The sequence below is a fragment of the Oryx dammah genome, unplaced genomic scaffold (genome assembly GCF_014754425.2).
Source record: "Oryx dammah isolate SB20612 unplaced genomic scaffold, SCBI_Odam_1.1 HiC_scaffold_23, whole genome shotgun sequence".
In the NCBI taxonomy this organism is placed as follows: domain Eukaryota; kingdom Metazoa; phylum Chordata; class Mammalia; order Artiodactyla; family Bovidae; genus Oryx; species Oryx dammah.
The window spans coordinates 93,923,792-94,060,648 of record NW_024070207.1 but is presented as its reverse complement, the minus strand read 5'-3'; the positions used below and the strand labels follow the sequence as shown (position 1 = coordinate 94,060,648).

Genomic DNA, 136,857 nt, shown 5'->3' with positions numbered 1-136,857 from the left:
GCTCTTCTCCTCAAACTACTTGTGGTCTAAAACAATTTAGCAATTTACACCTATGGGTAAAATTAAAACTTTGCTCTCTCTGCCTTGTCCCTCTAGAAATTTGAGACACTTGAGCTCTGAATAACCTTATGAGGTAAATGAAAAGGCATATACAGAGATTTCAAAGTGTAGTAGGGACCTCTAGAAGAAAATATCCACCTTACAAGAACTCATGTACGGTGTCTATAGTCAATGGACCAAACTTATTTTAAAAAGAAATTAGTCTTGACTGTGTTTAATAAAAATGGGGGCAGAAAAATTTCTGTGTCACTGAATAGTAAATTCTAGTTTTGTTAATTTAAGGTCTGTGTCTACCAAGACTCGCTTCCCAGTTAGTCCCTTGCTGTTATGTTTTACTATTATAAGATCTAATTGAGTTGATAAAAGGACACTCTAAGGTTGTTTCTGAAGCCTAACTTCATAATCAATCTTTGGATAAAGATCAGGTGCCCCATGACCTACAACCAGGAGATGAACACCAGCCTACAGTCGTTCAACAAAGTCAGACAACATGGTATATAGTGGGCTGTATCTCATAAAAGTTCTTAAATTCTTACTTGTGAACTTACTATTACTACTAGCATATTGTTTTCTTTTTAAAATTAATTAAATTGGAGGATAATTTCTTTACAATATTGTGGTGGTTTTTGCCATACATCGACATGAATCACCCACAGGTATACACATGTCCCCCACATCCTGAATCCCACCAGCACCTCCCTCCCCACCCCATCCCTCTGTGCTGTCCCAGAGCACTGGCTTTGGGTGCCCTGCTTCATGCATTGAGCTTGCACTGGCCATCTATTTTACATATGATAATATACATGTTTCAATGCTGTTCTCTCAAATCATCCTACCCTCCCCTTCTCCCACAGAGTCCAAAAGTCTGATCTTTACATCTGGGTCTCTTTTGCTGCCTCACATATAGGATCATTGTTACCATCTTTCTAAATTCCATATATATGCGTTAGTATACTGTATTGGTGTTTTTCTTTCTGGCTTACTTCACTCTGTATAATAGGCTCCAGTTTCATCCACCTCATTAGAACTGACTCAAATGCATTCTTTTTTATAGCTGAGTAATACTCCATTGTGTATATGTACCACAGCTTCCTTATCCATTCGTCTGCCAGTGCATATCTAGGCTGCTTCCACGTCCTGGCTATTGTAAGCAGTGCTAGCATCTTGTTTGCTATATTGCACAGTTTACAAAACTGTTGTCTCTTACATTACCAAATGTGTGGCTGAGCCTCTAATAAACTGATGATATACAGTTCCATATGAGATCAATGATTGTAATAATGTTGACTCTAGATATGGGAAGAAGCAACACGAGGGAATATTTTCCTGGACTATAAGAGACTAGTAAGGCAGATATGGTCCAGGACTTTTGTTACTTTCATGGCCTAGCCCAGTAATGGCATACTGAGTGACCTATCAAAAATAAATCTTCACCAGACCTGAGCACTGCTACCACCGTGGGACAAAATGGACCATGAGTTGCCCCCAAAACCAAGGTCACATCCATAGCCATGAAGGAGCCCTGCTGACTGGAAACTGGCACTTGCTGTTTGCCTCTACAGAGATGAAATCAGGAGCCACTGCAGCTACTGACCTTCAACAGCCCCTGAAAGCAGTTCAGGGTAGCAATCACAACTGAGGCACTTTGTGCTCTGGGAAAAACTGGCAGAACAGGCCTTCAGATAATTAGATATTTTCATGAGTCCCAATTCTTGCATCTTCGCATACCTAGAGAAACACCAACATCATGGGCCAATATCTGATCCTAGTTCTCCTGACTAGCCCCTCTTCTAGGCCCCGTGGCAGCTTCTCTACTTCTATTAATCTTTGGGCCGCATTATCTCTAACCATCCTGTTAAGTTTGTTTTTTCTAGAAGACAACAAGTAAAATCTCCAGATGCTGTTACAAGAAGGATACCAGCTGGTTAACACATTGGAACAAACAGTTCTGTCATTCTGTGGACTCTCAACTCCCTGAGCAGATGCACCCTGACAGGGAGTGGACACTGGGACCCAGGACCCCACAATGCCCCCGTCCAGCAGGAAGAAGCCAGAGTGGTCTGTGCCCCTTGCCCCAATGACCTGGGTCCCCACGTCCCAAGACCAGGATAGGCAGGTAGTTAGACATGAGCAGGGTGTTAATGGGCCAAAGATTTGGCCCATTCATAAGAAGAGGGACAAATGTTGAGTTCCTGCCCCCAAGGCCACAGGTGCGAGGCCTTGCACCAAGGCCACAGAAGCGGAGCCCAGAACCAAGGACACCTCTGAAACTGACTGAACCCCTTTGAGATCACTGAACCCCTTTGAAATCCCTGATCACTAACAAGCTTCCTGATTCCCAATTAGGTCTTAGGAGTCTTGGGAAGACTTGGGAAGGTGTCTTGGGAGGACTCCTACTCCAGTAAACACCCTAAGGCACCCCAACTAATCACCTAATGTCAACCATCCAGCAGGAATTTTGTCTTGAGGCTATAAAAATTGGCTATTAACTCACAAAAACTATCAACTCTCCCTGGCCTGTCAGGAGGATGGCTCACTGCACTCGTCCATGTTATCTCTGCTCTTTGTTCTTAATAAACTAACTCCCTTCTCAAATGCTCTGTGTCTGGAAGTTCTTTTCCAACCCTGACTCAACAAATACTATCTACAATGATGATAAGACTTTGGCTGGTTAGGCTCATCTGTTAAAATACAGGGAAACATACAGCAGGCCTAATTTCCCTGTGGGGAAAGGTAATCGCAGACCAGCATTACTGATGTTCTCTACTCCTAAAACTGTTTCGTAACTATCTCTGCCAGGCAGGATTCTCTACATGTTTGTTCAGTTTTCACCTGGTATCCTTCTCGAGTCTCACCAAGCTGCATTGAAATGTCTTATTCTCCACTTGGGCCATTGATTCCAACAGTAAGAACCAACAAATATCTCCTGGGCACAAACCTTATACAAAGACTACATTTAGCTAGGCATCTACCAGCTGGGGTTCTACTAGGAAAGTCACTGAAAACTTTGTCTGTACCTCCATTTCTCTGCTTTAAAATAGCCCCCATGAACAGGAAGATCTTGTCTTCAATTTGGGTCACGTCCAGACAACACATCAGAGAAGGCAATGGTAACCCACTCCAGTACTCTTGCCAGGAAAATCCCATGGACGGAGGAGCCTGGTAGGCTGCAGTCCATGGGGTCGCTAAGAGTTGGACATGACTGAGCGACTTCACTTTCACTTTTCACTTTCATGCATTGGAGAAGGAAATGGCAACCCACTCCAGTGTTCTTGCCTGGAGCATGCCAGGGACGGTGGAGCCTGGTGGGAGGCCGTCTATGGGGTCGCACAGAGTCGGACACAACTGAAGCGACTTAGCAGCAGCACACAACACATTAGAAACGCTTGTGCGGAGAAGGAGTATTTCATTTGGTGATACTTCCCTAGCCTAAGGGAACTTACAACACAGCTGGAAAGACAGAAACACATCAGACATTAAAGTGATTTGTGCAGAGGATTGATGTGAGAAAAGGAAATTTTAATCCTGGTCTACCATGAATTCCCTGTGTCACCACGGTACATGATACAATCTCTTAAAGCTTCCTGTCTCATTTGTAAACTGAGAAGGCTGGACTGGATGATGATAATAATAACAGCTAAAATTCACTGAGCATTTCTTATATACCAGGTCCTATATTAAGTACTGACCATGGATTAACACACTGAAACCTCACAATACTGCTGAGGTCGGTACCATTATCGCCCCTATTCTGCAGATAATCCATGAGATCCAATGTTCTATAATTATGTGGTTTCAAGTTAAAGATTATGGTAGACTGTATTTTCCAAAGGTGGCCCAAACAATAGTTCCCATTCCATGTGCTCTTCTTAGAAAGTATGACTTTGCCACTCCTGCTTTAGAGAGGTCAGTCTATGTCCCCTCTCATTGAATCTGGGTGGGCTTTTGTCTGGAGAAAGTTATGTTATGGGACTTCTGAGAATAGATCATCAAAGCCAATTAGTACAGCTTATATTAGTTTTTTACTGCTGCACAACAGATTATCAGAAACAGTGGCTTAAAATAAGACATTTGATCATCAAAAAATCTACAAACAAATGTTGGAGAGGATGTGAAAAGAAGGAAACCCTTCTACATTAGTGGTGGGAATGTAAATTGGTACAGTCACTATGGAGAACAGTATAGAGTTCCTTAAAAAACTAAAATATAGAGCTACCATATGACCCTGCAATTCAACTCCTAGCCATATAGTTGGAGAAAAATACGATCCAAAAGGATACATCCACCTCAGCTTGCAGCACTGTTTACCACTGCCAAGACACAGAAGCAACCAAGACCCAGAGGAATGGATACAGAAAATGTGGTACATATATACAATGGAATATTATTCATCTAATAAAAGAATGAAATAATACCATTTGCAACAACATGGATGGACCTAGACACTGTCATACTGAATGAAATCAGTCAGAAAAAGAAATACATGCAGACTCTAAAGACAAATGATAGAAATGAACTTATTACAAAATAGAAACTGTAATACTGAGTGAAGTTAGTCAGACAAAGAGAAATATATGTGGAATCTAAAGACAAATGATAGAAATGAACTTATTTACAAAATAGAAACAAACTCATAGAATGAATTTATGGTTACTAGGGAAGGGTTGGGGGGAAGATATAGCTGTGGAGTTTGGGATTGACATGTACACACTGCTATATTTAAAATGGGTAACCAACAAGGACCTACTGTATAGCACAGGAAGCTCTATTCAATGTCATGTGCCAGACTGGATGGGAGGGACGTTTGGGGGAGAATGGATCCATGTATATGCATGGGTGGGCAACTCTGCAGTCCACCTGGAACTTAGGTGGCGTAGCAGTAAAGAATCCAGCTACCAAGGCAGGAGACATGAGAGACGTGGGTTCCATCCGTGGGTCGCTAAGATCCCCTGGAGTAGGAAATAGTAACTCCCTTTAGTAATCTTGCCTGAAAAATTCCATGGACAGAGGAGCCTGGCGGGCTACAGTCCATGGGGTCTCAAAGAGTCAGACAGGACTGAGCATCCACACACGCACTTGCCTGGAATACTCTTCCCCACCTCCAGTGAAACTATCACAACATTGTTAACTGGCTAAACTCCAATATAAAATTAAACATTTAATAAAGAAACTACACAGAGAACATCAATTAGGATGTCTGCAACAAAAATGACAGAGAATATCAAGTGTCAGTGAGGTTGTGGAGACACTGGAACCCAAATACATCACTGGTGGCAATGTAAGAAAGACACTGAAGCCCACTTTGGAAAAACAGTCTGGCAGCTTTCAAAAGACTAAACATAGAGTTACTTATGACCCAGTCATTTCACTCCTAGGGGTCTACCCAAGAGATGTGAAAACATACAACTACATAAAACAACCCAATCAAAAAGTGGGCAGAAAGCCTTAACAGACATTTCTTCAAAGAAGATATACAGATGTCAGTAGGCACATGAAAAGGTGCTCAACGTCACTAATTATTAGAGAAATGTAAATCAAAAGTACAATGAGGTACTACCTCACACCTGTCAGAATGGCCATCATTAAAAAGCCTACAAATAACAAATGTTGGAGACGGTGTGAAGAAAAGGGAACCCTCCTACACTGCTGATGGGAATGTAAACTGGCACAACCATTATGGAAAACAGTGTGGCATTTCCTCAGAAAACTAAAAACAGAATTACCATATGATCTAGCAATCTCATTCCTGGGCATATACCCACACAAAACTATAATTCAAAAAAGATACCTGCAAGAAAACACTTGAAGACATTATAGTCAAAAACTTCCAAACATGAGAAAGGAAATAGCCAGCCAAGTCCAGGAAGCACAGAGTCCCATAGAGGATAAACCCAAGGAGAAACACGTGGACACACATATTAAACTAAAAAATATAAATTCAAAGAAAAAGCATTAAAAGCAGCAAGGGAAAAGTAACAAATAATATACAAGGGAAACCTCATTAGTTTATCAGCTGATGTCTCAGCAGAAACTCTGCAGTCCAGAAGAGAGTAGCAGCATACATTTAAAGTGGTGAAAAGGAAAAAACTACAACCAGGATTACTCTACCCAGCAAGGTTATCGTCCGGATTCAATAGAGAAATCAAAAGTTTTACAGACAAGCCAAAACTAAGAGAATTCAGTACCACAAAATCAGCTTTACAACAAATGCTAAAGGAACTTCTGCAGGCGGGAAATATAAGAAAAAAACTTACAAAAACAAACTCAAGAGAATTAAGAAAATGGTAACAGGAACATACATACTGATAATTACTTTAAATGGAAATGGATTAAATGCTCCAACCAAATGGCACAGGCTGGCTGCATGGATACAAAAATAAAACCACTATATCTGCTGTCTACAAGAGACCCACTTCAGATCTAGGAACACATACAGACTGAAAGTGAGGACATGGAAAAAGATATTCCATGCAAATGGAAATCAAAAGAAAACTGGAGTAGCAATACTTATATCAGACATAATAGACCTTAAATTAAAGACTGTTGCAAGAGACAAGGAAGCACACTATATAATGATCAAGGAGAATCCAAGAAGATACAACAATTGTAAATACGTATGCACCAAACATCAGAGCACCTCAATGCATAAGGCAAATTCTAACGGCCATAAAAGGGGAAATTGACAGTAACACAATAATAGTGGGGGACTTTAGCACTCCACTTACACCAATGGATAGATCATCAAGAAAAAAAGTTAATAAGGAAACACAAGTCTTAAATGACACACTAGACCAGATAGACTTAATTGATACATATAAGACATTCCATCCAAAAGCAGTAGAATACACTTTCTTTTTAAGTGCACATAGGACATTCTGCAGCACAGATCACATCTTGGGTGAAAAATGAAGACATGGTAAATTTAAGAAAACTGAAAGCAGATCAAGTATCTTTTCAAACCATAATGCCATGAGATTAGAAATCTATTACAGGGGAAAAAAAACTGTAAAAAAAAAAAACCCACAAAAACATGAAGGCTACATGATATGCTACTAAATAACCAAGAGATCACTGAAGAAATCAAAGAGGAAATAAAAAATACATAGAAACAAATGACAATGAAAACACACACAAAACCTATGGGATGCAGTAAGAGCAATTCTAAGAGGGAAATTTATAGCAATATAATCCTACCTCAAGAAACATGAAAAATCTCAAATAAATGACCTAACCTTACACCTAAAGCAACTAGAGAAGGAAGTACAAACAAAACCCAAAGTTACTAGAAGGGAAGAAATCATAAAAATCAGAACAGAAATAAATGAAATAGAAACAAATAAAATATGGGTAAAGTTGAATGAAACTAAAAGCTGATTCTTTGAGAAGATAAACAAAACTGATAAACCTTTAGCCAGACTCACCAAGAAAAAATGGAAGAGGACACAATATATAAAACTATAAATGGAAAAGAAGAAATTACAACTGATATTGCAGAAATAGCATCATAAGAGAATACTTACAAGCAAGTATGAGGCTTCCCAGGTGGCTCAGTGTAAAGAATCCACCTGCCAATGCAGGAGATGCGGGTTCAATCCCTGGGTTGGGAAGATCCCCTGGAGAAGGGAATGGCAACTCACTCCAGTATTCTTGCCCGGAAACTCCCATGGAAAGAGGAGTCTGATAGTCTACTGAATGACTAAGCATGCGTGGACAAGTAAGTATATGTCAATAAAATGGATAACCTGAAGGAAATGGACAAACTCTTAGAAACGTACAATCTTCCAACTGAACCAGTAAGAAACAGAAAATATGAACTGGCCAATCACAAGTATGAAATTGAAACTATGTTTAAAAATCTTCCAATAAACAAAAGTCCAAGACCAGATGGCATCACAGGTGAATTCTATCAGACATTTAGAGTAGAGATGGGGAAAGGCAATTTTTAAAAAGTACTCGTAAGGAAAACATAGAGGAACATTTAAGAAATCATCTCACCATCTAGACATAGCAATGGCTTGGTGTTTTGCTCTTCATCTTGCTAGTGTTCTCTCTGTACGTATTATGTCTGAGAAAGACATGGTCTCCAGACAGGCATAGAAGGGATATATTGTCCATGGTGTTTTGCTGTCTACTCTTTCACTTTATGTTCTGAACACTTCTCATTTCTTTTAAGTCTGCTTCTCCAGCAGGGTTTATAATGGATAGTACACCTTCTCAGCTACTGCTCGTCATTTTTAACAGGTGCAACAGTAATCCTCAGTTAATGGAACAATGTCTATCTTTCTGCTGGACATTTAATTTTTTTTAGGGTTTTTTTTTCCTTGTTCCTAATAATGCTTTGCTTTATTCCCCAAGTGTTCATTTATAATGTTCTAGGTACCAAGCATTCCTATTTTAGGTACCCAAGAGAGAACAAGTGAACAAAAACAACCTCTGCCCTGAAGGTTCCTACAGTCCAGCTAGTATCTGTAGCTCGTCATTGTATGTATCTTCCTTTGTTTGTTGGGGTTCACTGTGCCCTGTGCTTTCTCCTATACCTATCTGTTGTCTCCCACTCCGATTTCCTTTGCTCTTCTGGACAGCAGCTTTGTAGTGTAAAGGCTCAGCCTCAGTGAAAGGGAAGCCGTAGAATCTGCTTGCTTGTGAGATTAGAATTTGCCTTGGCTCAGACTGCTCCCAGTTTTCTAGTGAAATCCGCACGAGTCAGAATCTACGGGAAACAGCATGTGTGTGCTTCGTTGACTGGGGGAGCTGTCAGGAAACATGTAATGCTAATTAAGGAATTTAGTCTGTTATTATTACAAAGAGAGTGACTGAATGGTGTCTTTCTTGACCTGCTTTTCTTGGCTGGCCTCATGGGAAGCCCCGTGCAGCACAGGAGAGGCATGAAGAGGGTGTGAGGTTGCATGCCTTTCCTGAGTCTTTGACCTTGGCAAATAACTTAGTCTCTTTGGGCCTCAGTTTACTCTTGTGCCTCTTAGAGTTGTTGCTAGATGTGGATCGGATGTGGGAGTTGCATTTGGAATGGGGTCTGGGAAGTGGTGATCACTTGAGGAAATGGAGACTGGTCTTGTTCCCATTGGACAGCATTTTGCATCACCCTGTGAGTACCTGCTGTGGACACGCTGTAGAGCAGATATTTGCCATTCTTTCTTCCTTTTTTTTTTTTAATGGACCATTTTTTAAGTCTTTATTGAATTTTTTACAATATTGTTTTGGGGTTTTTTTTTTTTTTTTGGCCTTGGGGCATGTGAGATCTTACCTCACCAAACAGAGATTGAAGCCACACTACTGGACCACCAGGAAAGTCCCTTGACATGCATTCTCATAGCAGATCAACATAGGCAGAATTCTGTCCATTTTTGCTTCATATATTTTGAGGCTCAGTTGTTTGTGAATATACATTTGTAACATCTTTCTGGTGAAGGAAATGGCACCCCACTCCAGTACTCTTGCCTGGGAAATCCCATGGATGGAGGAGTCTGGAAGGCTGCAGTCCATGGGGTCGCTGAGGGTCAGACATGACTGAGCAACTTCACTTTCACCTTTCACTTTCATGCATTGGAGAAGGAAATGGCAACCCACTCCAGTGTCCTTGCCTGGAGAATCCCAGGGACAGCAGAGCCCGGTGGGCTGCTGTCTCTGGGGTCTCACAGAGTCAGACATGACTGATGCGACTTAGAAGTAGCAGTAGCAGTAACATCTATCCTTCTAAACCTCTTCCAAAAAAATTGCAGAGGAAGGAACATTCCCAATTTCATTCTACAAGGCCACCATCACACTGATACCAAAACCAGATTAAAATATCACAAAAAATTAAAGACCAACATCACTGATGAACATGGATGCAAAAATCCTCAACAAAATACTAGCAAAAAGAATGCAACAACACATTAAAAGGACCATAGAACCATGATCAAGTGGGATTTATCCCAGGGATGCAATGATTCTTCAATAAACACAAATCAGTGTGATACACTGTATTAATAAATTGAAGTATAAAAACCATATGATCATGTCAACAGATGTAGAAAAAACTTTTGAAAAAATTCAGTACCCATTTAGACACTGAGGCAAACTACCTCGACATAATAAAGGCCATATATAACAAAAACAAAGGAAACATCATTCTCAATGGTGAAAAACTGAAAGCATATTCTTCAAGATCAGGAACAAGAGAAGGATGTCCACTCTCATAACTATTATTCAAAAATAGTTGTGGAAGCACTAGCCAGGTCGGCAGATAAGAAAAGTAATAAAAGAAAGCCAAATTGGGAAAGAAGTTGTAAAACTGTCACTGTTCGCAGATGACATACTATACATAGAAAATCCTGAAGATACCACCAGAACATTACTGGTACTAATCAATAAATTTAGTAAAGTTGTAGGATACAAAAGTAATCCACAAAAATCTGTTGCATTCCTATACATTAGGAATGAATGATCGGAAAGAGAAATTAAGGAAACAATCCCATTTATCACTGCAACAAAAAGAATAAAATACCAAGGAACAGACTTATATAAGGAGACAAAAGACCTGTACTGAGAAGACAATAAGATACTAATGAAAGAAATCAAAGATGACACAAACAGATGGAGAGACATACTATGTTCTTCCAATGGAAAAATCAATATCATCATGAAAATGATGATAACTACCCAAAGCAATAAACAGATTCAATGTAATCTCAAATTACCAATGGCATTCTGCACAAAATTAAGACAAAAAAATCTCACAATTCATATGGATACACAAAAGACACCAAATAGCCAAAGCAATCTTGAGAAAGGAAAATGCAACTAGAGGAATCAGGCTTCCTGACTTCAGATTATACTATAGACCTACAGTCATCAAAACAGTAGAGTACTGGAACAAAAAACAGAAATACATATCAATGGAACAGAATTGAAAGCCCAGCGATCAACCCATGCACCTATGGTCACCTCATCTTTGACAACAGACACAAAAATATACCATGGAGAAAAGACAGCCTCTTCAATTAGAGGTGCATGGAAAACTGGAGAGCTACATGTAAAAGAACAAAATTAGAACACTTCCTAAAACCACACACAAAAAATAAACTCAAAATGGATTAAAGACCTAAATATAAGGCCCAACAGATAAGACTTCTACAGGAATACAAAGACAGAATACTCTTTAGTATAAATTCCAGCAAGATCTTTTTTGACCCACCCTACAGAATAATGAAAATAAAAACAATATAAACAAATGGAACCTAGGTAAACTTTAAAGTTTTGCACAGCAGAGGAAACCATCAACAAGACAAAATGATGACCCTCAGAAAGGTGCAAAGTACTTGCAAAGTAAGCAAATGAGAAGGGAGTAATCTTCAAAATATACAAATAGCTCATGTAGATCAATAATAAAAAAAAAGCCAATGAAAAAAATGGGTGGTATCCCTAAACATGCAGTTCTCCAAAGAAGACATACACATGAAAATATGCTTAACATCACTATTTATTAGAGAAATGCAAATCAGAACTACAGTGAGGTACCACCTCACACTGGTCTGAATGGCCATCATAAAAAAATCTACAAGAAATGAATGCTGCTGAGGGTGTGGAAAAAAGAGAACCCTCCTGCACTGTTGGTGGGAATATTTATTTGTACAATCACTAAAGAGAACAGTATGGAGGTTCCTTAAAAAACTAAAAGTAGAACTACCACATGACCCAGCCATCCCATTCTTGGGCACATGCCTGAGGAAAACCACAATTCCAAAAGAGGCATGGACCCCAGTGTTCACAGCAGCACTATTTACAAGAGCTAGGATATGGCGGAAAGTAGAGAAGAACCAAGGAGCCTCTTGATGAAAGTGAAAGACAAGAGTAAAAAAGTTGGCTTAAAATTCAACATTCAGAAAACTAAGATCATGGCATCTGGTCCCATCACTTCATGGCAAATAGATGGGGAAACAGTGGAAACAGTGGCTGACTTTATTTTTTGGAGTTCCAAAATCACTGCAGATGGTGATTGCAGCCATGAAATTAAAAGACGCTTACTCCTTGGAAGAAAAGCTATGAGCAACCTAGACAGCATATTAAAAAGCAGAGACATTACTTTGCCAACAAAGGTCCATCTAGTCAAAGCTATGGTTTTTCCAGTAGTCATGTATTGGGAGGGTTGGACTATATAGAAAGCTGAGCACCGAAGAATTAATGCTTTTGAACTGTGGTGTTGGAGAAGACTCTTTAGAGTCCCTTGGACTGCAAGGAGATCCAACAAGTCTATCCTAAAGGAAATCTGTCCGGAACATTCATTGGAAGGACTAATGTTGAAGCTGAAACTCCAATACTCTGGCCACATGATGCAAAGAACTGACTCATTTGAAAAGACCCTGATGCTGTGAAAGATTGAAGGCAGGAGGAGAAGGGGACGACAGAGGATGAAACAGTTGGACAGCATCACCAACTCGATGGACATGTGTTTGAATAAGCTCCGGGAGTTGGTGATGGACAGGGAAGCCTGTGTGCTGCAGTCCATGGGGTTGCAAAGAGTTGGACATGACTGAGTGACTGAACTGAACTGAGGATGTGGAACCAACCAGAATGTCCATGAAAAGATGAATGGATAAAGATGTGGTAACAGATACAGTGGAATATTACTCGGCCATAAAAAGGAGCAAAACTGTGCCATCTGTAGAGACATGGATGGACCAAGAGCTTGTCATACAGAGTGAAATAAGTCAGAAAAAACAACTATCTATCATATATTAATGCATATGTGTGGAGTCTAAAAAAAATGGTACAAATGAACCTAACTGCAAAGCCAAAATAGAGACACAGATGTGGAGAACAAACGTATGGACAACCAGAGGGGAAAATGGGGGCTGGGATAAATTGGGAGACTGGGATTGACATATATACGCTACTACATATAAAATAAATAACTAATGAGAACCTAGTACACAGTACAGAGGGGAAAAAGTACAATCTGTTTCAACACATAGGTTATTGTTGTTCTTTAGTTGCTAAGTCATGTCCCCATGGACTGTAGCCCGCCAGGCTCCTCTGTCCATGAGATTTCCCAGGCGAAAATACTAGAGTAGATTTCCATTTCCTTCTCCAAGGGATCTTCCCAACCAAGGGATCAAACCCACATGTTCTGCTTTGGCAGGCGGGTTCTTTACCACTGAGCGACCTGGGAAGCCCAAGACATATATTAACTTTAAAAATGCAGTGTTTACTAGGTGCAGATAAATAGTGTGATTCCACTTATATAAGGTACTTAGAATAGTCAAATCATAGAGTCAGAAAGTACACTTGTAGATGTCAGGGGCCCTAGGGTGGGAAGTGAGAGTGGGGAGTGTTTAATGGGGACAGACTTTCAGTTTAGTGAGGTGAAAATTTTTGGAGATGAGTGATGGTGAGAGTTGCACAACAACATGAATGTACTTCTTGCCACCGAGCTGGACAGTTAAATATGGTTAAAATACTATGATTTATATTATGTGATTATCTTTACTACAATAGAAAACATTCAAAAAGATACACACCTATGTTCATAGGAACACTAAGCATGGAAACAAGCTAGATGCCCACTGACAGATGAATGGATAAAGAAGACGTGGTGCATATATACAATGGAATATTATTCAGCCATAAAAAGAATGAAATAATGCCATTTGAAGCAACATGCATGGACATAGAGGTTGTCATACTGAGTAAAGTAAGTCAAAAAGAGAAAAATATCCCATGATGTCACTTAAATGTGGAATCTAAAAGCTGGTACAAATGAACTTGTTGACAAAACATAAACAGACTCACAGACATAGAGAACAGACTTGTGTTTGCCAAAGGGGAGGGGATAAAGAGAGGGAAGGGTTAGGAGTTCAGGACTCCAGATGTAAGCAATTGCATATAGAATGAATAAGCAACAAGGTCCTAGTGTATAGCAAAAGGAAATGTATTCAACATTCAGCGATAAACCGTAACAGAAAAGAATTTGAAAAAGAATGCCTATATGTGTAAAACTGAGTCACTTTGCTGTACAGTGGAGATTGGCACTGCACTGAAAATCAAGTATACTCCATTTAAATTTTTTCAAAAATAAAAACTTGAAACAGCCTTGTATACAAATGTTCACAGCAGCACTATTCACAGTAACTGAAAAGTGGAAACAACCCCCATGTCCGTCAACTGCTGAACAGATGAACGCAATGTGGTCTATCCCCATACCAGAAAGAGTGTTTCACCATAAAAAGGAAGGCAGCCATGACAACAGAATGCTAAGCGAAAGAAGCCAGACCAAAATGAGGTGTCCAGAATAGGCAACTCCTCAGAGTCAGGACGGAGAAGGCGATGGCACCCCACTCCAGTGCTCTTGCCTGGAAAATCCCATGGACAGAGAAGCCTGGTGGGCTGCAGTCCATGGGGTCGCTCAGAGTCAGACACGACTGAGCAACTTCACTTTCACTTTTCACTTTCATGCACTGGGGAAGGAAATGGCAACCCACTCCAGTATTCTTGGTGGAGAATCCCAGGGATGGGGGAGCCTGGTGGGCTGCCGTCTATGGGGTCGCACACGACTGAAGCGGCTTAGCAGCAGCAGAAGAATCAGAAAGGTGTCAGAAGGTTGTCAGAGGCGCTGGGGAGAGTACAGGGAGGAGGAAGTACTAATGGGCATCAAGTTTCCTTTTGGGTGGCGAAAACGTTCTAGGATTGATGACCATGCCGATAGCACAGCTCTGAGCATATACTAAAAACCAGTGTATGTTTTAAAGGGGTGAATTGTATTATATGTGAACTATACCTCAATACAGCTGTTTATACACTGCTGACAGGGCTGTGGGGTAACATACACTCTTGAACATTGTGAGAATGCACAATGGAAGGTGAATTGTCAGTTATCTAACAAAACTAGATCTGTATTAACATTTAGCCTTTGACCCAGAAATACCATTTCTAGTGCCTTCCTCTTAAAATACACCAGTAACAACAAGAAAATACATGACAAAAGGTTATTCAGCATTACACATACAATATGGCAGAAACTATGCAAGTGTGCAAATCAAAGCTATTGGCTAAATAAATGATGATACACCCACAATACGGAGTACTATGTAGCTGTAGGAAGAGAACTGGACGATCTCTATGAGGTGGTGTGGGGTGGTTTCCAGGATACATTGTAACACCAAAAGTATATAAATCATCCGTTCCCATCTGTTTAACAAAGGGGAAATAAGTAAGTATGCATATATCTCCTTATGTTTGCAAAAGGAAACACAGAAAGGATGAACCGGAAAATGATGAAGTTTTCTACTTATAAGTTTGGGGGTGGGGGTGGACAACATGAACTAAATCAGAAGGAAGATGGCCCCTGTAAGGTATATCTTTGTGTGTATTTTAAAGTTGAAAGGTCAGAGGAGACAGCTTCAAGGGGCTCTCACTGCCCAAATGTGGGCCAACTGGGGCATCAAATTAAGGGCCCAGTAAAAAATTATTTCAAGGGATTAGATCTGGCAGACAGAGTGCCAGAAGAACTATGAACAGAGGTTGCTAACATTGCATAGGAACCAGTCACCAAAACCATTCCCAAGAAAAAGAAATGCAAGAAGGCAAAGTGGTTGTCTGAGAAGGCCTTACAAATACCTGAGAAGAGAAGCAAATGGCAAAGGAGAAAGGAAAAAATATACCCAACTAAATGTGGAGTTCCAGAAAATACCAAGGAGAGGTAAGAAAGCCTTCCTAAGTAAACAGTGCACAGAAATAGAGGAAAAGAACAGAATGAGAAAAATTAGAGATCTCTTCAAGAAAATCAGAGATACCAAGGGAACATTTCCTGCAAAGATGGGCACAATAAAGGACAGAAATGGCATGGACCTAACAGAAGAAGATATTAAGAAGAGGTGGCAAGAACACAAAGAACTGTACAAAAAAGGTCTTAATGACCCAGATAACCACCATGGCGTGATCACTGACCTAGAGCCAGATATCCTGGAGTGTGAAGTAGAGTGGGCTTTAGGAAGCATTACTATGAACAAAACTAGTGGAGGTAATGGAATTCTAGGGGACTGTTTCGGATCCTAAAAGATGATGCCGTGAAAGTGCTGCACTCAATATGCCAGCAAATTTGGAAAACTCAGCAGTGACCACTCGACTGGAAAAGGTCAGTTTTCATTCCAATCCCAAAGAAGGGCAATGCCAAAGAACATTCAATCTACCACACAACTGCACTCATTTCATATGCTAACAAGGTAATGCTCAAAATTCTTCAAGCTAGGCTTCAATAGTACATGAACCAAGAACTTCCAGACATACAAGCTGGATCTAGAAAAGGCAGAGGAAGCAGAGATCAAACTGCCAACATCTGTTGGATCATGGGAAAAGCCAGAGAATTCCAGAAAAACATCTACTTTTGCTTCATTGACTATGCTAAAGCCTTTGACTGTGTGGATCACAACAAACCGGAGAATTCTTAAAGAGATGGGAATACCAGACCATCACACCTGCCTCCTGAGAAACCTGTATGCAGGTCAAGAAGCAACAGGTAGAACCTTACATGAAACAACTGACTGGTTCAAAGTTGGGAAAGGAGTACATCAAGAATATATATCGTCACTATGCTTATTTAACTTATATGCAGAGTACATCATGCAAAATGCCAGGATAGATGAAGCACAAGCTGGAATCAGGATTGCCAGGAGAAATATCAATAACCTCAGATATGAAGATGACACCACCCTAATAGCAGAAAGTGAAGAGGAACTAAAGAGCCTCTTGACAAAGGTGAAAGAGGAGGGTGAAAAGGCTGGCTTAAAACTCAACATTCAAAACACCAAGATCATGGCATTGGGTCTGATTAATTCATGGCAAATAGATGGGGAAACAATGGAAACAGCAACAGACTTTATTTTCTTGGGCTCCAAAACCACTGTTGATAGTGACTGCAGCCATGAAACTAAAAGATGCTTGCTCCTTGGAAGGAAAGCTATGACAAACCTAGACAGCATATTAAAAAGCAGAGACATAACTTTGCTGACAAAGGCCTGTATAGTCAAAGCTATGGTTTTTCCAGTAGTCTTTGTATGGATGTGAGTGTTGGACAATAAAGAAGGCTGAGTGCCGAAGAATTGATGCTTTCGAACTGTGGTGTTGGAGAAGACTATTGAGAGTCCCCTGGACAGCAAAGAGATCAAACCAATTAATCCCAAAGGAAATCAATCCTGAATATTCACTGGAAGGACTGATGCTGAAGCTGAAACTCCAATACTTTGGCTACCTGATGTGAATAGTCAACTCATCGGAAAAGATCCTGATCCTGGGAAAGAATGAGGGCAAGAGGAGAAGGGGGCAACAGAGGATGAGATGTTTGGACGGCATCACCGACTCAATGGACATGAGTTTGAGCAAACTCCGGGACATAGTGAAAGACAGGGAAGCCTGGTGTGCTGCAGTTCATGGGGTCGCCAAGAGTTGGACACAACTTAGTGACTGAACAACAAAGGATTATAACTCAGTAAATAAAATATGAATCCGTGAGATCACTTTAATAATAAATAGGTAAGTATATAAATGGGCTTCCCATGTGGCATAAAGAACCCTCCTGCCAATGTAGGAGACATCAAGAGACCTGGGTTCCATCCCTGGGTCAAGAAGATTCACTAGAGGAGGGCATAGTAACCCACTCCAGTATTCTTGCCTAGAGAATCCTGTGGACAGGGGAGCCTGGTGGGCTATATAGTCCATGGGGCTGCAAAGAGTTGAACACGACTGAAGGGATTTAGCACATGGGCAAGTATATACCCCCCTGTGCCCCTCCCCAGGCTCACACTAGACTCCTGGCCAGTCTCTCTTCAGGGCCCAGGGCCTGCTTTGGCTCCTTACACTGACTGGCTGGCAACTTCTCCTCACTCCAGGTCCCCCATCACATCACCTCCCCAGCTTTGTCTGCTGCAACAAACCGCTTCTTAAGCTCAGTGGCCCTACTTCCCAGATAGAACCCTAAGGCTGGTTGATCTCAGGAAAGGGTATGTGAGAATTTTTTGCGTTCTTGCAACGTTTTTTGTTAAGTGTGAAATATTTTCAAAATAATGTCTTAAAAAACTGAATTCTTCTAAGATTTACTTGAGGATGCTTTCAGTAAAAGGTTAATAACAGAAAGTTTTCATTTCTGGTGCCAAGACTAAGTATAAGTAACAGGCACTGCATATTTCCTAGGACAGGACCCTGGGAATGAGGCCCTGGCAGGAGAGGGATGGGGGAGTCCTGCAGCCTTTTGCTTGTTTCACCACTGACCTGATCTGAGGACATAGGAATCAGGCAGAAATGAAACATAAGATGACAAGGAAGCCATGGTCCACTGGGGGCTGGAACCAATGACCCCCTCCTGCCACTCGACCACAATGAGGGGACCAGACCAAAACACGGGGTGTTTTATAGCTAGAGAAGCTGAGCTACAACACACTTGATTGATATTTCTGAGTTACAGGAATACTCTGGATAACCACCCAGCCTTCAGCCATTGTAATTACACATGGGGGAAAAGAAAAATAGCATAAGAAGGCAAAAGATTAGAATCAGGGCCACAGATGGCTCTAATATTAATTTTTGCAATAACTGAAAATAGCACAACCAATATATCCACCTATTGTCTTATTTATCCAGCTTTTCTGGAGGCACTATTCCATTTATTCCCTTTGGTAGAAGGTGAGAGCAAATATTCCAAGGAAATTAGCATCAAATGTGGCCCCTAAATTTTATAAAATACCTAAATCATAAATGTTCAGTTTTAGGAATTCAGGAATATTCTCGTGTTTTATAAATGTTGGCCAGCATGCCAGGCAGCTCTAAAGAAATACAATTTCTGACTTTTGTTTTATTTTTTAATTTATTTTAAAAATTTTTATTTTTACTTTATTTTACTTTACAATACTGTATTGGTTTTGCCATACATTGACATGTATCTGCCACGGGTGTGTATGAGTTCCCAATCCTGAACCCCCCTCCCACCTCCCACCCCATATCATCTCTCTGGATCATCCCCGTGCACCAGCCCCAAGCATCCTGTATCCTGTATCAAACATAGACTGGCGATTCGTTTCTTACACGATAGTATACATGTTTCAATGCCATTCTCCCACATCATCCCACTCTCTCCCTCTCCCTCAGAGTCCAAAAGTCCGTTCTATACATCTGTGTCTCTTTTGCTGTCTCGCATACAGGGTTATCACTGCCATCTTTCTAAATTCCATATATATGTGTTAGTATACTGTATAGGTGTTTTTCTTTCTGGCTTACTTCACTCTGTATTATCGGCTCCAGTTTCATCCATCTCATTAGAACTGATTCAAATGTATTCTTTCTAATGGCTGAGTAATACTCCATTGTGTATATGTACCACAGCTTTCTTATCCATTCATCTGCTGATGGACATCTAGGCTGTTTTAAACCATAAGACAGAAAATCATTTAAAAAATAAAATAAAATGTTGCCATCATGACTGTCTTTTTTTTTTTTTTTTGCCTGCACTGTGTGCCTTTCAGGATCTTAGTTCCCTGAGCAGGGATTGAACCTGGGCCCCTGCAGTGAGAGCTCTGAGTCCTAACCACTGGACCACCAAGGAATTCCCACCCATGATAGTAATTCTTGATTCAGGCAGAATCATCAATGGATGCTAAAACTAGTAGTTAAATATTCGATGAGGAAATGGATATTTACATAGGCTCAAAGTATCTCCCCACAAATTATGAATTACAAAGGGGAAAATACTGTGTTTTTGAGAAATCTAGGGAACATCACTTCAGTCTCATACGTCACCAGAACACCACCTGTCTCACTAAAAACAATCACGTGCCTCCTAAGGTGCTTCGCTGGGCATAGGATGTCATTTCTGTGGGGCTCCCTCGAAATATGAACTTCCTGCAGGCAGTCATGAAGAAACATGCAGTGAACTCAAACTGAGGGACATTCTAGAAAACAGCTGGCCTGTACTCTTCTCAAATGTCAAGGTCATGAATGCTGGGGAAAGGCTGAAGAACTGTTGTAGATTACAAGAGATTACAGAGACAGCTCTCTTACTAACAGACAGATTAACAGAGACAATTAAAAACAATGTGTGACCCTGCTCTAGATCCTGGACTAGAAACAGAAAATTGTTATACAGGACATTTCTGGGACAATTGGCAAAATGAGAATAAGGATTGTAGATTACAGTACTATATCAATGGTAAATGCCTTGCTTTTGATGGGTGTATTGCGGTAATGTAAGAGAAACTCCACAAGCATCCAGATGATTAGGAAATACACACTGAAGTTCATCTGAAGTTCTTAGGGGCAAAGAAAACCATAAAGCAAATGTGTGAAAATATTAACAGCACTGGTAAATCTTGGTAAAGGATATACATGAGTTCTTTTCACACTTTCTGCTTTGTTATTCTTGTTTTAAACTATTTTCACTTTTCTGTGAATTTCAGATTTCAGAATAAAAAATTTTAAAGAAAATAAAATCAAAAGGTGTGCTCTCCATGGCCCACCTCACTGAAACCCCCTGAGGAGTACCATGGGTCCAGGTCCTTAATGTCAAGGAAGACGGCAAGAGACCTATGACCTGGAAACTTTGTTGGAAGAAAGTATGCAATGGTGCATTTTCAATAGACTGCGGAAAGGTAGAAAATCTATCTTAGTATTTGCCAGTCTTCTCCAATTGTCTTCCTTTCTTTTTTTAAAATTATTGATTAATTTGGCTGCATTGGGTGTTAGTGGTGGAGTGCAGGCTCCGTAGGTGACACACAGCCTTAGTTGCCGTGAAGCATGTAGGATCTTAGTTTGCTGACCAGGGATTGAACCAGTGTCCCCTGAATTGCAAGGTGGATTCTTAACCACTGGACCATCAGGGAAGTCCCCAGTGTTTTTCTTTGAAAGGTGATAGTGAACTTGCCCTCCACGTTCATGTGTCTCGAGGTGCAGCCACACAGGAGACCCTGAATGCTTTATGTTGGCGAGGCGGCACAGACTGTAGAAAAGCCACTTTCAATGATATTGATGATAATATTATCTACAATACTATCTACAATAATCATAAATCTTTAGCTGCTTTGTCTCATCTATTAAAATACAGTGAAATATACAGCAAGTCTAACTTCTCTGTGGGGAAAGGTAATCCCAGGACAGCATTACTGATATTCTCTCATTCTAAAACTGATCACTATCTTTGCTAGGTAGGATTCTCTACAGCTTTGTTCATTCCTTGCCCTGTATCTTTCTCAAGTCCACCCAAGTTGCATTACAATGTCTTACCCTCCATTTGGCCCATTCATTTCAACTGCAAAAACCAACAAATATCTTCCAGGCACAAACCTTATACAAAGACTATATTTAGCTAAGCATCTACCAACTGGGATTCTACTAGGGATGTCACTTAAATGTTGTCTCTACCTCCATTTCTCTGCTTTAAAATGCCCCCTGTGAATGGGCTTTCCTGATAGCTCAGTTGGTAAAGAATCCACCTGCAATGCAGAAGATCCCGGTTCTATTTCTGGGTTGGGAAGATCCACTGGAGAAGGGATAGGGTACCCACTTCCAGTATTCTTGGGCTTCCCTTGTGGTTCAGTTGGTAAAGAATCCACCCGCAATGTGGAAGACCTGGCTTCGATCCCTGGGTTGGGAAGATCTCCTGAAGAAGGGAAAGGCTACCCACTCCACTATTCTGGCCTAGAGAATTCCATGGACTGTGTAGTCCATGGGGTCACAAAGAGTCGGAGACGACTGAGTGACTTTCACAACACAAAACAACATGAACAGGCAGATCTTATCTTCTTCAATTTGGGCCACATCCAGGTAATACAGTAGAAAGGTTTGTGGGGAGAAGGAATATTTCATTTGGTGATACTTCCCTGGTGGCCTAAGGGAACTTAGAACACGGTTGGAAAGACAGAAACACATCAGACATTAAAGTGATTTGTGCAGAGCATTGATGTGAGAAAAGGAAATTTCAATCCAGCTCCACCATGAATTCCCTGTGTCACCATGGCACATAACACAACCTCTTAAAGCTTCCTGCCTTATTTGTAAAATGAGAAGGCTGGACTGGATGATGATAACAATAACAGCTAAAATTCACTGAGCATTTCTTATATACCAGGTCCTATATTAAGTACTGACCATGGATTAACACACTGAAACCTCACAGTACTGCTGAGGTCGGTACCATTATCACCCCTATTTTACAGATAATCCATGAGATCCAATGTTCTATAATTATGTCATTTCAGGTTAAAAAATATGGTAGACAGTATTTTCCAAAGGTGGCCCCAACAATAGTTCCCATTCCACGTGCTCTTCTTAGAAAGTATGACTTCAACATTTCTGCCTTAGAGAGGTGGGTCTATGTCCCCTCTCATTGAATCTGGGTGGGCTTTTGTCTGGAGAAAGTTATGGGACTTCTGAGAAGAGATCATAAAAGTCAATTAATACAGCTTAGTTTTCTACTGCTGCACACAAGATTATCACATATTTAGTGGCTTAAAATAACAGCCATTTAATCATTAAAAAGTTTACAAACAACAATTTGTAAAAACAAAACAAACAACAAAAAACCTGCTAGAGAGGCTGTGGAGAGAAGGAAACTCTCCTACATTGTTGGTGGGAATGCAAATTGGTATAGCCACTATGGAGAACAGTATGGAGGTTCCATAAGAACTAAAAACAGAGGTATCATATGACCTTGCAATCCCACTCCTGGGCATATATCTGGGGGAAAAAACATGATCCGAAAGGATACATGCACCCCAATGTTCACTGCAGCCCTGTTTACAAGAGCCAAGACATGGAAGCAACCTAAATGTCCATCAACACAGGAATGGATACAGAAGATGTGGTATATATATAAATGGAATATTCAGTTCAGTTTAGTCGCTCAGTCATGTCCGACTCTTTGCAACCCCATGAATCGCAGCACGCCAGGCCTCCCTGTCCATCACCATCTCCCGGAGTTCACTCAGACTCACGTCCATTGAGTCTGTAATGCCATCCAGCCATCTCATCCTGGGTCGTCCCCTTCTCCTCCTGCCCCCAATCCCTCCCAGCATCAGAGTCTTTTCCAATGAGTCAATATTACTCAGCCATTATAAAGAATGAAATAATGCCGTTTGCAGCAGTGTGGAAGGACCTAGAGTGTCATATTGAATGAAGTCAAACAAAGAGAAATATCATATGACATCCCTGATATGTGGAATCTAAAAAGAAATTATATAAATGAACTTACTTACAAAATAGAAAGAGACTCACAGACTTGGAAAAAGAACTTACAGTTGCCCATTTGAGGAAGGGATAATCAGGGAGTTGGTAAGGTTATGTATACACTGCTATACTCAAAATGGAAAACCAACAAGAACCAGTTGCATAGCACATGGAATGCCATGTGCCTGCCTGGATGGGAGGGGGTTGGGAAGAGAATGCGGATGTGCTTAGTCACTCAGTCATGTCCAACTCTGAAACCCCATGGACCATAGCCCACCAGGCTCCTCTGTCCACGGGGATAATCCAGGCAAGAATAGCAGAGTAGGAGAGTGGGTTGCCATTTCCTTCGCCAGAATATCTTCCCAATCCAGGGATGGAACCCACATCTTTTATGTCTCCTACACTGGCAGGCAGGTTCTTTACCACGACTGCCACCTGCCTGGATATATGTGTATGTATGACTGAGTTCCTTTGCTGTTCACCAGAAACTACTACAACATTTGTAATCGGCTACACCCCAATACAAAAAAGAAAACCTCAAGTATGAAAGGAAAACCCCAGCCATTTACCCCAGCTCATAGTCTGTAGGTTGGGATTCTGGGCAGAGCATGACTAGGTTCTCTGCTCAGGGTCTCACAAGGTGTGCATGTTGTCGGAGGAATTCAGTTCCTTGTGGCTACAGGGCTCTGGTCTGCCTCTCCTCACTGACAGTCAGCTGAGGATGCACTCAGCTCCTAGAGGCTGCCTACATTCCCTGCCAGGTGGCCATTCCACGCTCCAAGTCGGCCAGAGACTCTCCCTCATGTCAAGTCCCAGTCACAGTTTCGATCTCTGGCTTTCTCTGTCTCTAACAGACCCAGATTCAAATGGCTCATATGAGAGAGAAGACACTCAGAAGAGGAGGCGGCAATGTTACCCCAGAGGCAGAGTCTGGAGTAATATGGCCACAAGCCTAGGTATGGAAGATGAAAGAGGCTGAAGTTTGGACTTTCAGCCTTCAGAACTGTGAGAAAATAAATTTCTGTTGTCTTAAGCCAAAAACAAAACACCTCATGTGATCAGGTCAGGCCCACTTAGAGAATCTCCCCATGTTAAGGTCAACTGATTTGGGACCTTAATTTTATCTTCAAATTCCCTTTCGTCATATAATCATGGGAATGATATTTAATCATATTCATGCATTCTGCCCACACTTGAGGGGAGATTATGTAAGATTATGCCTACAACACATCTTCTCAGGCACCATGCTGTGAAGAAACAAGTGGCTTTAATAGTTCCAGCTGAGCTCCCAGTAACAACCAGTATCAACTTGCCTGCCTTGTTAGTGAACCATTTTGAAAGTGGATCTTCCAGCCCCAAGCTGAGCTGCCTCAGGTGGATCAGATAAGCTGGCTTTATTTAGTCTCACCCAAATTTAAAATACCTGAGTACAATAAAAGATTGTTGTTCTAAGCCTCTATATTTTGGGGTGATTTATTACACAGTAATAGGTAATCAAAACCAAGTAGCAATCTATGGGAGATGATCTCCAAGTACTAATAGCTTCTAATGGACAAGGTGTGGCAACTTACATTTATTTTAGGACACTGGAGCATCTGGCAGTGTAGACCTAAAATGTCATTCCATTCATGGTTTGCTAATATATTAATTCCAATTTATAATGAATTGACTCACACCAGTGTATCAGTCATCCGTATCTGGAAGCCCAGTACTTTAAAAGGGTTATATAAAAATAATGCTTTCCTTTTGAACAATGGTTATACTGTGTGTTTTAAAACTATATTTGTAAAACATCTGGGATGTAAATGAACACAGATAATCAATGTATTCATTTTTAAAAGTATAGTGGGCTCATTATAAATCACTGCATGTATGCTCACCTGCTAAGTCATGTTTGACTCTATGACTTCACGGACTGTAGCCCGCCAGGTTCCTCTGTCCAGGGGATTCTCCAGGCAAGAATACTGGAGTGGGTTGCCACTACCTCCTCCAAGGGATCTTTCTGACCCAGGATCAAACCAGTGTCTCCTGCATTGCAGGCAGATTCTTTACCACTGAGCCCCCTGGGATGCCCTATAAATCACTACATAAGTACGGACTATACAGTCCATGGAATTCTCCAGGCCAGAATACTGGAGTGGGTAGCCTTTCCCTTCTCAGGAGATCATCCCAACCCAGGGATCGAACCCAGGTCTCCCGCATTGTAGGCGGATTCTTTACCAACTGAGCTATCAGGGAAGCCCATAAAATGAAAGTCACTCAGTCATGTCTGACTTTTTCCCACTGTATAGTCCATGGAATTCTTCAGGCCAGAATACTGGAGTGGGTATCCGTTCCTTTCTCCAGCGGATCTTCTCAATCCAGGGATCGAACCCAGGTCTCCGGTATTGCAGGAGGATTCTTTACCAGCTGAGCCACCAGGGAAGCCCATTAATATTTCAATGTATACTTAATTACTTTTCAACTCATCATTTTTACTGGAAAAAGTAGAAAACACTGGGAAGACCACCATCAGTTTTGTCATTAACAATTTTCATCAATGGATATTAACTGTTAGGTTAAAGACTTGGGAGAACAGAATATTCATCCACTCTCAAAGAGGCTCCAGAGAGGAGAGGAAAAGGTACCTTTATAATGGAGAAACCTGACAGGCAATTCCTTAACCACATGATCAAACTCACAGTCACCAATGATGGAAACAAATGATATCAGGTGCCTCCCATTGTAATGCATTAATGACAACCACACCTGTGTAGTATTCTTACCAAAAAAAATTCAATTTAAATTTAATTAAGATAAAACTGACTAATCCAAATTAAGGACATTCTGAAAAACCACTGACTTGTACTTTTCAAAAATATCATATCACAAAAGAAAAAAAAAAGCTGCGGAACTCTTCTAGATTAAGGGAGGTTAATCTAAAAAATATAACTACATGTGAATCTTGAGTGGTTCCTGAATTTTCCCCCTCCAACAAGAAAGAAAAAAACAGCCATAAAACTATTTAAATATGCACTGCTTATTAGATGATAATGCTGTACTAAATGTTAAGCATCTGAGCGGATTATTGTGGTTTGGAGAATGTCCTTGTGAAGAGCCAGACACTGAAATATATAGAGGTGAAATATCCGCAGGTAACTCAGGCAAATTGCACAGAGAAAATTCTGTACTTGAAGAATTTTATATCAACATCTAGTCAATGCAATGGCACCCCACTCCAGTACTCTTGCCTGGAAAATCCCATGGATGGAAGAGCCTGGTAGGCTGCAGTCCATGGGGTCGCGAAGAGTCGGACACGACTGAGCGACTTCACTTTCACTTTTCACTTTCATGCATTGGAGAAGGAAATGGCACCCCACTCCAGTGTTCTTGCCTGGAGAATCCCAGGGACAGGAGCCTGATGGGCCGCCGTCTATGGGGTCGCGCAGAGTCGGACACGACTGATGTGACTTAGCAGCAGCAGTCAATGCAGTGCACAGACTAGAGAGAGCAAGCAGAGTTTCCCGTGTACCTGAGAAGTGGTAAGCTAGACCACCGTCTCCCCCGGTGGCACCTGGAGCACTGAAGGTTTCAAGCGGCGGCAGCACACCACGGAGGGAAAGACAAGGTTGTACGCGCATCTTTGCTTAAATCACTATTGCACGCGCAAACATGCATGCACATTCTACACACTTTACAGCAGTCACGCAAAGGCACAAAGGCGAGGCCACACTTCCCGTTCCCAAAGACCGACATGACAGTGGCACGTGCCCTCTGGTGCACTTTACGGCAGAAACACAAAGTCACGAGGGCAGGCCACGCCTCTACCCGCAACGGAACGCAGGACAGTGGCACGTGCAGTCTGGCATGCTTTACGGCTGTCGCGTGTAGGTGCGAGACTTGGGGCTAATGCAGCTTCAGGATAGGCTGAGGTTCCAGGTTCTACGCCCCACGTCAGTGTCGGTTAGCTGTTTGTTGGTGCTCCCAAGCCTTAGCGATCATGGCAGCGGTGGTGGCTCTGTGCCGGAAGGCGATGGAGACCGTGAAGACTAAGGAGTTCCGAGATTACCTGACCAGCACGCACTTCTGGGGTCCAGTGGCCAACTGGGGCCTCCCGCTGTCCGCCTTCAGGGACATGAGGGCATCACCGGACATTATCAGTGGCCGCATGACGACTGCGCTCATCTTCTACTCGATGGCCTTTATGCGCTTCGCCTACCGTGTACAGCCTCGCAATTTGCTACTGATGGCATGTCACGGCACCAACGTTGTGGCACAGAGTATGCAGGCGGTCCGCTACCTGAATTACCACTATGGCGGTGGCACCCCGGCAACCACCACTGCTGCTGTCTCTACCACCTCTACCGGCTCTGTGGATTCTTCTGCCACCTCTACCGGCTCTGTGGATTCTTCTGCCACCTCTACCGGCTCTGTGGATTCTTCTGCCACCTCTACCGGCTCTGTGGATTCTACTGCAGCTACCACCCCTGCAGCTGAAGACCCTATGGCTGACAGCAACTGCCCGGAGATCACCTGCTGTTATCTAGTGACCTGGGACCGTGATTGAGTGGCCTGATCGAATCTCTGCAGCTTCCATGCACTGAACTAATCATCCTAAAGAAAAAAAGTTTGGTTTTGACTCTGAAACAGTGCAAATTTTATTGAAACCTGCAGTTCGGTTAATAAAACATGGCAAATAGCACAGAACTGACACTGTTGAGGATCATTTATTTCGTGGAGAAATAAAATGGTTGTTAGAAGGTGAGGGTAGATTGGCTAGTCTTCCTCTCCACCGGGCCTGCAACTCAAGGGTTAATTTATGTAGGGGAGGAAGAGTGAATGAAAAACACTTCAAAGTGTTGATTTAAAAAAAAAAAAAGCTCTCTTGAGAACATGTTTTTGGTACTTGTTTTGGGTGTTCAGGTTTAAGGGTGCTTAGTAGAATATGACTTTAAAAACTTGATATAGCCACAATCTCTTTATACCAATAAATTCAAGGGCTATTTCTACTGAGGTAAATATTTCCAAGTGGGTTTAAATGAATTCAGTGATATCCAGCTTAGACTTTTAAGGTGTACTTAGCAAGAGACCATAGAATCTCTTGGTGACCGAGAACAATGATAGAACCTTCCTTGGAAACAAGATAAACAACTCTGAGGTCAGTGGATATCAAACCGGAATTCTTGGTAAATAGAAAATAAAAACAAATCATAATCCTTTCCTCTTTTCCTCATGCCTAAAAATGGGGGAAATGGCAGTTTGTAAAACTGGTGAACTTATCACCCAGTGTTGCATGCTAGCTAGGGTTGGGGGTGAGGGTCAGTGGTCAACAGTATTAGCCCAGGGTATCCCTCTCTAGGAGGACTTCCTAAGCGGCTTGGTGGTAAGGAATCCACCTGCCAATGCAGGAGATGCCGAAGACATGGGTTTGATCCCTGGGTCAGGAAGATCCCCTGGAGGAGGAGGAAATGGCAACTGACTTCAGTATTCTTGCCTGGGAAATCCCATGGACAGAGGAGCCTGGCGGGCTACAGTAGTCCATGGGGTCTCAAAGAATCAGACATGACTAAGTACACACACACACACACACACACACACACATCCATGCTAGTCCATGGGGTCACAAAGAATTGGATATGACTAAGTGCATGCACACGCACACATGCACACACACACCCAGGCTAGGAATCCTATGAGTGCTCAAGGATTTGCTTAAACCTGGGAGCGTAAGAAAGGAAAAAAGATAAGGATGGGGTTGTGGGTGTGAGGCCATTGCCTCTACAGCAGAGGCTGCCCTCTAGGATTTGATCCCAAATCCCCCAAATCCCTTGAGAGAATGCAAGAGGTTCCAAAGGGATCTACTGGGGGACCTCAATCAATGCAAGTGTTCAAAGGTGCTTACACCCTGCTTCTGTCAAAGATTTCAAATGCAAAGACACTGAAAACAACTCTGAAAGCTTCTGAAGACATCAGGTTTTGGACAACACAGGCCCAAGTTTACCTTCTGTGGCATCTAAGCAACAGTCCTCTTTGGAGGCAGTCTCTGCATTTCACATTTTGCATACAGGGTAAAAAACAAACTCTGGAAAATGACAGCATATGAGTTATCTGATGCTATGTAACAGATCACCCCCACACTTAGCTTAAAACAACAAATATCTCACACGGAGTTTTGGAGGGTCAGCAATCTGGGAGGGGCTTAAGTGCTTCTGGCTTGGTCTTTCAGCTGTCGGCTGGGGCTGCAGTCTCTGAAAACTTGCCTGGGGTTGGAGAATTCGCTTCCAAGCTCATTCACACAGTTGCTTGCAGGAGGCTTCACTTCCTTGTCATGTGGGCCGTAGGGCTGCTCACAACATGGCTTCCCCCAGAGAAGGTGTTCCAAGAGACAGAAAGTCCAAGATGGAAGTTGCAGTCTTTTATAGCTTAACCTGGGAGGTGACATACTATCACTTCAGCTGTGTTTGCTTGGTCACATGGACCAACCTTGGTGCACTATGGGAAGAGAGCAGAAGGGTAGGGATAGCAGGAGGCAGGGATCATAGGGGGCCATCTTGGAGGCTGGCTACCACACGGTTCTGAAGTAAAAATTTTCATACCTTTCTGAAACTCAGTAGAAAGTAATAAATCATGCAAGATCATTGCCCACCTTCCCTAAGAGATGTCACAAAATGCTCAGTTTATAATTGTGCAATCATTACAAACAAGCATATATCATAGAGGATGGTTTTTGAGAAGCAGGAAAGAAGTCTCTGGAAGACATGGTAGCTTCTAATATTTCAGATAGTTCAGACATACATAATAAAAAGCAGTTCTAAAAGTTCTGAAATGAATCATAACCTTGGTATCAAGATTATTGAAACTTTAAAGGATTTTCCCCCTTTGCTCTCACATGAGTAGAAATTAATATATTTCTAGATTTGTTTTACAAAATATATTTTGTAATTTGAGTATTGCATTTCAGTCAAGGGCCACTGTCTGTTGAAGACATATGAGAGCAGGTAGGTTTCTAATTAACTGGGTAAGGGGAAAGGGAGTAATCCCTGCTGATAATTTCCTGTTACTCTACATTTATAATTTAGAAGCCAAAACAGAGAAAAAAATCCCAAAGACTGCAACGCCTCCATTCCAATGCAAGGCTTCACTTACAGGATCTAATTTGTAGTACGCCCACCCAGCTCAGAGCTCCAATCCTTTGTTGTCTAGGATATTAGTGTTTACAGCCATGTAAGTGATTAATACTTTAATAAAAACGTACTCTTCAAATCATAATAATCATTTCATAATCCCCCCAACTCTCAAACATAATCCTTTCTGTCCTTGACAATTTGACTTAAAACTGTCTACAGGTCTCTACCATTGCTTTATGAAGCAATAACATTTTCCAAATTGGCAGAGCTCTTTTTCCAGAAGTTTTCGTTACTGACACACTTCGGTTATTTCCCAGCATTGTGGGTTTGTATTGAGTTTAATACATAAACGTCTTTGTCTTGAGGTCTTCTGACTTTCCCGGCAAAGCCAAAGATAAAATCCAAAGAACTGCCTTATCCTTGCAACTTGAATGCTACAACCATTTTGCTCCTCTAATTCTTTCAAAACTATGAACCTTATACCATGTACCAGGGAGAGGCCAGGTGTGCATAGCACTGCTGGACCCAAACAAGCCATCTGGAGATGAAACAGCACTGTGTGGGAAGGAAGCCACTTCCTGGGCTTCTCCTGACCCTGACAACTCACAAATGCCCCTGGAGGGGGAGCTGACCCCCACAATAATGCAGACCACAATATATTCCAGCAAATGTGACACACAGGTCTTGCAGCTTGAGTTTATGTCTATTATTTTGAAATACAAAATTTTAATGAAAAAATTTCAAAATACAGGAGTGCACGTTGTCATTCAAATTCCATATGGGAGTGTGCCAAGGACAGAAAAGCCAAATTCAACCCCAATTCTTCTCGCAGAGGCGACCTGGGAAAAAAAGCTTGGGAAAAGCACACAGCTTTCCAGATCTCCGTTATCTGAAAGTGCCAGTTTTATAGCATGCTATGCATTGTTATACATTCTGCTTTTCTATCTGTATGTCTTAGACATCATTTCCTATCAAAGCATGGCAGCCTTACCTCCTCCTTTTTTAACAGTTGTGCAATTCTCGGCAACATGGATGTGCTGTGATTATTTAACCGGTCCTCTCTCCATGGCCGCCTGCCAAGACTGCTGTGAACACCCTTCTGTACACGCTCTGTGCCCTCATACAGAGATCCAGAAGGTTGATGCTCCTGTACACACAGTTTGCTTTAAAGCCCCCTCTGAGCGTGTCTTCTTATATTAAATGCTGGCCACACCTCGTGGGTCACGGGATCTTAGTCCCTCACACCAGGGATTGAACCTGGGGCTCATGCAGTGAAAGTACTGAGTCCTAACCACTGGACCACCAGGGAATTTCCTGAATTCATTTAATTCATCAGAGCAGACAATAAATCCAGTAAGATGAGAGCTCACATACCATTGTCCATACTGTACAAATCTTCACTTTTGCATCTACTTCAGTGCCTGACATGTGGCTGACGCTTGATAAATGTTTGTTTGGTAGATAAGGAAAAACTAAATAGATACAAGAGGAATGAAATGAAAGTATTCATAACCCAAAGTTCCTAAGGTGAGAAACCAGATCTTAAATTGGTTAGTGAATCAATATTTGATTTGATCCCAAGTTTTGTTACTTTATATCTAGAAACTATGAAACATTTCATGAAGTTTCTTAGTTTGGGTGGGGCGGGGGTTCCAAGATGAAAGAAAATTGCCACTGTATTACTGAAGTCTTCTAAAGGTATTCCATGAAATGAAGGGAGAAAGAAAAAGCAAGATTAAAGACCAAATAGTAGCATGAAAGATGAAAGCAGGAAGTTACAGGCATATGTGCATTCATCCAGGTTTTACACAATTACATTCAATGCATTTTAATGTAAAAATACACCAAATATATCCCCCACCCCCATTCCCTAAAAATCACAACCCTGATGGGCAGCTGAGTAAGCAAAGGAGCAGGGCTTCACTTGGGCTCGGACTGGAAGCACTTTCTCCAGGCAGTGGGCAATGTGGCAAGTCTGTCCCTGAAGATCCAGGGGCAACATGGCCTAGCTCAGCACCGCTGTGCTTTTGTGCTTAGTCGCTCAGCCATCTCCAACTCTTTGTGACCCCATGGACTATAGCCCACCAGGCTCCTCTTTCCATGGGGATTCTCCAGGCAAGAATACTGGAGTGGGTTGCCATTTCCTCCTCCAGGGGATCTTCCCAACCCAGGGATCAAACCCAGGTCTCCTGCACTGCGGGCAGATTCTTTACCATCTGAGCTACTAGGGAAGCCCAAGAATATTATAGTGGGTAGCCTATCCCTTCTCCAGGGGATCTTCCTAACCCAGGAATCAAACCCAGGTCTCCTGCATTGCAGGAAGATTCTTTACCAGCCGAGCTGCAAGGGAAGCCCACTGGCTTTGGAGATGAGCAGACATGGGGGAAGGTGAGGGTAAAGCTGATCCCACAGACCACTGCACACAACAGGACAGGGGTTTGCAGTTCAAGAAACAAATAGGACAAAGCTGAAAGTGGATGACTTTTGGGGTAAGAGGAACAGAGTGAATCTGTGAAGTTGCTGAAAGAAAATGATGTCTTTGAACTTCCATAAGAATGTTCAAATTTCCTTCTTAAACCTCATAACAAAGGACCAGTCTTGGTTAACAATGTAATGAATATTTATATCTATGAATACCTCTACACTATTAGCTGACCCTTCAGTTAAGGAATATTCATCAAGCACACACAGACCACACCCTGCACTCAGCACTTGGAATAACTGAACAGAAAGAGCTGTGATACCAGCCTGGGCCCTCCCCCTATGCTGTCAGTCAAGTTACTGTGTTCTCAGCCCAGCTCTCTGTCTTACCATCTCAGGCTACCAGAAAGGGGAACTCACAGTTCTGTACTAACTGGAAATGCTGGCAAGAAGGAAGGATTTCTATCTCAACATCAATACATCACAGCCCACCCGTGGGCATCCTCATGATTGAGACTTTGAGGCAAGGGTGTGTGTGCCAATGGGCAGAGAACTCGGTGTGTCCCTTCACAACAGGCCTGGCCGAACACAAGCCTAGTTACTGTTGAAGCAGTTAGAGTTTTAGGAGCAGAAAAGAATGTCATCTTTTAAAGAGCAACACAAAACAAAAAACAAAACCTGAAAAACAAACCACAACAAAAAAAAAACCCTGGATGATACCAAGTTTGGTACAAGAGTATCTAATATTTTTTGGTTGGTACAGATAACACCACCAAGCTTGTGAATGTTAAAAAAAAAAAAAAAAATACTCCCAAAGAGTCAAAGGAAAGTCCAGGAAAAGACAACACAAATCCCTTTTTGTTTGAGTGGAGTACTCGGGAGAGTTTTTCCTTTTGCCCAGAAAAGGATGCCTGAGATGGAAGCCTGGGCAACTTTCACAGAACACGCCTGATCTTTGTGGAAGGTCGACCTAAAATAGAAGAGAACATTTAATTTTCTTCATGAGGGAAAAAAGTAAAACACTGAATACCATTACTTTAATGAGCTTTTCTTATGAAAAGTAACAAGTTGCCATTATTAACGTCACAGCTAGGAGCAAGGCATCACTGCTATCATTTTAGGACTGAAGCGCTTTTTGATTGTCATAAAGTTGATTCCCGTCAGGCTAGCCGAATGACTTCAGGTATACTTGACTAAACAAAGCTGGCAGGGAGTTTATTTTCAATCAGTTCAGATGTGAGACCCATCAATTAGAAAGAGTACAAAGCTCCGTGTTCTTCCTTTCAAATAATAAGGACACAGTGAAACTTCAGATGAGACCGTGTGTGCTATGGCCTTACCTAAGGGAACAGATATCAAAGAGACGAGGCCATTCAGTCCTTATTTAAATATCATATGCTTAAACTCACCTCAGGCCTTCCCTTCAGGTGTCTGTACCCCAGGTTCCTTTGAACCTGGTTTTAGATGCTGTTGACGGAGGCTGTCTAGCTTCTGCAGATCTTCTGTCAGACCATTTCTAAGATCCTCATTGTTTCTTAGAAATTCTTTCACCACTTCCAGTTGGTTTAAGATCTGTACGAAGAAACCATACAATGCACAGCTTAGCTAATTTTATAGCAGACTTGAAATTCAGATGAAAAACTTAACTAGCTCCAAGACTGAGTCCTGCTCCTGTGTCTACCAATAGCTGGTTTGGGGACCACACAAGGGAGTGTTTACTTGTCTCCTTAAAAATTTTTGCTTTTAGGGGTTAATATCCAGAATATATAAAGAACTCATATGATTCAACAGCACAAAAACTACCCAAGTTAAAAATGGACAAAGGACCTGAACAGGCTTTTTCCCAAAGAAAACATACAAATGGCCAACAGGTACATGAAAAAGTGCTCAATAGCACTAATCATCAGCGAAATGCAAGTTAAAACCACAATGAGGTATCACCTCATACCTGTTAGAATGGTCATTCTCAAAAAGAGAGAACAGATGCTGGTGAAGGTGTGGAGAAAAGGGATGCATGAGCACTGTTGGTAGAAATGTAAATTGGTGCACACACTTTGGAAAACAGTATGGAGAATCTTCAAAAAATTTAAAGAGGAACTACCATATGATTTAAAAAGGAACATACCATATGTTTAAGGTCAGGAGGGGCGGCGGTGAGGAGATAACCCTCGTCCAACGTAAGGAACAGCGGCTGCGCTTTGCTGGAGCAGCCGTGAAGAGATACCCCATGTCCAAGGTAAGAGAAACCCAAGTAAGATGGTAGGTGTTGCAAGAGGGTATCAGAGGGCAGATGCACTGAAACCATCATCACAGAAAACTAGCCAATCTGGTCACACTAGGACCACGGTCTTGTCTAACTCAATGAAACTAAGCCATGCCCGTGGGGCCACCCAGGACAGGCAGGTCATGGTGGAGAGGTCTGGCAGAATGTGGTCAACTGGAGAAGGGAATCGCAAACCACTTCAGTATTCTTGCCTTGAGAACCCCATGAACAGTATGAAAAGGCAAAATGATAGGATACTGAAAGAGGAACTCCCCAGGTCAGTAGGTGCCCAATATGCTACTGGAGATCAGTGGAAAAATATCTCCAGAAAGAATGAAGGGATGGAGCCAAAGCAAAAACAATACCCAGTTGTGGATGGGACTGGTGATAGAAGCAAGGTCCAATGCTGTAATGAGCAATATTGCATAGGAACCTGGCATGTCAGGTCCATGAATGAAGGCAAATTCGAAGTGGTCAAACAGGAGATGGCAAGAGTGAACGTCGACATTCTAGGAATCAGCGAACTAAAATGGATTGGAATGGGTGAATTTAAGTCAAATGACCATTATATCTACTACTGTGGACAGGAATCCCTTAGAAGAAATGGAGTAGCCATCATGGTCAACAAAAGAGTCCGAAATGCAGTACTTGGATGCAATCTCAAAAACGACAGAATGATCTCTGTTTCCAAGGCAAACCATTCAATATCACAGTAATCCAAGTCTATGCCCCAAACAGTAACGCTGAAGATGCTGAAGTTGAACGGTTCTATGAAGACCTACAAGACCTTTTAGAACTAACACCCAAAAAAGATGTCCTTTTCATGATAGGGGACTGAAATGTAAAAGTAGGAAGTCAAGAAACACCTGGAGTAACAGGCAAATTTGGCCTTGGAATATGCAATGAAGCAGAGCAAAGACTAATAGAGTTTTGCCAAGAAAACACACTGGTCATAGCAAACACCCTCTTCCAACAACACAAGAGAAGACTCTACACGTGGACATCACCAGATGGTCAACACCAAAATCAGATTGATTATATTCTTTGCAGCCAAAGATGGAGAAGCTCTATACAGTCAGCAAAAACAAGATCGGGAGCTGACTGTGGCTCAGATCATGAACACCTTATTGCAAAATTCAAACTTAAATTGAAGGAAGTGGGGAAAACCACTAGACCATTCAGGTATAACCTAAATCAAATCCCTTATGATTATACAGTGGAAGTGAGAAATAAGATTTAAGGGATTAGATATGATAGATAGAGTGCCTGATGAACTATGGAATGAGGTTCGTGACATTGTACAAGAGACAGGGAGCAAGACCATCCCCATGGAAAAGAAATGTAAAAAAGCAAAATGGCTGTCTGAGGAGGCCTTACAAATAGCTGTGAAAAGAAGAGAAGCAAAAAGCAAAGGAAAAAAGGAAAGATATAAGCATCTGAATACAACGTTCCAAAGAATAGCAAGAAGAGATAAGAAAGCCTTCGTCAGCGATCAATGCAAAGAAATAGAGGAAAACAACAGAATGGGAAAGACTAGAGATCTCTTCAAGAAAATTAGAGACACCAAGGGAACATTTCATGCAAAGATGGGCTCGATAAAGGACAGAAATGGTATGGACCTAACAGAAGCAGAAGATATTGAGAAGAGGTGGCAAGAATACACAGAAGAGCTGTACAAAAAAGATCTTCCCAACCAAGATAATCACGATGGTGTGATCACTCACGTAAAGCCAGACATCCTGGAATGTGAAGTCAAGTGGGCCTTAGAAAGCAGCACTACGAACAAAGCTAGTGGAGGTGATGGAATTCCAGTTGAGCTATTTCAAATCCTGAAAGATGATGCTGTGCAAGTGCTGCACTCAATATGCCAGCAAATTTGGAAAACGCAACAGTGGCCACATGACTGGAAAAGGTCAGTTTTTCATTCCAATCCCAAAGAAAGGCAATGCCAAAGAGTGTTCAAACTACCACACAATTGCACTCATCTCACATGCTAGTAAAGCAATACTCAAAATTCTCCAAGCCAGGCTTCAGCAATACATTAACCGCGAACTTCCAGATGTTCAAGCTGGTTTTAGAAAAGGCAGAGGAACCAGAGATCAAATTGCCAACATCTGCTGGATCATGGAAAAAGCAAGAGAGTTCCAAAAAAACATCTCTTTCTGCTTTATTGACTATGCCAAAGCCTTTGACTGTGTGGATCACAATAAACTGTGGAAAATTCTGAAAGAGATGGGAATACCAGACCACCTGACCTGTCTCTTGAGAAACCTATATGCAGGTCAGGAAGCAACAGTTAGAACTGGACATGGAACAACAGACTGGCTCCAAATAGGAAAAGGAGTATGTCAAGGCTATATATTGTCACCCTGCTTATTTAACTTATATGCAGAATACATCACAAGAAATGATGTACAAGCTGGAATCAAGATTGCCAGGAGAAATATCAATAACCTCAGATATGCAGATGACACCACCCTTATGGCAGAAAGTGAAGAGGAACTCAAAAGCCTCTTGATGAAAGTGAAAGAGGAGAGTGAAAAAGTTGGCTTAAAGCTCAACATTCAGAAAACGAAGATCATGGCATCCGGTCCCATCACTTCATGGGAAATAGATGGGGAAACAGTGGAAACAGTGTCAGACTTTATTTTGGGGGGCTCCAAAATCACTGCAGATGGTGACTGCAGCCATGAAATTAAAAGATGCTTACTCCTTGGAAGAAACGTTATGACCAACCTAGACAGCATATTCAAAAGCAGAGACATTACTTTGCCAACAAAGGTCCGTCTAGTCAAGGCTATGGTTTTTCCAGTGGTCATGTGTGGATGTGAGACTTGGACTGTGAAGAAAGCTGAGCACCGAAGAATTGATGCTTTTGAACTGTGGTGTTGGAGAAGACTCTTGAGAGTCCCTTGGAATGCAAGAAGATCCAACCAGTCCATTCTGAAGGAGATCACCCCTGGGATTTCTTTGGAAGGAATGATGCTAAAGCTGAAACTCCAGTACTTTGGCCACCTCATGCGAAGAGTTGACTCATTGGAAAAGACTCTGATGCTGGGAGGGATTGGGGGCAGGAGGAGAAGCGGACGACAGAGGATGAGATGGCTGGATGGCATTACTGACTCGATGGACGTGAGTCTGGGTGAACTCCGGGAGTTGGTGATGGACAGGGAGGCCTGGCGTGCTGTGATTCATGGGGTCGCAAAGAGTCGGACATGACTGAGCGACTGAACTGAACTGATGACTATTAAAAATGTCTACATATGTACATTTATTACTATTCAGTATTTATAAAATATATATACCTATTCACTAGTAGTAAATATACTGGTATAAAATTCAAAATGAACACAGGGTACAAGGTAAAAAGTTGGTTCTCTTTCACATCCTGTCCCCAGTCACTCAGCTCCTCTTAGAGGTGACCACAGTGAAGTTTCTTGTATCTCTTCCAGAGATACTCCATGCATTTACATGTGAACACATGTATATGTGCACACATTTTTAAAATTCCAGTTTTACTGAGATGTAATGGGCACATACACATCTTACAAAAACACAAATGGCAGCATATTAGATGTTATTCAACTGATTTTTTTTCTCTATCAGAATATAAAGAGTGGCCTCATTTTTTTTAATGGCTAAACAGTTTTTTAGTCATGGATGTTTCATATTTTAACATATTATTTCAAGCCTTCTGCTAAGAGAAATGCTGCTGTAGTAACTAACCTGGGACATGTGTCGTTTTGCATAAAGTGACAGGTTATTTCTAGGATCTACTTTTAGAAGCAGAATGGAGTTTTAATTAATAGAGTTTTCTGTTTTAATGTTAATAGATTTTGCCAAAACTGTCATCTCTAGAGGTTACAGCAATTTAAACTCCCATCAGTAACATACTTCCTGACATTTAAACTTAATAAAAGTATGTACTCTCAGAATAGTACCACAGACACGTTTTCACTCAGCTTATCCCAGGATACCCTCAACTGGTCACTGTGCTTATCACAAAGAGGAAAGTTATTAACCTTTTGGGGGTATGATGAATTTCTTTTTTAAATAAGGGACCCCCCAATTCCAAACTAGGTCAAGATGATCAAAAAGTGATGGAGTACCCTACTCCTAGCAGAGTGGTGGTTCTTAAATTTTAGAGATGTCCCCAATTGATTCTGGTTCCGGACGCCTAGTGGAGAACCCAAGCAGGCACCAGGTTATTGTCACGTGAGAGAATGAGAGAGTCAGATGCAGAATAATGGCTGCCAGAGATGGGAGGGAGGGGAAGACTGGCAGGGACTTGGGGCCAGGATGAACAGGGAACAAAGCTGAGGTCTTCAGGTAGGTTACTAAGTAGATGGGGATATTCCCTTCAGCTGGAGCTGGGTTGTTTTTTTCTTCAATTTATTTTTATTTTTTGGCCAGGCATATGTGATCTCAGTTCCCTGACCAGGGAACGAACTCGAGCCCCTGCAGTGGAAGCTCAGAGTCTTAACCACTGAACCACCAGGAAGTCCTAGCTGGGACTGTTTATTACATGGCTAGAAACAAGCCTACAGCCCCTGAAATACTGCTGTTGCTGTTGTTGTTTAGTCACTAAGTTGTGTCCAACTCTTCGTGACGCTATGGACTGTAGCCCACCAGGCTCCTCCGTCCATGCGATTTCTCAGGCAAGAATACTGGAGTGGGTTGCCATTTCTTCCTCCAGCAGATCTTTCTGACCCAGGGATCAAACTCGCCCCTCCTGCTTGGCAGGTGGATTCTTTACCACTGAGCCACCTGGGAAGCCCCGCCTGAAAGATGTGTGCTGTGCTTAGTTGCTCAGTCATGTCTGACTCTTTGCGACCCCATGGACTGCAGCTAGCCAGGCTCCTCTGTCCTTGGGAATTCTCCATGGAAGAATACATGCCCTCCTCCAGGGCATCTTCCTGACTCAGGAATCGAATCGGGGTCTCTCACATTGCAGGAGGATTCTTTACCAAGTGAGCCACCGGGGAAGCCCCTTAAATAATAAATTTGGAAACCATAAAGATGTGCAACGAAGCTGATATCAGTGATGTTATCCACAGTGGACGTCAGTCGCTGTGGGTACTGCACTGTTAGCGCTTTTTGCCTGTGCCAGGCATTCTAGATGCAGCCAGGGTCCTTCCCATTACTGCATTCCCGTCAGATGCCTGAGACCATGCTGGCCTGGTCTCTGCACTAAGATGGACTGGGGTCCTCCCTCCCCAGAGACCTTCTCATTTGATGTCTTGAGAGCCATGATCCTTTATGCTGTCACCTCCTGACCCTCTCTGCTCTTGAAATGTGCTTCACAGAGATGATTATTTTAGCTTGGGGGAAGGATAGAGTCAAAAGGAGTTTTTTTAATTATTAAGAATGGGGAAGTCTTGTGCACCTTTATATGTTAAGTGGGAAGAGGAAGTAAAGATGGAAAAACTAAGTACTAGAAAAGTATGGAATGCAGTTGGACAGACTTGGGTATTGAAGCCCAGCTCTGTCACTTAACTAGCTGTGTGACTTTGGGCAAGACTTGACCTCTCTGAGCTTATTTCCATATATGCAAATATAGGATGACCATACATTTGCCAACCAGGATTCTTGCAAGGGTTAGATATAATCTACTAAAAGCACATAGCACTACATCTGGTACATTCCTTTGTTCTGACAATCATTTAACAAAAGTATCGTGAGAGTTAAATGGATAACTCAGAAGCTGGAATGAAAACTGCCAAGGGGAATTATCAACAACCTCAGATGTGCAGATGATACTACTGTAATGGCAGAAAGCGAAAAAGCCTCTTGATGAGTGTGAAAGAAGAGAGTGAAAAAGCTGGCTTAAAACTCAACATTGAAAAAACTAAGATGGATCCAGTCCCATCACTTCACGGCAAATAGATGGGGAAAAAGTGGAAGCAGTGACAGATTGTATTTTCTTGGGCTCCAAAATCACTGCGGACAGTGACTGTAGCCATGAAATTAAAAGATGCTTGCTCCTTGGAAGAAAAGCTATGACAAACCCAGACAGTGTTATTAAAAAGTGGAGATACCACTTTGCCAACAAAGATCCACGCAGTCAAAGTTATGGTTTTTCCAACAGTCATGTACGAAAGTGAGAGGTGGACTATAAAGAAGGCTCAATGCCAAAGAATTGATGCTTGTGAATTGTGCTGAAGACTCTTGAGAGTCCCTTGGACTGCAAGGAGATCAAACCAGTCAATCCTAAAGGAAATCAATTCTGAATGTTCATGAGAAGGACTGATGTGGAAGCTGAAACTCCAATACTTTGGCCACCTGATGCGAAGAGCTGACTCCTCCGAGAGGACCCTGATGCTGAGAAAGAATGAGGGCAGAAGGAGAAGGGAGCGACAGAGGATGAGATGGTTGGATGGCATCACCGACTCAATGGACATGAATCTGAGCAAACTCTGGGAGATAGTGAAAGACAGGGAAGCCTGGCGTGCTGCAGTTCATGGGGTAGCAAAGAGTCAGACGTGACTGTGTGATTGAACAATTCTGAGCCTACTATGTGCCTGGTAGGCACTATTCTATGCAAAAGATGGTTAGTAAGTACTCTCAGCACGTAAGCCAAAACCCCTGCACTTGTCTTTGACGCCTTTCCTTCTCTCGCATGCCATGTGTGCCCCCCCTTCTCATCACCTCTACTCTTCACCCTTCCACCCTGGCCCGAACTACCACCTTCTGACCAGGTAACTGTGGCAGCCTCCTAACATCTCCCTAGTTCCACCTTTGGTCCCCGGACAGCATTCTCTACATGGCGGCCAGTGTGCTCCTTTTATTGTCCTGCAGCATTGCTGCCATCTCAGGAGGAAGAGCCTGGGTCCACCCAATGGCTCACAAGGCTTCCCTTCTATCTGCTCCTACCACACTCCCCCTATGCTGCTCATATCGCCGTGCCCTCGGCCTGAATGCTCCTCCTCCAGATCTGCCACCTGTCACAGCCCAACACCTGTCCCCATTTGGCCACTCCTGATCCCACACTCTCTTCCACACAGACCTCCTTTTTCTAAATGCCCCATCATTACTTATTACATGGACCGTTTACCATCTGTCTCCCCCAAGGGGACCTTTGTTTTGTTCACTGATGCACGCCAAGCTTCTAGAACTGTGCCTTGCACACGTCAGCACTCACTCATGAACTAAATCTGGACCTTAATGAAGGGAGTGTCAATTACATCCTTTCCCCGCTTGCCTCGACTGCATTCTGTTGCTGTCCTTTCTCCCCAAGCTTCCCTATGAAAGTGGCTCCCCAACCAGGGTTTAAAAAATCAGTAATGATTTTAAAGAACAAACACATGAACACAGAGAGGTAGGACTGACATATATACACTATGGTGTGTAAACCAGATGGCTGGTGGGAAGCTGCTGTATATAGCACAGGGAGCTCAGCTTGGTGCTCTGTGATGACCCAGAGGGATGGGAAGAGACAGTGGGGGTGGGAGGGAGGCTCAAGAGGGACAGCATATATATATACATAGAGCTGATTCACGTCATTGCACAGCAGAAACTAACACAACACTGCAAAGCAATTATTCTCCAATTTTAAAAAAAAGGATGTGCAAGTTCTTTACATGTTTGTTAGCCACTTATGGTGCTCGACGTTCTTTTGCTGAACTTTGAGCCCCCGAGATCCTAACAAAGCAGGTGTGTGTGCAGGGCTCTTGGGTGGCACCTGCTGCTGCCATCTGGCTCTGAGGTGAACCACCCTAGCCCTGCAGCTTTAACGAACACCAGAAACGTTCACCAAGAGAGTCCCACGCTCATAATACAACCACTGTATTTCTTGATTCCTTACTGCACGTTTTCTCATATTTTAACATCTCAAAGGAGATTGCACTTTACGATTCATAGCACGAGCTTGCTTGCTAAGTTGCTTCAGTCGTGTCCAGCTCTTTGCAACCCTATGGACTATAGCCCTCTGGGCTCCTCTGTCCATGGGATTCTCCAGGCAAGAATGCTGGAGTGGGTTGCCATGTCCTCCTCCAGGGGTCTTCCTGACCCAGCGATCGAATCCGTGTCTCTTAGTCTCCTGCATTGCCAGGTGGGTTCTTTACCACTAGCGCCACCTGGGAAGCCCACCATGTATCTTACAGTAAATGAGCAGCGTTTTTTTTCTTTGAAAGTAACTGAATCAGTGATGCGTCATGCAATTCATAGTGTTTTACAGTCACTGAAATTTGGTTTATCAAATCCTCTGACTTTGGAGACTAACCCAAAAGAACGTGAATAATCATACATAGTGCCAAAATTTCAAAAGAAGTCCTTTCCACGCATCATGGATAGACAACCTGCAGCTTCTGAGATAACGTGCCAATCAAGCCAAACTTACATTCTGATCAATTGAAATATCAAAAGAAATGCCATGGTCTACTGAACAGAAAGCATGAAAAATGAGAATTTATCACTCCTATCTAGAGACTTTGGGACCCAGAGGACAAGTCAATTAACCCCAATTTCCTCTCTGTGAAATGAAGATAATGAGGGGTCAAAATTTCCAATTGCTAGCTCCTTGATGACATGACAGGAGACAGGATAACCACTGCGTGGCATGTGGGAAGGCAGGCTCAGGGTCAGAGCGGGCAACCCCTGGGCCAGCCCTCATCCCCCAGCCCTGAGGCCTCTCACGCAGCAGCACATGCTCCTCAGGGTTGCTGTAAAGCAGCAAATTGCCGGGGTCCCTTCCTACTCTCAACTGGCAGAGACTCCTGGTTTCAGTGTGTTGCTACTGATGCATTTTGCTCTTTGTTACACAAACAGGAAAAGAACTGCAGCTCCCTCAAGGAAGAAGACAGAATTTCTGATGTCCTGGGGTCTGTGAGCCTGAGCCCCTGGTTTTCATCTGTTGGCCGGCTTTGGGGGTTAGTTCTAATGGCATTTTCAAATAAAGCCAGATGAAACAGACGGATTTAGAAAATAGATTTCACAGTCTTATTCATCATCTTAAATATCTATTGTGTGCCACGGTGGGTGTGCCCCCAAACCAGTGGTATCCAGTTCCTGTGCCAAAGGAGCCCATCAAGCTGAGTGAAACACCTGGGTCAGGGTCGGGCGACTTAACAAAGGCACATGGACCAGTACAGAGCATGGCCTCAAAAAGGAAGTACACACTTCGTACTAAAACATGCTGTGTTTTATACGACAGCCTGGATGGAGGGGAGTTTGCGGGACAATGTGTGCGTGCTGTCACTTTAGTCACATCCGACTCTTTGTGACCCCACTGACTGTAGCCCACCAGGCTCCTCTGTCCATGGGATTCTCCAGGCAAGAATACTGGAGTGGGTTGCCATGCCCTTCTCCAGGGGATCTTCCTGACCCAGGGATTGAACTTGCGTCTCTGTCTCCCACATTGGCAGGTGGGTTCTTCACCACTAGAGCCATCTGGAAAGCACTTGGGGGAGAATAGATATATGTATATGTAATGGCTGAGTCCCTTTGCTGTTTACCTGAAACTATGATAACATTGTTAACTGGCTATATTCCAACACAAAATAAACAAGTTAAAAGAAAGTAAAGTTCGAAATCAGCCTATTAAAAAAATAAATAAAACACGCTGTGTTTAATGAGGTAATCAGCAAAACTACTTTCCTTGGACAAAGTGGAATGGACAGATAAAATGACCTGTCCAAGATCTCCTGGGAATCTGGAATTCTAATCCAGCAGGATATTTCTAAACCTTACAACAATATAATTCTATTATTGTTAACTTTTTAAAATACCTTGCCTGTAACAAAGGAGATTCCTAGCTCCTGTACTTGAGACCCTCATTAGCCTGCAGTGTCCAGAGCTAGAAGCCTTGTTGATCCTTTAAACTTTGCCATCTCCTGCTGGGTCCAAGAAATCTCACCAGCAACTACAAGCCATCAGCTTTGCCTGGCAGTGCCTCCAGAACTTGGCTCACTGCCCCCTGCACACCTCTAGCTTATGTCCTTTTTCTCTCATCCTCACACAATTGCAAGAGCCTCCTGGCTTGTCTTCAACCTCTGACTGCACTAAGACTTCACTTTGCAAAAGCCATGATCTAATCTATTTCATTTACTCTCTCTTGCTTTAAAACCTCTGTTGGCTGCCAACTGCTTTGAGGGAATAAGGTCCAAACCTCTTAGTGCAGCACAGAAAACCTTTCAAAATGTGGCTTTGAGTTGCCAGACCACCCTCACACCTGACCACACCTCCCTCCTACACAGACATGTCACTGTCCGGCCCAGGCTAGTCTTTCATGCCTTGGCAAGTGCTGTTTCTTCTGCCAAGAACGCCCTTCTGCTCTTGCCAATTTTCCAAACTCTGATTTGATTCTTAGTCCCAGTGATGGACAGGGAGGCCTGGCTGCAGTCCACTGGGCTGCAAACAGTCAGACACGACTGAGTGACTGAACCACCACCACCACCACCACCACCCAGTGAAACAGCATCTCTCAGCAAAGCTGGTTTTGCAACCCCTTCTCCCCACCTTGACCTGCAGACACTCCCCAGAGCCTGAGGCTCAGGATTCCGTGGTCACCCTTCCTGTAGTTTTCCACTCAGTGGCACATACTAGGCACCCAAATGTTTGCTGATCAAGTGAAAATATTTAAGGGTAACAGTATTTTAGGCCAAAAGAATATTCATGTCTGGAAATTATTTGACTTTTCAATCAGAAACGTAACCGGTGACAAGTTAAAATGAGCTACTCTTCCTCCCTGGGGCCTTTCTTTACTTTGTTTACTCACATAGAGGATATAGCGAGTTTTTGGTTTTGTATTTTTTTACCTCTTCAGGCAACACCTCTTGTTCTTTTACTTGAAGATAGAGCTCTTGAAGTTTTTCCTTTAGTAATTCCATTTCTATCTCGTTTACTTGGCTCTCACTCAGGTAAACTCCTTTGTCACACCCATCTCGCTGATCTTCCCCAGGGATGTAAACAGCCCAGTCAGATGTCAACAGCTGTTGGGTTACCAAACAAATAGATGAACTGAATGGAAAATATATTTTAAAAAAGAGAGAGATATTCCACTGGGTTACATAAATGTGAAAGGGAAAGTCACTCAGTCATGTCCAACTCTTTGCAACCCCATTGACTATACAGTCCATGGAATTCTCCAGGCAAGAACACTGGAGTGGGTAGCTGTTCTCTTCTCCAGGGGATCTTCCCAACCCAGGAATCGAACCCAGGTCTCCTGCATTGCAGGAGGATTCTTTACTGTCTGAACCACCAGAGAAGCCCAAGAATACTGGAGTGGGTAGCCTATCCCTTCTCCAGGGGATTTTCCCGACCTAGGAATCAAATCCAGAGAAGGCAATGGCAACCCACTCCAGTACTCTTGCCTGGAAAATCCCAGGGACGGGGGAGCCTGGTGGGCTGCCGTCTATGGGGTCGCACAGAGTTGGACATGACTGAAGCAACTTTGCAGCAGCAGCAGCAGGAATCAAATCAGGGTCTCCTGCATTGCAGGTGGATGCTTTACCAGCTGCCCTACCAGGGAAGAATTTATAATTAAACATTGTTGACTGGATCCATTCTAATATCATCCCGTGACCACAGAAAAGCTGCTCAGATGAAATCACAATTCTTACTTCATGTCAACATGCTTACTTTCTAAAATTTTGTTTAAATCTAATAAGCTTTAAATTCTTAATAAGTGACTGTGAACTGTGATATATGATGATCTTTTACTGTTATCTAGCTTGTTTCATTTTTTCTGTTTCATATTCAGTACTCCCACTTGATTTTGTTTATATTTTCCAATTTCTCCATGTCTTTGTTTTTTGATATTTTTCTCAAGCTTTGGTATACATATATATAAATAATTTGTATAATACATATATTTTAAGAAAACATGAATTTTTGCCTAACTAAAAACTTTATGACATTTTGATTCCACTTGTTTGACTTAGTATGAATAGAATGCTAGATTTCTAATTTAAAAAATAGATATGCAACAAGTAACAAAGGTTTACTGTATAGTACAGGGAACCACAGTCAATATCTTGTAATAACCTATAATCGAAAATAATTTCAAAAATAACATACATGTACATGTATAACTGAATCATCTTGCTGTGCACCTGAAACACTGTATGGCAACTACACTTCAATAAAATATATATATTAAGAAAAATAAATAAATAAGTGACTGTGGCTTCTTTTACCTCCCCTTAGTTCTTTATACCAGAACTGCTAAATGTAATTTTTACCTGTTCTATTTGGGAGTATACCGCCACAATCTCTGGGATATTCTTGAATTCATTTAGAAAATTTTGGATCTTCCTCTGAAAATCTCGTAGCCATACAGAAGATACTTTCATCTCTGAAGAGTGCATGATCTCGTTACGACATTTAATCACCTACAGAAAGACAAAAAAAAGAGAGAGAGAGAGAGAGAAACCTTCAAAATCCAACAGTGAGGTACACTGAGATTTTGGAGCTCCAGAGAAAAATCACAGAAAGGCCTTGTTCATTCTAAAATCCACAAGTGAGTGGCCTGCAGGTGTTGCCAAGGCTTATTCACCCCCCTGTCTTTTGAAGACTAAATTAATCAAGGTAAGAAATATAAACAAGAGTACAATTGTCCTGAGTCCTTGAACTCTTGGGTGAAGCTCTCTTACACAATCCTCCAAATGCCCTAACTTAAAAACACCCGCCAGGGTTTCCATAGTGGTTCTGTGGTTAAGAATCAGCCTTGCAGTGCAGGGGACACTGCTTCCATCCCTGGTCTGGGAAGATCCCACATGCCTCCATGGTGATGGGCATGGGCAGCTGAGCCTTACTACGGACCCTGCATTCTGGATCCCGTGAGCTGCAACTGAGCCCATGCACCACAACTACTGAAGCCCCAGAGCCCATGCTCCACGAGAGGCCAGCACAATGAGAAGCCTGCACACTGTAACTAGAGAGGAGCCCCTGCTTGCTGCAACTAGAGAAAAGCCCACACAGCAACGAAAACCCAGCAGAGCCAAAAATAAACACACATTTTTTTAAACACCTGCCAAAGAGCAAGAGTATTGGCTACTGGCTCTGAAAATACCCAAAGGCTGAAGCAGACAATGCAAAACTCTTTTAATGTTAGTATATAGTTCCCGCCCAGTCTTCCACATTCTTGATGAAAAGCTATCAAAGGGGTCAGTTTTTTATTGTGACAGTTTTTGTCTTTGCTGATGGTAAAGGACTCTCAGTCCCTTTGGCTGTTGGCATGCTAGCAAAATATACATGCATTTCTGCACATATTATAAATAATCTGTGTATGCCATATACACTTTTTAATGATCCTCAGAGTAACAAATGCACCAGAACTGTCCTCTGGTGAAACAGAGACTGCTGAAATCTCCTAGAGGATGTCTGACAAGCACAGTGATCTGTTCTGACACTCACTGTTTATCCTCTAACGTTTATGTTTTCTTTAGGTCAAGGTAACTTGGTCTTTCAACTGTTTACGCTTCCCTGGTGGCTCAGATGGTAAAAACCTGCCTGCAATTTGGGAGACCCAGGTTCAATCCCTGGGTTGGGAAGATCCCCTGGAGAAGGTAATGGCTACCCACTCCAGTATTGCCTGGGAAATTCCATGGACAGAGGAGCCTGGAGGCCTATAGTCCATAGGGTCACAGAGAGTCAGACACGACTGAATGACTAACACTTTTACTTTCAACTTGGTCTTTCAACTGTTAGCTAGTGAGATTGAGAAGGGCAGGACTCAAATACTAGCATCCAATGGAAAGAATGACGCATTGCTCTGTATTTGTTTTTTTAATATGGAAAATTACTTTGCCTCAGTTTATGACAGAACAGGGAGGAGAAATTTGAGGTTTGCCACTTTAGCGACACACAGTACAACGACAAGTTGTTTAACAACTTGGGAAAGTTCAATCAGGGAGAGCTGAAGGGTCAGCTGCTTTCACACGGGGATTCCGGACATCACAGCAGGTACATGTGACGCGAGCGCTGCTCACCTGCTCAGCAATGCCAACGGTGGACCTAAGTCTAACTCCTCTGTGCACCACTGTCTCGGGGAAAGACTGTGAGCTCCACCCACGTGGCTGCTTTAGCAACACAGGGTGTGGTTCCTGCTTGGCAGCATCTGCTTGGCAATGTGAGGGTTCTTACCTCTGTGACTTTTCTTCGATCAACCACAAAGTGATCGCAGGAGTTGATGAGATTCAGAAGAGCAACTGCGTCACATTCCTCAGGTCCCGTTTTGTCTGCCAGTCCTCGGGGCATGAAGGCCTGCAGCAGGGGAGGCCCAAGAGGCTCATGAGTCTCCTCCAAGCCAGAGACATCTATCTACACGGGGCTAGTGGAACAAAAAACGTTATCTGCCTGTTCCCCCAAGGACGACTGAAACTCTCTTGCTGAAGTTAAATTAGAGCCTCATGAGTCCACAATGCAAGTCAGGAAACACTGCGGCAGCCAAGCCTCAGCCCAGGGAGGTAACTGAAGAGCTACTTTATCTGTGCCCCTGCTAGTAGAGACACTTCCACACCTGACCTAACTGTCCTTTCTTAACGGCATATAAGCAGGAGGCAGGCATAGGAAGCAGGCTTCCCCGGTTGCTCAGTGGTAAAAGAATCTGCCTGCAAGGCAGGAGACCAGGGTTCGATCCCTGGGCTGGGAAGATTCCCCTGGAGAAGAGAATGGCTACCCACTCCAGTGTTCTTGCCTGGAGAATTCCCATAAACAGAAGAGCCTGGCGGGCTACATTCCACAGCGGGGTGCAAAGAATCAGACAGGACTGAGCATGCAAAGAAAGAAAGGGGTAGAAAACACCCCTTAATTCCCCCTTAAGTTTCAGTGGCTGAGTTGTTAAGACGATTTAAAACTAATACTTTGCTCCAAAGTGAAAGTTCAGTATGGTGGTAGAATGTGAAGAGTTTGGGCTTTGGAATGTGACAGAGCTGGGCTGCAAAACACTCTTCTGCCACCTGTCAACTGCGTGACCTTGGGCTAGTTATCTATCCTCAGATCTCTCATCAGTAAACGGGGGTAACTGTGCTCATCTACCTTGAAGGATGTTTCAAGAATTAAATGAGTCAATGTGGGTAAAGCACTTGCATGGTGCCTGGTACATCAGGATGCAGCTGCTGCTAAGTCACTTCAGTCGTGGCCGACTCTGTGTGACCCCATAGACGGCAGTGCACCAGGCTCCCCCATCCCTGGGATTCTCCAGGCAAGAACACTGGAGTGGGTTGCCATTTCCCTCTCCAATGCATGAAAGGGAAAAGTGAAAGTGAAGTCGCTCAGTCGTGTCCGACTCTTCGAGACCCCATGGACTGCAGCCCACCAGGCTCCTCCGCCCATGGGATTTTCCAGGCAAGAGTACTGGAGTGGGGTGCCATTGCCTTCTCCGGGCACATGAGAATACACAGGCGACAAATGTTGGCAATTATGATGCTGATGGTGCAAAGTAAGCAGAACCTACATAGGCATTACAGATGGAGTCCCAGGGTGTGAGATACTAGATACAACAGAACGGCCTCATTCTAGCATGATCTTGACTTTGGTAGGATTTTATGGTGTGGACCTACAAAATGGTGTTTTAACAAGGCTTGAGTATATTTCTTTCCTGAAATATTTCCAAATTTATGTCTGAATGCACCAACTTTACCAAGCCACAAAAGAGTACATTCCTGCTAAGGGACTAAAAGAGATGACATATGAAAAATGACTCACAGAAAGAACTCTAAATAAAGAGACCTGCTGCCTTGACTACAAACACGTTTCTGTAGGCAGGCAACCAGCCACTTCCTATAGTGCTGCTCACAGTGCTATTTTGAAAAAGGCACGTGGCTGGGGCCAACGCCCAGCAAGGAGAATCAGGGTTCTGTTCCTGATGGTGGTTGAATGACACACCCTGGCTTCATATGACTGAGAATTTGTATACTGTACACTATGTGAAAGTGTTAGTTGCTCAGTTGTGTCCGACTCTGCGACCCCCTGGACTATAAGGGACTATAGCCCTCTAGGCTCCTCTGTCCATGGAATTCTCCAGGGTATCTTTCCAACCCAGGGATCGAACCCACATCTCCCACATCTCCTGCACTGCAGGAGGATTCTTTACCATCTTAGCCACCAGGGAAGCCCCCATCACTGTCTCTATCTTAACAGACACTGCCATGTCCCAACCCACTGAAAGAAGTTGATTATGGATGCTGCAAATGTTAACCAAAAACTTAACTAATGTATCACAGGCCAATTAATTTGAAGAAATGATGAAATGGAGAGGAAACGAAGAAAAGAAACATGGTTGAGAGGGCCATCCAAAGTGAGAGGGGCCTTAGTTGACTTAAGACCAGGCAGTTTCTCTTGCCCCTCACAAGGTATGTCCAGTCTGGCATTTTCTCACCAAAATAAATCCCATGAAGGTTTCTCCACATGAAGGTTTTATTCTAGTACTTTTTCCATTCTTCAGAACCAGAAGCCAATGAGGAGGCTCCACTGCCTCCTTGCCGCTGACATCTGTTTCTTAAAATGGCATCGACCACTGCTGCCTTCCAAATGTGACACGCACAGGGTGAGAGACACACCTGATTGCCTCTCACTACCCACTCCTGAAGGGCTTCCCAGGTGGCACACTGCTAAAGAACCTGCCTGCCAATGCAGGAGACATAAGAGAGCCGGGTTGGATCCCTGGGTTGGGAAGATCCCCCAGAGGAGGGCATGGCAACCCACTCCAACATTCTTGCCTGGAGAATCCCATGGACAGAGGAGCCTGTGGGCTACAGTCCACGGGGTCACAAGAGTCAGACATGATTTAGCATGCATGCATGGACCCCCTTCTGTCTCCTCACTGAGTAGTAGGAGAATAGGCTGGAGAAATAAACAGGGGCCAGAACATGCTGGGCCTTACTGGCCTTGACATGGAGTCTGGAGTTTATTCTAAGGACATCAGGAAGCCATCCAAGGATTTTGGGCAAGGGGAGAAAGTGATCTAATTCCCACATGAAGACTGCACATCCTCCATCAAGGGTGAACAGAGCAGCAGAGGCAGGCAGGTGGGAGGCTGGCAGGAGAAGGGGTCGAGAGCCATGACCTAGAGAGGGTGAGGAGGATTCCAAAAATAATCTGCAAGTACAAATATGAGGGGGAGAGGGGGGGAAGAGATGAAGCAAGAATGATTGGAGGTGGTTGGTGGTGGGGCATGGGGACAGGCTGGGAGAGGGAGAGGAAGAATCCTGCTTGAGAAGACAAAGTGCCCAGGAAGTGAGGAAGTGAAAGCGTCACGTAACAGAGATGGGCCTCCGGAGCACAGAAGACAGCAAAGAGCTGTTCTATCGGCAGAAAGGTAGTATTTAATATCTCACTCCACGGGCCTGGGCAATATCCACCAGGGGAGGAGAAGCGGGGGACAGAAGAGGCCCAAGGAAGGCTAACCAACATTCAGAAGGAGCCTAAGGAGGAAGAGCTGGGGGGACAGGAGGATACTCGGAGAGGAAGGTGTCTCACGGCTGGGACGGTTTCAAGAAGAGGAGTGGCCGGCAGTGTGGCAGTGCTGAATGTCTGAGAGGTAGGAAGGAGGAAGCTGGAGAGCTGAAGGTCACGTGTGCCCCTGACAAGACAGATGCAGTGGAGGGGCAGGGGCGGCAGAAGCCAGGGAGTAGTGGGTTGAAGAGTCAATGGGACTGGAGGAAAAGAGAATTAGGCATAATGCACTTTTAGAGAGGTTCTACTGGGAATACATATGGGAGGCAGTTAGAGAAATGGGGAGACAGCAGAAGGGAATGGATAAGGGGAGCTTTCATTTCCTTCTACAGTTTATTTTCCAAGTGTTTATTCAAATTTTTTTTAAAGCAGCTTTACTAAGATGTAATTCATATACTATTATAATTCACCCACTTAAAAGTATACAGCTCTTTGCAATGACATGGATGGACTGTGAGGGCATTATGCTAAGTGAAATGTCACAGAAAGACAAATACCATATGATCTCACTGTATCTGGAACCTAAAATAAACCCCCAAACCCGAGCTCACAGATGCAGAGAAGAGACTGGTGGTTGCCAGAGGTGGGGGAGGGTGGGGGAAGGGGGCAAAATGGGTGAAGCAAAAGTTACCAACTTCCAGTCTTAAAATAAGTAAGTCCTGGGGATGATTTGAAAGTTGCTAACAGAATAGGTCTTAAAAGTTTGCATCAGAAGAAAAGATTGTAACCACACATGGTAATGGATGTTAACTAGACTTATCATGATAACCATTTCACAAAGCATATATCAAATCATTATGTTGTATGCTTGAAACTACACCTCATTAAAAAAAAATTTAGCATTTACAGTTCACTGGTTTTTAGTATATTCAAAGTTGTGCAACCATTGCCACAGTTGATTTTAGGACATTTTCATCACTCCCCAAAAGAAACCCTCTACCCATCAACTATTGCCCCCTCTTCTCCTCCAGGCCCTGGCAACACTTGTCTACTGTCTGCCTCTATAGATTTGCCTGTTCTAGACATTGCATATAAATGGAATCATACACTGTATGACTGGCTTCTTCCACTTAGCATGTTTTCAAGGTTCAAGAAAAGATATAGCATGTATCAGTACTTCACCCTCTGCCCCCATTAGTATCTTTATGTTACAAATACTTAATTTCTTTTTATGGCTAAATAATATTCCATTGTCTGGACAGACCACATTTCACTTACCCATTCATCAGTTGATGGACATTTGTGTTGTTTCAACCTCTTGGCTAGTGTGTATAGTACTACTTCTGTGAATATCTGTGCACAGGTTTTTGGGCAGCTGTATGTTTCAATTTCACTGGGTATGTGCCTAGGAATGGCACTGCTAAGTCATACAGTAACTCTAAGTCATATAGTAACTCTATATTGAATCTCTTTTCTTTAAAAAAACTGAATAAACCAAGGCAATACTAAGACTATTTGGAGTAAGACTATAGGAGTAAGCTGGCAGGTCAGAAGAGTAGATAACTGGAGACTCAAAGTCGTTGGGCAGGTGGGAGGGGATCAGGTCCAACTCTCAAGTGGAGGGACAGGGCAGTAAGAGGAGAGATGCCCTTCCTTCTTTGTAGCAGAAGGAAGAAGATGGTACACACGGAGATAGGTTGGTAAGTCTGGCAGAAAGACGAGGAAGCACGTATCTGGGGCTATCCGTGAACTCCAGGAAGCGAGAGCAAGATTAGAAGCTGGGATGGAGGGTGGAGGGAAGGGCAGTAACAGTTGTCTATGGGAAACAGGAGCCTACGGAGAGACAGAGCCAGAGGGCAGGGTGTTGGGCGGGGGCTGGTGATGAAGAAATGAAAGCGAAACTGATCAGCTCCCTTCGAGCTGAAGTAGATGATGCTGTCAGGAAGGCTGGAGTTGGGGCCTGGCCAATGCAGAGAAAGGAGAATAAAGGCCGAGAAAACTGCAAAGGACTAAACAGAGTGATGGACCATGGAATCTGGGCTAGCCGAGGAGACAAAGGACGTGGGGAGGGCCAAGGCTGCTGGGGACTGGGAAAGCAGGGGAAGCCCCAGAGCTGTGACCATTGTATCGGGACAAGGGGCTAAGCTTGGGGCGGGCGATGTTAACAAGTGTGCTAAGAGTAAGGAGGCTGCTGGACACCACAGCTCCCTGTGCTGACACGGTCCCAGATGTGAGCCTGCAAGTGGGAGGCTGAGGTGGATGAAATCAGAGGATGCTCAAGCGGGGAGTCTAGAAACTGAGAAGATGGGGTTTGACTAGGTCTGCGGGTGACAGCAGTGATGAGGGGAAAGAGTGGCAGAAACAGGTGGCAAGGGCTTCAAGTGGATTCTGAGGGCATGAAAGCAGCAGCTGAGGGACCTTCACTCTACAGCAGTAAAGGGTAGAGTTTTAAGTCTTCTTCTCTAGGTAAAAGTAGAAGCTGGCAATTCTACGGCACCAAGAAAAAAAAAAAGAGGGAGAGAGAGAGGAAGAGGGTGTAATGACTGCTCCGTGATAGCCAAAAGTCTGGGGGTCACTGATACAGTCCAATTTCCTCATTTTTGAGGTTAGGGAACAGAGGCTGGCCCAGGCCTGCACTTCTGATTCCAGCTTCCCAGGCACCTCCAAAGGTGAATGCAGGTTCGGAGGTGACTTCAACAGGCCCCTCCCACCCCCTACTGGGCTTCTGGCAAATACCAAAAAGTCAAGAAAATTCCTCCATCCGCCCAGCTAGTGAGTCACAGCGCCAAGACCTGAAAACAGGCCTAATAACCCCCCTTCTATCTTGCTGCCTACCCCAACCATCCTCCCCAAAGTTTTATGCCTTAGCTGCGCACTCATGGTCCTTTCTATCTTTGCCCCAACTTTCTTTGCTTTATTCTGCCATCTACATGGCACCCTACAGACAGAACAAGCAATTCAGGAAGCCTACTCTCATAAACGCCTCGCCTGCACTTTCCTCTGTGCCTGTGTTCAGGATGCTCGCTCCACACCTTGCCCCAGCCACACCTGTTGAAATCGTCTACTTCACCAAGCTGCGCTGGGTCCGATATAACAGCCCTGACCCACCTAGACACTAGATCAAAAGCCCAATCTCTCTCTCTACATCCGCTTGTGAGGCTTCAGCTTCCATAGAGACCGGACAGAAGCCCCGGGCTCCAGGTCACGCCTACCTGGTAGGCCAACTGCTTCTACCCTCCCGACCGCAGATGCTTACCTTGGCCACCTCCCAGGCGTCGACCGGCCACAGGGCCGGCCGGCAGTTTCCCCAGTGGACGTCTCCATTTCTGTTCGTGTGATGTTTCAAGATCTCCCGTTTCCACTCTGCGCACACCTGACACTGAGGCTGAAACTACAGGGGGCGGCGGTGAGGAGGGGCCCGGGAGGGAGGGGCGGCATCTGGGCTTCGGAGCCTCGGGTAACGCGGTCGCTTCGGCTCCGGGGAGGGCACGAGACACTGCACCCAGGGAAGGGGACGGGGTGAGGGGCGACGGTCAAGACCGCGGGCCAGGTGCTCACCTGGCGGGCTCGAGGGCTGCACCGCGAGCCGCTGCTGCAGGCGGCGCGGGGGCCCAGGCCGGGGGCGGCGGCGAGTAGGCTGCTGTGGAAGGCGAGCACCTCGCGGCCGACGAAGCCCTGCAAACAGCCGCGCAGCAGCAAAAGACAGTGGCCCGCTTTCACCCAGTTCTTATACTCGGCGCAGTTGAGGCGCACGGCCAGCTCAGAGAGGACCATGTCCAGACCTGGCCGGCGCGGCTACCGGGTGAGGGGCGGGGTGGACTGCCGTGCGCAGGCGCAGAAGCCTGGGAGCGCCGGCGGCAACAGAGGAGCCTTGGGCGTGGCCCCGCCCCCTTCCCGTGACTGGGTGTCCTAGTTTCCGGGGCAAGTCGGCCCCACCCCAGTCTTGTAAGACAGCAGACACGTAAGTTCTTTGTCTGGTGCTTGCCCAGAAAGCCTCTACCTAAAACTGTCTCCCTCTTCTCTGTTCCCCCAAACTGAAACCTCATCAGGCCCGATCTTAGCTCCCTCTCCTTGAGCCTGTGCTCCAGTTCTCTTGCTGGAGTTGTAGATGGTGCTCGGGCTTCCCTGGTGGCTCAGACAGCAAAGCGTCTGCCTGCAATGTGGGAGACCTGGGTTCAATCCCTGGGTTGGGAAGATCCCCTGGAGAAGGAAATGGCAACCCACTCCAGTACTCTTGCCTGAAAAATCCCATGGACGGAGGAGCCTGGTAGGCTACAGTCCATGGGGTTGCAAAAAGTCGGGCTCGACTGAGACTTCACTTTCACTTTCTAGACGATGCTCAAGGCCCAGTTCTTGGATTACATATGTTCCTTGCGTTATATAGTTCTAGGAAGTTTACTTAACTGGATCCTAAACCTGCAGATTGACTGTAGCAAATCTGGACATTAGTTAAACTTGACCACTGGCTGGCTGGACTGCGCACTTGTTTATGTGCCTGCTGTGTGCCAAGGTGACACAAAGCTCAAAAACTTCCGCCAATGGGCCACCTAGCAGAGGCAAACAGGGCACCACATCACCTGGATTCTGGAGGGCTGCATCGTCCCAAGTGGGATGAGGACTTCTTCCACTATGGTTCTGAAGCATCGTTCTTAGATGATGATGATGATTTTGGTTATATGATAGCTGGAGCTCCTTGCATAGGGTAAGCTAAATTCCAAATCAGTGCTGTAAGGGTCAGAAGGCAATGGCTTGTCAACTCTAAATGACAAGAAGTCATCTCAATTTTAGTTGCTTTTAGTGAGCTTCTTGACCTTGGAAAACATGTTAAAATTGCATGTCGTCAAAAGGCTCTGAGGGACGAGTCTAAACGTTTGAAGTCTTCCCCTGACTTTATTTCACAGCAAAGTGGCAGTGCTAGCTTTGACTCAAAATGCTGCTTCTTAGCTGTTTGATCTTAAGCAATGTTGATTTGATCTCAGCAAATTACTTCATTTCTCTGGGCCTCAGTTTATTCATCAGAAAAAGGAGGCCTACCCTGTTGGGTGGTTGTGACAAATTAAAGACACTGAAATAGTTAGAATAGTGCCTGGATATAGTAAGCTCTCAGTAAATATCATCTATTATTTTATATTGAGCTAAATGTGCCCTTTCGGTCAGTCATTCATGGGCAAGATATTTTAACAAATCACTGGCTACCTGAAAATGGAGGCAATTTATAAAAAACTGTGAGCAGATCAGTCTCCTGGAATTGTGCAGCACACAATGCTGGCTAGCCTCTAATTTTCCCTTAAAAACCTCAATATAAAATCCATCCCAAGTAAATTTAAACTCATTTCCTTAGACAAAGTGTCCATTCCCATTAAACCAAAGGAAGAGGGAAATTCCACAGGGTACAAGGAAATATACATTAACGTTTCTCCTTTCTGTTCCTTAAATTACCTGAATATAAGTTCTCTTGTAGCTTCCTGTGTATGATTTTATATCAGGAACACTTTGATGATACTAAATGATTAAAGTAAAACGTAATAGGTATTTCTTCTGGGGAAGAAACCATGAAAGGAATTTTTTATGTTGAAATTGGATACAAATTTATAGTGGCAAAATTTTATTTCTTGAAGTTATCAAATCAACCATGGTCCAAAAAATGACTAACAAACCATTTAGTATCCTTGCTTTACAGGTTACTGTGCTAACTGCAACATAGTGAAGTTATTAGTGGAATTTAAATTCAAAATCATGTATATTTTAGTTATGCCTGCACTTAGCTCACTCGGTGTTAATTTTCAAACAAAAGGTTCAGCTCTTGATATTAATAACTTGGTATGTTCTGGTAAAGTTTTTGCTTTCTTCCTAATTCTGAAAATACTTATACATTCTGAAATGGCATTTCAGCAGGTGGAAAAAAGATGTGGCAAATTAGGACCAATTTCTTTAAGGTTAAACCAGACTATTAGCCAAAACATATTCATGAAAATTAACTAAAGAGTTGTTAGTTCTCTGAAACTTGTATAAATTTCATTTATTACTGAAATTACTATAATCACATTGAAACACACTAAAAATCCAAACCATCAATTAGGAAAAAGTCCTATGGGTATCCAGTCCCTTTGATTGAACTTGGTTAACAAAAGAGGTAAAAGACATAGTTTGTGATGAAACTTAAGATCCAAATGCTAAGCATTTTCAAGCTGTAATAAAGTATCAAGTATGATAGCAAAATTCCAATTCATGTATTTACTCTTAATAAGCATCAAAACCAAATTCTGTTCACTGAATCCTATCTTACTTCTGATTTGTACAATGCATTCAGAGATGAGTTATTAATAAGGAAAAAAGTATTCACTGAATGCATGTTAAAAATGCAATTAATATTTCAAAATCACCCTTAAAAGGGAAACTCTTAATAAAATTATTTGAGACAATATTATCCTGCAGATAAAAATACATTTCTTGTATACACATGTATATTTCTACATGAAAGAAAGGATTCAACTCCAAACAGAAAAGAGCTGACCCTGGATAAAATCTCAGACTGCCAAACTGACATGATTACCATTGTAAGTTGAACCAAATACAGAAGGATAAAAGCTAAGTTATGGGAAGGATACAAGTTTAGTCACCTGCTTCCAGTGGCAGAGTTGGGGGTGAGAAGCAGGAAATGAAGGCAGAAATAAGACATAGAAGAAAAGGCAAAGAAGGCCTCAACTCTGACCAGAATATGAATAGAGTCAAGCAAAGCTGAGGACAGATATAACTGCAATGAGATGCCTGAAACTAGAATTTGGTAATTGACAGTCACAGAAGCTCAATTAAATCATCTTAAAGTAGAATTAGACAAAAGCATCTAAAATTTCACGGAGAACAGTAGTACAGTGACCAGACAACTCAGCATGGTATTACCATTTTAAAAACTTTCCCAAATAACATCAAGTCTTCAGAAGACCTTTGCTTTGGATCATTCTCTTTGAAGCTTAAAAAAGTTCCCGACTGACTGGGAGAGGCAGTACATTGCTCCAAAAAGAAACTGCTGAGATGGGTCAGTAACAGAACCCCCATTTGACCCTGGACAGACCCTGGGTCTTGGATTCTTCAAACTGAGTGGACTGTACCAGGTTTTTTCCAAGTAAAACATTTTATCATTTTGTTGATAATAAATTAAATTGGGATTGTTTAGAACCACCCCAGTTTTGGTGAGGAAGGCAAGGGGAAGAAGTTACTCAAGATAAAGAAATGTCACAGAAATTTCATGCAAGGGTCCAGCATTCAAGTTCTTGGTTTCCTAATGAATGCTGTGTGCAGAAGTATCCTGTAAACTACATTTGCCTATCAGAAAAGTTCCCACATCCTCAGCAGAGAATGACTGCATTATTTGGAATCTTTGATCAATATGAACTACTCATTGTCTCTTCTCAAAGACTGAGTTCTTTTCTTTTAAACTCAAATCCTACACTGAAAGATGACCAAGGTGCTAAATGTTAACCACCAGTCAAGTTAGGAATGTTTGAAGAAAATAAATTAATCTTGAAACAAAGAAGCAGATGTTTTGGTCAAATTTCAGACATATATTATTAGAAATTAATTACTGGCCCCACTAGGTTAAAGATAAAGGGAGGCCGAGAAGTCTACAGAACTGATATACACACAAGTGAGTGTCACTGTTTGCTTTTTTTCTTTTGTTTTGTTTTTTTAAACCTAGTTTTATTAAATATTGCTTCCTTGGGGTGTGTTTATAACAACTCCCAGAACATTTTCATGTAAGGATTCAAAGCGGTCATATTAAAATACAGCTTCAATATAAAGTTTATCACAGTTTTACAGTATTCAAAAATGACAGACCTGCCTTAAAAAACAAAACGAAAAAATGACTATTACACCCAAAACATAAGAAAACAATTAAATAAACAAATTTGGCATTTCCGTAACTTTATAGTATAAAACAGAATATTAAACCTATTACTGGCAAACGGACACTGATGTATTACCTAGTTTGAAACGTGTCCCATTTAAACACACTATACAAGTTAGCTATACAAAAGATTGATGGTCTTTTTGATGAAAGAAGTGCACCCTGAAAATTTTTGCCAGTTTAGAATATTTAGCTCTTAAAGTCAAAAAAGTCCTTTTTTCTTTTTTAAACTGAAGGCTGAATTCAGATTTTTTTTTGTTGTTTTGTCTCTTTTGTCAGCCTTCCTGGTTTAAAAACAATAGTGTCTATGGACGCCCACCAGGGGGCAGTGTAAGATTAGCCATTAAATCACGAACAGCTGCAAATATTGTGCATTCACCTGCAACAGAGAAAAATGGTCATTAGCTATTCGCAATACAGGAAAGATGATAACACACTGGTGGGGTAGGGGTAGTTAAATCTAAAATTAGTAAGAACTTTAAAGATCAAAACGAAAGACTAAATTTTAACTGCACAGATTATAGGGGATTATAGGTGTTAAGTATTTATTAGATGATACTTGGTTTGGGTTTTTTCATCATGAAGACATTCTGGGCAACTCCCAGTTAGATGTGAATTTAAGCTAATATGCCTAGAGTTTCTTTACAGAAACACTGGAGCATTGGATAAGCCTCTGAAGCTGGACTTCAAGGCTACTGATGACCTGGTTCTTGAAACTAATGAAAGATCTAGATTTATATTTATGCATTAGTTACAACATCAATGATATCCTTCTGCTGTTACACTAAAGGCCAGGTAACACCTGTGATAGCACTGTCTTAACAGAATCTTCTGTGATGACAGAAATATTCTATATGTGTGCTGTGGCTACTGGGTACTTGTAATATAGCCAGTGACTGAGGAGCTGAATTTTATACTTTTTATCTGATTTTAATTAACTTAAATTTAAATAGCCGAATCTGGAGAGAGGCAATTATACTGGACAGTGTAGGTCTGTGACATCTATTGGAGTTTTCCCCCAAATTTCAAGGAACTGATCAACTTCTGGAGTTCAATATTAAAATCAATTAATAAAGTGACTCCGCCTTCACCAGGGGAGGAAGTGATGAGTCTGGAAGGAAGGAACGGAGGCTAAAATATGGCATACCAACAATCCAAAAACAAGATTTGTGCGTATGGGGGGGGGCAGATTGTAGGAGGTTAATGATTCATCTTCTCAATTTCTCCTTTGCTCCAAGAACCAAAGAGCCTATGCCTCTTACTTCTTGTATATGTAAATTAAAAATAGTTCAATACAGTTAACCAAAACCAGTTGTAAATACGATAAATCCCAAACCAGATCCTTTCCCTAGAGAATGGTCTAACGCTGAGAGGCTGCGAGTGAGTGAAGTGAAGACCTCAACTGAATAACACCCCTCGGGCAAAGAGCAGGATGTGCAGTGACCCTGTGCAAGTCACTGCATCCTTCTCTCCAACCACTGGCAAATTAAGGTACAGAAAAACAAAAAAAAACAAAGGTTTAACCAGGCTAAGATAAATAAAGGAAAACTACTTCCAAAATATCTCAACAATTTCTTAAATAAAAGAAGTTACATCTTTTTCTTTTTTTAAAACACATTTTCATTATTGATAGGGAGAAAAAGTTGTTTGATCCCAAACAGGATCAAAACATTTGTTCCTTTAAATTTTAAATTCCATGAGACATGATAGTCATCTGCTTGTGAAAGAATGGTGTTTGTGTTCAAGGTTATACTGAAAATATAATGCATGCTTTGAAAATGCTGATAGCTTTAAACTTTGATACTGAAGGACGACCTATTTTGAGCTGAAAGAAGAGATAAGTCAAAGGATGAAAGCAGAAAATTATAAGAAGTGGAAGAAGCATTACAACAAAAGCAGCACACCCTTCTCTACTGCCCAGTGCGTTCTTTATAAACTATACTTAGGTAGAACTTGTCTTTGTACATAATATGGGGTAACAAATAGCTGAAAATATAACTTCTCCCATGATCCTGTGTCTAGTAAAATTTTGACACTGTGGTAACTAAAAAATGTTTCAGAGAACAATTTCCCCTCGTTTAAAAAAAATGAATTCTGTTATCATACTAATCGGAACAGAAAGATATAGAGGACTTCCTTAATATTAGATATAAGCAAAATGTACTTTAATTTCCTTAATGTTAGAAACAAGCAGAATGGAAGATAAGTTCTCTTTGCTGAGCATTATGTTTTATAACCAAAAATTTAGCACTGCCAGGAGTTCCAGGTTAAGCATAGGCTACTCCAGTATTAAAGGGACCGTGTTTATCTGCCAGAATCATTCTGGTCTCCTCGAAAATGTTCCATTTGAGAGCTTCACTGTGCACTTGGTGAAAAGGTTCACTTGCACCCACCTAACACTTATGTAAGAAGCCCAAAAAGCAGGAAGCCATTTGTATCAGCTTTTATTCTTCACAAAACATTTAGGAGATACAGAAATTTGGATGATATTATTCTATTCATGACTGAACCATGAAATATGAGAATCCAACATGCATTTCAACTTGGTGACGTACAGAGTGGCAGGTATCGATGGTGGGGTAGGAATTCACAGCCATGGAAAATTCTATCATCCTAACCTACGGCTTAGTAGCAACGTGTGCTATAAATACAAGCTTCTGGCATTAGCAACTGGGTCAGTCCTAATCACGAACAAAAATAAAGTCCAGGCAGCAGAGACGTGGACAAAACTGAAGAGCCAGTGAGAAAGGAAGAAAGCGACAGGCAGACATTAAGAGGGCCACGGCAACCATAGCTCTACTACTAGGATTGGAGGGGTGAGGTGGGTAAGGAAGAAGCAGAGGGGAGAAAGGGGGATCTCTCAGAAGAACGTTTATAACATATATGCAATAAAATATCATCTACTGGTCATGTACCTTGTCGTGGTGGGTTCATCTCTGCAAACCTCTTCAGAATGTTGCTGACCATCATGGGAGCAGCAACAGAAGAGTTCTGCTGCCTGGGAATGTCTGCCTGCTGGGTGGTACCTGAAGCCATGTCATAAATGATTGGAACTATAATACTAACAGGTTCTTGGGGAGGGACTGATGTCTTCTGAGTCAGCTGAAGCTGTTGACATACAACACATACAAAAGAAAATAAAAGCACAGTAAGGAAACAAAATACTTACTGAAAATGATTCAAAGGTACAATCATTTACTCAGATTAAAGATACAACAAGTAAAAGAAAATTAAATATAACAAAAGAAATGACCAACAACTAAATACCATGATTAAGATGCAACTGTGTCACACAATTACCAGGTTCAATATACTTCTTACTACAGAAACCAAGATTACATGAAGTCTAAACTCACACACACACCAGGTGGTACTTACAAAAAATAGCATTTTGGATTTCAGCACCACAGCAGGTGTCCCAGGAGGTGCAATTGGTGGTGCACTAGGAGGGATCGTCAGGCAAAACTGAACGTTCCATTTTAGCTGTGTTGCCTGGTCAGGAAACTGTTTTGGGAAAAAAAAAAAATCATGATAAAATCATATTAATGTTTAAAATTATACTGTAGTGTAGGAGCCTGAAACTGGAATTCTATACTCACTTAACAGATCGTGAAGTTGATAACCTGCATTTTTTCAAAGGAAATACACATGTGAAGTTGCTAACTGAAGAGTCAAGCTCTCGGTTTATGAATATGTCCCCTTTCCTTTCCTCCCACTTCACTAATCCCCAAGGCCTGCGGGTTCTGCTTCCTTGTTGTCTCTGACATCCGTTCCCACCTCTCTATTTTCACTGATGCCAAGGAGCTGAGGGATCCATAACTTCTCCCATGGCCCCTGTACCGGTCCCTTCTGCTGGCTGCCTCTCCCAGTCTACCCTTACAACACTGCCAGACAAATGTCCTAGACCATAGTTTTAATTTAGCTTACAAATTCTCAGCGACACGCAGGGATCCATGCTGCCCCAAGCACCCCGACCCTGCCACCCAGGGACCAACACTGGCATTCAAGACACTTCCTAACTGGGGCAAATCTAGACTTTCCAGTCTCATTTCCACCTCCTTCCCTAAAAGCAACTGGTCAAACTGTATTACTCATTTTAAATTATATCTACTGGAGCTTTTTTAGTGACAATATTTACTCCTTTAAAAAAACTCAAATGGATTTTTTTTAAACATAAATAATGTTTCCTATAGCCTATCAGAGCAGAAGCCAAATACTGAGACTATTAGCAAAGGGACAGTGCCGTCCCAGTATTAACAGTAAAACACCAACTGAAAAAAGGAGTGAGGTATTTACAGTTACCTGAAGCAATGCTAGAAACATTAAAATGAAGGACTACTGTAAAACTGGAAAAATAAAATTAGCTTCCACCTGGATTCCAGCTATATAATTGTATACTTTCATAGGAAAGAAGCGGCATTAAAAATTTTCCCAGAGAAAAGGGCTTTTTCAATAAATGGTATTAGGCATGGGAGGATTATTTCATGATCTAAGAACAGGAAGAAGATATTAAATGTCTTTGTTTTTGTAAGAGGGAAGTCGCTGGCAACTTAGGTTACCTATGGGGAGGAGGACTAGACAGCTGGACAAGGAAGGATGTGAAATTTCCCACTGTCTCATCTAAACTCTAAAGATACAAGAACAAGAGGATTGTATTACCTACCCAAAGACAAAGAAAATTTAAGTTAAAAATGTAAGAGGAAAATGCAGGTACGTAATGGTGAAAACCAACATATGCTCTCCCACCAACTCCAACCTCCTCTGATTGACCTGGCTAGAAAAGTTTGTCTCTGTAACTTACCAGCTCTAGCTTCATAATATGCACACAGTCCCTGAGGATGTGTGTAGGAGCTCCTAACAGCTTGGTGAAAGCTATTAATGTATTGGCTTTAAATGGTGGTCCTGCAACCTATAAGGATAAATAAAGCAAGTTAAGTTACCCTTTATTCTACTTTGATTCTATTTCACTGTGTATTAAAATTATGCATTAAGAAACACATACTCTTGTTTCGAAGAATTTCTCCAAAACTTGAAGTTCATCAGGTTTCCACTGTCCTGCATTTTCGGGTGTCACTTTTAGCTGAAGTGTTTGGTTGGTTTTAGGACTAAGGGCTACTCTGCATTTCAGCGCATCAGTCTTAAACATGATCACCCCGGGTTCATTGGAATTTATCAGCTGTAGCTGCAAAAACAAGAAGCACGCATCAAATTAACATATGAGGCAATATTTAAGTCAAAGAGAAAATGTAATTGTAAGTAGATAATTGTTTCAAAAGGAAAACAACTAAGTTGAGACCTGTTCCAAAATGAAGGTATCTAGGCCTTGAGCACCAGTTACTGCTATCTAACCACATGGCAGAGAGAGAGGTGATCAAACATTATGTGTCTCTTGATGGAAGAACATAACACCACCCATCAAATGCTCTTGAAAAACAACGAACTTGAGCCTGAATTCAGTAGTCAGATCCACAGGACTGATCGACATTACAAAAATATGGGGGTCAAAACAGCATGTCAGGTGATTCAAAAGGGATGTGATCATCAAGGTCCAGACTGTGAGAAATTCTAGAGGACAAATGATATGGCTTCTTCAACAAATAGATTATTTAATAAGAAATAGAGATTGAACCTATAATTTAAAAAGGACTTAAAAATGGGTATGGATTCTGACTCAAATGGTTAAAAACTGTGACAACTTGGGAAATATGGACACCAACCAGATGGTTGATTATAAAGAAACCATATTTATGATGAAATGATATCTGGAATTTGCTGTCAAACAATCTGAGAGGAGGAGTTATAGATGAAATAATATTAATCTCAGTTCACTGTTGAAGATGGGTATGAGAACAGACAGGTTCATTGTATAAGAGAATTATATATTCTACTTCTGTATATGCTTAAAATTGTCCACAATGAGTTTAAAAAAAACAGTCCATTAGAAAAAAAAAGAATAAAAAGTTCAATTACAGAATGTTAGATCTGGGCTGGGACCTTATGCTAGCCCAGGATTGGTAAATATAAGTTCTATGGTTTCTGCTGCAACCACTCAATGATGCCATCATAGGTGAAAGCAGCCACAGGTAATAGGCAACTGAAAGCGTGTGGCTGTGTTCCAATAAAACTTTACAAAGACAGATGGAGGGCAGGACTTGGCCCCTAAGGCACATAGTTTACTGACCTCTGCTCTATCATAATGTATTGATTATGCACATGAGCAAAATGAGGTTCAAAGGCTTTGTGGCAGAGGTGAGGCTAGATAAGGGGTCTGGTGATTACCATTTTAAATGCTAATTTATTCAACTTATGTTAAAACTTATTTCTTCCAAATTCAAATGTAAAGGTTGCAAAATAGCTTGGTGCCATCTGTGGAGAGGCTATTTTAAGCATTCACCATTCTGACTACCTCATTAACATAACTATTAATAACAATAACTATTATAAATAATATATAACTAAATACCAAGACATTATGTAAAGAAACGTTTTATATAAAGTTATCTCAAATTCCCACAACTGCCAGGAATTAGGTAGATACTACTATCTATTATCATCAAAAAAGTGAAGAAATTTGCCCAAGCTTAAACCAGCCAGTGGCATGTCCTGGCTACAAACTGGGGTAGCCTGATTCTAGAACTAGAATATTCCAGTTATAGTTCAACTCTGAACTGTATAGATTATATATATATAATTATTACTAGATATTATTCATATTAATATTTATAATATTTAATACAGTATATATTTATAATTATATTAATGATCATATTATTATATAATTATAAATAATATATATAATATTATATATACAACTCTGAACTATATATATTATAGATTCTAGAATAGTTCAACTCTGAACTATTTCCTAATGGTTATCACCACAGGATAGAAGTCTTTCTACAGGAGTTTGAAATCCATTCAATTGCTCATGTATTTATGAAGCAGCTTTCAGGGCTTTTTCCTGGTAGCTCAGCAGTAAAGAATCAGCTTGTCAATGCAGGAGACACAGGTTCAATCCCTGATCCAGGAAGATCCCACATGTCGCAGAGCAACTAAGCCCGTGTGCCACAACTATTGAGCCTGTGCTCTAGAGCCTGGGAACCACAACTACTGAAGCCCACATGGGTTAGAGCCCATGCTCCACACACAGAAAAGCAGCTTTCATCCTTTTGTGATCATAAATAACTTCAGGATCACAGATTCAGAGTCAGCCTGCCTGCAGAAGCATTCCAGAAGGCAAGTAATTACTCATGTGCTATTCTCTGCCAAATCAGATCCTGGGTACACTTGTCTCCTGGTATAGTGGAGATGTCTCTCCAGATTCATGTTAGCCACAGTACAGCTAATGATAAAATCAGCAACTTGTTAATGTAAGAAGGTAAAGAAAACAGTGGATCCACTTTCAATGCTAGGGTGGGGAGAAAGCGTAATTCTAATGAGCTCTAAGGAGGTGAGGGAACAATTCAAACCCTATTCTGGGAGGCATCTGAGCATTGACTCGACAATCACTACTCAGGAATTCACCAGGTACCCACATACCGTTTCCTGCTGAATAATTCTTTGAAGGTGGCGTCTCATGATGACTGATCCAAGGAATCTCTCAAGCGGAGAACAAAGGTAACTGCCTGCCAGGCCGGGCACGAGGCCTGGCGTTGGAGAAGGCAGCAGCAAAATGTTCAAGGCACTGTGAGTGAGGATGGTAGGGATGGAGGCTGCCCAGGAGCGCTGAGGTAGTTTACGAGGTGGAGGCATGTTTGTTGGCATCGTTTGGGAACCTTTTGGGAAGGAAAACATCATTTTTTTTTTAAACAAACGCATACTATCTCACTGTTCCTTGTTTTGCTTTGCTTTTATATAGCAGTCTGTACTGTTGCTGTTACTCCTTGTGGTGTAACAATCACATATAAGCTTCTTACAGTTACTTTCCTCCCTGCAGCCAGGTCCCTTGCAGTGTGACTTTATGGCAACTGCTTCAAGGATTGATGTCTACTTCTTTACTTGTATTCTGGGCTCACCCTGTCAGCTGCTGTGGCCTACAGAAGGCACTGGAAGTGACACAGTGCCAGCTGTCGGCCTAAGCTTTTACTCACTCTCTTGGAACCCTCTCCGGCCCAGGCGAGCAAGCCCATATTAAGTATGAGACCACACGAAGCAGAGAGAAGCCAGGCCCCCGCCAACCCAGGAGCTGACCACAGATGCACAAGTGAGCCCAGCAGAGCCTGGAAGCTCATCCAGCTGGGCTCAGCCCAAATTGCCAACCTGCAGAACAGCAAGCTGACATATAATTGTTGCTTTAAGCCACAAAAAGTCATGCGGCAAAAGCTAATTAAGATATCTGTACAATTCTTCTGTAGTAATCTGCATAACTATGCCAGTTACCTTGAGGTTATCTTTCAAGGTCCAGTACTGCAGCTAAGTTAGCAGTCACAACAGAGATACAAGACTCTCCTCCAAATCTGGAGAAAACATTCCCCTTCTTCTGCCTAACTTTGCAAATTAACTATCGTTACAACCAACTTATTAAATGAATGAAAGTTTAAGTTGTTAAGTATCCTTATTAAGTCATGACTTTCAAATGTGAGGATGGGATAGGATGATTAAAATAGGTCATTTGTTGGTTATCCTAAAAGCTCACATAAAAATGTTGATGACACTCACTTGTTCCAGCTCGAGGGGAATGAGAAGCATCTGGAACTGGAGAATGTAGTGATGGGTTGGCTGGTGACATCCCAGGCATGCGTGTTGCTGGTGAGGGGCCAGACACTTGAGGAGACCCTGGCCAGTTCCCTGCTCGGCCACTTGGTGACACCATAGTGTATGGAGAACTAGGGTCCAGGGTTCCTGCAAACAAGTAAACAAATGGTTTTCAGGTATTTTAATACCTGAAAAGTATTTGACAATATTCACGTGCTTATACCCTATGTAGTGATAATTTTATTTTTTCTTTCAGAAAGATATTTCACTAAAGCCTGATGGACATGGCACATTTGATCTCTACTTGGTATAGTTTTTGTATTTTTTAACGTGATACAAAAATTAGGAACATGAAAAAAATATTGAGAAAGGATAAAATTTACCTTTACATAAGGTTCAAGATGTATAATACATAACAGTCTCCTTTAGACTATATAGGAAATACTATGGTTGAAAAGATAAAGAAAAAAAAAAACACCTCAAAGCTCCATTAAAGGCAGAAATCTTTTATTTTTAAACTAACCCTGACAAATTATGTTTTCAATCTATTCAGAGAAGGCTGAAGAGAGGGAATTTTCCATTTTCTTTATTTAGTAAAAGACACAGTAACTAAGAAATGAACCAAGAATCAAGTTTTGAAAGCAGTGACTTCCTGAACAATATCAAATTAAAATTTCATCCTGCAGATACTTTTAACATAATTACACCCTTTTGTAACCATCATGAGAAACACTGGGCTGGAAGAAGCACAAGCTGGAATCAAGATTGCTGGGAGAAATATCAAAAACCTCAGATATGCAGATGACACCACCCTTATGGCAGAAAGTGAAGAGGAACTCAAAAGCCTCTTGATGAAAGTGAAAGAGGAGAGTGAAAAAGTTGGCTTAAAGCTCAACATTCAGAAAACGAAGATCATGGCATCCGGTCCCATCACTTCATGGGAAATAGATGGGGAAACAGTGTCACACTTTATTTTGGGGGGCTCCAAAATCACTGCAGATGGTGATTGCAGCCATGAAATTAAAAGACACTTAACTCCTTGGAAGGAAAGTTATGACCAACCTAGACAGCATATTCAAAAGCAGAGACATTACTTTGCCAACAAAGGTCCGTCTAGTCAAGGCTATGGTTTTTCCAGTAGTCATGTAAGGATGTGAGAGTTGGACTGTGAAGAAAGCTGAGTGCCAAAGAATTGATGCTTTTGAACCGTGGTTCAAAAGAGAAGACTCTTGAGAGTCCCTTGGACTGCAAGGAGATCCAACCAGTCCATTCTAAAGGAGATCAGTCCTGGGTGTTCTTTGGAAGGAATGATGCTAAAGCTGAAACTCCCAATACTTTGGCCACCTCATGCGAAGAGTTGACTCACTGGAAAAGACCCTGATGCTGGGAGGGATTGGGAGCAGGAGGAGAAGGGGATGACAGAGGATGAGATGGCTGGATGGCATCACTGACTCAATGGACGTGAGTTTGGGTAAACTCCGGGAGTTGGTGATGGACAGGGAGGCCTGGCGTGCTGCGATTCATGGGGTCGCAAACAGTCGGACACGACTGAGCGACTGAACTGAACTGCACTTGTAACCAAATGACAAAATGAGAAAATACTACCATATATCAGAGAGTAAATGTTCCTTACTTAATCTTACAAATTGGTAAGAAAAAACACAAGAATATAGGGAAAAGATATAAACTAGCAGGTGTAAAATAAGAGACATGAAAAGACTAATGAACATAAGAACTTCACTAATAATCAAAAAAACACACATTAAACAGTAAGATGCCATTTTTTACTTATCAAAGTTACTGAGACTTCTTTAAAAATCACAATACCCTGTGCTGCCAATGATGCAGGAAAACAGACACTCTTGTACGATACTAGGGGAAATTGGCACAGCCTTTCAGGTGAGCAATCTGCAATGTTTCAAAAGCTTTAGAATTTCTCAAACCCTGTGAGACAGCAATTCCACTTCTAGGAACTTACCTAAGAAAATAATCCTGTGAGCAGAGAAGATACCACTTTCAGTTGTGAAAAAAAAAAAAAAAAAAACATTCTAAACATATATTAGGAGAGCAGTTAAATCATGGTATGCCCAGACAAGGGGATACTATGAAGCCATTAGTATGATGATATAGAGTTTTTACTAACAGAAATGCTCCTGCAAATATTCATAGTAAAGAGTTTCACAGGTGCTACCCAGCTGTTGTGCTACCCAACCTGAGGAAGCTCTTTATGTTCAGAACTGGCAGGGGATTCATGATATAGTTAAGTGACAAAAGTAAGGCACTGAACATGGTGTACAGTATGCTGCCATGTACATAAAAGAGAGGGAGAGACCACTCCACATAAAACATCTCGCCAAGAATTCATGAGAAATTAATAATGCCTTTGGGAAGAGGAACTAGGTGGTTTTGGTCAAAGGGAAGGGAAACCTCACTGGCTACCTCTTCTTTATCTATCTGAACAAATTCAAAATAGAAATTTTGAGTTAAAAAATTCAAGTCTCAAAGCAATACATATGATAGGGTCCCAATTTTTTTTGACAGGGTGGTGTTTGAGCAGAGAGACAAGAAGATGGGTAGAGAGCAAGCTACAGCAACAGAGATTCAGGCAAGCAGCAGGTACATGACAGGTCACGTGATGGGGGAAAGAGTTCAAAGCAGACAGACTAACTGGTAGATCTCTTGGTGGTGTTATTAGCAAAAACCTAGTGTTTTCATTTTTGGGGGGCTGAGCCACGCAGCATGTGGGATCTTAGTTTTGAACCTGCGCCCCCTGCAGTGGAAGTGCAGAGTCCTAACCGTTGGACTGCAGGGGGATTGCCAGGAAAAACATATTTTCTTTTGCTATTCCCCCAATATATAAGTGCTAATCTTGCAAAAAGAAAACTTTTATTTCACAAAAACTACTGTCACATCAAACTCTTATGCTCTAACGATTTCTATGTATGGACTCACCATGTGGACTAGCAAAACTGGCCCCTGGTCCTATTGAGATTCCATGCGAGGATGGGGGAGGAGTTGGAACAAATGATGCTGGTGATGGGGCTCTCAAAGCCCCACTCGGGGAGCTGGCAGCATGCAGATTTCCTAATAAAGGAAAATAATTATAGATGATCTTGCAGGACACATATTATGTCCTGACCAAGGGCCCCGAGTTAAGACTATCTACAGACTAAAGAAACAAGTAATAAAGCTCCCAGAAGTAGCACAAAGAAAAACTGGAACAATTTCACCACTAAAAGAGAGATCAACTCCATGGGGCCCCAATTCTAGCTCTTACACTGACTAATGTTTTTTTAAAAAAAATATATGCAGTGTAGCAGTGTACTTTTTTATTCACTCATTCAACAAGAAGGCATGAACATCAATGTCATGCCAAGCATTGTTGTAGGTACTGGGGATGCAGCAGCTACCAAGAAACAAAAATTCTTGCCCTCATGGGAGTTTATATTCCAGCATAATGAGAAAGACAAATACATGTCAGATTATGCTAAGTGCTATGGAGAAAAACAGGGCAACATAAGGGGGATCTATTGTGTGGTGGTGGAGGTAAGTGCTGCTCTTTATATAGAGCAACTTCTTCAAGAAGGGGCTATGTGGGCTGAGACATAAAGTGAAGGATGAGGCATGAGGATATCCAGGGAATAACACACTGAAGGCAAACAGAGGAGCTAGTGCAAAGGCCCCAATAGTAGCAGCAATTAAAATTAACAGGGGGAGGCCAGCGTGGCTGGAACAGCGTGAGCAAGGTGGGGAAGGGGAAATGGAAGACAATTAGGTCACAGAGGTGGGAGGAGGGTTCCAGATTTCACAGGGACTTGTAGGCCGCTTTAAGGACTTAGGGTTTACCCTGAAAGAGATGGGAAGCCACTGCAGAGTTTGGAGCAGAGGAGTCATGACCTAACTTCTGTACCCCAAGGATCATTCTAGCTGCTACTGAAAAACAAGACTATAGGGCAGGGGGCAGGGAAACCAGTCAGAGGCAACTGCAGTTACCTAGGTAAAGATGGTCAGTGACTCGGGAAAGGGTGAAGGCTGAGACACTGAAAAGTGGTTAGGTTCTAGATAAAGTCTGAAGACAGAGCTGACATATTTGGTAACTGACTGACTGTGGATGTGAGAGAAAGGAGTCCAACACGACTCCTACAGCTTTGGCCCAAGTAACAGGAAGGAAGAAGCTGCAACTTGCTGAAATGGGGTGTCTATGGGAGCAGTAGTGGAAATAGCTGGAGGGTGTTAGGAATTTAGTTTCAGCTGTACTGAGTTTCAGATGTTGGTTAAACATCTATCGATACATGGAAATGCTGAACAGAGAGCTGGAAAATAATAGGACTCGAGTTTAACAGAGAGGCCTAGATGGAGATATAAAAAACTGGGAGACATAAGCTTAAGGATGGTGTTTAGCCACAGGACTAACTGTAATTTAGAATTATGAAGGGCAGGAGCTATGACTACCAAAACTATGAATGCAACATTAAAATACTTGCTACATTACCATAATTATCCTCAATACCAGCAGTTTTCAAATTCTCCACTATTATGTAAGAGAACTTCATATTTTTAATGTTATGTAATACCTAATGCAGTATCAGTTCAATACAGTATGAATTCAATATTAACATATTTACATTCAAGAAATATGTTAACTGATTTGGTTAATCTTTAAGTATTATATTTACATCTAGCTGTGTAACCTGGACAAGTGACTTAACTTCTCCATGCCTCATTTTTCCTCTGTTAAATGGGAAATAATAGGACCTATCCCATGGGTTTGCTGTGGAGACTAAAGGGGTAAAGTACTTAGAACAGGGCCTGGTGCAAAGGAAGCACTATAGAACTGTCTGCTACCATAATTATTTCAAAATAATCATCTCTCCTTCTATGTGAAACCAGTCTCAACTCACATCCTAGAAACCCCCCCCTCGGGTGCTGGGTCCCCACTTCCCATTCTCTCCCTTGCTCCCCAGCTGCTCCTCCCTAGGCTCCCACACTGTCTACTGTTGGAACTTCACAGGGGCTGAGTCCCCCACCAGCTCAGCCTTTGGGAACCTTCAATGACACAATGATCCAAGTCTTCATCGGGGGTGCCACCAACTCTGATGAGCAGGGAAGAGCTCGTCTACCCCCAAATCTCATACCAGTCCTCCTTGCTAGCTTGAGCTAGCAGGCTAAGCTTGAGGAGCAGGGCTGTTATTGGGCTCACTGCTGAATCCCCAGCACCCAGCAGCATTAGACACACAGCAAGGGCTTAAAACATACTGTTTTAACATTTCAGTTAAAAGTCTAAATCTGGCATTCTCCAGCAATTTTTACAGTCCACTTCATGAGGCTGCCCACAGAGCCATTTTGCTCGTACAAGCAGGTTGTGCCCTGCTTGACTCTGAGGGCGGGGCACCGTTCACACACACCGGGGCTCTGTCAGCTCCTTCTGTAAGGGAGCTTTCCTGTAAGCAGTCACCGCAGCAGGAAAGCAGTCACACACACTACATACATGGGTGTGGTTGTGTTCCCATGAAACTATTTACAAAAGCAGGTGGTGGGTAGGACATGGCCCACAGGCCTGAGTGTGTCAACCTCTGACACAGATCACGCTGTGACGCAGACCATGCTGTGATTCCTGGAGTTGCACCATGAGTCTGGTTCCGGGTGACAACTCTGCCACTTAATTCAAACCTTTTAAAAGTGCTCCTGAATCACAAACACAGATTTCACAACCCTGCAATAATGAATGAATAGCAAATATCTGGCCATAGACTAGCAAAGCAGTTCTCTCTGAAGTCTCAGGCTATATGTGTAGGATTTCTCACTGTATGTGTGTCTGTTTGGGATCTGAAAGTTGCACATGACAAGAGTTAGTATCTTACCTGGAGACTGTGTATGCATCATAGAGGGAGACTGGTTGACTGTGCTGTGGTAAGATGTAGGGGGTGAAGTAAGAGGATAAGCACCTGATGATCCTGGCTGCTTTGGAAATGGCTGAAAAGAAGAAAATTCCTTGTTGGTAAAATGGCCAACCATGTAGCATATGTGGGCGTGGCTTTCCCCAATCAAGAGCTACAGTGTTAATTAACATTTACATGTCACTGGTTGTCAAATAGGAAAGGTGAGGTGTGAAAATGCCCCAAATTCACACTAGTATTGCAAATTTTAAAAAGCTCCCTTTCAAAGTGTTTTAAAAATAGCAATGTCCCCATTCCCGACTTTGCAATACTACTTTATCCCTCAAGATCTTTTTTTTTTGCTCATTTTATCTACCAAATCACTGATTTATCAGTATTATTTATCTACCATTTCACTGATTCTAAGATCAACTCCCCCCACATTTTAACATCTCTGAAATTATGGTATGTCTTCCAATTCATGCCATGCTCCAGTCTAACTGGCAGCGCTATTTCAGGCAGGACATAAAAACAGTGCACCTTACATTGGTGGCGTTTTAGAGTCAGTGAAAGGATAGTTCAACCTGGTCCCTACTCACTTTCACCTTCATCTCCAGTAACAACAATCCTAGGACAACTCTTCCTAGTGTATTTTTTTAACTAGAGTATGAGTCACATACAACAAAGCACACAAATGCATAGTCTGATGAGGGTTTATAAATGTAATTGCCACATAAGTCAAGATACTGAAGGACATTACCAGAACCCCAGAGTCCTCCCTCCTTCCAAATCTCTTATCGCCTCCCCAAAGGTAAGCAGTACTCTGACTTCCATCACTCAAGCTTGGTTTTGCATCTCATATAAATACTGAATGTACTCATTAGTGTCTGGCTTCTTTTGTTCAACACTGTCGGTGAAAACCATTATTTTGCTGCATGGAGCAACAACATTTTTCTTTTCTGTGAAGTATTTCTGTGTATTGCAGTTTACTCACTCATTCTTCTGTTGTTGGTTATTTGGGTTGTTTATAATTTTTTGCATAAATAATGTTGCTATGAACATTCTTGTATTCTCCGGCCGCATTTCTGTTGTGCATATACCTAAAGTAAAACTGTTAAATCACAGGAATGCATAATGTTCAGTTTTAGCACTCTGAATACTGCTAAACATCACTGCAAGATAGCTGTACCATTTTATACACCTTCTAGTAGTAATTGAGCATTTCAGGGGTCCTGATACCAAATGTTGACAAGGATTACTAATTTTTTTCCTTAAAGCCATTTTTGTGGGTATGGGGTATTAACTCACCCTGGTTTTAATGTATAATTCTGTGGTGCCAGATGACAATGTTCACCTTTTCTGTGCTTACTGGCCATTTGGACATCATCTTTTATGACCTCATGGGTGATCATCCGACATTATTTTAAGTGCATGAGTCTACAGTTAATGCTGTCTCTGGTACTATTTCCTTCCCTTCACTGGAAGCCTCCCACTGTCTCCCTTTGTCATTATTTTTCATATGGCAGTCTTGGGTCCGCCAAGGACCTCCTCGCCTTTTAACACAGAAGTGCAGACACCTGTAGAACCTGTTAAGTAACAGAAATGTGATGCCATGTGCAATATGAAGTAGACATCACCTGTTGCTGCGGTGGTGGTTGGAGTTGTGAGATTAAAGAATCCATCATATCTCCTCCAATGGGAGAAGGGGGATTATCATCCTCATTTACAGACCTTCTTCGAGCATCCTGATTGCTGTCAACAAACATATTCAGGAATGTCTATGGATATAAACAGGTAAAATTTAGATTATTTTACCTAACTTTAGTAAGATATTCTTAATCATTTAGCATGTGTTAATAGAAACAAACATATCATGTCCATCTCTGAAATACAAGTTTGACACATGGCCAGCATCATTAGGCCAACCTAGAAGAGACAGTCATTGTTTTGAAGGAAAGAGGGAAAATTGAGGAAAATGGTTAAACACAACAATAAAAAAATCTAAGTGCTGTTATGTGAACAAAAGTTAAAGAAAGAAGTACATCCTGGTCAAAATATTTTATTAATTGCTGAATCAGAAATGTGGAAAAGAATAAAAAGTTGCATGGTAGGCATGTAAACAACTTCAATGACTTGGAAAATTTCCTATTTGGTGAGAGTTCTCACTTTTTAAGCCAGCAAATATGAAAGAGGAAAACTGTATAAAGAAACGAAGCCATCTTTTTCCTTTTTATTTTATGTAACAATCTTGAACTATCAAGAATGGGATAAGGGTATGTTTTATAGAGTATGTCATCAAAAATTAGGCGAGGCTACCAGAATTTGTGTCTCAATCACAGATTCTTTTTAATACCCTCCACCTGCCCAATCTTCAAAAATATAGATTATAAACTTATCAGAATTACTAAAAAGCTTTTAAAGGTACATAAGTCTGACTTCTAATTAAAGGTAATAGATTATTCACAATACTCATTTCATCTTCTCTCAACAACCCCCTGAAACTCCTAAAAAAAATTTTTAAGCAAAAGTCACAAAGACAAAAAGAATGGGATAAGAGAGAAATAGCAATAAATTCTAGGAGGCTGCAGAGCAGATGGCTGAATGGTAACTGAACTATCCAATGTGAGGAAGTCATTTCCTAGGCAAGCAGTGGGGAAAGCCAAGAAGCAAAGCTATTTCCACCCAGATCTCCAAGATACACAGGAACTGACAGCATCAGACACCTCTGGAAATGAGAATGAAAGAGACTAAAAGCAGAAGGACTGGGTGATCATCTCTTTCCGAGACAGTGAAACCCTCCAGAGCCTCTGTCCTCCCACTGAACGAAGCTGACCTCTACCACTTGGCAGAAGGTCTCTGATTTGGGGGACTCTAGGATCAATTGAGAACTGGGGTACCATATTAAAAACAAAGATTAAAGTTTCCATATTGAATGCTGAGAATCCCAGTTTCCTTCTCTTATTTGCCAAAAATTGGGAGCCAATGCACAACAGCCATGCAGAGTTTTGATATTCTTCTCTTGGTCCTCACACTGGCCCAACAAAGAGATCTAAAGCTACTGACACTGGGAGTTACATCCAATGAAATGGCCCAAGCAGATTGTCCCGCAGTGAAGATCACAGTCAACAAGTCTCACCTTCAAGAGAGGACAATGTAGCCATATAGAACAGATGTCATAAAATGAACTTTGAGAAACAAAAAGAGCTCTCAAATTTTTTCTAAGAAAGATGGCAAAAAAAGTTCTTGATGGAAATGAAAAAATAAAAGGACTGGAGGGAAAATGAGGAAATCTCCTAGAAACAAAGAGATAAAAAAACAGAGAAGATAAGAAAATCAGAGGATATGTCCAGGATCCCTGACATCAGAATAGTGGGGGTACCAAAAAGAGCTCACAGAGAACACAAAGAAAAAGACTTGAGGAATAGCATAAGGAAGTTCCCTAGAACAAAAGGATGTAAGTTTCCAGACTGAAGGAGTCCACTTGTTCACGTAAGGTTGAAGAAGTGGAATGGATTAAACGTCTCAATGGTCACAATAGAAGCTAGGGGACAGTGGAGCAATGCTTTCAAAATTCAATTTTCAAAATGACTGCAATCTAGAATTCTACATCAAGTCCCTCCCTCAACTAGATGAGGTTAACTAAAGCCACTTGCCAATACACAAGGTCTCAAATTAACCTTCCGTGTATCTTCGCCAGGGAGCAACGTAGAGTATTCCACCAAAACAATGAAGTAAACCAAGAAAAAAAAGGGGTTCAAGTTACAGGGCAAGCAACACAAGAGAAATGATAGACTCTCCCGCTTCACCGCCATTTTTGCAGATCCCTAAATCAAAATTAGGCAAAAGGTCTAGAGCGTTTAGAGGTCAGAGACCGTGGAAGAGATGGCTTCAAGATGAAACTGATAAGGTATCTGATTTGTGAACATACTGAGGGGAGAGTTACATACATGGGAGAGACTTTACAGCTGTTAGTGGTAAACACAGAGAGAGCTAATAATTGTAATTAATTATGAATTTTTAAAAAATTAATAATCCCCAGGAAAATAAAATGTTGAGCAAGAAAGGAAAAGTAATCATAGTAAACTTGGTAGAATAGTGTTATAATATTCCTAATAATGTGAACACTGAAAAATTATCTAATTGAAACTGCTACCCTAACCATATTGCAAGGCTGGAGGAAAAGAAGGCAAATGTGTACTGAGAGTAGCCTGGAAAGTGGAAGGGGCATACAAGAAAGAACTAAAAAAGAATTAAATTCTCATCTTCCATTGGAGTCAGATAATGCCCTTAACTAAGAAGTCAACAGGGGACAACAGAGGATGAGATAGCTGGATGGCATCACTGACTCGATGGACATGAGCGTGAGTAAACCCCGGGAGTTGGTGATGGACAGGGAGGGCTGGCGTGCTGCGATTCATGGGGTTGCGAAGAGTCTGACACGACTAAGCGACTGAACTGAAGAAGTCAACAAAGAGCAATGAAAGAATGCTATTTAGAGGTAAAGGTGTGAACTGTACAGAGTAGGAGAACAGCAAGAGTGGGATTAATTTTCAATATAAACTATAAGAACACACAATTGAGCTATCATACCAATATCTCCAGGGGTTGTGGCCTAGGACTCTACATTAAAAAAAAAAAAATTCACAGTTGAACTGATGCTCAAAGCTTCTCAATATTCACTGATAAAGGCTACTTTTAAAGTTCCCTGAAACTCCAAACAGTGAACCGGACTCTCTTGAGTACCTTCCACCTTACTCATTACATTGTAAGGAAATAAAAGGACATTTTATCATTTCATATACATAGGCACAGAACTTCTAGCTCCTTCAGAATAAAGCTACAGAGATGATGAATTACTACTAGAAGTAGTTAGTACTACAGGGAGTAGTAACATGGCTACTCATTCAATTTAAACAGGAAATTGATGCTTTCCCTCATTATTTCCCTCTCAAAGGAATTGTTTTAGGGATCCCATTTATATTTAGTAATTCTGCAACACTAAAGTCCATTACCTTGAGTCCTGGTGCAGGATAAAAGCCTTCAACTAACTTGCTATTATCGAAAAGACTATAGGCCCCATCCCGTATTGCCACAACACCTCGACTTCGGCAGTATATATCAATGCAATACATGTTCCTGAAGGCCAGTCGGATGTGGGTGGACGACTGTGGTAGGATGGAGAAGCACTGGTAGGCAGTGTTGGTTCTCTGGGTCAAGCCCAACATCGGCACAGTGGGTAGTTTGTTGATGGCATTCAACGGTGCCTGAGTATCAAACAGTACCTTCAAGGAACAAACACAGTGAGAGCAGCCAGTTTCTGTACAGATGCTAAAACCTCAGAATCTTCAAGGTAAAAATCATCACAAATGAGACAATCTCCTTCTGGCACATTCTGTAAAAACTTTCATCATTAAAGATGAGTTAAATCCACATGATTTTTTGAGGAGTTTTATATGACACACTGAGTCTTATTTTTAAACAGAAAATAAAGTTAATTACCTGTAATAACTGAACCACATTTGGTGTTTTGTTGAACATTTCTTGAAGCTGATGGAGAATGGTATTATGACAGTTACTGCATCCTGAGTTTGGACCCACAGTTCCCAAAGAAATGTGAAATTTCTGATGGATGGAATTCCACTGGATACTAATCTAAATCAAAAAGATTATGTTTTAGAAACCAAGAAAGGAAGATACAAGGAGAAGAAAAAATAATCTTTAAACACTAAGGCAAAATGCCAAAGATCTAAATGAGGTCTTTTTGGGAAGCACCTTGTTAAGATTAGACTCTGTAAATTCCAGATGTGCTGTCACTATGGATCAGTACATTCACTGAGTGTGTGTGTTAGCCCACTGCTACTAAATTTCTGATATTACTTTATGTGGAAGAGTTCAGAAAGAAACTAGATAGCTGAAATTTGTATACTAAAGTTCTAGGACTTTACATATGGGGTGGGGAAAAAATAAGAACTACAGATTATGGGGAATACCTTCAAGATTAATATAGGATCAAATAATGTTAACAATCATGTGACTAAAAGCGTAGACATACCGTATTGTTCAAGACCATTTGTACATAATCTTCATTATAGTAATCACGCTGCTAAGTAGATTTGAAATCAGTGAAGAAAGAAACACAAATACCAAAAGTACATTACGTTGCCAAAACTCTTTATGAATACACACTCTGAAGAGGGTATAATTTTTGTTTTCAATTTTTAAGAGTTAACCATTACAAAATACTATAACAAAGTATTTAAAAATATCATTTTATCCCTAATTTTTACTTGTAGCCTCAATTATTTCAAGAAAGTTTTCATAACTATTGAGTTCTTGATTTTTTAAAAAGACTTAGGAAAGGAACTTTAGTTTTAAGTAATTCATAAACTTACTGAACTTCCCTTGGTGGTTCCGTAACACAAGATAAGTTTTCGGTAATTATAAACACGAACTTCTGAGAAAATGTTTAGATGAGTGGGTATGTCTAAACAGAAAGAAAACAAAAAGGAATTTAAGATTATACATGCAAAACTTTAAAATATATATGCGAAAAAGAAGAGATCTTGGTAATATTATATGCCTAGATAGAAAGGTCTCTCTTTTTTAAACTAGGTTATAAAGAAAGAAAAAGAAAACAAAAAAAGATCAACAGCATAAATAGTTAGTAGGCTCAAATTTCCATTTAGACAGACAGGGGCAGGGCTGGGCAGTGGGGGAGATGTACTGAAGCACAGTGGTTCAGGGGTTCCAATTCCACCCCTGTCTTTTACTAGCTATGTGAACTTCAGCAAGTTTCTTAAGTCTCTGATTTGTTGTCTTCATTTCTGACACGAGGAATGGTAAATTACTTCCCTCATAGGGTTACTGTGAGGAATGAATGAGTTAATACAAGCAAAGTAGTTATTACATGTATGGCACCTAATAAATTCTCAATAAGCACTACTATAATCTTGTATACCTTTGTGTAAATATTTCTGAATATATACAAATTGTAACAGTAGCTGTCTCCTGGGGAAGGAAACTAAGTCTGAGGTAAAACAGAAACTTTTTACTCAGGATTTTTTTTTTTTTTTAACAATGTACATGTTTTACTTCCTCCAAAGGCATTGGCACAGGGAGGGATACCTGCCCTGGATACCTGCCCTCCCCAACAAGATGATCACTTGTACCTGGTAGAGAACGTGCAAATTCCAACACGCACTCATATAATCGTGCAATGCTATTCCAATCATTAAGGAACATTTCAACCACTTTTCTACCACCAACGGGTTCAGACAACAGGTTTTCATATGTCAGATAAACATGCCGGGATGGTCCTACAAGATTAAGAGAGAAGATTAATAGGAATCAATACTAAAAAAACCCCCAAAAAACAGAAATAGAAATATGCAAAGACAAAAGTGTGTGAAGCATCTCACCTTGTTCCCTGGTAGAAGTGCCATTAAGTGGGCAATTTGCAAACACTAGCTCTGCCACCCACGTGCGGTTATTTCTGCCTTGTAATCGGAAAGTGCAGTCAAGGAGAGAGCGGTCCAGAGCCTTTTGGGTTTCCTCATTTACACCCTTACAGGGAGGAATTCTGGTGATGAAAGAGCATATGAAGTGTACTCCACATCACAGAAAGACAAAAGCACAATTTACACAATGACAGGCAGGGTATCACAATAGAGCTTCGGTTCAAACTCTACTACAAGGTACCTTCTGCAAGAGGAGGAAGCAATTCATAGCAATTCACAACAATTAATAGCATTTAACCCACTTTCATTCCTATCAACGTGAATTAGGACTCTCATTTTAATGGTGATGTTTGCCTTTCTCGTTAATCTGGTTATTAGAAAAGACCACAATTTCTCAGAAAATCAAATATGCTGGCTTTCTATGAAATCTACCTAGAATATCCTCAAGGAAAAGTTAAGGAGAACAAAATATTTTAAGACCAGACTTTGAAGGCAGGATGATCTAGTGAAAAGGACAAGGCTCTGGAATCAGGCACCTGCATCCTAATTCTGGCTCAGCCACATTCACCCTCTCTGAATTTGTTTTGCAAGTATAAAATGAAGATACATAATTACCTTCTGGGTCACTGATTTTAAAACATGATGAAACATATAAAGTGCTTACAGTGGTTGGTTCAGCAGGTATTCAGATATGTTAGTTTCTCCTTGCAGTAAAACCAAGTCTTAATCACTAACCACCATGACAAAATTTCAGGTTCATTATCTCCCCTCACCTCATTATTTCATTATTTCCCCTCCTCTACTGTAGAGGTAACTCATTGTGATGGAGCTATTCATGTAACAACTCATTTACCATACATACTGTCTCTTATATATACCACATATACAAGAGTAATGTATTAGCTTTGGTGTCTTAAAATACCCATCTATCTCTTCTCCTCTTGCAGCTTTATGAACTATCTTATTTGTCATAAAACATTATGAGGTAATATATTTTAGCAGTTTTTTTAGTACTGGATGAAATAATGAGATAACATTTAATTACACGCTATCCTTTAACTCATAGGAAAGAAAGAAGAGTTAATCAGATTTGATATAATTATTATCAAAATCTAAGGCAAAAAACAACAAACGTAACTAGAAATATGGAATTTCGGTTCAGGCCTCTTAGATATAACACCTAAAACAGGACTCCTCAATGTCAGCAATACTGACTTTCTGGGAGAATTCTTTGTTGTTGGGGGGCGGTTGTCCTGTGCAGCCTTGGCCTCTATCTACCAGGTGCCAGTAGCATCTCCCACCCCTTCTCAGTCAATAATAACCAAGAATATCTCCAAACATTGCTAAATGTTCCCTGGCAGGGAAAACTGTTCTGAGGTTGAGAACCACTGACCTAGAATAAACAATTTAAGAGAGCAAAAAGGGTGGAAAGTTTGCTCAAGAGCTCATAACCAGGCACTGCCAGCATGCTGCTCTCGAGACTTGTGTCATCTGTGTGGTGTGATCAAGGCTCTTTTGAATCTGCACAAGGCAACAGCTCCATGAACCAGAGCAGCCTAAGGTGTTTACCATGATATTTTCAGAAATACAGCAAGGAGACCTGCTCAACAGATTTTCATGGAGATAAGTTGAAGAACAGACTATATCTTTAGCAAAGAGGAGAAAAATGTGCTCAGTTTTAAAGCTTTGAAGTATCTACTCATATTCCCACTTAATATGAAAATACCTAGGACTAAAAGCTTCAAAGTTTCTGAAGATTAAATGTATTAAAGCAATTACTTAATTAGATCTAGACCAGATTTTAATAAAATCATATTCAGACATTATTTTTTTCCTTCTTCACATCTATGAAGAAAATACCCCCAATAATGGACATCATGTACCAAACAGATCTCTTTATCTGTTTCTATATATTTTCCTAAGTTTTAAATAAAGAAAACAATAGCCAGGATATAGTAAAAACTTCCTTAAAAATTACTGTGAAATGAAAATTAAAAAATATGAAGTGCTTTCTTTCTAGGTAAGGACTATAATGAATTCTCTTGAGCACAAGAAGAAAGGGGACTGAAACTTCTTTCGTAAAAATGCTGAGAGCAAGACATTTTAAGATTGCTGTAAAACATGAAAAAATAAGAGAACACAAATGTTATCATCTATTAATCTGCAATTGTCAAGAAGAGTAAGAAGAAACACCCTATATTTTAGGCAGCAGTAATATAAAACCAAAGGCAAATAAACTAAAAGTATTACATTTCCTTTTGATGTCTATTGTAAAACCAGCTCGCTCTCTAGAAATCATTTTGTGGACATGGCATTATGGTAGCCAGGCAGGGCAGCTTTTCTAATTCTTCAACTCTTTATCTAAAGTAAGCACCATGACACGTGGGTGGAGTGCATGCTATCTGCTAGACCTTTCCATCTTCCACAGGACAAAGTGATTTGCAAGCAACAAATTGGTTACAAATTGATTCCTGCTGGCTCAAACTGCAGAGCCGTCATGTCTTGGCAGACAGAGAAATTCAATAAATAAAAATTGCTTCTTTGGTTTATATTATTAAGCAACATCTAAGAAACAATACAAATGCAAAAAAGAAAACTGCTTTCTGCACCAAAAAGGCTGACCTCTTAAAAATGGCATTTGAGCTTTGCAAGTCCATCCTGGTCAACTCATAAATCACACATGCTGCCTTAATTTTCCCTCTAAGCATTCACTGGCCCCTGGTCCTCTACCCATTTAGAACCAAGCCCTCTGCACATCTCCTACCATGTACTTCTTCCCAGTGATCTAAGTTACTATCCCAGCTTAATTACTTCCACCTTGGTAGTGACTCATCTATTTCCCCTGCCCAGACCTGTCACCTGAGTTTGAGACACATCCTTGCCTGCCCAAAGAGATGTCTAGACACCTCAAACCTAGCAAAACCTCTTCAAACTCACATCTTCATTCCCTTGTCTCAATAAACACCACCACCGTCCATCATCTGCCCAAGATAAAACTAAGAGTCATCTCTGCCACCTTCTATTCTCTCTCTCTCTCTCTTTCAGTATCACTTATAAAGACTTCATCTCCTAAGTCTTTATGGAACTTGCCCTGGTCCAAGCTATCAACAACTCTGGTGTGAACCATTTCAGCAACTGGTTTTTCTACTTCAGTCTTTCTTGTTCCTCTCCCATTTATTCTCCATGTTGCTATCAGGGCGAGCTTTCAAAAAAAAAAAAAAACACCTATCTAATGATTTCAGTTTCTGCTTAAAATCATCTGATGGCTCTTTACTGCCATTCGGATAAAGTGAATTCCTTGAGGACATTTACACCAAGGCCCTATACGATCTGACCCTTCCTGTGTACATCTGCAGGCTCATCTCCCCTAATTCCTGCCATGCCCTACTTCTTTCAGTTCCAGGATGCCGAGCTTTCTCTCCCCTCTAAGCCTTCATTTTAGCAGTTACTCCTTCTGGTTGGGGCACCCACCCACTCCCACTGTAGCTCCCTTTCCTCTGACTACTTCTCACCTTTCCTTCAGTCCAGGTACAACTGGTACTTCCGTGGGGATACCCTTCCTGATTTTCAAACTAGCCCAGATCCCCCTGCTATGTGAACCCACAGCATCCTGAAGGGCTCTACCAGAATTCAAGCCTGATACATATACTCAGTAAACATCTGCTGAATGAATGAAAGAAAGCCAGGGGAAGGACATCCTAAAATACCAACAGGTACTGGATATCCACTTCGCAGGTAAAAGAGAATCCTCTCCTAGACTGTGTAGTTCCATACAGAAACCTGTGACATCCGCAGACTCTGAACTCTGCTTCATGCTGACTCGCAGGATTAGCACTGGCAGTATGGCTGCAGTGTGTGGCACCACATCAGACGCGTGACAGGGACTTACTTCAGTAAGCGAATTGCGTGGCTAAAGCCATCACCTTCCATTTGCACTCCTTGATGAGGAATCTCCAGATTGGACAACTGGAAAGAGAAAGGTACAGTTATATGAGACCACCAATTTTACAAAGGCAACTACCTTTTCTAAGTACTACTGTCTCTCTTCTCATGGCATCTGTTCTAGAGTCGTGAGCATTGTCCCCCCTCATCTGATTTCCTGGGGAACTAAATAAGACTGGTTGCCTTGCATGATGCAATTAACGTCTATCTGAAAACAAATTATGAGTTATAGCCACATCTCATTTTTAATCACAAACAGTATTTTTCAGTTTACAACTTTTCTGGAATACATTTTTTTAAATAACTCTTTCCTCTGTGAAACTCGAGAAGATTTTCAGTTGATGGATTTACCCAGAGACCCTGTCAGTGCAACTACAGGTTATTTGGGTATGCTGGGAAGTCATTCTAGTCACCTAGCAGAGGAACACACGTGCCTTCAAGCAGATATTCCCAGGTCTTCTCTGACAGACTATATATTTATATCCACCTTATCCCAGAAAGGATTTAAGGCAGCCTTAAGCATGTCACTGAGCCCTGCTCTTTGGGCCTGGGAAGAGCAGAGATGTAGAAAAACAGCTGCTGACCATGAAGTAGGGCTCCAGATTCAAAAGACAGCAAAGTGTGGGAGAGCTCAAAAACACTGCCTCTGTTCTATGGATCACAAATATCAACATTCCTGCTAAGATCAGATTTAGTTATTCACATCTCAGTGTAAATTACCTTAAGCAGAAAATGTGCTTGCTTTTTTTGCCTTTATCGTCTTTTTCAATGAGAGAAGAGAAAGTTTTTAAGAGCTTAATTGAGTTCAACAGAGTACTACAGAATGTTGAATAGCCTACATGTGCGACAGGTACAGGAACACAGAGAAGGAGAAAAAAGGCCAATACGCTTACAGGTGTAAGACACAAGCTTTTGCAACTTCTAGCCTGTGGGTAATGAGGACGAGAGCAGACAATGACTGAGGCATTCCCCCTGGGTATCATGTAGCCTCCCATTCCACTGCAAGGGAGTAACTGAATGATATTCATGTAATCCATCCACATGTTGTGCTTGGTCACTCAGTCATGTCCAACTCTTTGCGACCCCATGGACTGTAGCCTGCCAGACTCCTCTGTCCATGGATTCTCCAGGCAAGAATACTGGAGTGGGTTGCCGTGCCCTCCTCTAGGGGATCTTCCTAACCCACGGATTGAACCCAGGTCTCCCTCATTGCAGGCAGATTCTTTATTGTCTGAGCCATTAGGGAAGCCCAATCAATCCATGTAGCATGATGAAAAACCCCAACAACAGAGTCAAATAGTTGGAAGCACAGACACTGTAGGAGCTCTGGACAGTTCCCAGACAAGAGGACACTCATCAGGCTTACAGCTGTAGCAGCTGGGACATCGAGGACATGAGTATCTACTTTAGTCACCTATTTCTGGGCTTGGATTTTCTGGGCTACTGCTGCTCCTCACAATTTCACACCTTATTTTCTGCCTTTAGATCCTGAAGCCCTATAAAGCAGCAACTGGCATACCAGAGCTCATGGGCCAAATCTAGCCACTGCCTGTTTCGGTAAATAAAGTTTTATTGGAACACAGCCACACTCATTTGTTTAAACATCAACTATGGCTGGTTCACACTACAACAGCAAAACTGAAGAGCTAAAAAAGAGATGGACTGATGCTGAAGCTCCAATACTTCGGCCACCTGATGCGAAGAGCTGACTCAGTCAAAAAGACCCTGATGCTGGGAAAGAGTGAAGGCAAAAGAAGGGGACGACAGAGGACGAGATGGTTGGATGGCATCACCGTCTCAATGGACATGAGTTTGAGCAAACTCTAGGAGATGGCAAAGGACAGGGAAGCCTGGCGTGCTGCAGTCCATGGGGTCGCAAAGAGTCGGACAAAACTTAGTGACTCAACAACAATAATAAATGACCCACAAGGCCTAAAATATTTACTATCTGCCCCTTGATAGAAAAAGTCTGCTGATTCCTGCTCTAAAGCATCAAAGTGTTTTCAACAAGTCTTCCCAAGACTATTATCATCAGCCTAACAAATAATCCACTTCCACATTTCTAGGTCTTTCCTTCATCACCAATAATTTACAGAAGGGAGGAGTCTTATAAAAAGTAAAACTTTAAACTAGAGGGAAATAATTAAGATTTTCATGTATTACTTTTTAATTGTTGCCAATCCTTGGCCAAAGCCCTTTTTGGAAATACAAAAATGCAGGTTCTGTTACCTCCCTTTCCTTTCATGCTTGGGGATCATGCTGAATATCACACAATTGTGTACTCTTGAAAGACACTAACTGGGGCTAAGTCTATTGCTTCTTCCATGGGAAAAAAGTAAAAACTTAGTTTAATACTCTTTCTGACCTGCTTCTCACAAAGGAACCCAGTTTTATTAGTAAGCAATATGTAGAGCTTCACCCACTGAAAAATAAGCAACCCCTTTAACTATTAACCATCTCTTAAAAAGGTAAATAATGCTCCTTCGAGGTATACAAGTATGGTTCTCAAAAGTTGTCTTTTTTTTTTTTTAACTGGGTAGAATTTACTTCCCATTTCCACAAAGAACAGAAGGCCTACAATTTGGAATCAGAGATAAATAATTTAATAATCTCATGGTATATATGTATACCATGAGATGTTGTGATTTCAACCCCACCCCTCCCCAAATAAATAAGATCACAACCATCTGGTTCTCCTAATAGAATTCATGTAGCTTTAGCAAGGCATTTAAAACATTACTCTTTGGGTACCCAAAATTGTTCCAAAAAATTACCTCCAACCGAAGTCCTACAAATGGCATGTTTGTATCACACATAGCGACAAAGTGAGCTAGAACTTTATTGAAGGCACGCATTTCTCCTGATTGTTTGGTTTTCTTGGATTCTACCGGACATACATCATCAGACAACTAGAATTTAAGTGAAGAACACAAGTGGGTTAAAAAAAGAAAAAGTATGTGATGCAATCAGTTAAGCACTTGGACTACTATAACAAAAGTCAAAGTTAACCAAAACAAATCTTAATTCAACAAATTTTTACTGAGCAAATACTGACCTAAACACTGGAAATTTAGTAGTAAATATTATGTACTTAACAAGCTGCCTTGTGGGAAAGAGTGTACAATTAATTATTAATTAAAGGAGAAGCATTTTCAAGAATGTGGAGACATTTGTTACCTAAACCTTATTGTTGGCCAGCCTCTTAAAAACCATACTTAATTCTTTCCCATTTAAAAATAGTTAAAAGAGTACAGCAAAGTTAAGAGACACAAACCCTGGGCTCATTTCTGTTTGTGAACGTACCTTGCGCTTGGTACTGGTTCTAGGCTGTTTCCCATTTTTTGTACGATAAACTGATTCCTGGAGGTTTTCCTTAAACTGCTGCAGCAAGAGGGCCATGAGAGGGCTGTCTTCACGATCCACTGCATTCACAGACAAGAAGTAGTACTTGTACGACAGTTGTGTGGGTTTGTTGGGAACTTCCAACATCTCTACAACCTAAAAAGGTCCAAATCAGAAATGAGACTCAGAGACATAACTAACTGTTAAGTGTTGAATATTTTCCTCCTTGTATCAAGTAGGGCTCAGAATTAAGGACGAATCAGTCATGATCTCAAAAAAAGCACTGCAATAAAATATGTAATTTGTTTTCTAAAAAACAGAGCAGACTAAAGAACAATGATGAAAAAAAATGAGAACTGTATCTCATACTTGGAAGGATATAAAAATAAACCCTGACTTTTCAACTGAAATATACAGTCACTATGAGGATGAGGATAACAAGAACATGAACAATAGTTAATACCGATAGAGTTTATCATGCGCCACGTACTTTCCTAGTGAGTGAACTAAGTGAAAGTTGCTCAGCTGTTTGAAAGTTGCTCTGACTCTTTGAGACCCCATGGACTATTCAGTTCATGAAATTCTTCAGACCAGAATACTGGGGTGGGTAGCCGTTCCCTTCTCCAGGGTATCTTCCCAATCCAGGAATCAAACCCAGGTCTCTCGCATTGGAGGCAGATTCTTTACCAGGTGAGCCACCAGGGAAGCCCTATACTCTCCTAAGTACTTGACAGATGTTAACACATTTAATCCCAGTAACTCAATGAAGTAGGGATTCTTATCTTCACTTTTCTGATAAAGTTAGGCACAAAAAGCTTAGATTAATTGTCAAAGGTCTCAGAGCTGAGAAGTGACAGACTCACGCTTTGATCCTAGAAGTCTGGATCCAGAGACCTTGCTCTCACTATAGAGGCTATTTTCAAGGTCTACCTAAAATTTAAGAAGAGTCCCCTAAATACTTGAGTGAGAGAAATAAATGCCACTGGACAGGGCTCTTGACCAACACACACTTTTCTGTCTCTGTTCCTGTCTCTCTCCTCTCTCTACCCTACACCTCCCCACATAGTCTCTTCAGGAAATTGTTTGGCCAACACCTAAGAATCAACACTGAGGAAATGAATTAAAAGTAAAATGGAACTTCACCGAAGATATATGGACGGCAAATCAGCAGATGAAAAGATATTCAATATCATCAGTCATCAAGGCAGTGTAAATTAAGACTACAATAAGATACCACTACACATCTATCAGAATGGCTAACTTTAAAAAAAAAATCACAATAACAAGTACTGGCAAGAATGCAGAGCAACTACAACTCTCATGTATTGCTGGCAGGAATGCAAAATGGTCTGGCCACTTTGAAAAACAGTTTAGCAGTTTCTTATAAAGCCAAACATACACTTAGTGCGTGACCCAACATTCCCACTTTTACTTATCCAAAAGAAATCACCAAAAAAATCTATATGCAAATACTTATAGCAGCTTTATTCACAACTGCCCAAAACTAGAAACAATGCAGATGGCCTTCGACGAGAGGCTAAACAGTGATACATTCATACCACGGAACACTACTCAGCAATAAAAAGAATGAAGTATTGTAAATACAACAATATGGATGAAAATCAAAGGCATTATGCCAAGTGAAAGAAACGACTGAAAGGCTAAACTGTAGAGACAAAAAAAATAGGTCAGTGGTCAGAGAGAGCAGAGGGAAAGTCTGATTATAGAGAGGAAGCATGAAGAATTCTAGGGGGTGACGGATCGCTTCTGTGTCTGAGATGGCAGCTACAAAACTGTATGCATTTATTAAACTCCAGACACTTAAAAGTCTGAATTTTTACTGTGTGTAAATTATATCTTAATGAAGCCAGCAAAAGTAAAATAGCAAAGACATTTAAGGGCAATAACACTTTCCTCTATTCTTAAAGGCTATGGTAGTTTTCACCACTATTATGTACTCCTAAGTGAGAAGGATGAAGCGTGATATACATTCAGTTTGGTCTAAACCATGTGAAACAAATTATTGCTTTATAATAAACCACTAGTTATTGAAACTGAAAGCCTGGCATTTTGTTGATACTAAATAAAGTCAGAAAATACATGTAGATCAGGCAGCACATGGAGAACTGAAACAACAATCCTGTCACATGCCAAATCCAGTTCCACAGCTGGGGTTTTACAATTCAGAAAACAGTGAATTCATATCAATGACAGACTTGTCAACATAAGTAACCCTAACTTAAGATATATCAGCCTACACAGAGTACCTTTTGATGACAGTATCTTTTTAAAGTACACCTTAAAGCTTCAAAAAAATTCACTCCTGTTGAATTAAGTTTTTCAAACACCTTAGAATCTTAGCCAAAAGTATCTACTTGGTGTACACAAAAACTTCTACATGCAGGAAATACATTTATGAAACATATGAGTACATATTTCAAGCTCTTACAAATTTTAACTAGTTCAATAATCTGAAAGAAACTACTAGAAAAATCTAGAAAGGGTGAAAAAATGAGGATTTTACTGTGTACTGAAAAGTACATGCAATCAACAAAACGGATACATATACCTTCAATTAAGGATGAGAAAATAAAGCTAATTTAGTCCATCATGTTTAAAAAGCAGCATTATGCAAGCTAACATTTTATTAAAACCAAACAAGTTTATCTGACACCAAAACATCTCCAAATCTTCACAACAGTTGCTTTCAAATTTTGTCTTACATAGAGGAGATGCCTTATTCCAAGCAGAAACTAGGCCTCACTATAGGACAGATCCTGGGTTGCGGGACGGGGCATACCTTATATTCCCCAAACCCGCCTAATCATTGTATTATTTCCTACAGATAAGATTTTCTCTCTGCCCCATCCCTACCAACTATCCCCTCTCTTGGCTTCAGAATCATTATACAAAATTCAAATATCCAATAAAAAATACATTTGCAAATTAAACAATAAATGATTCAAGATACAAACAGAATTATTGAATTAAATCACTGAAATCACCCCTTTGCATACTTACAATGTAGTATTGTGGAAGACGGGTAAGTCTGACAAACAGCTTATTCTTAGAAAGGTTTCCTATGGGATGAGTTGAATAATTGGACAGCTGCAATGTTTCACTGGTTATTGTAGGCAGGTGTTTTATAGATTGTTTGCAACGCTGTTGTCCAAGCCAAAACCTTAGTTTAAAAGAGATCATCCACATCACAAAATCAGACTTCTGATTAACTGTGTGCTACTGTTTTACAAACAGATTATTAAAACCCACTAAAAAACCAATGAATATATGAAACTTAACTGAACTACTAAAAGGACATATGACTATAATGATGAATCATTTCTCTAATCTTGTACTGGACCACTAATTTTAGTTTAAAGAGTTTAAACTGCAGTGTGAATGACCTTAATTAGTTATAAGGTAGAATCCACTAGTATTAAGGCTGAGAAAGTATCAGTTTATTATAGGAGATGAAAGATCTCCTATGGTTTATAAGACAACACAAACTAATCTCAACATCTTTTATAAAATGCCTGAAGTGTTTATAAACCAAAATAGAACAACAAATAAATATAAAAGTATCTCATTTTCCTGGTTATCACTGGAGATCTCCAGTTCCAGTTTTTATCCTGCTCATATAAAAGTGATGGGTATGTCTAGCAGGTGCCAGTGAGTGTTCATTACCCTCCTCTCTCAGTTAAGCCATTAGATTTCACTTTGTTGCTTTTACTGTAGTGCCCCTCTCATTCCTTTTATCTGGTTATCTATCCTAGAGACCAATATCATATTAACATGTGAAAAAGATAAAATGATAGGTACACAAACTCACTGATCCACCATGAGACAACTAAAAAAGTAAGAATACACATTTAGAAGCTTTTCATAGCAATATAACAATGCCACAACATCCAAGCTCATGATCAGTTGGCTTGTCTTACATAACAGGGTACAGACCAGTTTGGGTGCTGTTGCATTTGAGTGATGAGCTACGTGTGATACAAAGTGCGTGCTAGCTATGTGCAGTAAAACCATAGTTAATGTGTAATATTTTAAGAGCAGTTTGAAAACTATTACCCCAAAAATGTATAAAATCTGAAAACTGCTTTTTTATACTGAAAAAAACAAATTTAACTATAGCTTCACAGGATCAACTGCTAGAACTATTAATAAAGGAATGATGATAAAGTTTTTAAATATACCAAAACATACTTCATTTTGGAAGACAGTTAAAAACAAATACCCTGAACTTGCCAAAAATGCTTTCAAATCTCTACTTCCAGTCTTATCAACATATTTTGTGAGACTGGTATCTCTACTACGTATGTTATTTTTAAAAAAACACAGAAACATTTAAGATAAACAATATCTCCTATAATTATCATCACCAATTCAACTTAGATTAGTTACAACAAACCAGAAACTCTTTTGCCACATTAAAAATTCTAAATATATTACAAATATACATAAATTATAAACATGAATAATAAATGCAAGATATTCTTTCAGAGCACATAAGGAATTGCTATTTCACTCAACTTTTTTGTTATGACTTTGTGGAACAAAAAGTTTAAGTGATGAGTAACTTGTCTATACATGTGTACTTTCAATGAAAAATGTATAGATTTTGAATTTTTTTATTATTTTTTGTTCTGACCTTATTTATTACAATGCAATTTTATGACTGTTGACTCTAATAAAAAATTGGGGCTTATATTTTGAACATGTTTTTTCATTTCTTTTTTCCTAGAATTTGTTTTCAGTGAATATTATTAAAAAAATTAATCGCATGAACAGATGCCCAATACTAATAGTCCCTAGAAAATATAAATTAAAACCACAGTCATACCTCGTCATACTCACTAGGGTGGCTATGGTCAAAAACAGTAACAAAGGCTGACAAGGATGTAGAGAAATGGAAACCCTCATACACTGATGTGACTGTAAAATGGTACACTTACTTTGGAAACTAGTATGGTAGCTTCTTAAATAATTCCACTCCTAGTGGAATGCAAAGTGCACACATATATTTGCACATGAATACTCACAGCTTCATTATTCATAAGAGTCAAAAAGTGGAAGCAATTCAAATGTCCATCAAATGATGAATGAATAAATAAAAAAGGTGGCCTAGTCATACCATGGAATGTTAGTTAAGCATAAAAAGGAATAAAGAATTGGTACATGCTTCAACATGGTTGAATTTGGAAACATTACGCTAAATGAAAGAAGCCAGTCACAGAAGACCAGATACGTTATGATTCCATTTTTATGAAATGTTCAGAAAGGGAAAATCTACAAAAACAGAAAGCAGATTCATAGTTGCCTGGGGTGAGGCTGGGAATGGGGATTAACCGTAAATGAGCATCTTTTTGAGGCAATAGAAATGTTAAGTGTTCTGAGACCGGATTGTCATTATGGCTGTTACAAAACTCAGTAAATTTATGACAAGACGTTGAATGGTACACTTAAAACAATTGAAGTTTATGCTATGCAAATTTTATTTCAATAAAGTTATTTCAAAAAATTAATGTCCCATGATAGATTAGTGATAAACTGATCAAAGATCATCTGAGAAGCATTATAAGTGACAGACCTTTCCTATAAATAATGTGTTAAGTACAGTACATATTTGATAAGTTTAAAGCTTTTGGGACTTGATGTCTTTGGCTTTAGGCTATATTTCTACTAGTTGGAACTCCCCAACAACCTCAAATTATGCAAGATGTGAATTATTAAGACTTAAGTATTAAAATCCCACTGAACAGTCTGCCCCACCCCCACCACACCATTTGCCAGTTTGGTTTTAATCTCTGATATTTATTTTTATTCCTTGGAATTCTGTTTTACTGATTTAAAGAGTCTATTAGAGTTGCCATAATGATACCTTTGTGTACCAGGGTGGTAATGAAACCTCAAACAATTATCTCTAGCATCATTTTCAATTTTATTTAGTGTAACAGTCTGAAGCATTCGAAGAATTCTGAGACAAACTGAATAAAGCAGACGACTACTCTGAAAGTATGAGCTGGTCGATTCATACCATGAAGATTATCCTAGGAAGAATCTACTGCACAGAACACTAGATACAATAGAATTCATTGTGTAAGTGATTTGTAGAGTGCTTATACAGGAGATAACATGACAAGGAATCAAAGTTGAGTGTCATGCCCTTCATACCTATATTTGTTTTCGAGAGGAATTTGATATGAAGCACTGCCATCTCAGACCTAATTCAAGAAAATTTAGATTCTAAGTACCAAAAGGGGCTCAAGTTTCACATCATAAATATTAAGGATAGTGGCTGATCAAGAATAATGATGGGGAAGAAAATATATCTTGTCAAAGTAAGTTTCCATTTTTAGTTCTGAGCTAAATAAATAGCCTTACTTAAGTTGTTGAATCCAAGGAATGATCCGTTTCATATCATCATTCACAGACTTCTCCATGTCATCCAGTGTGGCTTGGTCTATAGCATAAAGCACTTCATTAATTAATGGCTTACACGAGACACAAGATATTCAGGTAACCCAAAATTTAAATGAAAGTTACTGTTTCAGGCAGAAAGTAGTGTTATTTTAAGTTAGAGAAAAGCTAAATGATAATGCATCATGAGGCATAAATTAATCTAATTTGTTTTCCTTCTTTAATTTTTAGGGAGAGTTATAGTTAAGATAATTAATAGCAAGTGTACATTAGCAGGAAGAATGAGTAACAAATACATTAAATTATTTGCCCATATTTTAATTACCCAAACTCTTAGTCTAGTTAGTTAATATTATAAATGTGTATGTAGTTAAAACTCATAGTATCACTAGACTTAGAATTTTAAAAATTATAAAAACTATAAAACTTCATTAAAATGTTTATTTATTAAACACAAATGATCTCTGGCATAAGCAAGAGCTGTTGGTTGAAGATTAGCTTGCTAAATAAGCAAGAGCTGTTGGCTGAAGATTAGCTTGCTAAATGTCACTTAGAATTTTTAATGACATGAGAAAATGCTAATAACAGAATGTTGAATAGAATGCTAGATTTCTAATTTAATAAAATAGATATGCAACAAGCAACAAAAGTTTACTGTATACACAGGGAACTACAGTCAATATCTCATAATAACCTATAGTGGAAAATAATTTCAAAAATAATACATGTGTAAATGTATAACTAAATCACCTTGCTGTGTACCTCAAACACTAAGTCAACTATACTTCAATAAAATACATATATTCAGAAAAAGAATGTTGAACAAAAAGCAAAATATAAAATGATTTCAACTAAAAAAAAAGTAGAGAAAAAATTAGAAGAGCACTGCTATGGGCTGAATTGTGTGCGTGCTCTGTCAGTCGTGTCTGACTCTGTGACCCCATGGACTGTAGCCTGCTAGGCTCTTCTGTCCATGAGATTTCCCAGGCAAGAATGCTGGAGTTGGTTGCCATTTCCTTCTCCAGGGGATCTTCCCGACTCAGGGATTGAATCTGCATCTCCTGCATTGGGAGGTGGATTCTTTACCACTGAGCCACCTGGGAAGTCCATGGACTGAATTGCATCCTCCCAAATTCATTTGTTGAAGCCCTAGCTCCTAATGTGATAGTGTTTAGAGGTGGAGCCTTTGGGAGATAATTAGGTTTGGATAAGGTCATGAGGGTGGGGCCCTCATATAAGATTAGTGCCCTTATAGAGACACCAGAGAGCTTGCTCTCTCTCTCTCTCTTCCTGCCATGTGAGGACACAGCAAGAAGGCTGACAACTATAAGCCAGGAAGAGAGCTCTTACCATAACTTGACCATGCTGGCAACCTTATCTCATACTTCCAATCTCCAAAACTGTGAGAAAATAAATTTCTGTTGTTTAAGTCACCCATTCTGTGGTTCTCTGTTATGGCAGCCTGAGCTAAGACAAGCATACATCCCTTAAAAACAATGATTACCAACAGGCAACTGTTTACTGCTTCTCTCATTTTTACACATTTAGTTTTTCTACTTATATGAGTATGTACTATTTTAATTATCAAGAAAACCATTAAAGTTTTGAAGAACAATTTCCTAACATGTCACTTATCATTTAGCCATCATAAATGTGATGTAATTCAAAGTAGTGAGGCCAGTTTTTCCCATGAGCAGTTCACAGAAAAATCTATCTTTATAGCCATGTAATATAACCAGAAAGGATTTTTATTTTCATAAATCTGGCTTAAAACTAATTTCAAATGGGAAATGTGCTAACATATTCAAGAATACTATATCATTAGCAACACAAAAACACTAAGTTTCCAGTGTTTCATCATTTCAGAACACCAACTTGGTAACAGAACATGCCAGAAATCAAACTTCAATTTCTACTGTGTTTAAGCCAGGAAAAAAAAATTCTTTCCTCCAGGATTCTGTATTCAAGTCATCTTGAGATATTTATACTATCATAAATTTGTTCTTCAGTCACAAATGACATTAGATTGTAGTCTTCTCCATGACACCCAACTATTAGTGGTAAAACAGTTAATCTAAGAAAAGATCAGCCATCAACATTATTACTTTTACATAAGAGAAACAACATGAATGGACTTCATATTGGGAAGTTTAACTTCTTGTACAAGAGAGTTAAAATGGGCCCCAAGGAACAGACACCAGTCAGTTATTTCTTCCATATCTACTTCCTATATACTGTTTATACCACCCTTCCCAATACCCAATGGCAAAAATTTTTACTCTGCTTTTGTTAAAAATATTTTTCTTTATACTGAGTGAGTCTATCATTTAGTAACTTACCAAGTCCATAAAGCATCAACTGGAACATTCCAGAATGCAAATCGACAAAAATATGTAGACACTCTGAATTACCACAGGGCTCCAAGATGGGAACAACAAGAGCTGGAAGTGCAGTCTCTATGGAAGCTGAAAAGGTAAAAATTAATTATATTTCTATCTGAATATTCCCCCCCCCAAAAAAAAATATATATATTTCTCAGCAAGTAGAAACAAACCAACTACTGAAATGATCTGAATATTAGAGAAAAGACATAACTTTGCTAACCTAGATTAGTACTATTATGTCAATTAATAACTCAAAGGAAGAATGTAACCTACAAGGTGACCTGAAACAAACATACCCATCCCAAATACTATAGCCAAAAAAAAAAACCCGCCAAGATTCCTTTAAAAAGGTTAAAATAGCTAATGAAAATTTAACCTTTTCAATGAGGTGTGTTCTAGCTTTGCTTTCAGTCAGTAATTACGAATAGCTAATTTTAAGGATTTTCTTTTTGATATGTGTGCTTGATTGCTCAGTCGTGTCTTTGCAACCCATGGACTGTAACCCACCAGGCTCCTCTGTCCATTCTCCAGGGGATTCTCCAGGCAAGAATACTGGAGTAGGTTGCCATGCCCTCCTCCAGGGAATCTTCCCAACCCAGGGATTGAACCCAGGTCTCCTGCATTGCAGGCGGATTCTTTACCATCTGAGCCACCAGGGAAGTCCCTTTTTGATATAGTGGGGGAAAAAAGTTGTTTGGTAAATAAAGTATATTTCATTCACAACCTAAATATTTTTAATGCCATTCTTCATAAAGAGAGATTTTTCTGGCAATTAGGGCCCATATATTTAAAAAACATTTGAAAGCTATTAAGCATTATTTATTACATAGGACAAAGTTTTTTCAAGTTATTTATATACCTCATTTTCAAGTCACAGATAAAATAAGAACAGAGGCAAACTACTAAACACAAATTCCCAATACTCATTCTAGAGTTTCAAAGTATTTCCACCAGGCCCAATTAACTTTCTCCTTAATCTCACAAGTTAACATTAACAAAATCCAGTAGGGAAGCAAAGTACTGAAAGCACACCCACCGAGTGCTAATCAGACTGATGACCTGGCAAAAGGAATAGCCTCTCCTGGTTACCACATTCCTCTAGAACTACAGTGCAGAAGGCAGGCAGACAGTGAGGAGAGTGGTAATGTAGGCTCAGCCTTTCACCAGGGGTGATTTCTCTATGCTACTTCATTAAAGAAGGGCAAAGACATCTTCCTGTCCACACCATGGGTTCTCAGGAAGAAGCAATGACAAGCTTGTAAGGGTGCTTTGAAAAGCAAAGTGCTCAATAATATACATTATCTGTATTCCTTTCTGAACCAAAGGAAAAAACCAAAACCTCCCGCTATATAATCTGCAACAAGTAAAATGGGAGGTGTTGCCACTGGTGCTGTCTAAATAAATTACTAAAGCAAAAAAGATTGCAGGAAACATATTTAATCAGATGAAAACTAACTGCTTTCAAGTATATCTAATGTATTTGCATAGAAATCTTTAACATGCAGGTCCAGCTTAACTCTCACCTAAAACAAACAAAAAAACAGGACAAAAAGGCACAAACAGGAATTTCTTTTACAATATTCTATATTCAGATTAAAGTGAAAAATTTTAAAAGTGCTTACAGACTTGAAACAGACTTGCTGATTTTTAAAACACATCTGAACATCTTAAATCCTAATAGGTTAGGAAGGTATTCTTTAAAGCAAAACTATTTTTAAAGTGTAGTAATAGAGTAAAACTAACTCTTGACAACTGGGATAACAATGATAATTTCAATCTAATTAACAAAATTAAATATTTTTTAAACAGGGAATCAGAGAAGAATACAGAGAACACAGTCCAAAAGATATTAATAGAAAATATGTTCATATGTATCTCTGAACATATTTTATGGTTACCAGTGTCCGTATTTTTCTTTACAGAAAATACTGATAAAATACGTAAGGCCCTGAGCATTTAAAGGCAACAGGTTTTAACGGAGAAACTTATAAAGAAACAATTAAAGGCTGTGCAAGATAACCAGGCTGCACACTACTTTTTCCTGTAGCAGGAATATACACACTTCTCCTCTTTCATTTCTCCCTGTTTATTGAGGACAAGCGGAATGGACCAATAGATAGTAATATAAAGTGGGAAAACTAAGAGAAGCAATTAAGCCCCATTAGGAATTGCTGTGTGTGGTTCACAGCTTCTGAAACTGATCTCGAGACCCTGAATCTGGCGCTGACAGAGGACAACTCGAGGGAGAGCACCCTGGCTTCCTCGAGTCAGGTGATGCTGAGAGGAGCCGCAGGACAAGTTACCTTTAGTGCCTTACATTGCCTTTTAAAAATTTCTCTCCAAAAGTCTTGCCTACTCTCCCCTAAGACTATCTCACCCCTATCTCCCACCCTCAAGAAACTACACACTACCCCTTGGGCTATCCAAAACCTGCAGTCTGTGCTCTCTCTAGCCCTTTCTTGAAATGCTCCATTCTCCGAGCCACTAATTTCCTCACGTATCCTAGTGAGGAGTTGGAAGAAAAGACAGCTAATGAAGGGTTATTGCACAAAGAGATTCCCAGAACAGACTATGGCCCCTCGTCTCAGCAAAGGATCTGACTAAAGCATGCTTTCCCATCACAAAAGCGATCAAGTGAGGTTACGCTGTGTATAAACGCGTGAACGTGAATTAAAAAAAAAAAAAACTTAAAGCATATGTCCTAAAATGGTGAGTCAGCAGACCTTTTCCTCATTTCCACAACTGCTCTGATTCAAGTAGGGCTGAGGGGCCCAACCTCACATGCAAGATCCTCCCCCTCCTTCAAAACTTAAGTCTCCAAAGCACCCTTCTCTAACACTGAGGACTCAACAGACTCACGGGGCTTGAAAACCACTGCTATAGTACACTCCTACTAGAATCAGAGATCCAGGAAGAGCCTGGAGTAATACCCTCAAATACAGATGAGGAGAATGAGGCCCAAAGAATTTAAGTGACTTGTTCAAGAGCACATGAGCAGCTATACCAACATCTTCTGACTACTCAAGCAGTGATATCGCTACAAAGTGCCACTCAAGAAAAATCTTCATAACATCCTTGAAAAACACACAAAATTATTCCCAGATAAACACATTTTCAGAGTTCATTTTTCAAAGTAATTTAAATATCCCCCAGGCAATCATACTGAGTTTTTTTTTTAACTTACTAAGCCTTGTTTACAGATGATACTAAAGTAAACCGGAGCCTATCAAAAGATCGTAAACCCCAATTTTCTACAATACCAATGATACTATTTTGAAAAAATTGAAATTAAAATTAGAAAAATTAAGACTGTGAAAATACTATGGGCACAAGGTAATACCACTCAAAAACAATTGGGGTTGGGATAGTAAATGTTCTCATCATGATACTGGAAACTGTATTCCTAGAATGAAAACACTTACTTTCTAAATGACTGACCGTTCGTCTCCTAACGCTCTGAATATACTAGGTAATTAGAAGATTTTTCACTGTGTGTACACCTGTATTTCTTATTTTGAACTCTGTTGATATATTAACAATTTAAAAAAATTATTTTGAAGACATGGGATAAATTTAGCTTCATTTCAAAGAGGCATATTTTATAAACACATTATAAATATTTGCAAAGCTGCCTTATTAACCTTTTAGAAGAAAAATTAGAAGAATGAGATTCATATTAAAATGTTAAGTTAGCTTCTGTTTCAATAGGGAAGTTTTAAGCCGAGTCAATATGCATACATTTCAAAAATAAGGTCAAGCTAAATGAGAAAGAAGTGAGGGGAAAATTAGGACAAGCTTGATAGATCATAAATTAAAAGGCAGAAATGCCCAGCTTTTACAACAAAATCAATACATCAGGGAAAAAAGTCATTTAAAAAAAGACTCTTCATAAAATAAAAGCAGATGCTAATTTAAACAAAAGAAAGACATGCATGCTAAGTTGCTTCCCGTCAAGCTCCTCTGTCCACGGGATTCTCCCGGTTAAGAATACTGGAGTGGGTTGCCATGCCCTGCCTCCAAAGGATCTTTCCTACCCAGGGATTGAACCCACATCTCTTTATGCCTCCTGCATTGGCAGCTGGATTCTTTACCGCTAGGGCCACCTGGAAAGCCCCAGAAATGTCAATTTAAAAGAACCTACAGTTTTCATTAGCATTGACGCCTCTAAGAATGGCCTTCAGTTCCTGAAGCTTCTGATGAGCTCGTGCATGGACACTGTCAATGAGGAGTTTTTCTATTGATAAATGATCAATCTGCATAAACAAGAACAGAATCATTATGTACAATTCAAACATTTTCACTTTAAAAGTCTGAGAGTAGATTACTATGCTTCAAGATACTTCCTTTTAGAATCACACTGATGAAGTGTTAACCGATAAAAGAAAGCAAACTTAAAACAATGGTACTGATAGCTTAAAGGCAATAGTTAACATCTGGCAAGTATAGATCAAGACACTGTTAATCATAGTTATAGTGATTAAATGGCAGATCTTAACAAAAATTAAAATGGTGATCTGATCAAAATTTAAAAATTTGCAAGAATATCTTAAAAATTATACCTTACCATATTAGATGTTAAAACAACCACAATAAACCTACCAGCATAACATTCATTTAAAATAAGTTTCATAAAGAGTTTTAGGAACCATTAGATATTTTAAAGAATTTATGCTAAAAGCTTAAGTAGAAATGATAAGTTACATTATATTCATTTAATCAAGCCAATATTAAAATATATTGAGTTCTTTTACCTTCATGGCTCTTTCTACTAATTTGGAATCAGAAGCTGGCAAAGGAGGATCATGAAAAATCTGTAAAGGCTTGGAGGCATCATTCTCATCAATTTTAATTGTAACTTTGTGAACAGATGCTGTCCCTGTTTTTCTCCCAAGAACCTGTTGACTAAAGAGAAAAAGAATATTAAGAATTTTTTCCAACAATCTGTTAACTTCTGGAATAAAAGAGATTCTACTGTGCACCTTATCCAAAGTCTAGGACATGGCAGGCCCTCACTCTTTGTTGAGGGAATATTAATACTGGGAAGACAGCTACTCTGTAATCCAACACAATATGACCTACTACATTAAAAAAAAATACACATAGAATTAAAAACACATATACACATTTAAAAAATTACCAAACAAAACAAACTCTCTAAGTGGTGCCTATTCACCTCTGATTCCTTTACAGAAAATGAAAACCAAGCAAAGTTCAAACGCAGAATAGAAGATTATAAATCTGATAACTGACCTTCCCCAAAAGTTTGTAAAAAGGACAATTCAAAATATAACATTGTGACTGGCAAGGATTTTAAAAAAATGATACCCAGTAACTTAACCTACTGGTCTGTTAGCAATCTGGTTTGAAGCCAGAGTAATCTAATCTTTTAAGAATAGTAAGATTTAGTACAAACAGACAAATATCTACATATTTAAAACATGCCATGTTCTAAGAAAGGTGCTAATTATGGATGTCCAATGTGGTTTATGATACCATGGGACCTTACCATACAAATTCAGATTGCTAGATATACAGAAAATCAGATGCATGAGAGAAAAGGAGAAACAAAGATTATTTACAGTCATTGCATGACCCCAGAATCAACTTTACTCACTTCCAAACTGAGAGGGAGAGGCACTTTCCTGCATGATACCTTTCCACCTGTACAAGGTCTCCCCACCGCTCTCGGATTAACATTAGAGTCTGAGAGTGTAGCACTTCCAACTGAAGTGATAAGCAGAAAGAATCTGATGGATCTCGTTAAGCAAATCTAATTTATTACTACAACAGCCAAAGAAGTATAAGCAAACTTCATATAACAAATGCTCTATTCCCCAAAAGTTGATCATTATATTTCTCCAGTGATGTATATAAAAGGAGGTGCAATTTGGGACATAATTTTAGAAAAAGGCTTTACATTTAATTTTGAACCAATATAAACAAAACATAAGGTCCAGGTTACCCCTTAATTCATCATAGTTTAGAGAATATGGGTAGACCAAATAGTACTATTTTTTCTCTCCAAAGAGTACTATTTCTACCTCATTATTTAAAATTTTTACCTGCAAAGTCAAGAGTAAAATGAAAAGCTTGGTTAAAAAAAAAATATATATATACCATTATTCTTTACACTGGCCAGTTCCCAAGCCCCATTTCCACCCTGAAAGGGTAAGGGAGAGAGTTTAAGCTGCTCTAGTTCAGGACTAGAGGCAAATGGAAACGTGTGTGCTGAGGGGTGTTGTTTAGTCACTTAGTCGTGTCTGACTCTCTTGCGACCCCATGGACTGCAGCACACCAGTCACCTCTGTCCATTGGATTTCCCAGGCAAGAATACTGGAGTGGGTTGCCATTTCCTCCTCCAGGGGATCCTTCTGACCCAGGGATCGAACCCACATCTCCCACACTGGCAGGTGAGTTCTTTACCACTGAGCCACCAAGGAAGTGTGTTGGCAGTGGAGGGATACAAATTCTTCACAAATACAGGGCTCAAATTTCAGAAGGATACGCAGGCAGTTGTACATGTCCTGAAGAGGTTTCTCATCAGCAAAGAGCCTAGATTGTACCAGTTGATGGATAAAGTTGATCTGCATACTATGAACCAAGGCTCGCCCATCTTCCATTGGCGGGAAAAAAGAAGGTGATTATTCAGAAAAGTGTCCAGACTGTGTCATAGACCAACTAAGGAAAAGTATACTCACTAACGATAAGTTAAAAAAAAAAACTGAAATTATCTATGTATGAATATTACTGATTATACTATAGAAACACTGAAACCTTTGTGGTTAGTAGGGAGTTATGAGTATCATAAAATCCGTTTCAAATTACAGGATAAATTGTTAAACACATGTATTATTCTGCAAGAATGTATCAATAACATAAAAACATCCAACATTTAAATCAATACTTATGATTTAAATCAGTATTTATGATTTACCTCCTGTTTCCTTATCCTCAACTAGAATTTCTAGCTTGAGAAGACGCCATGGAACATCAGGGTCATCTCCCATCACAGTCAAGGTGGCTTCAAATTCTCCTTCAACTCGAAACTTCACTCGGCCATTTGCTTTTAGAAGAAGAAGAAGAAGTCTACTTTGCTAGAAAATAAGCAGCCTCCTCCTGCTAACCTAGAACTTTTCAGTCTTGCTCACAAGAAATCTTAAATAGATTGAAGATTCTTTCATAAGTGTTTAAACAATTCAGTATTTCCTGCATTAACAGTAGCCAGCTTCCAGGTCATCAAGAAATCAAAGGCAACTCTTCTAAACACCAAGGAACAATACTGAGGCTCAACTCTAGGACCCAGGCTCTCCTCCAGCCCCAGGTGATCTTGCTCTCTTCTAAGCTTCAAATACCAGCACTGTATTTCCAGATACAGTGAAATGACATGGCACAAATTACAGTTTTAAACACCACCAAGATTGTAGGTAAAGACTTCATAAAGATATTTCCCAAAAGCTGATTTTAAAAATATTCTAACAAGTCAATTCTTTAAAAATATATTCCAAGCACATACCAACTGTAAGATTTGCTAACTGAGGAGGAAGATCCGTGGTTACAAGCCGATGTCTAAGAATCTGGTTCAGCTGGTGAAGTGTAGCTTGTTTTTCAATTTTTGTAATTGGGTCTGGAGGAATAATTTTATCCTACGAAAGTGTTCAAGTGATTTAGAAATAATGTACAAAGAGACATAATTTTTACCTGCGCCTGCCCTAACACAGTACTTTCTTACTTTACCCGAGAGAATCTAAACACTCATTTCTGCAGTCTACATCCAATAATAGTGACCATTACTATCATGTATTAGAGTGTCAATGATTGCACCAGTCACCTGGCTAAGATAACAATGCAACACAATCTTCTTCATGCTCTATTTATGAAATCAACTTAATGTCACTAGATGATTTCTACCACTTCCTAGAAGTATAAAATACAATAGCACAGAGTGAATAAACAACTGCAACAAATTTTATAAAAGACACTTCCAAAAAGCAACAGTGTGCCCTATTTTCACATCTGAAATAGATGTCACTTTTGCAATTCTGTTCACCCTCACCTAAATGAATACATAACTCATTTTGATAGCTACTCATGTTCTGGCTCCAATTTATTTCAACACCTCCCCTCCCCCAAATTTTAATGAGAGAAAAAACAAACTACATGAAATATTTATTTTAAAACAGAGAACAGTTTTTTTTTTTTTTTTTTGAGGGGGGACTGGGCTACTTATTAATATTCTAGAATCTAATGCCAAAGCCTTCAATTTTGGGGGGGTGGGAACACACTTACCCTGATGCAGGTTGGCAGCCGTGGATAAGACCCAGTAGTCAGTACATCAATAGCATATGGGATGGCAAAACTAGGCAGGCGTGCATGGACCAGAGCATCTCTAGCTAACGAGGCCAGGCGATCCGCAGTGTCCACAAACAGGATGGCTTGCTGGTCTAAGAAGCTTGAGATCATCTTTAAAGCAAAAGATAATCGCATTAAGCTTCCTTGAAAACTAGCCACCTTTCACTTTATATATCATTTATTGATTCCAAAGTAAACCTTAAGAAATAATATAGCTTTTCCATACGTCAAAATCTTTCATCAAAAAATTTTCCACTAATTTGAGGAAAGAAGAAATAGTTTTAAAAATCAGTAATTTTCTATCAATTTAAATAAAAGGTTTCCCAATTCATTTCTCCATCCTTAACATTACACATACATATGACAAGTCAGGGAAAATAAATAGAATGAAATGCTTTTTCTCTTACAGATTTCTAGAGTTGACTGGTAATAAAGTAGATATAAATGCATGGACTCCTGGACCCAGACTGCCTTGGTCTCAATTTTAATTCTGCAATTTATTAGCCCTGTAACCTTGGACAAGTTACTTTCCCTCTGTGCCTCTGTTTTTTCAATATAAAATGGAGATGGTTTTCTCCCTCTCATAAGGTTGTTCTGAGGATTAAGAGTTTATGCATATGAAACCTTTAGAACAGTGCCTAGAACATATAAAACACTCAGTAAACATTGCCCATTATGAGATCTAGGCCAACTTCATGCCCGATACAGAAAACCTTTCCACCAGTTCTCTACTCAATGCATTTCACAAGTGTGCCTAAACTAACAGAGTTCATCCAGAAGCTGAAAACTAATTCCTTTTGGAACAATATTTAAAAGTCTCTCATGTCTTTCAAATAGGGGAAGCCGCACTCTATCTTCAAGCTAAACATTGCAAACCATATCAATTAGTCTTCACATCTCCAAATTCCTGACTTACCATCCCTAGTCCACTGCTTGGAAATGGTCCAGTTTATCAGTGATCAACTTAAAATATGATATCCAGAATTAGTAACACATCAGGCTCACACAATGCCCTACATTTTCTCAGCATTCCCACACTTATTATCTGATTTTTACAACTCTAAGAAATAGACAAAAACAGTTAATTACCATCACCTTAGAGATGAAAAACTTGAGGCTGAGGTTTATACACTTGCTCAAAGATAGTCAATAATCAGAGAAGCTGGAACCAAAAACTTTTTTCTAACTCTTCAGTTAAGACCAGCACAGCCCTGTAGAAATGCTACCTTCCATGACTAGTAAAATGGGAGTCCTACGAATACCACCAACACTAACTTCTAACATCAGGAGCCACGACACTGTTACCACACAGCAACCTTGAAGTTAACTAAAAGGCCTTGATCTTCTGTGCGTCAATCTCCTTCAAACAAGGTCCCCCTTCCCATCCTGAACTTGAAGCATGACTCTACTCTGATTTTAACATATTTAAAACCATTTTGAATCCTGCTTCTTTCAACTTCTGTTACTGTTACTTTCTGTTACTTCTGTTACTTTCAACTACTGTTAATCAGATTTAGGTCATCCCAAGTCTCCATTCACTCAGAACACTGTAAAAATGCTTAAGCCAAAGAATACTAAAGATTTCCCTCCAGGAAGATGTGCATCAACCCTCATGGGGTGTCACAGTTTATCCGGCCTACACTGCTCCACCTTAAATGTGGGTAATTAACCAAACTCTCTAAACGGCCTTGCTCGACTCAAACTAACCCAGCTGTAATTTCTTTGACTTAGAAATCAAATTAATAAAAGTTAAGTTTTGAGTTACTTATTAAATAAGTGAATCCATATAGGTCCCTAATGATCACCATGTTCTTTTTTTAAGTACTCACATACCAGCTTTTGATATGGTTAATAATAAACTCCTTTATGGAGAAGGCAATGGCACCCCACTCCAGTACTCTTGCCTGGAAAATCCCACAGATGGGGGAGCCTGGTGGGCTGCAGTCCATGGGGTCACTAAGAGTCGGATACGACTGAGCGACTTCACTTTCACTTTTCACTTTCACGCACTGGAGAAGGAAATGGCAACCCACTCCAGTGTTCTTGCCTGGAGAATCCCAGGGACAGGGGAGCCTGGTGGGCTGCCGTCTACGGGGTCGCATAGAGTCGGACAAGACTGAAGCGACTTAGCAGCAGCAGCAACAAACTCCTTTAAAATTTTTAACTGAGCACCAAACAGACACTTCTCTAAGGAAAATATACAAATGGCCAAAAGCACATGAAAAGATGTTCAATATCACTAGTCATCAGAGAAATGCAAACAAAAAACACAGTGAGGTGCCACTTCACACCTACTAGGATGGCTAGAACCAAAATGTCAGACAATAACAGGTGCTGGCATGGAGAAACTGGAACCCTCTTACATTGCTGATGGGAATGTAAAATGGTACAGACATTTTCGAAAATAGTCTGGCAGTTCCTCAAATGATTACTAAATATAGTTACCATATGATCCAACCATTCCACTCCTAGGTATATACCCAAGAGAAATGAAAACACATGCCCACACAGGAACTTGTATATAAATGTTTATAGCAACACTATTCATAATAGCCCCAAACTGGAAACAACCTCAAAGTCCATTGATGGATGAATGATAAACAAAATGCAGTAGATCCATACAATTCAGCTATAAAAATGAAGTACTGATACACAGTACAACATGGAAGACCCTTGAAAACATTATGCTAAATGAAAGAAGACAATCACAAAAGACCACATATTATGATTCCATTTATATGTAAATATTCAGAAAAGGCATATCTATAGAGGCAGCAGAGACTGCTTAGGGCTGGAGGGGTACTTGGGGTGACAATTAAAGGGTAACAATTTGAAAATTTTCTAAAACCAACTGTGGTGATGGTTGCACATATCTGTGAATATACTAAAACCCACTGAATTGTACACTTTTTTATTATTGTCTTTTGGCCACACCACATGGTCTGTGGGATTTTAGTTCCCTGACCAGGGACTGAATCTGTGCCGCCTGCAGTGGAAGTGCAGAGTCCTAACAACTGGACCAAGAATTCTCAGAACTGTACGTAGCCTGTATGGTATGTGAACTGTACCTCAATATTGCTTTTAAAAAAGCTCAAGGAGAGAGATTTTTCTTTTTCTTAGCTAGAACATTATCCAGATTGTTTTACCATTAGTCAGAGTTCTATAAACCATGTATTTATACATTCAGCTAGCAACTTAATGTGTCTGGCATGGCTAAAGATCATTATCTATTAAGAACCTCTAATGAGTCTAGTAAAATAATCATTAAGTTGAGAACACCAAGTGTCAATATGTGAATAATCCTCTAATTCTCCAGTTTATGGACTTTATTCTTGACAAAAGCACAACAGTATCTACATTCAAAACAAAAATACTGAAACATTATGTATAAAGTTCAATATGAGACTTTATTCAGAATATGACTTACTGTGACAGCCAGTTCAAAAAACTAATAGGAAAATACTATGAATTAATGAAAGATGAATACAATATGGCTCAATATCAAAACCAAGAGTTTTAGATTTTGCTTGATATTATTTTATCAACATACAGCTCAGTAGTATCAAACAGGTAATTTAAAGACCCATGGTATAATAAGGGATTTAACACTGGATTTGAAAAACTGAACACTTGCATTTTATATACTTCAGTAATACCTAATTCTTCACTGAAAGTTTGAGTATCTTTAGGAAAAGATAACACCAAATTAACTAACTATTGAAAAGAAACCTTGGGACTTTTCAGAAATACTATACCATGCTTCTTCATTTTGGCCAAAATAGATTCATTAGGCTTGGTGCCCAAATTTCCAAAAACAATGAAACGAATTGTAAATTTTCTGATGAATAAGCTTAAAATAAGCCAGTTTATTCATCTTTATATTCATCTTTATTTTTTAAAAAAAGTATTCTTTGAATGATGCTTTACAGTGTACAAAAGACTTTCTGTCTACAAACCTTTTTTAATTTACCAAGCAAATCAACAGATAGATGAATAAACAAAAGGACTTTTCCCCCATTAAAAAAACTAAATATATTGTACAAGATACCCCCCCTCTTTGACCAATGTTATATAGAAGGATGATATCAGCCTACTCCTAGAGACAAAGAAAATCTGTGGCTAGAAATAAGTCTTCTCTTAACTTTCAAAAAATATATTATTCTAGAATTTTAAGTTCTCAACTTCTTCATAACCTCTTTTCCTTTCACTTTAGCAATTTTCACATAAGCTTTCTGTCTAATGATAGGGGAACTTAGTGAAACTGAAGATATCAAATGCACTGGATATCAAATGCACTAAAATTGAGGAGACATTTCAGAAAGTCATGGGCAGAAATACAACTGTGTTATAGATTCCTTTCTGAAGTGAAACTTTATGGAATATGCAAACCCTAATAAATGTGCAGATACAGTTACTATCAAAATATTTCAACTTAGCTTGACAGGTGCAAAAAATAAATTACCTCTACACTGAGTAGCTGATTTTATCTAGGAAACCTGGTAAATTCAGAATTTGAAAATGATCTGAATATAATTTATCCAGTGTAAGCTTTTTCTGAACTTGCACCTATAAAAACTGATAAAACTTTTAAATGTCATTACATATGACATGGGAATGAGAAAAAAGAATCTGAGCATCAATGTCAAGTTCACTTAGAGAATCTATCCACTTTTCCTACAGCAGCTAGAAGGCTACTTGACCTTGCAGAGCTGGATCTGGAGACTTGACTTCAATTAATGTGGATTAATACATGCTCTCATCATTTTAGGATTTTATTCACTTTATTATAATTACTCTACCCTTTCCAATATGAACTCCTTAACCCTTCTTGAATACAGCTTAAAACTTTTGAGGGGAGTGTGTGTGGTGGGCATATTTTAGCATCTTTGGTAAACTTCACTACAGGTCATCCTTTTGAATTCAAAAAAGTGACCCAACAGTCAAAAGACCACGAGCTTCTTGAGGGCAGGGACTATGCCTTATTCGAGTCTCAATCCACCATGTCTTTATGCCTTGTGTGCAATAAAGGTCTGGAGAATGAACAGATGAATAAACAAGTATGTTAGCTGTTCAGTCGTGTCTGACGCTTTGCAACTCCATAGACTGTAGCCCACCAGGCTCCCCTGTCCATGGAATTCTCCAGGCAAGAATACTGGAGCAGGTAGCCATGCCCTTCTCCAGGGGATCTTCCCAACCCAGGGACCGAACCTGGGTCTCCTGCTTTGCAGGTGGATTCTTTACTGTCTGAGCCACCAAGGAAGCCCCAATGAATAAATAAAGGGACAGATAAATGCTATCGTCAGTTCTGTGGCCCTGAAAAAGCCATTTAACTTCTAGGAACCTTATTTCCTTAATTTCCTTATCTGTAAAATAAGAAGAGAATACAGACTCTGCCACTCTCAAAGTGTTGTCAGGAAATCAAGAGGCAAAATTTACGGAATACTTTGTAAACTCTAAGAAATCATACAAATGTAAACTAACCATTTTCCCCCTTTAAATCCAGTCTCATATTTAATGTCTCCAGATATGGTCTACTCTTTTTTTTTCTGATTAGGTGTCCATAAACAAAAAATAAGTTTCTACAGATATATACTATATATTATCATACAGAAATGATTACTCACATAAGTAATGCCTCCGAAAACATATCAGCAGATATGTTAAAGTTAAAATTAGAAACTATGCCTATTACAAGTTAACATTTCAAAAAGTTATTCTATATAAAATAAAGTCGAAAGTTTAACTCACCGCACATTTTTCCACTTTGCCAGCATTATTAGCCCATTTTACTAAAGCTAATAGTCGAACAAAGAGTTGGCGTGTCCGGCTAGCAAACTGCACTATTTCTATTTTCCTTTAAAACAAAACAAAACAACTCTTAATGAATCAGCATATTTGAAGGAGTATTTCACAATTAATTTCATCTGAGCTAAAATATGAATCAATCGGTTTACAACCATTACAATGAAAGAACCCACCTAAAATATTTATCTAAATATGAATTATTGTCACATTTTGTATCCCACTTGCATATGCCTCATTTTCTACCTCAGAATAATAAATCCAATAGAATGCTTAGGCAATGAATCACGTTATAATTAATTTTATACTACAATAAAAGTTGTTTACTAAAATATACTATATTCACAAATTTAAAATTATTATATAAAAGTTAACTGGGTCACAAAGGGAACGAAATTATGCTTTGAAATCCAAGGAGTAAGCGTCTTTTAATTTCATGGCTGCAGTCACCATCTGCAGTGATTTTGGAGCCCCCCAAAATAAAGTCTGACACTGTTTCCACTGTTTCCCCATCTATTTCCCATGAAGTGATAGGACCAGATGCTATGATCTTCGTTTTCTGAATGTTGAGCTTTAAGCCAACTTTTTTACTCTCTTTCACTTTCATCAAGAGGCTTTTTAGTTCCTCTTCACTTTCTGCCATAAGGGTGGTATCATCTGCATATTTGAGGTGATTGATATTTCTCCCGGCAATCTTGATTCCAGATTGTGCTTCTTCCAGCCCAGTGTTTCTCATGATGTACTCTGCATAAAGTTATGACCAAACTAGATAGCATATTGAAAAGCAGAGATATTACTTTGCCAACAAAGGTACATCTAGTCAAGACTATGGTTTTTCCAGTGGTCATGTATGGATGTGAGAGTTGGACTGTGAAGAAAGCTGAACACCGAAGAATTGATGCTTTTGAACTGTCGTGCTGGAGAAGACTCTTGTGAGTCCCCTGGACTGCAAGGAGATCCAACCAGTCCATCCTAAAGGAGACCAGTCCTGGGTGTTCAATGGAAGGACTGATGCTGAAGCTGAAACTCCAATACTTTGGCCACCTCATGCGAAGAGTTGACTCATTGGAAAAGACCCTGGTGCTGGGAGGGATTGGGGACAGGAGGAGAAGGGGACGACAGAGGATGAGATGGCTGGATGGCATCACTGACTCGATGCACATGAGTATGGGTGAACTCCGGGAGTTGGTGATGGACAGGGAGGTCTGGCGTGCTGCGATTCATGGGGTCACAAAGAGTCGGACACGACTGAGTGACTGAACTGAACTGAACTGAACCTTTTTGGTAAGAGAAAGAAGTGAAAAATCCCTTACCAAAGCTTGAAACTGTATTATTTCTACAAAAGCAAGGGTCCATTTCCCATTTGGCAGGAGCATGATTTATAAAACTGAATAAAGAGCTTAACTACACAACTCCTTACCAAACTAATTTCAGTGAAAAGCCTGGATATTAAATTATCCAAGCAAAGTTAAGGAAAGCACTAAAAATAAAAGCTAGGTCTGTCCATATCTATTTTCATGCTATATCCACTACAATGCTTTTTCTCCCAATAACAGTATTTTTATCCTTTCCTCATAAAGCCTTAAAAGCTTTACACCAAAAGCTTTATGTTGTCAATCAGCATGTTAGCTAGACCTTGCAACTTCATGTCGGCTACAAAACTGATAACACTACCTTTTATGATTTACCTTAAGACACACAAAAAAATATTCAACAGGTCAAGACTGATGACAGGCCCCAGAAAGACATCAACCTCCCTCCAAGTGGACTCTGACATATTAATCTTAGTACAGCTATCCAATGACCTACAGATCCAACCCACACCTCTGCATCTCCGCAACAGTAAGCCCACAATGCAATGCACCAAAATGAAACCTGCTGCTGCAACATAATCCTGACTGAACACCATAGAGTCTAGCTCCTAGTAAGAGCATACATAGCCCACAAACAACCTGAAAAGCTTCCTGAAGATTCAGCCTGCAATATGATTACTGGTGGTAGAAAGAGAAGAATCTAGGACACTGATACAATTATGACTCTTTGCCAGTGTCTGTGAAGGATCCTTGGAGATAAAACAAGCAGAGTGCATCACAGGCAAGACTGGGACACAGCAGAAATGTTAAATGTACACTCACATCTGGCAGTCCCTCAGTGCTGGGAGCCTCAGTGCTCTCTAACTCAGCAACAGCTTACAGAGGAAGTGAGGTCTCTCCTCTCCCAAAGCAAACGTATTTCTATACTATGAACTTCATTTGCCAGATAAGCTCCTCTACTGGAAAGGAGACATACCCTTTTGTAAACTACTTTTACATGTTTTTTTCCTTGACACCACGCTGTCTGGGGTGACAGGCAGCAAGAGTTGGTTCTCCAAGGCCCAGTTTCCCTTTCTACCCCAGAGTGGACAGAACACATCCTGATTTTCATTTCCTTCCTTTAAAATGGACCAGCCAAACCATAACACAGGTATACTTCAAGGCAGAGGTCTCATTTACCTCTATCTTTTCGATCTCTGTCAAATTCTATCAAAAAGGTCATTGGGAGTGGGGGGTGGAGCATAGTCACTAACAATACTAAAATTCACCCAAGTGATTTGGTATTTAAAAAAAGATCAACCAAGGAGCATAAGTAGTGCCAAAGACAGAGTCAAGTAGACTATACTTTAGCCACAATTTAAATCTCCATCATCTGATATCTTTCAAACCTTAATTTATCTTGTTCCCTTGGACTGTGGAAACGAACTAGCATTTAGTTATGTCTTAAGCCCCAAACTCCAACTGAATCAAAATTCTCTTAACTATAAATCAGTAAGAGCAGTAGGCAAATGTCCATTCTCTAAAGATATCTAATAGCATCACTGCAGAAAATGAGAAATGACCAACCAGCTATCTCCATTTAGTTCTCTATCTTCTGCATCTTTCTACCCCCTGAGGCACTTGACCTGGTCAGTTTCTAGAAGACAAGGTCCACAGCTGGCCACATACCAAGAATTGTCAAGGATACAGAAATTACACTTCCAGGGGCGTCTTAAACAAATGGTGTGAGAAGTCACCCTAGGCTCTCTGGGCCTAGGTTCCCGGTTCACAACCCTACTACCCATACCTACACATATCTCCCCCCACACTCTCTCTCACACTCACATAAACTCACTCACTCACTCATAGATATATCAACACAGATTTAAGGTTTTTTTCATACTCACCTTTCCACATCAGATTTCCTTGGCAGCCTAAGAAGAAAAAAAAAAAGAAGTTGACTAAATATATGCACATCTTCATCGAAGTATGATTATGGCCTTTACTTTCACTCTATTAAAATACCTTAGCATTTCAGAAAAACTGGACAAATAGCCACTATAGGCTTGTGTGGCTTCACTCATAACTTTTGTGGTTTTCAGTGATACAGCTACAAAGGAAAAACTAACAAAGAAACATTTCTCTCCATTCTTCAAAAGATACTGCACGAACCTCAAACATTAAAAAAAATCCCAAGTCTTATTAGCACACTACATCACAGAGAAGTCAAAGAAAATCATCTTTTAAGACCAAATGGTCATGAATACAAGGTACTACTTAGTTGCGAGCCTCTCTATATTCAACAGAACCTTGTTTCCAAGCACCAATCCCTTCATGCTTTGTTATGGTGGGTTAAGCTAGGCATGGGAAAGGGCCAGTGTCAGCCAAGGGTTATACAGCAATTATGATGTCGCTTGGTGAGATGCTTATGATTATTTTCAAACAGCTCCAGGAAAATCTTGATCTCTTTTTCGCTAGTTCTGCAGTACTGACAGCAAGCAACCAATGTCACCATTTTCCCTGATAAACTATACCATTTAACACTCTCATATCCACTGATGCTTAGAAAGGTCCTGATCTGCTTCCTGAATCACCACATTCTCCACAGTTCAAGATTCAACAGCCTCAACTCTAAAGCCTCCCCTACATTGGATCCATTCTTGAAGAACACACACTGAGCCACTTAAGACGCTTTTTTCCCACTGACATGCCACAGGTGCAGAAAAACTAAAACCATCTCCAGAGATTCACGGTACAAGGAAGGGGAACTATTAAAATGAGCTCTGGCTTATAGTTACCTACAGTTCTTAGTGTAGACAGTGGGATGGGAGCTCAAGTTATGATTCAAGTGACAAAAGAAACTGGGTAGGAGTTGGAAGGGCCAGCAAATGAGAGGATGAAGCAAAAATTAAGGCCTTATTATGATAAGACTGTAAGTAAAAGCAGTTGCTGGCACGTTCCTATGCCTGTGAAAGACTCAGAAGACACTCCTTGAGAACTCTCCCTGTCCTTAAGAGAGGAGATAATGAGAACCATGGATGCTTGTGTGCATGTGAGAGAGAGAGAAAAAAAGAGAAGAGCAGAGTCTTCGGGGGCAGAAAGAACAGGAATCATTGTTTCAGCTCTTGCCCCTTGTCCCAGAGACCCTAAAAGGATCTTCTCCTGCCAGAGGTGGTATCATTTCAGGGACAAAAGATAGGCTTTGCTGCCTGCTTCCCCTTCTCCCCAATTCCTCCTCAGCTATTAAAAATTCCTTTATGGATGACAAGTCCACCACTTGGGGCAAGAGCCCAAAAGTGCAGTAAGTCACAAAAACCTTATTTACACCAAAGTGTGTAAGATTCTAGCATTTTCTGATTTCAATCAAAAAAAGTTTTTAAAAACTAGAACCTAAATCTCTTTAAAAAAAAAATCACAGCAGAATGTAAACTCTAAGATAAGAGCATATACATGGGTGAGGGAAGAGCAGGAGGAAATGAACAAGCAAAAGAAAAAAATTTAGAAATCTGGGGCCAAAAACAAGCCACCTTTTTTACTTTCAATACTCCACAAACATCGAATGTGGCAGAAATAAGATTCATAAAGTATACCTTGAACACTGGTTTTATATTAATACATTAATCCTGACAGTCTCTACCTGGAACAAGGGAAAATACATGATCCAGGAACTTATTCCTAAACCAATTTTGGTGACCACAAATCAAATGAGAAAAAAGTTATTTTATATACCTATGTATCAAGAACAGTGAATTTTCCCCTTAAGTTCTCCATGGTCTACAATGGAGGAAACGGAAACAGCAACCCATCCCAGTATCTTGCCTGGGAAATCCCATGGACAGAGGAGCCTGGTGGGCTACAGTCCATGGGGTCGCAAAGAATTGGACATGACTTAGTGACTGAACAACCACTAAACAAAGGCGGTAAGGGAGAGAAGACACATCATGTAGGACCTTAAAAGGTAGACCACAGTCTTGGTTTGCTCAATATAGTCCCAGTTTATGCCTGTTTCTCTGACATAGTTATTAATAGCACCACCTTTCATGTTCAAAAGCATCCTCATCTGGACCATAAACTTTATGATCACTCTACTGGTGACTATAAAAAGTTTTTTACTCTGAGATGGGGAACCATGGGAAAGTTGTGAGTAAAAATAAGTTTTAAAAGGATCATCCTGGGTATTTCATGAAGGAAAAACCAGAGGGGCAAGGGCAGCAGCAGAGGTACCAGTTAGTCAACTACTGCAGCAACAGGAGCAAAGGATTAACAACACTTGATGGAATGGTTGAAAAGTGGTGGGATTCTGAAGCCAGAGATGACAGAATTTACTGATGTGGGATTGGAAGAAAGAGGAGCCAGGAATTAACTCCAAAATTCCTGGCCTAAGCATCCAGAGGAAGAATAGAGAGAGTACTTGGTGAGATAGGAAAGGTTTTTTTTTGGGGGGGGGGCGGGGAGGATTGAATGGAATCAGGAGTTTGGTTCTGGACTTGGTCCGCTGAAATGTCCACTAGGTACTTAAATGAAAGCATGTGGATAGAGTCTGCAGCTCAGTGGAGAGGTCTGTGCTAGAGAGATAAGTGTAGGAATCATCCTCATATAAAGTGTGCAAGACTAAACCTATGTACTTATCCTACAGCAATAAATATTTCTCTTTTCATAACTAAGTGCTAAAACAGAATAGCACAAGAATTTCTACAAATGGCCTATGGAAAGACAAATTATACAAATTACACACCACAGATAGCAGCAGTTTTCAACATTTTCCCATAGCTATACATAGGATGGGTACATGAGATTTTTCTCATGGCTACTCAAATTCTTATATGAGAGCCAACAATAAACGGTGCAGAGAAGTATACTACCACCATAATCTAATCATGACAGCTATTTAATTTCCTCATTAGACAGGCGTAGGCTTCTTTCCATCCCCCTCAATAAAGTATATCAAAATTCTCAGAATGATGTTTTACAGGAATAAGTGGAACTTCTTTTTTTAGTCATCTGCAAAAGAATATTTTAACAGTCTCTAGCAACAAATTACTGTGACACTTCACAGCCTCATACCTACATACAAATGTACTTCAACTGAATAATACACTAGAGTCTACTAAAAGATAAAAATGAATCTAACTGAAAACTAGTAAGTCTTACTTTCTCTGAACCTAGATTTTAAAAATGTTAAATAGTAATTCAACTATATATACCCCTAAATTTCAGTTTCTTTTCTTCACACACCTGAAAATCATTACAGTGTATCTGATCCTATTCTGAAGGGATTAACACTCTAGTCATATCCCAAGGCATTTCACTGCTAACTTGGTGATTTATAAACTCCCCTCATACCCCATGAGACAGTAACAACAGGCTAGTTACCAAAAAAATCTTTACTTACACTACATGTGTTAAGACTTCAAAGAGTCTCAAACATTCCAGGAAAACAAACTTGGAATGCAACATTTTGCATTATTTTACACACATCTCCTGAGTTCAAACTTTGTCAGAAGCAATTACAAGCTACATTTAAAATGTACCGTAAGAGGCTGTAACACAATTTCTCTTTGGGAATTTTTTTAAACCCTAAACTAGGAGTCTGGGCTAAAAAGCTTCCAACCAACAAATCAGTAAGGTTCAGCTGGCAAATCGAGCAAAAATTCCAAAGATGGGCTTTTCAAGGAAAGTCAAACAACGTGCATAATTTACAAGTCTCGGTTGCTTCATCTCCAGGACCCCAAATGGAAAGCTCCTCCTCCACCTCCGCTGGGCCCCAAGAGTTCAGAAAGTCTAGACTTAAGCAGCCCAGCGGAGAGGAGAAAGCAGCAGCCTCTTGTGGAGAAGGAGGTGCGAACCTCTCAGCCGGTTGGGCGGGAAGCGGGGGCTGGGGAACAGGCGTGGATTTCGCGGCACTTACAGATCCGTCAGCACCATGAGCTCCGAGTAGGCCCGGTGCAGCAGAAATTCGATGAGGGTGCTCAGCCGGTAGCCAGGGCTAGCCGCGGCCGCAGCGGCCGCTGCCACGGCGGCTCCGGGAGGAGGAGGCGCCGGGGCTGAAGCGGGGCCGCCGCTGCCGCTGCCTCCGGGCGGGACCAGCTGGTGGTTCTCCAGCTGCACTGGGGCCATGGCGGCACAGGGCCGGGCTTGGCGCAGCGGTACAAGATGCGGCCCTCGAACCTCCCTCCCGGGCGCTCAGTCACCGCGCCTAAGTGGGCGCGGGCGGAGCCGCCTCCGAACAGGAAGCCTTACGCCGGCCGCAGAGGCCCGCCCCCATGTAGCCACAAGCCCGCCGGCTCCAGGCACTGGAGCGAGGGGCGGGGGGGGGGCGGGGGGAGGGCGGGGAAGCGGGGCGGCAGCCGCAGAGAAGCAGCGCCGCAGCAACCATTCAGAGGCCGCTCGGCCAGGCAGCTGCAGCGTCCATATTGACGGCCCAAAGCGGAAGTCGTTCGGAAGAACGGAAGGAGAACGAAAGGGGGACTTCCGACAGCAACCTGTGCCTTTTCTCCCTGCTGTCGGGCGCGGGGACATTGAGGGGCGCGTGGGAGTGGGGCGGGGCCGGCGCGCGGGCGGGAAAAGCGGAAACGGGGGCTGCGCGCCGCCGGAAGTGAGTGTAAGGGCGGAGCCAGTGTCATTGAGAACGTCAGCAGTTGCCCAGCCCTTGAGCTCGCCGCCCTTTGGAGTTTAAAAAGATGAGATTTGTGCTGAGGTGTCCATCAGCGTTCCCCTGGTGGGTGCAGCCCGGCCGGGGAGGATACCCTATCCCAGATATTTGTGACCTGTGTTTCTGGACCCGAAAAGAAATTGGTAAGGCTGAGCGCTTGTGACGTCTCAGATCTTTGCATCTCCCACAGTCTGCCCATGCGCCTTTCGTGGGATAGGAGACGTTTCCGTCATTTTTTTTTTAACTGTGGGAAAAGATGCGAGAAAATATTATTGAGGGTAGAAGAAGGGCCACTGGCAGAATAACTTAACTTGAATGGAATTGGATATATGCTGAGCTCATTAGCTACCCCCAAAACCTGGCAGTTCAACCGCAGAAAGTCTTTAAATCCTCTACCACTGATTCTCCCACTTGTTTCTTGTCCCTGCTCTTGAAGTAGCCGCCCTGCCTTCCAAGGACTTTTCAGTTCGTATTCTATGCCCTACTGCCACATTTTCCCGCTCAAAATGCACGCTTAATATTTTGCTTTCTGATTTAAAGCCATGATTCTCAACCTTGCCTGCACGTTAGAATCAATCTGGGGGGAGATGGAGGAATGGGTGGCTTTAAAAAATACTTATGCTCCTCTCCACATAGATTCGGCTTTAATTGGTCAGGGCTTCAGGATTTTTCAAAGCTTCCTAGGTGGTTTTAATGTGCACTGTTTAAGAGCGTCATTTGCCGCCACCCTTTTCAAATATCTTTTTGCAGAGTCTTATCTATGACTCTTAGAAGTAAGAGATGCACTTGCCATTTCCTAAGGTTAAAATACTCTCATTCTTGTCCACTTGTGTAATTCTTAGTCATTCTTGAAGACAATTCACCTGTCTTCTGAGGGTGTAATGTTAATCACTTGCTCCCTCTTTTGTGATCCTAAAGCACATTTACACAAACAGTACCATCCTGCTGCTGCTACTGCTGCTAAGTCACTTCAGTCGTGTCCAACTCTGTGCGACCACAGGACGGCAGCCCACCAGGCTCCCCTGTCCCTGGAATTCTCCAGGCAAGAACACTGGAGTGGGTTGCCATTTCCTTCTCCAATGCGTGAAAGTGAAAAGTGAAAGTGAAGTCGCTCAGTCGTATCCGACTCTTAGCGATCCCATGGACTGTAGCCTACCAGGCTCCTCCGTCCGTGGGATTTTCCAGGCAAGAGTACTGGAGTGGGGTGCCATTGCCTTCTCTGCAGTACCATCCTAGTACTCATTAAAAGGCAGTAGGACCACTTACAGTCTCCACAGATACAGTTGCTGAAGGTAGATATTCTGCCTAAGATCCATCCCTATGCTACTACCTTAGGAAACAAATTTTTTCTAAATTAGCTAGAATGGTATCATTTCTTTGGCAGTTGCTTTGTTTTGTTGAAGATTCTTTTTCCTCTTTTGAAAACTGTTGACTTCAGCTAAAAAGCCCTGGTGGTCACATACACACAAGATGTACAAGATGGTCCTTAGTTCTCCAAAAAGTGAAAGTGTTAGTTGCTCAGTCCTGTCCCACTCTTTGCAACCCCATGGACTGTAGCCTGCCAGGCTTCTCTGTCCATGGGATTCTCCAGGCCAGAATACTGCAGCGGGTAGCCAGCTGTTCCCTTCTCCAAGGGATCTTCCCAACCCAGGGATGATACCCAGGTCTCCTCCATTGCAGGGGGATTCTTTACCATCTGATCCATCAGGGAAGCCCTTAGTTCTCCAGCCAAGTGTCAAACCCAAGCCCCCTGCACTGGCAGCACAGAGTCTTAACCATTGGACCACCAGGGAAGTCTCCAAGATGGTCCTTAAGGTCTTTTCTAACACATTCTGATTGTGTGATGTTAATAGAATTTTGAATTCAAGTGGGCCTTAGAAAGCATCACTACAAACAAAGCTAGTGGAGGTGATGGAATTCCAGTTGAGCTATTTCAAATCCTGAAAGATTATGCTGTGAAAGTGCTGCACTCAATATGCCAGCAAATTTGGAAAACTCAGCAGTGGCCACAGGGCTGGAAAAGGTCAGTTTTCATTCCAATCCCAAAGAAAGCAATGCCAAAGAATCCTCAAACTACCGCACAATTGCACTCATCTCACACACTAGTAAAGTGTTGCTCAAATTTCTCCAAGCCAGGCTTCAGCAGTATGTGAACCGTGAACTTCCAAATGTTCAAGCTGGTTTTAGAAAAGGCAGAGGAACCAGAGATCAAATTGCCAACATCTGCTGGATCATGGAAAAAGCAAGAGAGTTCCAGAAAAACATCCATTTCTGCTTTATTGACTAGGCCAAAGCCTTTGACTGTGTGGATCACAATAAAATGTAGAAAATTCTTCAAGGGATGGGAATACCAGACCACCTGATCTGCCTCTTGAGAAATCTATATGCAGGTCAGGAAGCAACAGTTAGAACTGGACATGGAACAACAGGCTGGTTGTAAATAGGAAAAGGAGTACATCAAGGCTGTATATTGTCACCCTGCTTATTTAACTTATATGCAGAGTACATCATGAAAAACGCTGGGCTGGAAGAAGCACAATCTGGAATCAAGATTGCTGGGAGAAATGTCAATAACCTCAGATATGCAGATGACACCACCCTTATGGCAGAAAGTGAAGAGGAACTCAAAAGCCTCTTGATGAAAGTGAAAGAGGAGAGTGAAAAAGTTGGCTTAAACCTCAACATTCAGAAAACAAAGATCATGGCATCTGGTCCCATCACTTCATGGGAAATAGATGGGGAAACAGTGGAAACAGTGTCAGACTTTATTTGGGGGGGGCTCCAAAATCACTACAGATGGTGATTGCAGCCATGAAATTAAAAGACGCTTACTCCTTGGAAGAAAAGTTATGACCAACCTAGATAGCATATTCAAAAGCAGAGACATTACTTTGCCAACTAAGGTCCATCTAGTCAAGGCTATGGTTTTTCCAGTGGTCATGTATGGATGTGAGAGTTGGACTGTGAAGAAAGCTGAGTGCCGAAGAATTGATGCGTTTGAACTGTGGTGTTGGAGAAGACTCTTGAGAGTCCCTTGGACTGCAAGGAGATCCAACCAGTCCATCCTAAAGGAGATCAGTCCTGGGTGTTCATTGGAAGGACTAACGCTAAAGCTGAAACTCCAATACTTTGGCCACCTTATGTGAAGAGTTGACTCACTGGAAAAGACTCTGATGCTGGGAGCGATTGGGGGCAGGAGGAGAAGGGGATGACAGAGGATGAGATGGCTGGATGGCATCACCGACTCAATGGACGTGAGTCTGAGTAGACTCCGGGAGTTGGTGATGGACAGGGAGGCCTGGCGTGCTGCAATTCATGGGGTTGCAAAGAGTAGGACATGACTGAGCGACTGAACTGAACTGAATAGGATTTTAACTCGGTCTTATTGTCTATATTAAACACAATTATACACCATGCCTCTTGGTATTCATCCTATTTGGCAGTAAGATTCTACCTAGAGAAATTACAACCAATTTGCAAATAAAAAAATTAATGGGTGGATGGGTTGTTTTAAAAAAGAGAAATTTTCACCCATATCCATCAGGTTAGATTTTAATGAAATTTCTGTATATCTTTAATAATTGAAAAGTTCTAACAGAATATAGGGTGAAAATACAGGAAAATAACTGTATTTTGCTTAAATTGTTGGCGATCAGGGAGGTAATTTAATGGAAACTCCTGAAAGTGATAGCCTACCTCCCAACCTGAAGAAATGAGTAAGGAAGGAGAGACAATATTAGCATGTTTGGCTGAGATACTAAATGAATGGTTCATATCCAAATCACTTTTGGAAATAGTGTAATTTAGGAAAAGTCTCTGATGCTGGGAGGGATTGGGGGCAGGAGGAGAAGGGGATGACAGAGGATGAGATGGCTGGATGGCATAACTGACTCGATGGACGTGAGTCTGAGTGAACTCTGGGAGTTGGTGATGGACAGGGAGGCCTGGCGTGCTGCGATTCATGGGGTCGTAAAGAGTCGGACACGACTGAGCGACTGAACTGAACTGAACTGATCATTTTAAAGCCCACAATACAATGTTTGGCATTGTATTAATAGTATAAGTGCCTAATTCTTTCATTCCCAATTTTCAATTGTTTCTCTACTTGGTCATCACCAGATTCTATCACACCTCAGATAAAACTAACTGAGAATTAGTAGATAAAATTCAGAACTAGCAGTATGATATTTCCTCAGCTCTTAAATCAACCTAAATGCTAGATCTTTCATGAAGTCAATCTGATTTTAATAAAAAGAATAAATTGATTGCAAAATACGGAGAAAAAAGGAAACATTTCCCTTTAAGCCCTTTTGATGGAAAATTGACAAATTGGTACATATAGTGTTGACCCTTGAACAATGCAGTGGTTAGGGACACAGACCCTCCTTGCAGTCAAAAATCCATAATTTATATATAGTTTATAGTATAATTTATAGTCAGCCTTCTTTAACCAGAATTCCTTCTTATCTGTGGTACCTTGATAGTCAACCTACCTCAGATCGTGTAGTAACATTTATTGGAAACAAATCTGCATATAATACAGTTTAAACCTGTGTTATTCAAAGGTCAACTGTAGTTTTACTTTGAAACATACAGCTGCCCCTCAGGCACAAAACACTGGGAAAGGAATTGAAAAGTTTTATTTTTTTTCTATGATATTATCATCAGTTCCTCCAAAACAGAGAGCAAAAGCAGTAACTGCATTCATTTAAGAGCTGCTCCATTCTCTGGTGGTTCAGATGGTAAAGCATCTGTCTGCAATGCAGGAGACCCAGGTTTGATCCCTGGGTTGGGAAGATCCCCTGGAGAAGGGAATGGCAACCCACTGCAGTATTCTTGCCTGGAGAATCCCATGGACAGAGGAGCCTGGCGGGCTACAGTCCATGGGGTCACAAAGAGTCAGACACAACTGAGCGACTAACACTTTCAATTTCCATTCGTAGTGAAGTTGAGGAAAGGAACTCACAATACTGTGAGTATGGTCTGATCAATCCAGAAAAAATGAGAACACTCTGATGGCTTTCCATATACATAGACGAAAACCCAAACTTCTTAGTATGACCTTTAAAGCTATTAACACAGTAGTCTTTGCCTGCTTCTCCACCTCTGCCTCCTGCCTGTCTTTCCTTCACTCACTTCACTGTAACCGCCCTGGGTGGGTCTAGTACATGCCATTCCCTAAGGTGTTAGGGCTTTCCACTACTCCAGACACCTGAAGCACTTGTTTCCCAGCTTTTCACGTGGCTGCCTTCTCCTCCTTCCAATATCAGCTTAAATGAGAAATCCTCAGAGAGGTCTCCCCTGACTGTATGATGATACAAGGAAGTTCATTGTATCAAGTAAGTTTGTAGAAGTTCATTGCAACATTGTTTTTAGAAGCAAAAAAATAGGAATAATGTTAACTGTCTCTCAGTAGGAGAACAGATAAGTAAATTACTATGTTTCTACATAACTCTTCAATTGAATAAATTAGACCTATAGGTACCAACATGGAGACACCTCAAAAACAATATGGAATGAAAAAAGCTATCTTTTTTATACTATTCCTATTTTTCTAAGCACACAAAATACTCTATAATTTAATATATTGTAGACAAAGTAAAAAATGTAAATGAGGATAATAGACACCACCTTCAGGATAGTAATTACGTCTAGGGAGGGGTAGGAACGTGGTGATGCTTCATTGGTTATTAGCTATTAGTTATATCTAATGGGTTTCTTGGGCTCAGTGGTAAAGAATACATCTGCCACGCAGGAGACCCAGGTTCGATCCCTGGGTCAGAAAGATTGTCTGGAGAAGGTAATGGCAACCAACTCCAGTATTCTTGCCTGGAGAATTCCATGGACAGAAGAGCCTGGAAGGCTACAGTTCATGGAGTTGTGAAGAGTCAGACATGACTGAGCAACTAACACACCCATACCCAATGGGTTTCTTGAAGACTGACCAAAAGGAAATGTGACAATATTAATATCTGTTAAATCTAGAGGTAGAGATATGATTGTTAATATATTCTATACTTTTCATTAGTTTTGAACTATTTCATAATTTTTAAAAGTTTAAAATGTTTCTATTAGTATTATTTACACAATCTGCCATAACAAACACCCCCCCCCAAATCTCAGTGATTTAGCACAGTAAGAGCTTATTTCTTGTGCTCACAAAGTTAAGTAAAAATGTACCTGATGGAGAAGCTCTCCTCTAAGCAATTAACCCAGCAATACAGGCTTTTTTCATCTTCGTAAGACAGGCTGGGATCTGGGACCCTTTGCTGCAATGCTTGGACCTGGACATACCTCTCCTCAAACAACAAAATACAAAGAAACTACATGGGACTAAAAACAACTGTGTGCATGCACAGTTGGGACAAATTCTGGACCCCAGAGATACAAAGATACCAAAAAACAACAACAACAACCAATGACCACTTTTGAGGAGCCTGGAGCACAAACTGGGTGTCAGGAGCAAAAGCACAGAAACCTTGCACACCACGTGAGAGATGGGCAGATCACCTAAGCCACCCCTCTGGCCAGCCCTGAACACACCCCTACCCTCACCCCATATAAGGAACAAGCTTGCCTCCACCACAGGTAGTGAGCAAGGAAAACTAGTTTGTTCTCACTCCCCTCTACTACAGTAGGAGCTCCAGTAAAGCCTTGCCTGAATTTCTTGTCTAGCCTCTGATCAATTTTTGTTCATTGGGAAAGGCCAAGAACCCTGGTCTGTAACATTGGGAAACAATCGCTCTAACTCAGAGGTTTTTTTTTTTTAATATCCACCCACATTCCTTTAGCCAAAATTAGTCACATGGCTTGTTTAAAGCCCAAGGAGCTGGGAAATACAAGTCTACCTGTGTGCCTAGGAAGAAAATGAAATGGTTTAGTGGATAAATAGCATTGATTTTACCGCAATATTAAGGTAGTCTTTTTTCTTAGAGCACAGCCTACTGTGGGCAAGAGTCCCATGGCAGAAATGAAGTCGCTCTTATAATCAACAAGAGTCCAAAATGCAGTGCTTGGGTGCAACCTCAAAAAAGACAGAATGATCTCAGTTCATTTCCAAGGCAAGCCATTCAACATCACAGTAATCCAAGTCTATGCCCCTACCACCAGTGCCAAAGAAGCTGAAGTTGATCAGTGCTATGAAGACCTAGAAGACCTCCTAGAACTAACACCAAAAAGAGATATTCTATTCATCATTGGGGATAGGAATGCAAAAGTAGGAAGTCATGAGATACCAGGAGTAACAGGCAAGTTTGGCCTTGGAGAACAAATTGAAGCAGGACAAAGGCTAACTGAATTCTGCCAAGAGAATGCATTGGTCATAGCAAATACCCTTTTTCAACAGCACAAGAGATGACTTTAGCCACCAGGGAAGTAACCTGACTTTACACATGGACATCACCAAATGGCCAATACCAAAATCAAATCATTATAGTCATTGTAGCTGAAGATGGAGAAACTGTATACAGTAGCAAAAACAAGACCTGGAGCTGATGGTGGCTCAGATCATCAGCATCTCATAGCAAAATTCAGGCTTAAACTAAAGAAAGTGGGGAAAACCACTAGGCCAGACAGGTACAACTTCAATCAGATCCCCTATGAATGTGTAGTGGAGGTAATGAATAGATTCAAGGGATTAGATCTGGTAGACAGACTGCCTGAAGAACCATGGACAGAGGTCTGTAATATTGTACAGGAGGCAGAGAACAAAACCCTCCCAAAGAAAAAGAAAAGCAAGAAGGCAAAGTGGCTATCCAAGGAGGCCTTACAAATAGCTAAAGAAAGAAGAGAAGCAAAAAGTAAGGGAGAAAGGGAAAGGTATATCAAACTAAATGAAGATTTCCAAAGAACAGCACGGAGAGAAAAGAAGGCCTTCTTCAATAAACAGTGTATAAAACTAGAAGAAAACAATAGAAGGGGAAAGACTAGAGATCTCTTCAGGAAAATTGGAGATATCAAGGGAACATTTTGCCCAAAGATGGGCACAATAAAGGACATAAATGGTAGAGACCTAGTAGACACTGAAGAGATTAAGAAGAGACGGAAAGAATACACAGAACTGTATAAAAAAGATCCAAATGAACTGGACTACTACAATGGTGTGGTCAGTCACCCAGAGCCAAACACTCTGGAAAGCAAAGTCAGGTGGGCCTTAGGAAGCACTGCTGTTAATAAAGCTGGTGGATGTAACAGAATTCCAGTAGAACTGTTCAAAATCCTAAAAGATGATGCCATCAAGGTGTTACATTCATTATGTCAGCAAGTCTGGAAGACCCAGCAGTGATCACAGGACTGGAAAAGGTCAATCCTCATCCCAATTCCCAGGAAGGATAGTACCAAAGAATGTGCTAACCATCCGACAATTGCACTCATCTCCCATGCTATAGTGTTAGTTGCTCAGTCATGTCCAACTCTCTGCAACCCCACAGACTGTAGCCCACCAGGATCCTCCATCCATGGAGTTCTCCAGGCAAGAATACTGGAGTGGGTTGCCATTTCCTTCTCCAGGGGCCCATGCTAGTAAGGTCATGCTTAAAATCTTGCATGCTAGGCTGCAGCATTATGCAAACAAAGAACTTCCAGAGGTCCACTCTGGGTTTAGAAAAGGAAGAAGAACCAGAGATCAAATTGCCAACATTTGCTGGATCACAGAGAAAGCTAGGGAATTCCGGAGAGACATCTATTGCTGTTTCATTGACTATACCAAAGCTTTTAACTGTATGGATCATAATAAACTATGGAAAGTTCTTAAAGAGATGGGAATACCAGACTATCTTGCCTGTCTCCTGAGAAACCTGTATGCAGGTCAAGAAGCAACAGTCAGAACCCTGTCAAGACAACTGAATAGTTCAAGATTGAGAAAGGAGTACAACAGGGCTGACTGCTGTCACCCTGTTTGTTTAATCTATACGCTGAGTACATCATAAGAAATGTGGGGCTGGATGAGTTACAAGCTGGAATCAAGATAGGCAGAAGAAACATCAACAACCTCAGATATGTGTATGATACCACTCTAATGGCAGAAAGTGAAGAGGAAATAAAGAGCCTCTTGATGAGGGCGAAGAAGGAGAGTGAAAGAGCCGGCTTAAGACTAAATATTAAGAAAACTAAGATCAAGGCATCTAGCCCCATTACTTCATGGCAAATAGAAGGGGAAAAGGTGGAAGTAGTGCCAGATTTCCTCTTCTTGGGCTCTAAAATCACTGTGGATGGTGACTGCAGTCATGAAATCAGAAGACGTTTGTTTCTTGGCAGGAAAGCCATGACAGACATAGACAGCGTGTTGAAAAGCAGAGACATAACTCTGCTGACAAAGGTCCGTATAGTCAAGGCAATGGTCTTCCCAGTGGTCACACGTGTCTGTGAAAGTTGGACCACAAAGAAGGTGGAGCCATGAAGAACTGATGCCTTTGAACTGTGGTGTTGGAAAAGACTCCTAAGAGTCTCTTGGACAGCAAGGAGATCAAACCAGTCAGTCTTAAGGGAAATCAACTGAATATTTATTGGAAGGACTGATGCTGATGCTGAAACCCCAGTATTTTGGTCATCTGATGTGAACAGCTGACTCATTGCAAAAGTCCCTGATGCTGGGAAAGATTGAGGGCAGAAGGAGAAGAGGGCGTCAGAGGATGAGATGACCGGATGGCATCACCATAGCAATGGACACGAATCTGGACAAACTTTGGGAGATGGTGAGGGACAGAGAGGCCTGGTATGCTGTGGTCCATGGGGTTGCAAAGAATCGGACATAACTGGGTGACTAAACAACAACATAGCCTCTGACATCAGACCACTTAGATTAAAATTCTAGGTTAACTTCTTATGATCTGAATGCTTTCCAGGAAGTTACTTCATTTCTCTGGGTTTCTCAGTTTCCTCATCCTCAAAGGATGATTATGAAGAATAAATGATGTTTATTCTTCTTAAAAAAAATAAGTATTGAAGTATAATTGATTCACAATGTTGTGTTTAATTGCTGGTGTACAGCAAAGTGATTCAGTCATACATATATATATATCTTGTTTTTCATACTCTTTTCCATTATGGCTTATCACAGATATTGAATATAGTCCCCTGTGCTATACAGTAGGACCTTGTTGTTTATCCATCCTATATGTACTAGTTTGCATCTGCTAATCCCAAACTCCCAATCCATCCCTCCTGCCACTGTCTTGGCAACCATGAGTCTGTTTCCATTTCACAGAAACCATTTGTGGTTTTTAAAAATTTTATTGAAAAATAAAATTTATTCTTAATAACATTTGCAAAGGGCTTAAAGAGGTCATTTATCTATAAATATTAGCTATTACCATTATCATCACGTAGGAGCAATAATGCTTGTATTTGATTTTTCACCTAAATAACCCATGAACTAAACATCTTCTGCCCTCAACTGACTCTCTCTCTAATATTCCCAGCACCTAGCATGTCTGGTTTTCATGAGTGAATAGAACAGGCATATTCCTTCATCTATACATTGTAATTTTACTTATATTATGTTAACCTTTTTAGATTAAGATTGACTTACATATTAATATATTTACATGTGAAATTAAGTGTCTAGGAGTTCTTTTTAAATAGTTCAGAAAAATAGTTGCAGGAGGTAGATGAAATAAGTTTGGCAGAATGTTGACAGTTATTAAGGCTGATGATGGATACATGGGAGTTCATTTTACTTGTTCTCTTGTTTTCAGTATGTGTAATAATATACACAATAAATTTGTTTAAAAAAATTGAGAATGGGTAGTCAACTAAAGGCCTGGATCTTTTTTCTTCCCTAAGGAATAACCTTTAATATATCTACTCAATTTTTTCAGATTTTAAGAACATTTTCTGTAATGTATAGAGTGTTTAACTTTAAAAAAGAAAGCTACAATAAACTTCAATGATAACTGCTTATAAAAGAGATGAAAATGTCCAATATTTTAACAACTTTGGTTTCAGGTCCTGAAATAAGAATGTTTCCAAGGAGCTCTCAAAACACACACATACAAATATATAACCTGAAATTTTTCTAGCTACGTTAAAATTCAATATCTTTATTTTTTACCTCACGTAGTTACCTTTTTAAAAAGTTTGTGGTGGGAACATTTAAGATACCCTTATTGGCAACTTTCAAGTATAGAATACATGTTAACTATAGTTTCCATGCTGCATATTAGACCTCCAGAACTGGGGATTTCCCTGGCAGTCCACTGGTTAAGACTCCCTGCTTCTACTGCAGGGAGTTCAAGTTCTATCCCTGGTCAGAGAGTTGAGATTCCACATGCCACAAGATGTGGCCAAAAAAGCAAAGAAAAGACACCTAGATTCCCCAGAACTTCAGTTCAGTTCAGTTCAGTCGCTCAGTCGTGTCCGACTCTTTGCGACCCCATGAATTGCAGCACGCCAGGCTGCCCTGTCCATCACCAACTCCCGGAGTCTACTCAAACTCACGTCCATCCAGTCGGTGATGCCATCCAGCCATCTCATCCTCTGTCGTCCCCTTCTCCTCCTGTCCCCAGTCCCTCCCAGCATCAGAGTCTTTTCCAATGAGTCAACTCTGCATGAGCTGGCCAAAGTACTGGAGTTTCAGCTTTAGCATCAATCCTTCCAAAGAACACCCAGGACTGATCTCCTTTAGAATGGACTGGTTGGATCTCCTTGCAGTCCAAGGGACTCTCAAGAGTCTTCTCCAACACCACAGTTCAAAAGCATCAGTTCTTCGGCACTCAGCTTTCTTCACAGTCCAACTCTCACATCCATACATGACTACTGGAAAAACCATAGCCTTGACTAGACGGACCTTTGTTGGCAAAACAATGTCTCTGCTTTTGAATATGCTATCTAGGTTGGTCATAACTTTCCTTCCAAGGAGTAAGCGTCTTTTAATTTCATAGCTGCAATCACCATCTGCAGTGATTTTGGAGCCCAGAAAAATAAAATCTGACATTGTTTCCACTGTTTCCCCATCTATTTCCCAAGAAGTGATGGGACAAGATGCCATGATCTTAGTTTTCTAAACGTTGAGCTTTTTAAGCCAACTTTTTCACTCTCCTCTCTCACTTTCATCAAGAGGCTTTTTACTCCATCTTAAAACTGGAAGTTTGTACCATTTGAGCAACATCTCTCCATTTCCCCAATTCCCAGCCCCTGGCAACCACCAAGCTACTCTTTGTTTCTATGAATCTGGCTTTTCTAGATTCTACATCTGAGATGGTACGGTACAGTTTTAAAAAGATGAGGGTGAAGGCCGTGACCTGCACAGTTTAAAAAAAATCCATGTCTAACTTCACAATCAGCCCTCTGTATATGCCGTTCTGCATCTGAAGATTCAACCAACTGTGGACTGTGTAATACATATTGTGCGTGTGTGTTAGTCACTCAGTCATGTCCAACTCTTTGCAACCCCATGGATTGTAGCTCTCCAGGCTCCTCTGTCCATGAACTTCTCCAGGCAAGAATATTGGAGTGGGTTGCCATTCCCTTCTCCAGGGGATCTTCCGAACCAAGGGATCAAACCCAGGTCTCCCGCATTGCAGGCAGATTCTTTACCAGCTGAGCCACTAGGGAAGCAGGGGAAAAAATTCATGTATAAATGGGCCTGGGCAGTTCAAACCCATGTTGCTCAAGGATTCCCTGTATTTGCCTTTCTTTGTCTGACTTATTTAACTTAGCATCTGCCTTCAAAGTTTTGTCCATGTTGTCACAAATGACAGGGTTTTCTTTTTTTAGCTAAATAATATGCATGTGTGCATGCATTTGTGTATGTGTGTGTGTGTATTCCACATTTTATTTGTCTGTTGATGGACACTTCAGAGGAGGAAATAGCAACCCATTCCAGTATTCTTGCCTGGAGAATTCCATGAACAGAAGAGGCTGGTGGGCTACAGTCCATGGAGTCAGAGTCATTAGACACAACTAGGTTGCTTCCAGGTCTTGGCTCTTGAGAATAATACTGCAGTGAACACAGAGGGTGCAGATACCTCTTTGTAAAATTCAATATCTTTTATATAAATGATTTCTAGTGGGTGAACAAAGGAAAAAGAAAAAGAGGGGTATTATTAGAAATAGAAGCAGAAAGGAACCCTTTTAGAATGCAATTATATTCTTCATGAAGAGATGAAAGTCTCCCCTTGCCTTGTTCTTCCTTTGTAATTAATAGGAAGAACGCCCAACCTGTGGATTGCAAGAAGTAAACCTGGCATTCATAGGTACTGGAAGTAGATTACGTGATCAGAATAAGCCTCAGCACAGCAACAGCAGAGACATCAGCATGGGAGCTCTGGTTCTCATGCCCCCCAAGTCCCAGGGAGTGATTCAATGGGCTCGGATGGACATTCTGTGAGCAGTGAGTTGCATCACAGCTGAGGAACCCAAGGCCAAGGGCTAAATGCCTTAATTGCTATCAGCCAGATTGGAACAAGGTTACACTGGTGCCCATATGAGGGAGGAGCTGAGGTGTCCGACACACCCCAGGGGTCCAGCTTTCCCGAGGGTGTCGGGCAGAACTGAATAGTCCTGCTATTGTGCAGGTTTCCCACACAGCAGAAAAGTTTTGATCCCACATTAGTTTTTTTTTTTTTTTCTTTTCCTAGGACTCAGATGGGATGACAAACCCAGCAGCAGAGTTATTGCCGATTGCAGCCGTTGCTTCACTCAAGAGGACCATGTCATTATTTTATAATGCTGCAGCACTGGGTCTAGAGAATGGAGGAAGCGTTAAATATTTCCACCCACCCTGAAACTTCCTAGGGAATGGAGATATTCTTTCTTCAGGTACCAGGGTTATTGTCCTCTTTCCATGGGCACATTGTTCGTTTGTTCTAGGTCAGTAGCCACTCTTTCTCCCTGGGGGCCAAAGACTTCTCTCTGAGTCATCTAGGAGAGGGAACTACAAGGGCCCCTAGAGGAAGCTACAATAGCCCACTCTCTTCACCAGTGGAACTAAGCTGGCTTCTCCCTTGATTCCATCATTTTCATTAAATCAGACAAGACTGCTGTGCCTTTCCCTTCCATAGTTTTGTCTTAGATCGCAGTTTGTACCTGGTTTGGGGTGCTCATCTTTATCCGGGGCATTTTGGGTCTCAGCATCATCACAGTCTACCACAGAGGGCCCCCAAGTAGTAAAACATAGATAGTGGAGTCTTTCTTCGACTTGAGGCAGGAGGCAGATCGAAGTATCTTCTCAGCCATTCTCTGCAGTGGGAAGCTCATTGTGGGAGCTGTCGTTCTGTCCATTGTCCATTGTCAGTCTGGAGCACCTATAGCACTCAGGCTTTGAATAGGTTCTTCCATGGTATTTGATGGGATTTTTTTTAAAAAAATCAGCCTCAGGGAAGTCTTTCCAGGTTGGCCATACTGTAGTCTTTGGAACAGAAATCCAAAGTAGCAAGCCTTGTTGAGGGAATGATTCTGTCCCAACTGAATGGTCTACTTGGCAGCCTGAAGCACTGGAGACAGCCTGGCTACTGCCATTCATTCTCACTCTCTTGTCACACAGACACACCAGCCATGTCTTTAACAGCTCCCCAGGCCATCAGCCAAAGCCATCTCAGGTCCCTCAGCATGATGGGTCAATAAAAACTGAATTTTTCAGGTTATGGATTTATCCCTGTTGGTCTTAAGCGGATTCAGCTAGGACAATTTGGAGTTTCTATCAAGGTATGGCTGAGATACTGATTTATTTATTTGGCTGTGTTGAGCCTTAATTGCAGCATGAGGCATCTTCATTGTGACATGAGGGATCTTTTCGTTTTCACTGGGGCTCGCAGGCTTCCCTAGTTGTGGTGTGCAGGCTCAGTTGTCCTGCAGCAGATGGGATCTTATTTCTGCAACCAGGAATCGAATCCTTGTCCCCCTGCACTGGAAGGCGGACTCTCACCCACTGGACCACCAGGGAAGTCCTGAACCACGAACTTTGACTCAGTAATCACGTGGACATCTGCAGCCCCTTGCCTCTCATGTACTTGAGGCATCTCTGTCCCTGATTACATGGGTTTTGCACTGAATATGGACTCTGATGGTTTCTTTGTCCCTGTGGTATCAGAAGTGTTATTCACCTCCTGAAATTTTAGAGGTCTGATTAGACTTTGGTGTCCTCTGGTGGAATCTAGCTTTTAATACCACCTTCTATTGTCTGTGTATCCACCATCTTGTCTGTTGCTTGTCTGAGAACTTATGAGAAATTGACTTTGGAAGAGATCTTTGTAAATATTCTGCCTTCCAGGAGACTGCTGACTCTTCCCATCAGCAGTCGAGATGACTTAACATTAGAGTTAAGGGCCCAAGTCATTCGTCAGAGATATTTTTATGTTTGACCAAGTGTCAGCCAGATTCTCGTGGGTTTGTTGGCTAATAAACTTATATTAACTTCACTAAGAACAATTTGGAATTGTCATGCCTACTTTGGGCAACTTTGACATTGTTCATTTGAGAGGAGCTTTAGAATAAAGAGAGACCAAAAAAACAGAAAAAAACTCATGAGGAGACTGACTTGTCTAAAAGACACAGACTATGTTATTTTTTTCCATACAAGTGTTAATAAGTACTAGCTTTTTAATAGTATGATGATAAAATGATCAAGGCCTCAATAACATGCTAGAAAGGATGTGGAGAAAAGGGAACTCTCCTCCATTCTTGGGAATGTAAATTGGTGCAGCCACTATGAAGAACAGTGTGGATGCTCCTTAGAAAACTGAGACTAGAGTTGATGTATGATCCAGCAATCTCACTCCTGGGCATATATCCAGACAAAACTATGATTTGAAATGATACATGCATCCCAATGTACATAGAAGCACTGTTTACAATAGCCAAGATATGGAAACAACCTAAATGCCCAAAGACAGATGAGTGGATAAAGATTTGGCACACACACACACGAATATTACTCAGCCATAAAAAAGAATGAAATAATGCCGTTTGTAGCAACATGGATGGACCTAGAGATGATCAAACTAAGTGAAGTCAGAAAGAGAAAGACAAATATCATATGATGTCATTGTATGTGGAATCTAAAATATGACACAAATGAACATATCTGTGAAAACTGAAACAGGCTCAGATATAAGAACAGACTTGTGGGTCCTGAGGGGTAGGGAGGTTGGGGGAGGGAAGGATATGAATTTGAGGTTAGCTATTATATATAGAATGGATAAACAACAATCTCCTACTGTATAGAAAAGGGAACGATATTCAATATCCTGTAATAAACCATAATGGAAAAAGAATATATATGTATAACTGAATATATATATATATTTGTATAACTGAATCCCGTTGCTGTACAGTAGAAGTGAATACATTGTAAATCAACTATACTTCAAAAAAATTAAAGAAGACTATCAAGACCCCAAGCTATAGCTTAAAGCACC

The 136,857-nt window shown here is 40.9% G+C and overlaps 3 protein-coding genes across 4 annotated transcripts; 1 reads left to right on the top strand and 2 right to left on the bottom strand.

Annotated features, from left to right (window-relative positions):
* The first annotated feature begins 27,238 nt into the window (after positions 1–27,238).
* Positions 27,239–27,805, top strand: MPC1L (mitochondrial pyruvate carrier 1 like). Its single transcript, XM_040266180.1, has one exon. The coding sequence runs from the start codon at positions 27,239–27,241 to the stop codon at positions 27,803–27,805; it is 567 nt and encodes a 188-aa protein (XP_040122114.1).
* A 3,242-nt stretch (positions 27,806–31,047) lies between these two features.
* On the bottom strand, positions 31,048–56,473 carry CUNHXorf38 (chromosome unknown CXorf38 homolog). The gene is made up of 7 exons (XM_040266179.1): positions 55,942–56,473; positions 55,640–55,774; positions 49,132–49,251; positions 47,229–47,378; positions 45,804–45,977; positions 34,196–34,358; positions 31,048–33,756 (listed from the first exon to the last, which is right to left on the bottom strand). The coding sequence occupies exons 1-6, from the start codon at positions 56,155–56,157 to the stop codon at positions 34,197–34,199; spliced, it is 957 nt and encodes a 318-aa protein (XP_040122113.1). The 5' UTR covers positions 56,158–56,473; the 3' UTR covers positions 31,048–33,756; position 34,196.
* Positions 56,474–60,054: 3,581 nt separating this feature from the next.
* On the bottom strand, positions 60,055–120,276 carry MED14 (mediator complex subunit 14). 2 transcript variants are annotated; one of them, XM_040266177.1, is made up of 31 exons: positions 119,759–120,276; positions 115,758–115,784; positions 112,505–112,610; positions 106,694–106,867; positions 105,921–106,050; positions 105,342–105,470; positions 104,913–105,020; positions 104,022–104,154; positions 103,159–103,309; positions 102,549–102,660; positions 98,363–98,488; positions 95,988–96,066; positions 92,622–92,781; positions 89,562–89,756; positions 89,033–89,167; positions 86,206–86,282; positions 82,278–82,438; positions 82,029–82,175; positions 81,252–81,343; positions 80,359–80,511; positions 79,872–80,141; positions 76,497–76,637; positions 74,845–74,956; positions 71,936–72,067; positions 68,948–69,130; positions 67,829–68,064; positions 65,292–65,471; positions 65,091–65,198; positions 63,668–63,793; positions 63,205–63,397; positions 60,055–60,668 (listed from the first exon to the last, which is right to left on the bottom strand). In XM_040266177.1, the coding sequence occupies exons 1-31, from the start codon at positions 119,965–119,967 to the stop codon at positions 60,595–60,597; spliced, it is 4,359 nt and encodes a 1,452-aa protein (XP_040122111.1). In that variant the 5' UTR covers positions 119,968–120,276; the 3' UTR covers positions 60,055–60,594. The 2 variants fall into 2 exon arrangements, with proteins under 2 accessions (XP_040122111.1, XP_040122112.1); XM_040266178.1 differs by lacking the exon at positions 71,936–72,067.
* Between the last annotated feature and the right edge of the window lie 16,581 nt (positions 120,277–136,857).

What these genes read in the sequence shown, in the direction of transcription:
- MED14 (XM_040266177.1), bottom strand. Translation starts at nt 119,967, where the DNA reads ATGGCCCCAGTGCAGCTGGAGAACCACCAGCTGGTCCCGCCCGGAGGC. An exon ending in GGCTGCCAACCTGCATCAGG is followed by an intron (nt 106,051 to 106,693) that starts GTAAGTGTGTTC and finishes ACACTTTCGTAG; the next exon opens with GATAAAATTATTCCTCCAGA. An exon ending in GATGAACCCACCACGACAAG is followed by an intron (nt 60,669 to 63,204) that starts GTACATGACCAG and finishes TCTCTGTTGCAG; the next exon opens with GTGAATGCACAATATTTGCA.
- MPC1L (XM_040266180.1), top strand. Translation starts at nt 27,239, where the DNA reads ATGGCAGCGGTGGTGGCTCTGTGCCGGAAGGCGATGGAGACCGTGAAG.
- CUNHXorf38 (XM_040266179.1), bottom strand. Translation starts at nt 56,157, where the DNA reads ATGGTCCTCTCTGAGCTGGCCGTGCGCCTCAACTGCGCCGAGTATAAG. An exon ending in ACGCCTGGGAGGTGGCCAAG is followed by an intron (nt 49,252 to 55,639) that starts GTAAGCATCTGC and finishes CCCCTGCTGCAG; the next exon opens with GCCTTCATGCCCCGAGGACT. An exon ending in TATACTCCCAAATAGAACAG is followed by an intron (nt 45,978 to 47,228) that starts GTAAAAATTACA and finishes GTAACCCAACAG; the next exon opens with CTGTTGACATCTGACTGGGC.